The sequence below is a fragment of the Theropithecus gelada genome, chromosome 8, assembly GCF_003255815.1.
Source record: "Theropithecus gelada isolate Dixy chromosome 8, Tgel_1.0, whole genome shotgun sequence".
Taxonomy (NCBI): domain Eukaryota; kingdom Metazoa; phylum Chordata; class Mammalia; order Primates; family Cercopithecidae; genus Theropithecus; species Theropithecus gelada.
Window position 1 is genome coordinate 105,493,466 of NC_037676.1, and position 143,987 is coordinate 105,637,452.

At 39.8% G+C, this 143,987-nt stretch overlaps 2 protein-coding genes and 1 long non-coding RNA gene across 8 annotated transcripts in view; 2 read left to right on the forward strand and 1 right to left on the reverse strand.

Annotated features, from left to right (window-relative positions):
* Window positions 1-17,577, forward strand: part of BAALC (BAALC, MAP3K1 and KLF4 binding) — an 82,069-nt gene extending 64,492 nt beyond the window's left edge. For both annotated transcript variants that reach the window (XM_025394600.1, XM_025394601.1), the window contains one exon: window positions 15,265-17,577. In XM_025394600.1, coding sequence (XP_025250385.1) covers window positions 15,265-15,375 — 111 coding nt within the window. In that variant the 3' untranslated portion in view covers window positions 15,376-17,577. The remainder of the gene's footprint in view (window positions 1-15,264) is intronic.
* Window positions 17,578-54,507: 36,930 nt separating this feature from the next.
* LOC112630431 lies at window positions 54,508-86,970 on the reverse strand. Its single transcript, XR_003120870.1, has 4 exons — window positions 86,507-86,970; window positions 75,663-75,722; window positions 56,121-56,202; window positions 54,508-55,255 (listed from the first exon to the last, which is right to left on the reverse strand). It is a non-coding gene; the product is annotated as an uncharacterized LOC112630431 (long non-coding RNA).
* On the forward strand, window positions 86,594-120,752 carry FZD6 (frizzled class receptor 6). Of its 5 annotated transcripts, XM_025394718.1 has the most exons (8): window positions 86,970-87,145; window positions 88,100-88,221; window positions 88,337-88,421; window positions 106,446-106,642; window positions 112,325-113,342; window positions 116,107-116,255; window positions 117,458-117,868; window positions 119,211-120,752. In XM_025394718.1, exons 3-8 carry the CDS (start codon window positions 88,341-88,343, stop codon window positions 119,377-119,379), a joined length of 2,025 nt encoding a protein of 674 aa, XP_025250503.1. In that variant the 5' UTR covers window positions 86,970-87,145; window positions 88,100-88,221; window positions 88,337-88,340; the 3' UTR covers window positions 119,380-120,752. The 5 variants fall into 5 exon arrangements, with proteins under 5 accessions (XP_025250501.1, XP_025250502.1, XP_025250503.1 ...); XM_025394716.1 differs by lacking the exon at window positions 86,970-87,145 and adding an exon at window positions 86,594-86,731 and having other exon boundaries at window positions 88,100-88,421; XM_025394717.1 differs by having other exon boundaries at window positions 86,968-87,079; window positions 88,100-88,421.
* Window positions 120,753-143,987: the final 23,235 nt, after the last annotated feature.

The window sequence follows — 143,987 nt, forward strand, 5'->3', positions numbered from 1 at the left end:
CCACTCCCTTCAAAATCCACTGCTTACCCTATGCTCCATACCCGTTTTCTCCTATCCTTCTGTCAAAACGATACTGAACCAGGCTCATTCTGTCTGTGCACAGCAAACCAATCACTGTAACAATAGGTTTTGCAAAAGAGAAAGTTTATTCATGAGGCAGCCAAGTGAGGAGGCAGAAGAACAGATCCCAAATCTGCCTCCACAAAGATAGGGTTTAGGGCTATCTATGGGATAAAGAAGCTGGGTAGTCTAAGGCATGGGGAAAGATGATTGGCAGTGGGGTAAAGTGAGATAATCAATAGTCTGTGCTTGCATAGTCATGGTTCATGGCTCTTCACAGGACTCATGTTGAGAAAATGGCTGTGTTTGCATGATCTTCAGAAAGGGTTTTGGTCTTCTGACTTCAAAAGGTCACCTCTTGGGCATTTCTACAAACCCAGTTGAAGGGTCAGTGATCTCATCTGGCTTTAACTGGATAAGAGCTAACCCCAAGTTCCTGAAAAACAACTTTAAGCAACTGTTACAGTGGTGATTTATATGTCAGATATGTAGTCTGTAACAAAGCTAGTGGATTGGTTAGCTATGGGACTTTTAGCTATATAGGTTTTAAGATTAACTAGAAGTAAGTGATTAAAAGCAAGCAATGCAGGTTAAGTTTGATAGGCTTAATCAGGTTAGCCCCCAGTTCCAAAAACTTACCAGTCCTGTGTCCTTGGGTCAATGTCAGCTGTTTTCTGAGAGTGCAACTCATTATCTGATGATGGAATTCTTGCTCATATCAGTGAGTTTGCCTCTCTAAGTTTTGGTCAGAAAACCTGTTGCAAATTCATCTCTAAAGCTCATTAACTAAGGGCCTTCAGAAATCACTAAGCTCTCAGAATCTCAGGTTCATTATCCACACAATGGAAATAATACCAAAACGAGTGAACAGATGGGTCTGCTCTTATAAACTGGGATACAGATAAGAATGGCAGTTAGGATTAACAGGGGACAGTTAGGCACACAGCACCATAACCTACTTAAATGAAACACTAATGGGGGCCCTGCAGACACTGGAGAAGGTAATGGGGGGTGTAGATTTCAGGGTTGTGGTGTCCTTCTTAGAGTTCTGTATTGTCTACTTTGCCTATGCATAAGCTGGCCTTCTAGAGACCTAATCATCATTGCCATCTCTCAAGACAGTCTGGACCCTGTGGTGACTGCTCTACCACAGGCGCAGATATTTGTCTTCTAGTCTCCTCCCCACATTTGTGCCCTCACCCTCTGAGCCAGGATGAGCCGTGGTCAAGAGGCTCAAGCTTTGCCTGGTGGATGGCATGATCCATGCACTTGTTTCCCCACCTCATTTTCTGCCCGCCTCATTCATCACTTTAAAATTGTGTTTTGCAGTATACAAAGTGCTTTTAAGTGTACTGGCTCCTTAAGTTCCCCTAAGAGCATTGTGAAGTAAGCATTATCCCCATTTTATAGACAAGGAAACTGAGATTCCTTTGATTGTGTTACATGAATAAGGCCATATAAGTGCTGTAGAAGGATGTTGGTAACTTTAAATTGGAAAAGGTTTCTATTAAGAAGATAGAACATAAGAGCTGCAAGTACATTTTAAAAATGAATAGGGTATTAGTCAGTTGTTGCCTCAATAATGCTGCATAACAAAACACAGCAACATTCAGTTGCTTGAGACAACACCTCCCCTGACCCCCACCACTGCCACCATGGTCAGCTGTAACTTAAAAAGGCTCAGCCTGACTTTTCAAGGGCTGGCTCAGTCTGTTTCATATATATTATTCTGGAAACCAGGCCAAGAAAGCAGCAGCTTTCTGGGGTATATTCTTATGACTACGGCAGAAACACGAGGGGGCAAAACCAAACTACTTGAACACATTTCATGTCTCTGCTCACATCATACCGACTAATATCCCATTGGCCTAAGCAAGTCAAATGGACAAGCCCAGCTTCAAGCAGGGAAACACACTCTGTCCAAAGTGGAGAGAGAGCAAAGGATTAGGGTCAATAATGCAGGCTACCACATGCCACATACATACACAAAGAAATGCAACTCATAACTTCAATGAATTCTTGTAAGGTGGCACATCCATGTAACCATCATGCGGATGAAGATATAGAACATTATCACCAGCCCAGAAATCCACAGTGTCACCATTCTTCTCACTCCTAGTATTATAGATCAGTTTGATTTATTTTTGAGACTTTTATAAATAGAATCATACAAGTGTGAGCTTTTTCATGTCTGGCTTCTTTTGCTCAACATTATCCTTGTGAAAATCACCCATGTTGTTCTGAGTTGCAATAATTTTCTCATTTTCATTGTTATGTATATTTCTTTATATGAACACACTGCAATTTAACCATTTTACTTGATAAACATTTGGGTTGTTTCCAGTTGGGGCTATTGTGAACAATACAGCTTTTAATGTTTGTGTGCATGTCCTTTGGTGGACAGCACTTCTTTTGGGAATATACTTGGGAGTGGAATTGCTGGGTCATAGGACAGGGGTATATTTGACTTTCATAGACACTGACAAATAGTTTTCCAAAGTGGTTTTGCTGCTTTATACTCTAACTAGCAGTGGTTGAGTTTCAGTTACGGAACAAAAGAATTAAAAATCAGTAAGTTGTGCTTAGTCTGTCTTCCTCGTGGTAGCAACTACTTATTCATTTATTATTTATTTACTTATTTTTAGACCAGGTCTCACTCTATTACCCAGGCTGGAGTGCAGTGGTTCGGTCACTGCTCTCTGCAGCCTCCAGTGCCTGGGCTCAAGTGCAGCCTCCCAACTAACTGGGACCATAGGCACACACCACCAGGCCCAGCCAATTTGTTAATTATTTGCAGAGAGGAGATCTCACTATGTTGCCCAGGCTGGTCTCAAACTCCTGAGCTCAAGCAATCCTTCTGCCTCAGCCTCCCAAAGTGCTAGGATTATAGGTGTGAGCCACTGCACCCAGCCAGTAGCAAATATTTATTCATGTGTGGTCTAGGTATGACATAGGGTGCTAAGCACTTTGTTATATTATCTCTTAATCCTCACAATAACTCTAAAATGTTGACATTGTCTCCAATTTACAGACGGGAACTGGTACTCAGATATAGCTAGGGAAAGTAGGTCCCCACGCTCCCCGCCCCACACACATACACACACACTCTTATACACACACACGCACACACACATACACACACATACATACATACACACATACACATGCACACACGCACACACACATGCACACACGCACACACATGCATGCACATACAGCACACACGCACATATGCATATACACACGCACATACACACATGCACACACACGCACACACACTCACACACACACTCACACACGCACATACACGGACATACACATGCACACCATGCACACACGCACATCATGCACACAGGCCCACACACACACATGCACATACCTCACACATACACACACTCTCACATGCACACACACACGCACATACATACACGCATACCATGCACACACATATGTGCACACACACACATACACCCACACATGCACATACACATGCGCAGACACGCACATACACAAGCACACGTGCACACACACATACACACATACACACGTGCACTCACATGGTGCACACGTGCACACACATACACACACGCACATACACACATGCACACACACATACACACACACACTCACACACGGAAATGCACACACACATACATGCATGTACACACACACATACACACACTCACACATACACACACGCACAGATATATACACACACTCACACATACATACACACACACATGCACACACATACACACACAGACGCATACACACACATACACACACCCAGACGCATACACACACATACACACATACACACACACACAGACGCATACACACACACACACAGACGCATACATGCACATACACACACATACACATTTTGGGAGCTCTTGGGGCTTTAAAATGGGGCAGGCAGAGTCAGCCCCCATAGGGCTTCAACAGCAGTGGAAACTGTCACAGAGGAGTGATGACCACACACACCTGCCCAACGCAGCACCCCTGGGCAGACGATACATATCTATGAGCAGCCTGTGCAGCTTTTGTTTTCATAATTAAGTGAACGTGGCTGTATTGTAACTATTTTCAAAATAAGATCAGGGAGTTGATAACTTCAGTTTTAAGGGTTTACATTTAAAAGATAATCAGTGGTCTTCATATCCTGAGACCTCACCAGTCACTGGCCATTCTGAGTCCCTCAAAGGCCAAGGCAAAGGTTTTCTGTCTAAGATGTTAGTTTGGAAGCTAAATTTACCTGTGATTGATGCTTCTGTCAGCAGTGCTATCTCATACCAACACTCAGGCAGGCTCTCAACTGCCTACTATTTGCCCAGAGAAAATGCTTTTCTTCCTATTCCCTCCTGGGCCTTTGATATACTGTTTTTTCCTAGTGTGTCTCTTAGACTCTGGGCCAAAGCTTTGTGCATTTTCAGTATCTGGCTCAGTCAGTATCCACTTGCCCCTTCCAGTCTTCCATCACACCCCTATGTGAGCTATTAGCATATCACAGCGCTCCCCTTAGGTGCCATCAGGCCACCTGGTTGGTGGTTCTTTGGCATTTTTTTTTAAAGCTCTCCTTCTCCAGAAGACCCCTTTCATGAAGCATGCGTCCTCATCCACAGGCCTACTGCAGTGCTGCCATTCAGATTTACAAAGCAAATTTGTATGTGAAAGGCAATCCTTGCTAGGCCTGGAACATTTTTCATCACTTCCTATAACTACTCTTAGGATTCATTCATCAAATGTTCACTGAGTGCTGTCTAGGTGCCAGGCACTGTTCTAGTGCCAAGGATCCAAGGGTAGAAAAGACAGACACGGCTTTTGCTCTGAAGCAGCTGCTAGTTTTAATGGAGGTGGGTTGGGAGCCAAATAATATAGAATAAATAAAGCATTTATAGACTCTGAATGGTGCTATGAAGGAAGTAGAAGGTCACTAGTCAGGGGTAGCAGCCACTCTATTTAACGCAGATGACACCTCACGTTTAAGCTGCTTTCCGAAGGGTGATGGGGCAACTAATGCTGCTCATGGCTGTCAGCAACTGCACCTTGTGTTTGGAGCCCTTCTCCACTTCCTGTCCCATCAAACAAACCATATCCTCCTTTTTGTCAATTCCCTCCAGTCCCCCCGCCGCCTTATGCCTGGTGTTAATAGGTGTTAACTGGCAAGAAGATTGTGGCAAAAATGATCTTTCACAAATTGGAACTGACCGTCTCGGTGGGGAGCTCTTTCTCTTTCTCTGTTGCACCTTGATTTCCCCAGTCATTTGGAGACTTACTGACTCCACAGTGTCTGATAAATCATTGGCTTGGTCTCCTTCATCCAGCTCCCTACCTGAGCTCAACAAACAACATGAGAGGCAGTGCTATAGTTGCTTGTCTTCTCCCGCTAATTAGTTGTTCAGGAACTTTGAGCTGCCTCCAAACATTTACTCTCTAACCTGAATGTGCCATTTCCTTGGGCTTAGGACTCTTGTTCCCCACCTCCCCCCATCCCGCCCACCGCGCTTAAAATACCTCCTCAAGTATTCAGCTACAGTAGAAATGTATATGTGACCATAGCTCAAGTGGAAAAGGCTCTGACATGTGGCTGGCCTTCCAGGGAACCCTCCTGTCTTCAGAAGCTACATATTTTCAAGTTGCTTTATTATTATTGGCAAAGTGACTGGACCGTGCTAAAGGAATTAGCAGGGGGACTGATTCTCAGCTAAGGAGTTTTCTCCTCCTCCTCCTCCTGCCCCCTCCCCCAGTGTCTGGTCAACATCATTGGCAAGGCCTGGCCAGTCTAGGAGAGACAGGTGAAGGTCCACAGAGCTAGGAGACCTGATCAAGAAAGGAGATTAGGACCAGCCCAGGATTTCTCCTGGATAACACTTATATGAGACATATCAAGGAAGAGTTTGGAAAGTAAATATGAGTCTCTCCTAGAAAAACAAAAACAGGACCTTATAAGGAGGGAGAGAATAACAGAAACCTGTGGGAAAACCAAAGGGAGGGAAAGCTATTAGAAGGGCACTTTGGTGTCCTCTCTAATGCAAGCCTGGGGAAAAAGGAAGGAATTTAGCAATACAGAGATGTGCACCTACCTACTGGCTGCTACCTCTTGTAGAGATTTGCAAGACTCGGTGTTCGTCTAAGGGTCTGCAGTCAAACCAGTTCAACTAGAAGGCTCTCAGGGCAGAGACTGCCTTATTTTTCTTTATATTCTTCCCTTGACTCCTGAGCCTACTTCAGGATTATGAACCTAACCGGTACTCGCTACCTACGTGTTGATTAAATGAGACAGCCTAGTCATCACTCAGATTAGAAAAGGTTCCCATAGCTTCGACCCCACCCATCCCGGCTCTGCACCACCATCCTGTGATGACTGTTCTGTGGGTGCCCAGTTGCTTTTCTAAAGCAGGTTCTGCTGCCTTCCTAATGTCTGTTCGTCTATCTGAGGTTCAAGTTGAAAAGCAACAACTCCTTTTGGCACTTGATACAAACTCCCAGGGTGAGTAAGTCTAAGTGTAGATGGGGAAGGGGGCTGTGGTCTGCATAGAATGTGCTCCAGGCTTGGAGGATTCTTGAGAGTTTTACCTGCAGCATGGTCTGGCCCCTGCCTTCCAAGGCTAGCAGCTGGCCCTTGGTGGAGTTGCTAAGATCGAATATCCCCCGACTGACCTTGCATTAATGCCGCACAAATTCACAAAGCAGCAGCAAATAAATTCACAGAATTTGAGAACAACTAGGGTGTGTTATTGTGTATCTTCCTTTCATGAGACCTGTCTGAAAAGAAGTCAAACATCTGGAGTTGCAGCTGTCAAACTCTAGTCTTTAATCTTTTGGGAAGGAAGAGAGGATAAAACTAATATTTCGAAGTGCCTGCAACGTGCCAGACACACTATGACATCATTTTTAACCCTTACAGCTCTAAAAGGTAAGCAGCATCATTTCCTACCTGGGAAAACAGAGACTCAGAAACTAGGTATCTGGTCAACATGGCCCAAGGAGTCATGATTTGACTGTGTTCAAATTCAAACCCAGATCTGTCTCCATCTAAGCCCCATGTTCTTCCTTCCCATTATCTGAAACTTAGTGGTGGAGGATTTAGAGTGAGCCTTGGCAGAGTTGTGAGAGGTGGGATATGAAACCTGGGGTCACCATCTTTTTTGACTCATCACCAATATTGACATTGGCCTTGAGTTAAGTGCATTTGCCTGACTGGTTTCAGCTGCCTCATTGGGAAAGTGAATACAGTAACATTCCCACCTGTCTCTCAGGAATGGTGCAAGGAATGATTAATCATGGATGTAATTGAAATCTTGTAGCAAAGTTCTGGGACACTGAGGCAGGGCAATGCACACAGTTTCTGTTCCCAGGGATTTTCCTTTTCTTTCCTTTCTGAAGATTTATGTTCACACATGTGTTCATGGTCAAGTTATTTATTGGGTGTCTATTATGCGACAGGCACTAAATTAGAGTCTGGCAATACTATAATAAACAAAATAGACTAGGTTCCTCCTGTCTTGAAGTTTACAATATGAGAAGAAAGTAAAAAATAAGTTTAAAAAAATGCATAATTTAAACTGTGGTTAAAGGCCAGGAAGGAAGTAAAGAATATAGGGAGAGAGAATAATAGAGCCCTATGCTTGTATATGCCTAGAAAATCCCTGCAACATTCCGTAAGAAATTATTAGTCATAATTATCTCTAGGGAAAGCACTAGAAGCCCTTCTTTACTCGTTGAATTTCTTTTTGCCATAATTATGTCTTCCTTTTATAATTAAAAATACTACTTATGCAGAAAAATTGGTGTCTCACACATCATAATCTCAGAAGCCATGCTTTCCTTTGTTGTCTGTGAAGAACTATGAAAAGGTTTGTATAATCCCGTATTAGGTACAGATATATTTGTGGAGTTCAAGCAAAGCTGAGAACATCTCTATTTCCATCTGTGGGGAAAGTGAAAAAAGGCTGAACAAAGGTAGCTGCCGTCTTGAATCCAGGTCTCCAGGAGCAGCCAAGCTGTCCCAACCTCCACAGGAAACAGGCTAATTATTGACATCTGAACCCCAAGATAAACAAGTCCGTCTGGGTCAGAGACTGGCAAGAGGTCATCACGGCCAATCTGGTCACCCTTGAGAAATGGCAGACTGCTTTTAATTAAAGAGGCAGTATCAAGAAGACTAAAATCTATGATTCATGGGTACGAAAGCTGCAGAACTTAAAATGAGGTAAGGAAAGAGTTGAAAAGCTGTAAAACTGGGTGAGAAAACAGAGGTGGCCCATTAACAAGAGTCAATGGTGATAAAACTCACAAAACAAGAATGTTAGAAGTAGAGGAAGGATTGGCACGGCTGCACGAGAAAAAGGTGCCAATTAGGCTCCTCTCATTATAAAATTGGGGCCCATACTTTTTTTTTTAAGCCAGTAATTGCAATAGAAACACATTTTCTTTTCTTGTCATTAAAAAGGGACGGGGGCGTGATGTTAAATAAAAAGGTTTGGCTGGCTGAAAACTACATCAGAGGGAAAAATATGTTGTATAAAGCATCACAGGCACTGAGGGGCAAAATGGTGTGATTGTTTCTTGTATTTATGTTGCTCTTCTCAGCAGAGGGCAAAACAACTCACTTCTCCAAACTTCTAGATAAAATATCTGGCATGATAGTTCTTTTTCTCATCTTCTTTCTCTCTTGTTTGGACTTGAAATCTAAGGTTTTTGAGTTGTAACTAGATCGTGTTGATGAAAAGAGTCAAACTCTGTAAAATATTTGAAGAGATTTATTCTGAACCAAATATGAGTGACCATGGCCCACGACACAGCCCTCAGGAGATCCTGAGAATATGTGCACAGGTTGGTTGGGGCACAGCTTGGTTTTATATATTTTAGGGAGGCATGAGACATCAGTCAAATATGTTTAAGAAATACATTGGTTTGGTGTAAAAAGGCGGGACAACTCAAATCAGAGTGGGCAGGCGGGGGGTGGGGGCTTCCAGGCTATAGGTAAATTTAAACATTTTCTGGTCGACAATTGGTTGAGTTTGTCTAAAGACCTGGGATCCACAGAAAGGAATGTTTAGGTTAAGAAAAAGGATTGTGGAGACCAAGTTTTATTGTGTTGAGGAAGCTCTTAGATGGCAGACTTTAGAGAGAGCAGGTTGTAACTTTTTTACAGACTTAAAGCGGTGGCTGGCTCTTAGATGATTACCTCCTGGATCTGGGAAGGAAGGAAGGAAAACAAAGGGGAAAAAGGATTCTCTATAGAATGTGGATTTTTCCCACAAGAGACTCTGTGGGGCGATTTCAAGATATGGCAAGGAAATATATTTTGGGATAAAACATTTTGATTTTCTTCCTTGTTATGCCAGAGTCAGACTGGAAAGTAGACATAATATACAGGGTCGAACAAAACCTATCTGATGAGAATTTATGGTTTGTAGGTCATGACTCCCCAGGCCCCTTAGATAGGAATTTGGGCAAGATAAAACAAATCAGAGTTTAGTCCTCAATTGCAACGACTACCAACCTCTTGAACATCCTCATGGCTGCTTTTGGTTGGGTACTTTTCTGTCGATACGTCAGATTCAAAAGCTTCTCTTTCATAAAACGTTTCTGAGAAAATGCATTGTTATTCTAATTGTTTAATTTGCTAACTTAAATGCAGTGTCACTATTTGAAAGTGGATTTGTTTATGGCTTGGAACCTTTTGAGTCCTGTATCATCGGAGTTACAGAACTCCAGTTTGTCCTTTATCCGGAAGCACAACTTTTAGAGTTATTGTTGTTGCCATTTAGAAGTAGTAGTAGCAGTAGTCCTCGTTTCAGTATAATAGGGCTTTATATTTTAATTTGCTGTTTGACTGACATCATCTTTTTACAAATAAAATTAATGTTAATAGCTATAATTGATGTGACTAACCATCCTGGTTTGCTGGGGCCTGAGTAGGTTTCTGTGATGCAGGATATTTAGTTTTAAAACTTTTTGGCAGGCCGGGCATGGCGGTGGCTCACGCCTATAATCCCAGCACTTTGGGAGGCTGAGGCGGGCAGATCACAAGGTCAGGAGATCAAGACCATCCTGGCCAACATTGTGAGACCCCATCTCTACTAAAAATACAAAAATTAGCTGGGCATGGCTCACACCTGTAGTCCCAGCTACTCAGGAGGCTGAGGCAGGAGAATCTCTTGAACCCGGGAGGCGGAGGATGCAGTGAGCCAACATTGCGCCACTGCACTCCAGCCTAGCAACAGAGTGAAACTCTCTCTCAAAAAAAAAAAAAAAAGAAAATTATCAGCCCTGGATAAACCAGAATAAACTAGGAGAAGTTGGTAACCCTCTCAATGTTATGTGACATACTTAATTCTCTCAAAGAAAAGTAAAAAGCAGGCATTATTTCCTTCATTTTTCAGATAATAGAACTGAAACTCAAATGCCAAAGCAACATGTCTTGTTGCAACTAACTGGTAGCAAAGGCTTGCTCCATGCCCAGGTCTATCTGGCCCCAAAACTTGTGCTCTGAACATTTCCATTGTGCAGGCTTGTGATATACAGATTTAAGAAATGGCCCTATTGTAATTGGGTTACAATTACATATATCTGTGGCTGTTACAGGAATGACTACTTTGTAGCCTCCTAAATAGGCTTGGAAATCCAACTACTGGATTTTTGCTTAGATTTTTAAGCTTAGAAGTACAGACTGAAATAGAGAGCTTTGTATTATCTGTGTATCACCTTTAATAAACTTTCGTGAAATCTTACCAACAGTCTTTTCTAAAGAAAAGCATTTCTGCAGTTTGGAACATTTCCATTTCCATTCTGGAAAGCCCTCTTACCTCCCACCAATTTGAAGGGAATACTATTGTCAATTTGGCTCACTTTAAAGAAACCCCTGCATTGTATTCCATGCCCCAGTCCTCAAAGCTGTGTAGCGACACCAGAAATGGAAGTCAGATGGAACTGGTCTCATAATCATCACGGTTTTCTTTAGGAAACAGAATCACTGTTTTCTTTTCCTTCACAACGCTTTGTGTGTGTGTGCATACGTGCGTGTGCATCTGTGTGCGTGTGTGGGTGTGTGTGTGTTTAGCAGGCATGGGATAGTGCAATGTGACCTCGGAAAATGAAATAACTACTGTAGATGAAAACAGTCAAACTCTGTAAAACATTTGAAGAGATTTATTCTGAGCCAAATATGAGTGACCATGGCCCACGACACAACCCTCTGGAGGTCCCAAGAACATGTGCCCAAGGTGGGCAGGGCACAGCTTGGTTTTGTATATTTTAGGGAGGCATGAGACATCAATCAAATACATTTAAGAAATACATTGGTTTGGTTCAGAAAGGCAGGACAACTTAAAGCAGAGTGGGCGGACAGGGGGCGGGGGCTTCCAGGCTATAGGTAAATTTAAACATTTTCTGGTAGACAATTGGTTGCGTTTATCTGAAGATCTAGGATCAATAGAAAGGAAATGTTCAGGTTAAGATAAAGGATTGTGGAGACCAAGTTTTGTTGTGCAGAGGAAGCTCTCAGATAGCAGACTTCAGGGAGAGCAGGTTGTAAAATGTTTCTTATCCTACCTAAAAGGGCACCTAGCACTTAGTTGATTATCGCCTGGATCTGGAAAGGAAGGAAGGAAGACAAAATGAAGGGGAAAGGGGATTCTCTACAGAATGTGGAGTTTTCCCCCAAGGGATGGCTTTGCAGGACCATTTCAAAATATGACAGAAAAACATTTTGGGGTAAAATATTTTTATTTTCTTCCTTGTTATGCCAGAGTCAGATTGAAAAGTAAGTCACGATATACAGGGTTAAATAAAACCCATCTGACGAGAATTTATGGTTTGTAGGGCATGACTCTCCAGACCTCTTAGGAATTTGGGCAAGATTTTTAAAAATCAGAGCTTAGTCCTCACTACTCTTAGAAAGAATGCTTTAAAGGACAGGAGGAGTTACAGACAACAAGAAATGCTTAGTTTCAAGGTTGTGTGATTTTATCAGTTCTCTGCTTTTGGGGAAAAATAAGCCCATAAAAGTCTTTGCTAGCCCTGGTGCCAGTTCAGGCTCAGAAAACCTGAGTGTAAGACTGAGCCCTAAACAGTATTGCCTACTGGTTGTTAAAGCAAGGGTACACTGACAAGTGTAGTACATTCATTCATTCATTCATTCATTCATTCATTTATTCGAACAAAGTTAAACTGAGAGCTTGTGATGTCTCAGAACTGTGCTAGGCACTAGGAACACACAGAGGAAAGCAGTGACATCCTATCTCATGAAATCAATAGATAAGACTAAAATTATGTAGAGTCAAAATTATCCTTAAATGTTTCTCAAATCACCCATAAAGTGTTGTCTTTGGTTAGGTTCCCTAGAAGCAGAACCTGAGATAAGGATGCAAGTAATTGAAAGGATGCAAGTAATTGAAAAAGTACTCTCAGGTGAAACCTGCATGGTAGTAGAGGAAGCAGGGCAGGGCAGAGGATCAGATTCAGCAAATGTGTGAGTTCAGTCAGCTGAACAGCTATAGTCTAGCCTCAGCCTGACTACAAGGAGCCGTGGGGCCCACAAAGCACCATGGATTTGTACCCCCAAAAGACAAAAAGGGCAGCCTTTTGTATCCTAACAATCAGGCATGGGATATGGGCCTCTCCAGGACATGGGCCTGTTTGGCATTCCTGGAGGAGGTGGCTCCAATTGGATGTGGGCAGTTCTCAAAAGAAGAGTGTGCTGTGAGCAGTTAGCAGCCAACAGTCACAGCAGCTGGGAGGGATGCTCTGGCAGAGTAAAGGGAATCTGGAGAGGGATGTCGCCATCAGCTACACAAGGACACAGGATTTATGTGACATGTTAGAAACATACATATCATTTGTTAATAAATACAACAGAACAATAGATTTTTCCCCATCAGTGCAATAGTTCACCATTTATTTGGATGCACTACAGAGGAAGTAGTTTGCTTGTGTTCAGGGGCCATGTTGTATGAAAAATGCGCGTCTCTCAACACCCAGCACAAGGAGATGCTCATGCCTGGAAGGGTGTTCCCACAGGATCTGAGGCAGACTATGTTCCCAGGAGGCAGACCCAGATGTCATCACACAGGATGTTAGGAAGTGCCCTTGAGGCCAACACCTGTGGAAAGGGGCGATGGAAGCAGGAGTGAGTTAAGGGAGAAGTCCAGCCACCCCTGCCCGGTGCAGCTAAATGGCTTGTGGGAGCTGACCTGTTTAGGGCCCAAATGGTCACACCTTTATGCCCTTCCATTTACCTGCATATTGGGCCATCTTGGGAAGGGCATGAACTTGAGTGAGGTGGCTCTCTGCAGCTGATGCTGTCCCCTCAAGGGACAACTGGAGGCTACTCGCTGACTGTTCTCCCTGCAGCGAGGCAGCAGGTCCTTTCTGGAATGGGGCTGGGCAGCAAATAACTGTGTCCATCCACTAGTGGAGGCAACTCACAGGCTCACTCGTATTCACCCCCAGCACACAATCACAAGAATAGGCACAAGACTGCCCCTCACCAAAGCTGTTTTCTCATTGCGGGGGATGGAAAGTCAGGGACTGGACACACATACTTAAAAGAACCTACAATTTAATTAATGCTTTAATGTTTAATATTAATTCAGAACTTTTGTCACTGGTTTATCCTTAGTTAGAAGTGGATAGTCTATCCTACTTTTTAAGGTTATTTTTTTCCCATTTTCATTTAGTGACAGGCATTGTACTAAGTACCTTACATGCATTACCTTATTTAATCCATACAAAAATCTTATGAGAGAGATAATATTATTATTTCCAATTTTATAGATAAGGGTTAGAGAGGTTAGAAAAACTTGCCCATAGTGAAATCATATAGCCAGTATTTGAACCAAAGTCTCTCTGACTCCAAAGCTCAAACTCTTAACCACTCTACTAAAGCCAACTATGAAAACTTTCACATTACCCTTTGATGGACCGTAGCTCATTCACTCATTCACTCAGCAATGGTTCTTTTTTTTTTTTTTTTTTTGAGACAGAGTCTCACTCTGTTGTCCAGGCTGGAGTGCAGTGGTGCGATCTCGGCTCACTGCAAGCTCCACCTTCCGGGTTCACGTAATTCTTCTGCCTCAGCCTCCCAAGTAGCTGGGACTACAGGCACCCGCCACCACGCCCAGCTAATTTTTGTATTTTTAGCAGAGACAGGGTTTCACTGTATTAGCCAGGATGGTCTCGATCTCCTGACCTCATGATCCACCAGCCTCAGCCTCCTAAAGTGCTGAGATTACAGGCGTGAGCCACCACGCCCAGCCACTCAACAATGTTTTAATGAACATTCCAGGCTCTGTGCTGTGTTGGTATTAAAGATTCAACAAAGAAACCTCTGATAGGAAGCATATGTGCATGCGTTCTCGTGGGTCATCCTTCCTCACTCTGTGTGTGTGTGAGTGTGTGTGTGTATTTGTGATAATCTCAAGAGATTAATGCAAATTGTGAGGACCTTCACATATTTCTGTGAAAGGAAAATAAAAATCTCAGGACTCCAAACTCACTATGCCAAAGGGAAAAGTTAAGCTTAGGAGTTAAGTCACCCAAAACTGCCTTCCATTTTGTTCCTAAATAGATAACTGCAAAGACAGAAGGCCACATACCTTTCTAGGGGACTCCCTCACAATTTCTCACAAAGAAATTCCTTGTGGGCCCTAAGGTCTTTACCCTAAAACAGATTTCTGTTGGATTTCACCCCATGTAAATTAACAGCTTATCTTCACAGGTGTGGGACAAAGACAGGACTAGGAGTCATCCTTCTGCTCACTTGAGACAAATGTACATTTTACTCATTAACTATTCTATGTTTCTTTTATCTTATGTAAAAATGCAAGTTCATTGAGCATGAGATGAATGCATATTTGACTGTTTCTCTATCCCTTCCTCTCACATATAAAATGTAGATTCAGTGAATGCTCATCAAAGCTTCAAAAGAATGTAACTGTTTTCCCCTTTTCTCTACCCTCCCTTTTCCTTTCCTCTTTCCCCTACTGCCGACTCTTTCCCCCTTAAATATTGAAGTCCTCAAACCCTCTTTGGGAGTTTTCTCACAGATCACAAATGTTCCTGTGATTTGTGTTCCTTTTTCCCAGGCACACTCTCAACTGGGGCAAAATAAACCACTAAATTGATTGAGACTTGCCTCAGTCATTTTCTTTGGTTTACATTTCCTAGTAACTCAATTCACTGTTTTCAACTTAACAGGCTAAAAGAGATGCTAAGAGAATGTCTGCAAAAGAAGTCACCATTAATGTAACAGACAGCATCCAACAGATGGACAGAAGTCGAAGAATCACAAAGAACTGTGTCAACTAGCAGAGAGTCCAAGCAGAAGGGTAGATGGACTTCTTCTGTGTCCTTCAAGGCACTGGATACCATCAAAGAACCTTGAAGAAGTGGCTGCCCCTTGCTGGACCTGAATGCTACTGAGTCCCTGGCAAGACTGTCTTACCTGGCAGCAAACTGCTGCCTGATTTGTTGGGACCCTTCTGAGCCTTCTACTTATCATGTAAATGTATTGGCATAGTGCTTACATATGTTAATAAACTGCAAATGTGCAGTTCAGTTTGTCTCTTTGCAACTCCTATAATAGGGTCTGGTGTAAAAGTAGTGAGTTAAAACTACAGGTCAGTTTATGAAACAGAAAAGTAGGAATGCATTTCCTGGGTGAAAGAGTCACACCTTAGTACTAAACTCTCCTGCCCATTATAGTGTGTTCTGTTTCAGGCAAGCTTATTCTTTCCTTCTTTCATTTTAAATATTATCATTACAAATCTTACCAGGGTCACTTAAAAGCTGGCTTCCATCCAACTCTAAACCCACATATTGAAAAAATCAAGGTAGAGAAAAACTCCTTGTTATCCTTGTTTCCTTAGCTTCGTATGAGACAGATCAGATCCAGTTTCCCATGGATCAACCCACTGCCCATAGCATGTCTTTGGGAGGTGTCTGTGAAGCAGTCATACCTGCTCCTCATCTGCCTGGAAAGTCCTCCTATTCTGATGTCCACGTTGGCCTCCAGTCCTTAATGTCACCATGCTTGTGGCCAATGCATCCAAATAAGGATACCCCTCAGGGCTCAGCCAGACATTGCAATTTTACATAGCTTTCCAGTTCCCTTTGCTTGTCTTCTTAACTGTCTTCCCTCTCTATTGGGGTCATTTGCAATTGTTAATCAAAGATTGAACACTGCGTAGGAGAAGGAGATGATCCAGAGACATGTGGCAGCATGCATGGCTTCACCTTGGTCTCTCTGTTCACCACCCCAGGACTGTCATTTTGGCATCTACAAAGGAATCACTTTAGAAAGCCAGCACCTGGTTGATGTGTATTCACGCTGACATTAGATTGATGTGCACTGCATTAGAAATGAGGTAGCTGACACAGAAAAAGGATGTTTTGATAGGAATAATTTTCTAGTATGTCTTGAAACGTTCATCTGGATGTATTTTCCTCCAAACTAATGTAGCAGGATTTTTCAAGGATTGTTAACATGCCTGGGATTGGGAAAGATAGGACTAAAGTTGTACCAAACTATACCAATAAATTCCATGTTTAGCAGAAATAGGCAGCCTAATGATGTTATGTTTATATAACATAGTCCGGAGAACTGACATGCAGGTCAAAAGTCAGATACACAACCTCCTTATCTGCTAACTCTGTTATTCTTCAAACACAAGTGGGTAGTGTCATTTTTCCTTCCTTCCTTCCATTGGCAGATTGCATATTTATTCAATAAACATTAAATGTCCATCCTGTGCCAGGTACTATGCAGATGTTGAGGGATTTGGAGTCTGGTTAGTCATTACTGTTTATCCTGAATCTAACAGTGACTTCATAACTAGGAGACTGAATTAGACCCTTAAGGTATAGTGTGTGTTGCAAATCACTCAGCAATGGAATCTTTTCTATTCAGGGTAGGTTTGTGTCTTAAACTAGGTGTTCTAATCACTGTACAAGACTTTACCATACACAAAACTATAGTTTTTCTAAACCTTTATCATTTTGTGATTCTTTGAGAAAGGGCTTTTAGGAACTTTATGTTCTAAAAAAATTGTCTTAATAATAAAATAAAAGCAAAACCTGTGACTCATATGTCCCCACTGACATTACTCAGCAGGAGCCCCCAGCTGCCAAAGGTTGGCAGTGATCCTGCAAGTTCAAGGGCTCTTTCTCCCTGGGGATGTGCTTTGTGGCTTCTCTTTACAGCTTTGTTTCTGCATCAGTTCACTGCTGCATGTTGTTTGGAATTTATCACCGTAAGAAAGTGTCTCTGTTTTATATAGAAACACTTTCTCACTTCCAGGGGAGAAGGAAATGCAGGGCATATGATCTGGCCCTCCCCAGAACAATCTGGATTTCATGGAGACAGCAACCAGAAGTTAAACCATGTGACTAAAAATGCATCTGGCTACTTTTTCATGTGTGTATGAGACAGAAACTAATCCTTACTATCCTTTTAGGATAACACTTTTCATGGCAAAGTTTGTGTCAATAAAGTCATTAATTTTAAACATATTTGGGCAGTTACAGAGAATCTTTACTGGAACCTTAAATTTGTATGCAGAGCTATTTAGACTTTTTTTTTTTTTAAACGAAGACCTTTTACATAAGTGATCCCTGTGAATCCTCCAAAAAGCCTTGTGAAGTAGGTAAGGAGAATGCTATTAGCACCAATTTACACTTATAGAAATATTTATAGTCTAGTCAACTAGTAAGTTTTGGTGTAGAGATTCAAGTGGGGGAAGACTGTCTGCAAATTCAGTTCTTTTCCTACCACCACATGGTGCCACCATGTCTAGAAGGTCTGGTGTAACTGGGAGATGAGGCCATTTAGAGGGGAATTGTCATGGAGCCTTGGGCTGGGCTGAGCCCAAGTCTAAGAGGACAATTTGGGTGATTGGAGGGGGCTAGAGAGAGAGAATTGAAGAGGGCTGGTAGTGAAGGCAGTGACTGGAAAGCGCCAGTGAGTTCTCAGGGAGTTTGGGTCTGGTCCAGGCTCACTTATCCCTCCAGAGAGGGTGACCTTGACCTGGTGTGAGAGGTCAGGATACTGAGAGGGACTTTATAGTTCAGAGAACATAGAAATTGCACTCCTTGGAATAACTGCTTAGACCTAAAGGTAAGGGAAGCCAGGGACTGCCCATGCTGCTGCCAATGCCCTGAGCACAGCTTGGATGTACAGGTAACAGACAGTAGCCCCTCAGACTTTATTCATGGCCCACCTTCACAGTGCTTTCCACAACCCACCCCCACCTCCCAGGGTACCTGAACACACTCCCGTTTGCACTGCCTGTCTGAGTCCTGCTAACCTGCATCTGTTTTTGATCCTCACCAGCCAGACTTGCAGGCTGCCCCATGTGACACTGAAATGCCTCCCATTCACATTTGCTGCTCTAAGCAGGGTTTACGATACTGGCAGCTCCTCTGCTGAAATCAGGTAACAGAGCTGCTGTTTTTAGCTGTCATGGTGTCAAAACTTAGGAATTTCACATAAATAACCAGCTCTGGCAGAGACTCCTACTTTAGAACTCCAGTATCCATCCTTCCCTTCTTCCTTAGTTTAGCACATGTCCACTTAGAACAAACATTACACTTTCCAGCCTCCCTTGCAGCTAGAAGTTGCTGCACAATTAAGTTCTAGACAATGAAATGAAATAAAAATGAGGCATAGAAGTTTCCAGGAAGTCAGGCTCGCTCTTTCCCCTTTTGCTTCCTGGTGTACAGAATGAGGAGGTAATGGCTGGAGCTACCTCAGTCCACTGGGCCATAAAGTAACTTCAAGAATGAAAACCATGCCAAGATGAGCAACAAGTTAGAAGGAGCATGAGTCCCTAATTCCTTTGAGCTTCATGAGTCTTTGACTACATACCTCAAACCTCTTTTTGTGGGGAAGTCGCTGTTTCAAATGATTACTCACAGCCAAAACTAATTCCTTTTCTTTTCAAGTCTGAGAAATTGAACAAAACTATTATAATTTGTATGCATATACTTCCATCTTTCGAAAAATTGGAAGATCGCTCACCCTTGGGCCCTTGGCTGCTTGGCCACATCTGGCTGGAGTTGATGAGTCTGCATTGGCTATAGCTGGGGGGGTCTCAGATTGTGATGGTCCCTACCACTTATTGTGGCTTACACACGGTAACCTCCCCATTTCTGTTACCTGCCAGAACCTAGAGACATTTGAGCTTGTAACTCCTGCTCCACTTTATGTTCCCAAGCATGTTGTCTTTACACTCTTTTCAGGAGTCATTAAGATACACAAGGTCATATTCTTCTGTTTCACCAGTCTGGGAAGTGGCTAATCTCAGGAGAATTTTCTGAGCAAATTATGAATATTACCTAATATTTAAAATCATGCATTCACTTAACTCATTTATTTAATCCAAATGTATTTACTGAGACTCTTCAATGTGCCAGAAGTTGGGATGTGGTGAGAGATACCACAGATATGGTCCCTACCCTCATGGAGATGGCAAAATAGTAGAGGAAACAGACAATAACAATGTAAAGAAATAAGTTATTACAGTAACTTAAGATGGGGATAAATGCTGAAAAGAATGTTAACAGGAGAATGAGCTGGACAGAAGCAGGAATGGAAGCAGGAGACCGTTTAGGAGGCTACAGCTATAACCCTGGGAAGAGATGTCAGTGCAAGGAATAGGGTAATGGTTGCAAAGATGGATGAAAATAGATGGATGCTGAGAACATTTTGGAAATAGAAACATTAGGACTTGCTGATGGACTGGGTGTAGAAAGTGAAGTCAAGGGAGAAATCAGGGTGATTCCTAAGTTTTTTGATTTGAGCAACAGGGTTCTTGGCAAGATAGGGGAAAACAGGGCGGGAAAAGTTTTTTTGGGGAGGCAGTGAAAATCAAAAGAACCATTTTAGACCAATTAAGTATGAAATAACCAAAGGGAGGTGTCCAGCAGGGAACCGGATGTACGAGTCTAAAGTTCAAGGAATTGGTCAAGGGAGGAGTTGTGCATTTGGGGGTCATCAACACATGCAAGATATTTAATGGCACAGGAGTTAGTTCACCTGATGAGAAGCTAGTGAGGGAAGTCCAGGGCTGTGCCGAGAGACACTCCAACATTCAGAGAGTTGGTGGTGGAGGAAGAGTCAGTAAAGGGTACTGAGAAGTGCTGAGGCAGTTAGGAAGAAAACAGGGAGCTCATTTACTGAAGCCAACATTTAAAAAAAGGTTTCATGAAGGGAGAAATGGTCAGTCATGGTGAATGCTGCCAAAAGGTGAAATCACGTGAGAACAGAGATGTGACTCCAGCTAGCACCATGAAGGTGACTGGTGATCTTAACAAGAACAATTCCAGCAGAGAGGTGGTCACAGAGCCAGACTACAGAGATTGATGACTGGAGGGGTGGTGAGGAAGTGGAGAGAATGAAAAAAAAACAAACTGTCTTTTGAGAAATGTTGCTATGAAACAAAGCAAAAAGAGGCCAGCAATTGGAGAAAGGGACAGGTCAAGGAGAAGTCATAAAAAGTGTGACACAGTAGAGTATATTTCTCAACAATTGCAAGGATTCCTTAGGGTGAGGTTGAAGCTGGAAGGGTGGGGGCATTATCCATGGAGTAAAAAAGTCCTTGAGGAAGTGAGAAGAGAACAGATCCAGGGCGCAGGTAACCACATTGAAATTTGAAACCTCTGTATGATAAACATCCACATAAAGATGAATGATAGTCTATTAGAAGATATCTACAGCCCATGTATCACAGAGTTAGTATAGTTATATACATTTAAACAAATGAGAATTTCATAAGCAAAAGACAAATGACCAAGAGAAAATAACATGAACAGGCAGGAGGAAAGTTGAATGGCCAATAAAAATATAAAAAGATCCTCAGTGTCATCAGTAATTAGGCATATGTGGGTTTAAAAAAAAAAAGATGCAACTTTTTTACCTATCTGATTAGCAAAGTTTTTAAAATGTGATAATATCAGTGTTGGGAAGGGTGTGGGAAAGAAGTAATGTCACACACTGCTGGTTGAAATGGAATTAGTGATACTATGTTGGATGGTGTAGGGCAGACAAAGCTTTACCTCTACCTTCATAGGAACCCCAGCAGGGCCTGAGAATTAGATTGGCATAAAACAGACTAGCAGGAGAGGAACATACAGATTTATTTAATTTTAAGTTTTATGTGACTTGAGAGACTTTATAAAGAAATGACTGCCCAAGGAAGTTGCAAAATCTCAATGCTTTCCTACTATGTTGCACAAAGTGAGGCAATTGTGAAAAAGTAATTAAAATATACAGGAAAGCTAAAGAAAGATAAGAGTTGTTTTAACAAAATTCGATTGTTTACAGAGAATTTTCTCTGTTGATAAAGATATTTCTTTCCTCCTGATACAGAGCAGGCATCTTTTACATGGGAGTTTTATATGCTTTCAGGAAAAAAAGAAGTCAGAAAGTTCTGCTTGAAGAACTGAGCACTTGGCTCATACCTGTAATCCCAGCACTTTGGGAGGCTGAGGCGGGAGGATCACTTGAGGCCAGGAATTTTAGATCAGCTTGGGTAACACAACAAGACCCCATCTCTACAAGAAGAAAGAAAGAAAGAGAGAAAGAGAGAGAGAGAAAGAAAGAAGGAAAGAAAAAGAAAGAAAGAAAGAAAGAAAGAAAGAAAGAAAGAAAGAAAGAAAGAAAGAAAGAAAGAAAGAAAGAAAGAAAGAAAGAAAGTTAGTTAGCTAGGCATGGTGCTGTGCATCCACAGTCCCAGCTCCTCAGGAGGCTGAGGCAGGTGGATCACTTGAGCCCAGGAGATCAAGGCTGCAGTGAGCCAAGGTCATGCCACTGCACTTCAGCCTGGGTGACAGAGTGAGACTTTGTCTCAAAAAAAAAAAGTTTTGTTTGTACCCGCTTTTTAAAAGTGCTTTTAGCTCAAAATAACCCTTATGCCAAAATGGCATATTCTGGAGAGGCATATTCTGTCACTCTTCAATGTCAATTTAGCCAACTTATTCAAATTTAAAATGTGTATATTATTTGGAAAAACAATCCCATTTTAAAATATATACCTGTAAAGGGCTGAACTGTGTCCCCCCCAAATTCAAATTCATATTTGAAATCCTAACCCCCAATACCTGAGAATATGACTGACTGTATTTTTATATAGTGTCTTTCAGGAGGTTAAGTAGGGTAAAATAAGGTCATGTAGATGGGCCATAATTCAATATGACTGGTGTTCTTACAAGATTGGGAGATTAGGACAGGCACACACAGAGGAAAGACCCTATGAATTCAAAAGAGAAAATGGTCACCTACAAACCAAGGAGAGAGGCTTCAGAAGAAACCAGCCTTGCCTCAGACTTCTAGCCTCTAGGACTATGAGAAAATAAATTTTTGTTTTATAAGCCCACTGGTCTGCAATATTTTGTTATGGCAACCCTAGCGATCTAATACAATACCCTAGAAAAATATCTGCACATTTTTATGAGACACGTATTTGTGGGACAGGACTCAGACTTGTAGAACTTGATTCAAAGGAATCAGAATGGCAGAGGACAAAAGAGCACAGGACTACAGCAGACAACACTGGCTCTACCTTTCCTTCAACCCCTTTACTGCACCCATGTTGACTTCCAACTGTGGCACCTGCTCTCTGTGGCCTGAAGTCTTTATCTCACCACTCCCATGGCAGGAGTTGCTAGGACTTTGGCGCTGTTGATGCTTATTCATTCCTATCCCCATCCCAGCACCTGTCAATCAGTCAATGACTGCTGAGAGCTCCCTCAAGCTTGGGTGGGGTAATGCTGAGATAGGTATTTTGTACAAGCTCCTAGAGTTTTCCCAGCTGTATTAAGTTCCAGTTACTCAGCAGGTAGCTGGTTTAATAACACATTCCTTTACTGGATGCTTCCTTGATCAATCTCCAGGGTAGAGTCATTGTAGTTGCAGGCTTCTATATAAACAGCATCCTCTCTCTTGTTTTCTTTTTTATTATCATTGTCAAATATCATCTTTTCCACAACTTGGTTTCCACCAGTAGATAGTTCTCCACTTCCTCCCTAGCATGAGACATACATCCCACTGCCACTGGTCTATAAACATTCTGTTTATGTATATTGTACCACAATAAAAGATGTTAAGAACAATAAGTAAGTAAATAAATGTTCTGTTTTGCTTCAGAGGGAATCTCTGATTTATCCTAGATATAAGAAGTAACTTGGAAAAGAGCCCCAAGAGATACCTTAACAGAAGTCACAAACTACATGCTTTCAGGGGACAGGCATGTGATATAAATGGATGCTATAAGGCATTGTGAGTAGTGGGAGCTGGGATGAGAAGGAAAATGCATGCAAACTTAAGAGCTCCACACAGTGAGCCTATCACTCTCCCTGATGAAGAAAGACATTTGCAATAGCTGACTCAACTAAAAACTGTTAAGATGGCACTTCAAGAAATATGGTGCCCAGCACAGATTTACTGACTAATTGAGATCTCATAATCAGTAGTTGCTTGGGATGCCAGAAAAGTCTTCCATTGTCAGTGAGCCCTCTGCTCCATAACTCCACTTCATCACTTTGCATTTCCTTCTCAGGCCTCTACCATCTCACTTCTGATTCCACCATTCCAACTGAAACTACACTCTAGGATCATGAATACTCTAATTGCCAAAGTCAATGACACCATCTAAGTTCTCATCCTACTGGACCTCTCTGCATCTGTTAAAATAAATTTCGTTTTTAAAGCCCACTGGTCTGTGGTATTTTGTCATGGCAGCCCTAGGATGGCTTTCCTCAGTTTTGTCAACTTTTAATGCTACCCTGCTTTTGGGCACCCCTGTCTTTCTGATTCTACTCTTTGTCAGTCTCCTTTGCCGATTCCTCTTCCTCTGCTTGTCCCTTAGTTTCTGGTATTCCTCAAGGTTCCTTTTTCAACATTTCCTCTGCAGACTCTACCCAATTTTCTTAACAAGTTCATCTGATCCCATGGCCTCAAAAATTTAGATGCTATTTCCACTCTATCCCAAGCTCCTATGCCATATTTCCAAATGACCACTGCACACCTCCACTTGATGGCCTGTGTGGCAGGGATTTTTTGCCTATTCTGTAAAACCCATTCTCTTCCTTCCTAGGAACCCAGCTTGGCTATATTTCCCAAGTTCCCTTGCAGTGAGCTCCCAAATTATTTCAACAATATTTCATTCTTCTTAAATTACTTCAAAATGTACCACAATTTGAATTTTTATGGTCTCTCATGGGAAACCATAAAAGCCAGTGGCAGAAAAAATTTATGCTTAATTCTCTTGGGAATGTGGATATGACGTGATTAGACAATGGCTCACCCAGGTTTTTCTTTTTTGTTTTTTTTGGGTTTTTTTGTTTTTTTTTTAGTTTAGCATAGAGCTAAGGCTAGGAGTACTTAAGCCAGAGGGAGCTTTGCAATTTCAGTTTCTTAGATGCGTGTTCTCCAGGTAGAGCTCCACCTTAAAAGGAAAAGGGGTAAGTGATAGTGCCCTTTCTGAGCCAAATAGCCTTTTCCATAACATTGTCATGTGCTTGGAAGATAGCTGAAAATTTGTTTGCCTTTTAAATTTGATTCCATTATCCAGACACTCTCTCCCTCTATTCTAATAGATATATCAGCTACGGGATGGCCTGTGAAGCACGGTGTGGCAGCCAGCCTTCACAGGCTTTGGGTACAGAAGACCAGTCCTAACTGGACGTCTCACGGCTGTGTGCCTTGGGGCAAATTGTGGAGCCTCTCAGGGCTCACCTCCATCAATGAAAATAACAGCATCTTTTTGAGGGTGTATTGTGAAGATAAAGGGAGATAACAAATGTGGATAACATGGCATCTGCCACATGATTATAATTATCACCATGCGTCAGATACCTGTACTGGATGCTTTGCACATATCTCATCAATCATACAGTCCTGCCAGGTGAGCCTTATCAGCCCCCGCTTCACAGATGAGGAAATGGAGACTTACAGGCCCAAGGCCAACCAGGCACAGTGGCTCACGCCTATAATCCCAGCACTTTGGGAGGCCCAAGAGGGCAGATCTCCTGATGTCAGGAGTTCAAGACCAGCCTGGACAACATGGTGAAACCCCCGTCGCTACTAAAAATACAAAAATTAGCCAGGCATGGTGGCACAGGCCTGTAATCTCAGCTACTTGGGAGGCTGAGGCACAAGAATCACTTGAACCCGGGAAGCGGAAGTTGTGGTGAGCCAAGATGGCACAACTGCACTCCAGCCAGGGCAACAGAGCAAGATCCTGTCTTAAAAAATAAAAACAAACAAAACCAAAAAAACCACAGCTAGTAAATGACAGAGTTGGGATTTACACCCATGTCTGCCTGTCTATAAAAACCCATGTTCTGTCCACTAAACCATGAGTAAGGGCTCAATAAAAGTTCATTCACTTTCTGTCACTATGCAAGTAACTTCACAGCCCTTTGTAGAGCATCATATCTTGGCACTTCCAAGTTGTCAGTGCCACTCTAGGATCAATTATAGCACCCTAGATACAAATCTGCAAAATTCAGCTTTGTTTCTTTCTTTTCTTAACAGCAATAAAGCAGCAGCAGTCTTTCCAGTTGTGCCACAATATTAAAAATCATTTGAAGATAATACTAATAAATTCATTTTTTTTCTAAAACACATTACAAATCTAAGCATTATCTAGGTACCACCGTAATCACTTTTTCCTCTTCCTTAATAGGGAAGTGAAGGCCTGAGCTAGCTGGGTCCCCAAAGAGAAAGGAAATGCAAATATAGGGGGTATACAATGTCTTGTACTCATTGGCCTCTTGACTATTCCTTGTGGAAAGCAACAAATATAATTATTTTCTAGTTTTAAAAAATAACAGGTGGAGGCTGGGTGCGGTGGCTCATACCTGTAATCCTAGCACTTTGGGAAGCCGAGGTGGGTGGATCACCTGAGGTCAGGAGTTCAAGACCAGCCTGACCAATATGGTAAAACCCTATCTCTATTAAAAATATAAAAATTAGCCAGGTGTGGTGGTGTGTACTTGTAGTCTCAGGTGGCTGAGACAGGAGAATTGCTTGAATCTGGGAGGCAGATGTTGCAGTGAGCTGAGATCACATCACTGCATTCTATCCTGGACAAGAGAGCTAGACTCCGCCTCAAAAAATAATAATACAATTTAAAAAATAACAAGTGGAAAGAATTACGATTGTATAGAACACTGATTGGCAATATGGCTGCACACTGGAATCACCTAAGGAGATTTAAAAACTATTGCTGCCTGGGCCCCACCCCCTAGAGATTCTGGCTTAACTGGTCTGGGGTACAACCTAGAATCAAGATGTTTAAAAATTCCCCAGATGGTCCTGACGTACAGCCATGGTTGAGAATCACTGGCTCAGCAGATCACAGATGGAACTCATGTCTCAAAAACTTCATGAGGCAGCCTTAAGTCAGACTTCCTGGATTGAATGCCAGCTTCACCACCTACTAGGTTTGTAACCTTGGCAAGTCATTTCAGTTCCCCATGTTCCCTTCTGCCCATTTAGAAAATGGGACTCAAAATATCTCATGATATTGGGAGGATTTAGTAAGGATATATTGAAAAAGCACTTAGCGCAGTGTCTAGCACAGGAAGGTAAACACAAGGTTAATATTGTTGAACTGTGATTCACCCCTGAAATTTTCAGGACATGAGCAAGACTAGCATAGAAAATTCAGCTGTCAAGGGTAAATGTCCCAGAAGGCTGGCCCTTTATTTAAGTACTTTGTTCCCATCCACCACAAAATGAACCTTTTTTCAAAATAAGCACCTTCTTATCTAACACAAAATGGAACTTAGACATCCCTGGGGTGAGGAAAGTAATATCTTCAAGAAACCATCCTGAGGAGCATGTACTTGTTGGTTCTGGGAAGAAGCACTGACTCCAGATAATGTAGAGGAAGACATCTCTTTAGTTGGTTTGGGCTCTAGGAACTTTATGATGTTCCTTTAAACTTGACATCTTTCATTTGCAGACTCTTTGGCAGGTAGTTTTCCCCAGACTGGTAACTGGCAAGTGAGACATGATTTCGGATGTAAAGATGTGATTTGTTAGGAGTTATAGGGCAGTGAATTTGGGGCTTTCACATCTTTCCTTTGTACAGATAAACACCTAGAAGTTAGCATCAAATATGCAATGTTGTTCTCCAGGCAGACAGAATACTCATACCCAGCAGTGTAACAAGGTCAGCAACACTCCCTGTAGATCCATGAAAGACCCAAGTAAATATGTATATTCCAATACATCAATTGAGTGGGCAAAGAAAGTTAAATTAAATCCCTTTAAAGAAGAGATGCTTCTAAAACAGTTTTTTATTTAAGATATTCGAAAGAGGAAGAATAGGAGTTAGAGTTTTTATTTTTATTTATTTAATTTTTATTTGCCTTTATTTATTTATTTTTGAGACGGAATTCTGCTCTTGTTGCCCAGGCTGGAGTGCAATGGCGTGATCTCGGCTCACCACAACCTCCGCCTCCTGGGTTCAAGTGATTCTCCTGCCTCAGCCTCCTGAGTAGCTGGGATTACAGGCATGTGCCACCATGCCTGGATAATTTTGTAGTTTTAGTAGAGATGGGCTTTCTCCATGTTGGCCAGGCTGGTCTTGAATGCCCAACCTCAGGTGATCCACCCGCCTCGGCCTCCCAAAGTGCTGGGATTACAGGCATGAGCCACCGTGCCTGGCCGAGTTTTTATTTTTAAAGGATCCCTCTGGCTACTGTTAGCAGAAGTAGATGGATTTGGGATACATTTTAGAGGTTGAACTGACAGAATTTGCTGTTTTGGCCTGGAATTGGTACAGAGAGCAGATGAGAAAATCAAAGAGGATTCCTAGATATTTGGTTGATGTCATTTTACGGGAAATAGAAGGTATGGGGAAGAATAGGTTTGGGAAAGAAAATCAAGAGTCCTCTTTGGGCCTGGGCACAGTGGTTCATGCCTATAATCCCAACATTTTGGGGCCGAGGCAGATGGCTCGAGACCAGCCTGGGCAACATGGTGAAACCCTGTCTCTGCAAAAAACAGAAAAGGAAAAATTAGCTGGGTGTGGTGGCATGAACCTATAGTCCCAGCTCCTTGAGAGGCTGAGGCAGGAGGATCACCTGAGCCCAGGAATTTGAGGCTGCAGTGAGCCAAGATCGTGCCACTGCACTCCAACCTAGGTGATAGAGTGAGACCCTATCTCAAAAAACAAACAAAAAGAGTTCTGTTTGGTCATGAAAGTGTTTAATGTTTATTAGACATTTGGGTGGAGATGTCGAGTAGGCCGTTGGAAATTCAAGTCTGTAGCTTAGGGATGAGAGCAGGTGGTCTCTCAGCAGTCATTGGCAATACATGATTCGTGGGACTGCAGGAGCTCATCTCAGGAGAGAATATAAAGAAGCCCTTTCCCCTCATTCTATAGATGAGGGAACTATGCTTAGAATGTATCTGTTTTCATAGTGAATCAGCAGTAGAATCAGGATTAGAATCCAAACTTAATCCCACTGAGGTATTCCAGGGTGCAGGACTTGCAGTGCTAAAACCATGGAAGTTCCAGGCAGCCAAGGAGGGTTGATCACCCTCTTCCTAGGCCAGTGATTATATCGTCTAACCATTTTCTCCTTTGGTGACCTGGAAGTGATTGATTGCTGTGACTGCTTTGTTTACTCTTGTTTTCAAGGGAAGATTTTCATTCTTTTCTATGTCAATGAAATATTATGTTCATTTGAAATAAGACTCAGCTTTCCCCGAGAGGAAATTACAAAGTGGTAATTACCATGTTTTCTTGCTCCTCCTGGAATAATCAGAACAAGAAAGACAATATTTTTGATGGTGGCACATGATTAACTCTCAAGACAAAGCTGAAATCTCAGCTGGAGGGAGAGGGGCAGGAGAGAATAAAGTGCCTCAAACTGAGCTCAGCATCTCCCTGAATTCAGCCACTCCTCCTGACTCTTCTGCTTACATTGCTATCACATCTTTTCTCTCCTCTTTATCTCTCCCTTCCTGATACCACTCCAGTTTCCTAGCTCTATAAATTTGTCCTCATCAACGTGCCTTGCATCTGACATTCAGTGACCCACTATACACAAAATTGCTCAAAACAGAAACTCTGGAGTCGCCCTTGACCCTCCTTTCTCCCTCTCTGATGGAATCTTTTCTCCCACACTTCCCAAATACCTCTTATATCTGTCTTTTCCTCTCATGTCTCACAACCACCACCTTAGCACAGGCCACCAAACCCCTAGATTTCTGTAGAAGTCTACTGCATTATTTATCTCCCACTTTGCCTCTAATCCAGGCTCCACACTGATGACAAAATTATCTTTTTAAAATGCAAATCTGATTATAGCACTTGCTGCCTTCATCATTTATGCTTTTTAAATTTTAAATTTTTTATTGATATATAACAGTTGTACATATTTTGGGAATGCTGGTGCTATTTTGATTGCTGTCTACAATGTGTAATGATCAAATCAGGGTCATTGGAATATCCATCACCTTAAACATTGATCTTTTCTTTGTGTTGGGAACATTGCAATTCTTCTCTTCCAGCTATTCTGAAATACACAATAAATTATTGTTAACTATAATATCCCTACTGTACTATCAAATACTAGGACTTATGCCTTTTATCTAACTGTATCTTTGTACCCCTTAAGATTTAGACTTTACTAAGACTGGCCTCCTCCATATTTACTTCAAAATCTGGCTCCTTCCATCACTTCCAGTCAGTTTCTATATTCAGATCAGATCTTTTTGGATCCTCTCATTGGGAAGATGGGAGATCATCTTATGTTTGAGGTTGCTTTGCTTGTGGCAGTGATTCAGTGCCTGAATGTAAAGGAAACATATCTCCTTCCTCTCAGCTGAGATTCCTACCTTCAGTCACCCTCGCTGCAGTTCAGCCTATCCTGCTGCACAGCGAGAGGAATGGCTGTGGTGTGCTGGGAGTATTGATCTTGGAGTCAAGGGACCCCAGTAGAATTCTGGCTCTGTCACTTTCAATCCGTCTGACTTTGGGCAAGTCATTTAACTTGTCTGAACTTCATTTGCCTAATCTGTAAAATGAAGGCACTCCATAAACATTAATTAAAACTGAAGCTTCCTTGCTCTAAATTTTTAGTAACTCTCATTGCCGGACTTACCCAATTTCTCAGTCTGGCTGGTTTTCAAAACCCTCCCTCTGTCTGCAGCTTTAACCAACTTACACATACTTTGTGCTATACACCAGTCTACTTGCAGCCCTCTGGACACCCATCACACTGTGCCTTAGACACAAATGTCCACTGGAGCATCCCTGTCGTCACTGTTGTCACACTCATTCACCTTCTGAGGTTCAGTTCCATTGCTACCTCATTCTGCAATGAAACTTTTCTTAATCCCTCAACCAAATGTAATCTCTCCCTCTGCTAAATACCCCATCTTTCTATGTATAGTTTATGGTACCAATCTATTCATGTTGTAGAAGTTCTTGTGCTTGTCCAGTAAGTGATTAGGATCTTCCACTTTATTGTAAGGACCTTAGCATCATAAGACACATTATGTTGAGCATTCTATGTCCTCAACAATTATTTATTAAATTTAAAGTACTTACGGGACAAGGGCATTAGCAAAATCCATCATCTAAATGCCTAATTAGGAATCTATTAATTCATTTGTGCACTTATCAAGCATTCACTGAGGTTTTTGAAGTCCTGGAGATTTACAGAGAATTTTAGACAGAGTTCCAACCTTGAATGATCTCATAACATAATCAGACAGCTAAAATATAATGTGATAAATACATAACAGGAAATCAGCAGATAAATAAACATGATTACAAATACTTTATTTTATTGATTATGGTGAAATGCCTCAAGAGATTCCATTTTAGTCTTTGTAAAGTCCCACAGTTTAGATACACAAACCCATCCATGTCTGCTTAGGCAGAAGGAGCAGGGAATTATTATTTGTTTAATGCCTATTAGGTGCTGTTTTAGTTCTTGTACTGCTATAAAGAAATACCTGAGGCTGGACAATTTATAAAGAAAAGAGGTTTAATTGGCTCATAGTTCCACAGGCTGTACAGGAAGCATGGAAGGGGAGGCCTCAGGAAACTTACAAACATGGCAGAAGGTGAAGAGGAAGCAGGCACATTGTACATGGCTGGAGCAGCATGAAAAATGGGGTGGGGAGGTGCCACACAATTTTAAACAACCGGATCTCACGAGAACTCTATCATGAGAACAGCTCTAGGGAGATGGTGATAAACCATTAGAAATCACCCCCATGATTCAGTCACCTCCTACCAGGTCCCACCTCCAACATTACGGATGACATTTCAACGTGAGATTTGGGTGGGGATACAGACCCAAACCATATCCGGTGCCAAGCAATATATATACATTATTTCATTGTCAGAGGTATTGTGGGATATTGTTATAATCCCGCACTTTATAGCTGAGGAAACTTAAGAATTTTGTGTAAGGCCTTACAATTAGAAGTTGTGAGTCAGTTTTTCAACCCAAGACTCTTCGATCTCAACTGGCCTGTGATATCAACTTTTTAGATGACAACCAGACAGCAACCTGAGGGCCTGCGGGTAGTCTGTCCCAGGAACTTGAGCTACTGACTTGGAACTGCAGGAATTTGCTTCTTGGCCAGAAGACTTAGATATCAAAGGGACCAGGGATATTTGGCCAGGCTAAGGTAAGATTTAGAGGAGTCATTCAACCAGGAAATATGGTAAGATAGTCCAGGTGACAACTCAGGAAAGAATTGCCACTTTGAAGCCAGAACACAAAACCCTCTCCCTGAAGTTCTATCTTTGAAAATTTCACCTCTTTTGAAGCAGCCTCCAAGGGAAAGGAGCCAAGGGCTGCTCCTGTTCTAAGTTTTATTTGCTAACCTCAGCTTCCACTCAGTCACCTCATTAGAACAATGGAATGCAGTGAAACTGTAAGCACAGAATGATGAAGGTGGGAGTGCCATTAGGAGGAACAGCATGCTGTGATTTCCAGGAATGTAGAAAGAGAAGCTAACATTCTCAAGACTTTGTGGAAAGATTAAGGAAACAACTTTCTAGGAGGAAAACAATGCAATAATTCCTCTAACAGATCTGTTTGCCACAAAACAGATAGAAACAAATTGTTTAATGTGAAAATGCTTTCAAATAAGTGTACAAAAAAAGTGAGGTGGTAAAGAACAGACTTTGTTATTTTTCTGTCTTTACTCAAAGATCTCTAAGTTCCACTAAAATTATGTTTTCCATTGCAGAGGGCAGAGCTATGGCCAGAAAGGGATCCTTCTGCATTCAAATCGAAAACTGGTGAGAACCGTGCTTATTTCTACAGATGGTGCTAACATAAGTCCATAGACTTAGGTGTTCAAGAAATGCAAGAATCTGTTCGAGTTCTATAACTCAAAATCTACCATAGTCTTCATTCTTCCAGGTGAAAGAAACTTAATCTCAGCCTATTTAGGGTTTCCTCTTTTCCTAAGAGCTATATCTTTGTACTAGGAATACCAAAAGGCTGGGACAGGGGTGCACACGAGAGACAGTATTCGGACATCCTTCCCTATCCATCCACACTGCCATCCACTGAGGTGGACTTTGGTCTGCATGACGACTCATTCCAGTCTGCAAGGTCCTTTCCTACCCAGTGGTTTTCTTACACTCTTGTGGGCGCACAGGAAACATTTTGTGGCTTCCAAGCCACACTGGGTTCAGGAAAGCAACCCCATGCTTCTAAGACCCTATCTGCTTCCCTGCATTTTGGGGACCGGTGAAGTTATTCCACTGCCCTGTACTATGCATAGCGATAGCGTCTGCTGTTCAGGCCCTTTAGCCAGGACCAACCACACTGCCCCTTCTCCATGGATATTTTCCCTCCCTTCTGGGGACTCACTTGGGAAAGCACCTCTAGTACCCCCACTGTCTTACCTCAATCCTCCAAATCTATCTTGAGATTCTCTTGCCCTCCTCTCTCTCTCAGGACCACACCTTTAAAACTCCAAAACCAGGTGGCTACTCTGTGACTGGAAGGAGAGAGGGAGGTCACGGGGTAGCAGAAAGTATGAGGGGGAAGGACCAATTGGTCTTGCCTCAAAATGGCACTCACAGTTTTCTGTTTTGTTGTTGAGTCTAAATGATTCTCTCTTCCCAAAACAAACAAACAAAAAACATGTTTTTTTAAAATTTAAAGACATATTTCAAACTGTTTATAGCCCAATTCATTTAGCTTTCATGATCTCTCCTATTTCTGACAGTTACAAATGCAAATGTTCTCTTTGGGAAATCAGATGTTACTTTGAGTCCCTGGGATGTTTATGCAGAGCTATTAGAAAGGGAGGGAATTTATGACATGGGAACACACAAACTTAGCCAGGGGTAGGGGGGCACATTTTCCTCGCACTCTAAGACAGGGCTAATAGCTATAATTTCGCCTGCATTCCTGGATATCAGCCCTTTCTCGCCCCAGGCTCTGGCATGATGCCTCTGAAGATAAGGGAAGAAAACAGCTACTCTAATCTGATAACAGACCTGGCTACACAAGAAAGCAAAGTAGGTCATCCTAGTTAAGTGATTTGAGGGCAATTACCATTTGATAATGGTAATTGAGGATGCCGCCTTCTCCAGGCATCTTCTTCACCCTGTGGGCTCTCCCCTTTCTCTGGGGAAAATTTGTTTCATCAATGTTATTTCTTTGTTTTAGAAAGCATAGATTTGAAGACCCTCCCTTGACTCCATACAGACAGAAAGCCTTTCCAGACGCCTTCTGATTCCTCCTGGCACCTGCAGACTGCAGGGCAACCAAAGGAACTGGGATGATTGCAGAGTTCTCTATTCATTCACAGAGTCTTCCCATCCCTTTTCTCTCTTCCCCACAGCAAGTCCTCTTCTGAACCCTCATCACCAAATATCTGCATGCTGTTATGGAGCTGTCTTAGCACGGGGTCTTTGATGTCTGTATCCTCATACCCTTACAAGATCCTGAGAAAGAAAGGTGACATGTGAGACACTTCAATGTCTTCCTGCCACGAGCAATGTCTTTCTGCAATCAGCCTCCAACTCTATGCATCCAAAGGTGGTAGAATTTGTTAGCTCTTTTTTCCTTCTCAGTGAATTTAAGTTACAAGCCAGAGCATAATTTTCTTAGTTTTTATGAAGTCCTTCAGAACTACAAGTGTTGAAACAAAGTTCTGAAGATATTTTTCATTTTTCATTGGAAAACAATTTCTAACCTACTCCAGTTTCAAGAGGAGCCCCGGAAAATACACAAAAGACTGAAAATTCCCTTATTCTCCTGCCAACTTCTCCATTTACTATGGAGGTAACCTGAGTCTTTGTGCTCAGTTCCTACTCAGAATTCAAGTTGGAGAGAACAATGTTGATAACATTTCTAACAGCAGCAAATACAATGGGAAGTAAAGCTCTTTGGGTATGTGTTGGGGTAATTTTTATCATAAACAATTGGATTGTTGCAGATTAGTCATACGTAAGTATTAGATCCATAATAATGTGTTCATTCTCCAACTTTGACATTTAACATTAAGTTTAGTATACAGATTTTTCAACCATAGCTGCACATTAGAATAATCTGCGGATTTTTAAAGCAATAGTTAAGCCACACACAATCTCAGAGATTCTGACTTAATTGCTGTGGGGTGAAAATCAAGGTGTCAGCATTGCATTAAAATCTCCACAGGTGATTCTAATCTGAAGCTGGGGTGTGGAACCACGAGTGGAGAGAACATAATGCAGGCTTTGGAGGTGGACAGACTTTGGTTCAAATCCCTGCTCTACCACTTACTGGTTGTGTGATTTGGGGAGAATTACTTAATGATTTTAAGCCTAAATTTCCTCCTCTGTCTAAAGGAAGATGGAGTAGTCAGATAGTTTGAATATATGTCCCCATCAAATCTCATGTTAAATGCAATCCCTAACCCGGGAGGTGGGCCTGGTGGGAGATGTTCGGGTCATAGGAGTGGATTCCTCATGGCCCAGTGCTGTCCTTGAGCTAGTGAGTGAGCTCTCTCAAGAGCTGGTTATTTAAAAGTGTGTCACCTCCCTCAATCACTGCTGCTCCTGCTTCATCTTCTGCCATAAGTAAAAGCTCCCTGAGGCCTCCCCAGAAGTGGAGCAGATGCCAGCAACATGCTTGTACATCTTGCAGAACCATGAACCAACTGAACCTCTGTTCTTTATAAGTTACCCAGTCTCAGGTATTTCTTTATAGCAACACAAGAACAGCTTAATACAGGTAGTGTTTAAGGGCTGTATTAAAGATTAAATGAGGTAACTGGTGTATGTAAAACATGAATTGCCTGGCACAGAATAGGTATGCTATAAATATCAGTGCTCATCCTCCCCTTTTACACTTGATCTTTTTTTTTTTTTTTTTTTTTGAGATGGAGTCTTGCTCTGTTGCCCAGGCTGGAGTGCCATGGCATGATCTCTGCTCACTGCAAGCTCTGCCTCCCGGGTTCACACCATTCTCCTGCCTCAGCCTCCCAAGTAGCTGGGACTACAGGTGCCTGCCACCGCACCCTGCTAACTTTTTGTATTTTTAGTAGAGATGGGGTTTCACCGTGTTAGCCAGGATGGTCTCAATCTCCTGACCTCGTGATCCACCCACCTTGGCCTCCCAAAATGCTGGGATTGCAGGCTTGAGCCACTGCACCCAGCCATACTTGATCATTTTTAAGATTCAAGTGCTAATCCATGAGGGAAAGAGGGGAACCCCTATGGACCTAGTGCTTGGAATTGAAGTGAAGGCAGATTTGGCGTTGATCAGAGTAGAGAATAAGGAGGATGAGGTCAAATCTCAATTTTCTCTGTGATGAATAATCACACAAGGGCTGCAAATCACAGCTCCATAATCACAGCTCTCAGAACATTCTGGTACAGTTTCCTTTTTTAAAATTAAACCTTCTTGTACCATACTGTAGAATCTATATTTTAAATTTAATATTCAATAAAGTTTTTCTGAGGTGTTTTTAGATATGACAAATCACTTGGATATTCTGTTCCATGCACTTTATTTGTTTTCTAATATTGGCTATCAGTAGGAAATTTACAACTTTACAGTTGTATTTACAACAACATTCACAAAAGATAGTTTATTGAAGATATTCCATGTGTTCCTCCTAAACTCCTATTTTGCCCCCGTGTTGTGCTGAACCCTTGTTAACCTCAACAGAGAAGCCTCCATTTTCAAGAGGCCAAACAAGAGATCCTGAGCCAGGACACGAGACATGGGGTTTTATTAGGGGCTCACAAACAGCAGAGAGAGCCCAGTGGCGGTGGGCTGGACAACGTATCCACCTTCCTTCAGTCCAGTGACAGTGGGCTGGACAGGAAAACTGCAATGGCTTGCAAATATCCAGTGTATATAGCATTTTCACTTAATACCCTCCCCTTAACAACCTCCACTTGCAACCTTCATATAACCCAAAACCCAGGGCCTCCATCTCCTGTACGGCTTATGTTCCACAGGATGAGACAGGGGCTCAGATGTTCTTCATAGACAAGGAGTGAATCTCAGGGTTGGCCACTCCCAGATTCTATAGCTTGAAACACACATTCAGGTGTGTCTGCCCTATGGGGTCATGATCAGAGTATGCTTACATTATTGCTATCAGGTACATTTCCTCTATACCACCTGCCAAGAAACAGCCCTGAGATTGCTCTTTAAATGTCTTAAAATAAAAGCTATGAAGAAAGACGATGCTATCCAGGCCATCAGCAAATAACAAAAACCTTGTGAGCAAGAACATGACTCATGCTCTGTGCTATATCTTTGAGGGCTCAAGGTGATCTTCTCTGGTAAACAGCTCGAGATGCCAGAAAAACCCCTAAGCAGGCTGAGGGCAATTGGAACAAGAAATTCAAAAGAACAGAAGAGTGAGGGAGAGCAGGTTTGGGGAGAGTGGGAAGAAAGACATGCTCCAATGCTTGAGGTAAACCGTGTAATGTGGAACTGGGTCCATCTGATAACTTTGTTGGAAACCAGTTGAGCCAAGAGTCTAAGAATTTGGTAATTCTGGGTCAGATCCTTTTCCTCTTAGCACTAACAAATTAGGAGCTAGCCTAGCACAGGGAATGACTCATTGTTGTATTGCTTTCTTTCCTCATCTCCCCTCTCCTTTTTTTAAAAATGGGGACAGGGTCTTGCTTTGTTGCCCAGGCTGGTCTTGAACTCCCGGGCGCAGGCGATTCTTCTGCCTCAGCCTCCCAAAGTGCTGGGAGTACAGGCATGAGCCACCACACCCTGCCTCTTTCCTCTTTTTAAGGATATGGATATTAGATACTAATTTTTTAAATTAAATAGCTAGAAGGGAACCTGGGTCATTTCATCTAGACTGTCTTCAGCAGAGCAATGTTCAACTTATAAATAAATCTCCAATTCATACACACACACACACACACACACACACACACACACACACGGGGTAAAATTTCCTTATAAAAGTTATAAATATATTTTATGTCGTATAGTATAGACTAAGAGCTTTGGCTGAGGAGTAGCACAAATGTGCATGCTAATCCCAGCTTCCCAATTACTAGCCAGGTCACTATCTTGCTAAGCCTCAGATTCCTCATCTTTGGAATGAGAATAATAATAGCATCTACCTTACAGATTTGATGTGAGGATGAAGTGCTACTGCTGGACACAAAACGACCACTCCAAGTAGTGAGCTATTGATGTTAAAAACATGGGGAAAATCACATATTTGTAATTGATGACATATGGTATGGAAAGCACGTAAAACAGTGTCTGGCACATGGTAGGTGCTGATTAAACCTTAGCTGTTATCATTGATGTCATCACCTTCTTCTTCCTCATCACTATACTAGACTGCATTTCATTTCCTAGATGATATTTAGTCCAAGTTACTTTTGTGATACCTTTCTTTCCCCTCTAATTGCCAATGCACTTCTCCTAATATGAGTGACATGTATCTCAATATTTCCCAAAATGACTAAAAAAAGTATTAAACCACCTCCACCTCCACATAGCCATGAGATAATATTGGATATATAAATAATATATATTTGTAATTTACATTTCAAAATGTTATTTCCATATACAGTTATTGTATTTTGTAACCCAAAAGTCAGGATACAACATTATATCCACAGTCTGACAAGGGGACAGAACACTTAGAATTGAGCCTTCCCCACATCAGCTTGACTACATTCAATGATAGAAATGTATTAGACTTGACCAAGCTTTGTCCTCAAAATTGCTTCCTAATCAAATTCTGGCCTAGGAACTCCATGGCATGCCTCCATGCAAAGATGGAATGGGTCTCTTCTTAAGGACAGTACTGTTGGGTTCCACCCTGGTGCAATAGGATGCCAGCCTTCCTCTTCATTGTCTGGTTTCTAGGACATCTGCTGACAAACAGGGTGTCTATCTACCAGGATTCCAGAGCCTTGCAAGAGAGAGTAGCATCAAACAGTCTGGTCTGCTTCTATCAAAAGCCTCCCCAATAAAAAAGATATATACTTGTTATTGGCTGAAGAATATATAGTTTTTCACCTTTCCAGGTACTCTAAATGATAGACTTGTATCACATTGAATCCAAGGCTGCCTATACATGTTAACAGCTGATGTTTATTGAGAGCTAGGCATTATATAAGCACTTTACATTCATTATCTCACTTAACCCCCTCTCTCTTTATGTATATATAAAGCAGAAATACAGAAAGAGCCTGGACCCAGAAAACATCCATGAATAGCTGCATTGGCCATGGATGGCTCACCCTTGTGCTACTCCTGAGCCAAAGCTCTTAGTCTATACTATATGACATAAAACATATTTCTATTATAACTTTTATAAGGAAATTCTACCCCGTTTTTTTTTTGTGTGTGTGTGTATATATATGTCACCTAGGCTGTCACCTAGGCTGGAGTGTAGTGGTGTGATCATGGCTCACTGCAGCCTCCACCTCCTGTGCTCAAGCAATCTTCCCTCCTCAGCCTCCCAAGTAGCTGGGACTACAGGTGCATGCTACCACACCTGACTAATTTTTAAAAATTGTTTTGTAGAGACAGGGTCCCACTATGTTGTCCAGGATGTCAAAATTAGTCTTTGAGTGACAGTCTCTTATTATCCTCCTATGGCTGATGCTTTGTATTGGCTACTCACAAACAATGTACATTTCTTTCCTCCTTCATGACTGAAATGCTGATGTGAGAATGAAGGTGCCACAGCCATTTTGCAACCATAAGGCAACAAGCATGAAGACAGAGGGCTCCATACTAAGAACATCAAAGCAGGAATACAGAAAGAGGCTGGACCCAGAAAACATTCATGAATAGCTGCATTGGCCATGGATGGCCCAACCCTGGACTTATTATATCAGAAAAATAACCCCCTAAGTAATTCTGATAGATTCTTTTGTTCTTGGAGCCAAACACGTTTCGAATTGATGCACTTCATCTTATGAATGAGAAAACTAAAGCTCAGTGAGTTTGGGTAATTTCTCCAAACTCCTGTGGCCAGTAGGTGCTAGAAACAGGATTTGTACCCACATCTGCCCAGCACCAACACACATGCTCTTACTCAGAAGAGCACTGCAGTGCCCTCCCATCACCGTATCTGCATCAGTTCACCACGTCTCATCCTTCCCGAACCATGTGTCACAGAACTCAGACATTCATAGACATGCCTCAGCAGAAAGGTTTCTGTGGTAAGATAAGTTCTAAGAACACGGAGTTGTGTATTCCCTTTTTGTAGAGAACCACAATGCACATCAAAATGTCAGTTTCCCAAAAAAAAAAAAAAAAATCTATTATTAAGAAACCTTGTTGACTTTGATTAATTCAGTGGTTCCCTAACTTATATGAGTATGGAATACATTTTTTTAAAATGACATTCCTATAAATATCTTCCAGAACATTGTTTCCTTGAACACCAAATTGGGAGATCACTCACTGAATTTTAAGCATTATTTCCTCAGCTTTGGTTTAAAGTAAAAGGAAAGTGAGTCACAATTTTGTCCATTCTGCACCTCCGGGTCCCCTATGAAGTCCCAAAGGGTAAATTTCTTTGAGAATCTGGTGCCAGGGGAAAACATGTACCTCCTGAGGAAGTTGTTTGCTTCCTTTTTAAAAATAAAACGATGTGACTTACAGAGCTTCTCCTTTTGTTTTGGCTTTCTGGAGGCTGAGACAAATGGGAAGCAATTATCAGCTCAGGTTCCTGGGTTTTACGTATTTGTTGGTTTTTGTTTTTTTAGTCTGATCTTGATTTTCCTCTTGATTTTCCTTGTCCTAATTCTGTATTTGAGTTTTATTTGGCATTATTGTATATGTTCTTGTGAGTGACATTATGTTTGTGGAGTAGAGTGGAGTACAAATTCATTAAATAAAAATCAAGACTGACCTGAGGCTGGGTGCAGTGGCTCATGCCTATAATCTCAGCACTTTGGAGGCCGATGTGGGCACACCACAAGGTCAAAAGTTTGAGACCAGCCTGGCCAATATAGTTAAATCTCGTCTCTACTAAAAATACAAAAATTAGCTGGGTGTGGTAGCGGGCACCTGTAGTCCCGGCTACTTGGGAGGCTGAGGCAGGAGAATTGCTTGAACCCAGGAGGCGGAGGTTGCAGTGAGCCAAGATCGTGCTACGACACTCCAGCCTGGGTGACAGAACGAGACTCTGTCTCAAAAAAAAAAAAAAAAAAGACTGACCTGCAAAATACAAGTCATAGGGCCTGTTTGTCAACATGATTGTACTGATAGTATCTGATCAAAGAATCAGTGTAGTTTTTAATAATTGATACTATAAAACTTGAAATTATGGCTCATGAATATCAGAGAGGAAAGGAATAGATTTTCAAGTGGGGATATATTCTTGGAGATAGAACATAAATGCCTTTGCTGAATTTTTATTGAAATTAATTGTAGTTATAGATTGCCAAGCTAAATCAATATCTATACCATCAAATTCAGTAATCAAATTAATCACAACCTTGCAAAACTAAAATAAAATTAAGAAAGACATGCCCTGTGATATATACCTATTTCAGGAAACCTAATTAACTATGGTTGAATAGCTATCACTTCCTTAAGAAGGAATACAATTTGCTACAGCTATCAACACAGAGGAGCAGTAATTTATTTATGAAGTTGGTGACTTGTTCCATTTATTGAAAAGTCAACCCGACGAGCCCCAGATCAATAAACAAATGTTAACTAAGGGGCATACTGTGAAATACAGTAGGCGATACAAAGAAATATGATGCTACAGCTGCTATGAGAGAACACTCAAGTATTAAGAAGGGGCTAGGAGAAGCAGCTAAGAATGTTATTTGCAGCTTTTGTTTTAAAACAAACTCCTATAGTGCTGCTTTCAGACATCATCAATTGTATTGATAATCTTTCATTTTTCTATATGGCTTCTCTTGGATCTTTAAAACCCTAACGTTCAGATTTTAATCCGAGACATGGTGACTGCTTAGATAAATTTCATGTGTGAGGATAGAACATTTTAAAATATTAGCATTTGTTTCCTTCTCTCTAATTTTTCAGATAGCAAAAAGATGTCCTCTCGGTGGCTTTCAGAAAAGGGTTCTTGCAATATAAATGCAAAGAAACGAAAGGGATCCGATTTTATCTTTTGAGTTTCAATGTTGATCTTTGGACCCATGGCTGAAAAACAGCTTGAGAGAAAAGAGTTTTCAAGAATGAAAGCCAAATCCCTCTTAGAGTTAGTTAGCCTGCATAAAACAGAAAATGGGAAAGCGTGAATACAGTTTATTTCTCTTTCTTGAAGAAGTCTGGTAGATAGGCTAGAGCTGGTGTGGTTATCAGAGATTCAGACTCCATCTGTATTTCAGTTATCTGCTAGTACTAGCTTGCAGCCTCAAGATTACCTCCTGGTACAAGATGGTTGCTAGAGCTCCAACCGTTATAACTACATATGAGGCAATAGGAACTAGGGAAAGGCAAAGAGTAGCCCTTCCTGCTGAGTCAGATCACTTATGCAGCCATCTCAGAAGTATCACACAACTCTTATGCTTATATTTCATTTGTCTGATTGTAGTTACATGACCATGCTGGGCTTCAAGGGAGGCTGGAAAACATAATCTTTTAGCAGGGCACACAGCTGATTCAAACAAAACCAGCATTTGTTACTGAAGCAGAAAGGGAGAATGGATGTCGGGTTGCAAATAACAGTCCCTGCCACATCCCTAAAGAACCCAAGGGGTAAAGTTGATACCATAAGTATAAGTTGAGAATAATTCTTGATTATGCAGGTGCAAATTTTCTAATCCCAGATGAGATAAACATTCTTTGGACTGGAGGATGAGCAAAGTAACAGAAAGGAAGTGAAAAGAAAATAGATGTTATGCATCCCCATGCAGGTCCCTGTGCCTGCCCTAAGATTCATCATCAGATCCTCCAGAGGGGGCACCAGAAACCTCAGATAGACTGGCAGATCCAGAAGAGGGAAGTCCTGTGCCTTGCACCTGATAGAGGCCTGGTAGGTAACAAGCTTCATGGCATTTCCCCTGACCTGCCTGGTGAGATATCCATACTGGAAATGGCAGCCTGGCGTGTCTAGGCAGCAAAGTCTGCGACAACTCTATGAGACCATGTGTGATCCTACAGTAGTTTGGAAGAGCACCCAAAATGTCCCAAGGTCTTCACACTTCATTATGAGGGGCTCAAAAGTAGCTGAGAGGGACCAGCAGGTTTGAAGACTAAGTCAGAGATGAGCAAGATATGGGGTAATCTTCCTGGACCAACTACCAGAAACCAGATGGGGAACCCAGATGTCCTAGAAATTTCCTTTGGGGATGATGTACAACTCCACAGATGCCAGCAGGGACAGATGCCTCCCCCTCCCTCAACATGTGGCTCTGTGAAAACTTCTCAGAATTTAGACATGATCTAGGGAACAGAGGGTGGTGAAAACCTTGAACTGACTGGGGTAGGGGGGAATGCAGATCTGAGAGTGAAAATTCTGATTTGACTGTGTTTTCTTTAAAATGGCCAGGGTTAAATTATCCTACCAGGCAGAATGGAGATTTAAAATTAAAATTCAGTTATAGAAAAAATTATTTTGTACAACTGAGTGTATGACTTGTGAAAATTCATCTGCAAAACATGCTTTCTCAGTTTGTCAATTCGCACTTCTAAAAGTCACTTTTGAAAGCTCAGAATTTTGGCACATTCTTCATTGATGTATGAAAATTCGTAACAAATGAGTATTTTGCTGTTCCGTCATTACTTCAATAACATTGTACCTCATACTCATGACTCACAAATACCCTTTTTAACCCTTGCCAACAAGTCAGGCATTGTTGTATTTGTACAACAGATACAAATAAAATTTGTATTTCCCAACACTTTAGCTGCATCTAAGGTGCCCAATTTGTCCTAACTTGTTCAGGACTTTACTGGTTTTAGCAATATAGTCCAGTACCCCAGAAATCCTCCCAACAATCCCAGACAAACCAGGATGGTTGGTTACCCTCTCTGCATCAGAATCACCTGGAGGACTTGTTAAAGCACAGATTCCTGGGCTGCACCCCTGGAGCTTTTAGTTCAATAGGAGTGGGGTGGGGGCTCAAGATCTTTTATTTGTAACAAGCTCCCAGGCTACAAATCTAGGGACCTTGTTGCACTGACCTTGTTGCACAGGCCACAGTTTTTTCCCCAACATTAACATAATAAAGCCATTCTGTCGATCCATAACCAACACAACAATGACAAATCAATGATGGATTCTTAGCAAAAGCTTTGACCAAGGTCTCAAGTTTTTCTCCTTTTCTCTTGTAGCAGTTCCCTGAACAGGGCAGCTCTGTGGAGCTGTACCAGAGTTCATTCGTGGGAGGTTAAGCTTAGAACCCTTCCAGAGGTTCATTAAGCATCTAATTTTTCAAATTAAATCCCTTTCTGCTAAAACCAACAAGAATGTTCTGTTATCTGTAACTAATCTTGATGGACATATCATGGGACACCAGGCCATAGGGTTTGATAAGTGGTAGAGGAAGGGGGAAAGAAGTTTGTGCACATTTCAGGGACACGAGAAAAAGGAAAAGCAGAGATTTCCTGTGAGTGCAAAGGCCTGTCTAGGCAAAGACACCCCTGCCCACCTTGGGCCATTTACAAGGAAAACACTTACAACACCAGCAGTAGAAAACCATATCAATACATTCCTGAACAATTACTACAGTCAGCAGAGATGACATCATTCTCCTTCCCATCAGAACAATAAGCCTGGCTCTAACTCTATAAACAATAAAAGCAAAATGTGTTTCTCTAACAGATGGAAATGAATAGGTCTGAAGTTGATAGTGATCTTTCTGTGGTCTAAAAGGCCTCGCCCAGTACAAATATCTTACCCTAGACAATTACAAATGTAAACACAACCAAATACAGCGAAACCCCCTGAGCCAAGTGAAGGCTGCCGGAACCAGAGACCCAGGTCCTGGCATACTCAGACATTTAAGGACAATCTAGCAGAAAGGAGTCCCTACATTTTCACACATCTCCAAATAAATCACCTTCAGAGCCATTCCTTTTGAATGTTTATTTAAACCTTAAAAATTAATTCACCATGTAAGGTAGAGAGGCAAAAAGATACAACAGATATACTCTCCACTACCAGGTCACTAATCTGCTAAATCAAGCATGGCAGGGAAGCAAGTAACCATGAAATCTCAATGTAGACAACCCTTGATTTTAACTGAAACATGCCAATTAAATCCTTGAAATTAGATTATGCCTATGTAAGGAACCAGTGTTAGATGTTAAAGCTAATATTTCTCCTGATGAAGCATCACCTTTGCTAGGACTTAGTGAGTTGGTAAGCATGCACTGACAACCCCGTCCTACAGCAGAGGCGTCCACACACTCAGGGAAGTACCACATATCACTATAGTCTGATTCTCTTACAGTGTTGTGGGCAACTTACACCATCTCTGATTCACTTAAAAAATTCTCAGCTGACTTGCAAAATAGTTGCAACAGACTCTCTTTGTGTAAACTTGATTACTATTCTGTAAGGTCCCGTTTTCATAAGGCCAAGGAATCCGTGAAATCCATTTTTTTTCCTTCTTTTAAAACTTGAATTTTTATCCCAATAGATGCTTTTTACCCATAGAACTTAATACAAGGTATAAAATTGTCATATGTTATGGTTTTTACATTTTTATTTCTGCTTTTCTTTCCTGCTGCACTTGCCATGAACTTACTGTAATAACTGTATCCATTCATTAGAAGGCACTTTACATCCAACAAATCTTCAAGTCACAGGATTTGGAAGAGGAAAAAAGTGGTTAAGAATATAATGACTAGTTTCTACTCTTGAATATTTCCAAACTTTCCTCAACACAGCAGCAGGCCCTTTGTGAGATTTAAACCCAAACATGGCTCTCCCTGCTTAAAATCCCTCAATGGTTTCCCATTACATTCAGAATAAACACAAGCCCCTTTACAAGGCCTACAATAACAGGCCGCTCATCTGGGGTGTCATGTGAGTTAATAAATGTAAAATTCTTAGAACTGTGCCTGGCATACAGCAAGTGCTCAGTGAATTCTAGCTGTCGTTCTCCTTCCTTCTCTCCTCTCCCTCCTCTACCATGCTTACCTGGCAAGGCTTCCCATGACCTCTCCCTTGCCTCACTCTGCTGTCAGTCACTTTCTCCCTCCTGCAGTATGCTGCATTCACTCTGGTCATCCTCCAGATTCTTGAACACATCAAGCTTTTGCTTATTTCAGAATCCTCCCCTAAGCGGTTCCTTCCCTGTCGTCCAGGTGGCCCCTTCTCATCTTTTACGCCTAAATGGCTCCTCCTCAGAAGAACTTCCTTTTCTGTCTAATCTAAATTGTCCCCCCTATTATTTTCCCACAGACTAAGTTCTTTTCTTTTAGTGTCCTAATTACAATTTGTAATTGATACTTGTTTGTTTTAAGTGTTCAGTGTCATTCTTTCCCGTCAGCCCTCATACTCTGTTAGGAAAGAGGACAGATGTTTTGTTTGTTAGTTACACTCGGTGTTTAACACTGTGTTTGCCATCTAGAAGAAACTCAATTAGTAAGGAAGGAGAAAAAAATAATTATTTAAAAGTAAATTCAATATTTATTAAATGTTTACTATGTGGCTAGGCATTCTACTAAATACTTAGCATATACTAGCTCCTCTAATCTTTCAAATATCTATGAGCTGTGTTATTATCTCTTTTTCACATTTGTAAAAAGTGGAACTCAAAGAATTCATGTAAGCCATACTGGGACTAAGTGTCAGAGCTGAGATTTGAACTGAGGTCTTTGTAGCTCCAAATCATTTGCTTTTCCTCTCATACCAAGTTGCTTTCAGTAACAAGGGAAAGGAAGTATGTGAAATTACACAATATGACAAATAGCTACTTCTGCTTCATTTATGGCATGTAAAATCTCCAAGTAAGTGGTTCAGTTGTCCTTCTGGAATTGAAACATCAGTGAGACAATTTTGCTGCCATATAATGAGCTTTTCCCTGGGCGTGTGCTATATATTTTATCAGCCCTAGTAATACTTCAGGGCTTGTGTACACACCATGTATTAATTGTATGACTTTAAAATACTGAGTAGTGCTCCCTCAAGGGCTGTGTGTTCTATCAGGTGTCATTGTGGACCTGGGTTTGTTAAATGAGGAAGTGACCCATTTCCAGAGCAACCAGAAGAATACTCTGCAGAGTGCGCTCAATGGAAAGAAAGCAATCAAGTGTTAAGGGATAAGGGGAAATAATGGCAAGAGGTAGGGGGTGGGGGATGGGGAGATCTATTGGTTCCAAATCAGATGCGCTCAGTCTTAAAATCAGTAACATCTCCAGTTATACCAGTGATTACTCCCAGACTAAAGGTTCTTTGACTCCCATTTCATTTTCCAAATAGTGAGATGTTCTTGAATACCAAATTGAAAATTACGGAGCCAAGAAAAGAAGAGACAAATAATAATATTTAACATTTACTATGCTAGGTCTTTTACATGAATTAACTTATTTTATCCTCAAAAACCCTCATGGTAGACACTAATATTACTCCTAATAAACAGATGAGTAAGCTGAGGCACAGAAAGGTAAAATAAGTTGCAGTGTGGTCTTACTAAAAATTGTATTAGATGATGAAATCAGTAAGAATGATGGAATGAGAATCATTGAATATCATCTCGTCTACAAAAGCAACAAAAACACTAGAAAAAAATAAATCAACTTCTTCAGAATCCTGGATATTAACCAAAAGCTTGCAACCATTCAGGAAGCATTAATTCAAGAAAAATGACTGAATTTTAACAAATTTTTTTTGACATTTTAACTCATTTTGTTTCTATGCCTCTCTCCCAGCTCTGTGGTAGCCTTGAAAACAAATAGCCCACAGTTACTGTGAAAATCAGAAGCTTCTGGGGGACACACAATGGGGCTGGAGTTCTTTCAAAGCCTCATTTTCAGAGAATTGTCATTGCTTGACCTGTCTGCGAATTCCCTGGAAAATCCACTTGCAGAGTTTGTCTTAAGCTGACCTACTAGAGCTTGCCCAGTGACAACATTTTCCCCAAGAGTGTTTATTGAAAACAATCAGTGGCAGTTATACACAATGAAACAGCTGTATGAAGCAGCAATAACAATTTGGGTAAGCAAAAAATCGGACAAAAAAATCTTAGAAAAATCTGGGGAATGACATTCCATAGGGGGCTTGACAAATTCCAACATATTCCTGGAAATCTAGAAGTCCATGCATGTGTATAGAGCTGTGTACAGGCCCAGGAAATACTTAAGAAAGTCCTAAGCTCATTTCTCTGGCTGCCCCTGAGGCTCTACACAAGCAAGAAGTAGAAATTTGGCTGGGTATAGTGGCTCACGCCTAGAATCCCAGCACTTTGGGAAGTTGAGGCAGGAGTATTGCTTGAAGCCAGGAATTCAAGACCAGTCTGGGCAACATAGAGAGGCCTCATCTCTACAAAAAATGTAAAAAATATCCAGGTATGGTGGTGCACACCTGTAGTCCCAGCTACTTGGAAGGCTGAGGCTGGAGAATCTGTGAGCCCAGGAGTTGAGGCTGCAGTGAGCTATGATTATGCCACTGCACTTCAGCCTGGGTGATACAGCAAGACCCCATTTCTAAAAATAAAATAGGCTGGGGGCAGTGACTCACGCTTATAATCCCAGCACTTTGGGAGGCCGAGATGGGCGGATCACCTGAGGTCGGGAGTTCCAGACCAGCCTGACCAACATAGAGAAACCCCGTCTCTACTAAAAATACAAAATTATCAGGCGTGGTGGCCCATGCCTATAATCCCAGCTACTCAGGAGGCTGAGGCAGGAGAACCGCTTGAACCCAGGAGGCAGAGGTTGCAGTGAGCTGAGATCACACCATTGAACTCCAGTCTGGGCAACAAGAGAGAAACTCCGTCTCAAGAAAAATAAAAAATAAAAAGAGATTGAGGTTGTAAATGGTGTGCCTAAGCATTGATGGTATGTCTCAATATGTATGCAAAACCTCTTAGCAAAGGCTAGAACACTTACTGGTTTCAGGTATTTAAGGATATCTACGTCCAATTATTAGCTGACCACAAAGCCGACTGAGCAGATTTCCATGGTTATACACTACAATGAATATAGACCTTGCAGAATAAGTTTAGCAATGTCATTAAACAAACAACAAGTAAAAACAGAAATAACAACAATCCTGGGGAAGGAGGAAGAATCAGATTTTCAAAGTTGCTGCATTTTATAATTTAAAATGTCTAATTTTCAACAAAATAAGAGGGATATTTAAAAAATCAAGAAAGTATTGCCCATACACAGAGGGAAACAAAAGTAGTCATTATAAATATTCATTGAGGAAGCCCAGATGTTGGACTTAATAGCCAAAGACTTTAAAATACCTATTTAAATATTTTCAACTAACTAAAGAAATATTATGTCTAAAGAATTAAAAGAATATATGAGAACAATTTCTCACCAAATAGAGAATATCAATAAGGAGATGGAACATATCAAAAAGAATTAATAAAAATTCTATAGTTGGAAGGTAGAACAACTGAAATTTAAAAGTTATCTAGAGGGATTCAACAGCAGATTTGAGCTAGCAGTAGAAAGAATAATCAAATCTAAAGATAGGCCAACTGACATTATCCAGTTTGAAGATTAGAGAGAGAAGAAAAACGAATGAAGAAAAATAAACAGAGGCTTAGACATCTGTGGGACACATTAAACATGTCAACATACTCATAACGAGATTGCCAGAAAAGGAGAAAAGAAACAAGAGTAGAAAGAATATTTGCAGACATAATGACTGAAAACTTCACAAATTTGATGAAAAAACATTAATTTACAATCCAAGAAGTCTCTACAAGCTCCAGGTAGAATAAAACTCAAAGAGATCCACCCATAGATGCATTATTGTTAAATTGTCAAAAGACAAAGATATAATTTTGAAAGCAACAAGAGGGAAGTGATTCATCACATATAAGTGATCTTCAATAAGATTAACAGATAATTTCTCATCAGAAATTGGAGGTCAGAAAGCAGAGGGATGGGGTGGGGGTGGGGGCATCCTGTCAACCAAGAATTTTATATCCAGCAGAACTAACCTTCGAAAATAAAGGAGAAATTAAGATAAACAAAAACTGAAAGAATTTGTCACTAGCAGACTTGTACTACAAGAAACACTAAAGGGTGTGTTTCAGGCTGAAATGAATAAAAACCAGATAGTAAGTCAAATACAAATGAAGAGATAAAGAGCACTGGTAGGGCTGGGCTAAGTGGCTCACACCTATAATCCCAACAGTTTGGGAGACCAAGGCAGGAAGATCACTTGAGGCCGGAAGTTCAAGGCCGGCCTGAGCAACATAGGAAGACACTGTCTCTACAAAAAAATTTAAAAATTAGCCAGGTGTGGTGGCATGCACCTATAGTCCTACATACTTGGGAGGCTGAGGTAGGAGGATTCCTTGATCCCAGGAGTTTGAGGCTGTAGTGAACTATGATGGCAACTGCACTCCAGCCTGGGCAACAGGGCAGTACCCTGTCTCTGGAAAAAAAAAAAATAAAAGGGTGCTGGCAAAAGTAACTACATTGGCTGATACAAAGGTAATATAAATCTTTTGTTTGTAACTCTTTTTTTCTTCCTATCTGATTTAAAATGCAACTATATAAAGTACTAATGTAAATCTGTGTTGTTGGGCAGAGATGTAATCTGTATGACAACAATAGGACAAAGAAGTGGTGGGACAGAACTATATAGGATAAAATGTGTGTATACTACTGAAATTAAGTTGGTACTAATCCTAACTAGATTGTTATAAATCAAGATATTAATTGTGGCTGGAAGTGTTAACCTCCCAAGTAGCTGTAAACCAGCTGCTCAGGAGGCTGAGGTGAGAGGATTGCTTGAGGACAGGAGTTTGAGACCAGCCTGAGCAACATAGCAAGACACTGTTTTTAAAATTTTTTATATTTAATTGACTTAAAAAATATTAATTATAATTCCCAGGACAACTACTATGAATATAACTAAAAATATGTATAGTAAAAGAAATAACATGGGAATTAAGATTATACACCAGAAAATATTTATCACAAAAAAGGCAATAATGGATGAATGAAGGAATAAAACATAAAAGATGAATAGAAAACAAATAGAAAAATGACTGACATAAATCTTACCTTAACAGTAATTACATTGAATGTAAATAAATTGAACATTTTAATTAAAAGACAGAACTACATTTTGTAAAAAAAAAAATCAAAAACAAAAACAAAACATGATCCAACTTTATGCTAGGTACAAGAGACTCCTTTAGATTAAAAGACACAAATAGGCTGAAAGTTAAAATATGGGGAAAATATACCATGTAAACAGTAACCAAAAGAGAGATGAAGTGGCTATACTAATATTAGACAAAATAGACTGTAAAATATGATGGTAAGAGACTCAATCCAGCAAAAAGATATAACAGTATACATACATATGCACCTAACAACATGAGGCAAAACTGACAGACTGGAAAGGAAATGAAAATAATTCAACAATAATAGTTGGAGACTTCAATATCTCACTTTTAATAACAGAACAGACAAAAAATCAACAAGAAAACTGAACACTTGAACAACATTATAAACCAACCAGACCTAACAGACATGGATGAACCTTGAAAACACTACGCTACACTTTTTCACACAAAAAATCACTTATTGTGTGATTCCCTTTATACAGATTGTTTAGAACATAGAGTAGAGAGAATAGATTAGTGATTTCTGGGAGTTGTGGGGAGGAGAAAAAGGGAAGTGACTAACAATAAGATTTTTTTTTTTTTTTTTTTTTTTTTTAGATGGACTCTCACTCTGTCTCCAGGGTGGAGTGTGCAGTGGCATGATCTCAGCTCACTGCATCCTCGACTCCCTGGTTCAAGTGATTCTTCTGCCTCAGCCTCCTGAGTAACTGGGATTACAGGCATGTGCCACCATGCCCAGCTAATTTTTGTATTTTTAGTAGAGATGGGGTTTCATCATGTTGGCCAGGATGGTCTCCATCTCCTGACCTCGTGATCTGCCTGCCTCAGCCTCCCAAAGTGATGGGATTACAGGCCTGAGCCACCACACCCAGCCATAAGATTTCTTTTGAGGGTGATAAAAATGTTCTGGAATTTGATAGTGGTGATGTTTACACAACAGTCTGAATATACTAAACGCAACTAAACTGTAAGCTTTAAAAGGATAAAATTTTATGGTATGTGAATTAAATCTCAATAAAAATTATATGAAATTGGGAGTTAGTTGTGTCTTAACACACCTTCAGCTATTTTCACTTGTGACTTATCTAGAAATATACCATATATTATTCAAGACTTCTGAGGTTGCTCCATTACCAATTCATTACTTTATATTAGATGTTGCTGTCCCAGAGTTCTCTTTTAAAACATATATCAATTGCCTTAAGGGTAATTGCCATATGAAGTCTCTAACTCCCTCATGTTAGTGGATTTTTAGTCCCCAGAGAATGGGCAAAGAATGGAACACCAGTTTTTTCAGGCTCATGACTCTGTTTAGCCCGGAGGGGAGCAGAAAGAAACATTCCTATCTCCAATTATCAGATAACTCTGTGTCCTTAGAAATGAGTTTTAACCTTTCCAAGCATTTCCTTGTAATTTGCTAAGTGAAACTAATATTAATTGGCATTCATGTGTCACTGGATTTTTGCTAAAATTTATGAGATATTAAGCCTGAGTTAACCAAGTTGGGAAGGGCAGTAATGGGGCCCAGCAGGGAGGGATGAGGAATGGAAAAGAAAGACAGAAGAACAACCACTTCCTCTTTGTCCACAAAATAACACTTGTTTGGCCCACATCATAGGGCTACTGCAAGGATCAAAGGATGTTGTGTCTGTGTAAGTGCTTTGCATCCACAGTACGCCACACAAATGAGAGGAATCATTCCTGTTTAATGAGCTAGAGAAGCAGTTCACTACATTATTAGTGGTCTGAGTTACTGTTCAGCTCTCACGTGTAGGATCTTGCCCACATTTTCCATAGAAAAAATTGGTCTTTAAAAGATTGGTGTGTTACAAATATGAAATAATAGCACTGTCATTAATGATTATAAATTGTTCAGCAACTATGACTGAATGACATATCAACAAAAGTCTAAAGTACCTAATCAAACATTCTTAATATGTTGACAGAATTTGAAACAGAATCAAGACAAAGATTTAAAAGCACTTTGTTAATGGGAAGATGTCAAATAAATGCCAGTTATTATTATGAATTGAACTATGAAACTTTTATTCATTTTAATTTTTAAGCTCATGTGGAAAAATATTAACCAATTTCTAATGCAGTCCTATGACAGTATTTATTGGTGCCATCTGCTGGAAGTTTCTGAAAAATTGATGAGGTGAAGATGAACAAAATGATAAATAGCACAGCACATTGTATTTTAAGTACACATAATCCTATTCTTCACATATTAAAATTAATGTAGGTAAAGTTCTTGGCATGCATTTCTTGTATTAATATTTGCTATGTGAAACATTTTAATGCTGAATAAATGAATGTGTGTCTTGAATTACAGCATCAAAATTCACTCATTCACCAATATGTTTTGAGCTGTTGCTCTCTCTGCCAGGCCCTGTGCTAAGAACCAAGCATGCCAGGAGGTATAAGTCACTGTCCCTGCTCACATGGCACCTAGGGCCTCCATTTGGTGGGGGAGAAGATGGATTCACAAACAACTAATGTAACACACTGGAAAACAAAAGCTCCATGGGGGAAACTGAGGAGGGGCCTCTCAAATCCAGGGGATAGTAGTTTTTTCCACAAAATACTGAAATTCACTATCTTTGCATAATTGGGGGAAAGAGGGAACTATTACTGAAGAAAAATCAAACTAAGGAAACGAAACCACCAGGCAAGTAGAAAATAAAGGTATAAAGAAAACAAAACTTTCTCCAAGCCTGTGAAACGTCACAGGTGTTAAGCAGTCACCATGATCATCAGATTAAAATTAGTCTAGCCTTCTGCCTATTAAATGCACCATAGATTTCAATGTAGAATATATAAACTCTGCAGACCAATATATTTATGATGAAACCCCAACATAATTTGCCCTACAATGAATTCAGACATAAGACTACTGTGATGAGCTTTCATCTTACTCAGCAGGCTCATCCCAATCAGTTTGCCAACCCCACACAAATGCAATCCTGCATTTTACATGACTGAAATTTTTGGGACCCCACCTAGGGAGCTTTAGTGGGGACTTACAGGTATGTGTAATAAAAGTTATCTTTAGACCAGTGGTTCACAAACTTTAGTGTGCATGAAAATCACCTGGAGAGCTTCTTAAAATGCCGAGTGCTGTCCCCTTCACCCCCAACCCCGAGAGTTTCTCATTCAGAAGGTCCTAGGCACCATCTGAGAATTCGCATTTCTAACAAGTTCCCAGGTAATGTTGATGTTGCTGGTCTAGAGACCGCATTTGAGAACTACTGCCTCAGACTATGGTAAGACGAAACAAAGACAAAATATTCATCAGCTTTATAAGCATTTTAAAATAACTTATGATGGTTTGTTCTGATTTTAAAAGAAATACAGGGTATATTGAAAAAACTGAAAAATAGAGACAATTATGAAGAAGAAAAGGAAAATCACTTAACATTTCAACACCCAGAAATAACCACTATAAACATTTAATATCTTTCGTTCCATATTTCTTTTGATGTGTGTACACCCACACTTATACATAATTGAACTCATTCGGTGTATACAATTTTGGCATTTGATTTTTTCTTTGGGTATCATATTTTGAGCATATTCCATACTATCTAAAAATTAGCCAACAGAGAGTACATCAATGATCAGGAAATTGTCTTGAGCAGCTAGGGTTTAAAATCATGGGACCTCTGGAAAACGGGTAGAACACACCACAGACTTGACCCATTCAAGGGGCAAAGAAGCTGGGGAATTTATCTTATATTTTTTCTTTGTCATCAGTTGAGGGCCAGTGCTTCCAACACTATTAACTTTTCAATACTGCTGGCCTTCCAATGCTTGGCCAAGAGAAAGCCCTAAGAAAGTCACAGGTGGTTCCAATAGGATGCCACTGGTATATAAAGGAACGATGAATAAGTATGGATAGGCTATGAGCGGGTAATCAATAATAGCTACTACAGGCAACAAATCTAGAGTGAGGATGAAGCCTCCCACAGAGATGACTTTGAGAAGCACATCCATCTAGTCTTCTAGTACGTTCATTTGTTTTTTAAAATATCAGTCCTATTATGAAGCAGTTACATCTTGCATTCTTTCTATTGAAGCAGTTTTTATAGAGATTGTCTTTCTGGAGATGTTCTTATGAACTAAGCCTGATAGCCTGCTGTACTCACAGCTTGGAAATGAAGGACCCTCCATCAGCTTGCTCTGACACCATACCTGCCAGCACTCCTTCATGCTGAATTATTGTCTGTAGTAGTTCAGCGTATCTTAGACTGCCTGTGGTTGTCTCCATATTAGCTCTCTTTCTACAGTGGTAGAGTTTTCTGAGATTAATGTATTCCATTTTTCTCCAAATCATTTAAGCTGTCTTCCACCTCAGCTTCCACCTCAGGTGGTCAGTACCACCTCACTATGGGTAGGCCAGTTCCAAGCTGTTTCCATGTTTATCTTCTTAGTGTGATTTTAGGGATGCTGAAAATCTTACCTGCCCCAAATTTTGGCCTGGTAGAGACAGCCTGTAAGAGAGCTCTTGGGAATAGTTATATCTAGGGGCCAATTATTCTACAGCAATTCCCTTTTGGAGTCCCTGAGTGTCAAGAAAGTCTTAGCTGAGCTATGGGAAGTTAAAAGGAGAATCCATGCATGTGAGAAAAGAGAGTCAGAGTTCCCTGGGGGCATTGTGGTGGTGACAGCTGTGATGAATGTGAGATTCCTAAGGGAAAGGAAGATCTCAGAGGACAGGAGATAGGGCTCTAACATCAGCTGCCTTTCAGTGTCAATTTCCCACCCACTGATAACTTTAGAGGATGACAGTGTGGTTTTGAGGAAGATGATAGTTTCTTATATGTGTACTGAACATCATAGGTACATGAACTAACAATGGATGGTAAATGAATCTCCAAAAGCAAGAGATGAGTTCCCTTGCTCAAGGAAGTGATACTGGACCAGCCCTAGCCACCTTTAAAGGAGCACTAGAGATTGGTAGAAGAGCAGTAATAGACCACTCAGGCATTGAGGATAGAAAGGGTTATACTTGTTTGAGTTCAAACCACTATGAGATCCTCAATAATAACTGTGTCTCTTATATAAGGCTCAGCAGTACTCTTCTATGAAAAATAAACAAGTCACATAAACCCTCTGAAGCCAAGGTTACCTCATACACAAAATGGATTTTGGGACTATACTAGGCCCTATAAATGGCATCCATATTTCCCATTCAAGTTCAAAACCAATCATGAGATAGCCAAAGAGGTCAGGTAGCTGGAAACTACAACGCCAACTTTATTAATAAAAGAGCTGATACTGGAAAACCTGGGCTTAGGTGCACAGCAAGAGTGGGCTTCCTAATACTGCATGCTAGAATTGGGCAGGCATATTCACCCAGTCACTGGCTCAAATGGACAGCAGAGACCTCTTCATTCCTTCCTTGAGGCATGGAGAGGCAGGAGTAAAGGCACAGTAGCTGCTGGTGGGCAGATTTGACAGAGACAAAGACAGAAATGGGAGAGAAATAGGAGATAAATGGATCAACCGTGCTTATAAAGATCTTTCTTCCAAACTCTTCCTGCAGGGAATAGAAAGTTACTGGGTGTATTGTACTAATGAAAGCTTCTCTGCCTGGAGACAGGTGGAGTAATAGGAATAAGCAATCATCCTTTCCAATAAGGATAATCCTACTTATTTGGCAGAGTTGCTGCAAGGCTTACATTAGGTAAAATCACATTCATGGTTCATCACATGGGCTTAAGCTTCCGACAGCTCTGAGTTTGGAACCATGCTCTGTAACTATTAGCTGGCCTTGGCAGAATACTAAACTCTTTAGCCTCAGTTTCCTAATAAATAAAATGAACATAATAATTGTTTATTTCAGAAGGTTGTCTTAAGAATCAACAAAGAGCATTTAGCACAGAGCTGGGCACATGATAAGAACTCAATACCTACTAGATACTTAATCATATTAAAGCATGTAACACAATGTCCAATACATGGACTTAGTACATAGCAGTGGTGGTGGTAATTATTGTTGTTGTTATTTTTATTGGCCTAGAATTGTCCCTAGGCTTCTTAAAATGCTATTATTTTCTAGGAAAGGAGGTCTTTTCAGTACTGTGGTTAAGATTACTTTCATTAGTTTTGACTTCTAACTTAACATAGCCCTATTTGCAAGGAGTCTATAGAAACTATCAACTGAGTCAGGACCATTTCCTGAGCCTTTCCCAACACCTCTGCTATTTAGAGGTCAGATGTCAGCAGAAATTCAAGAAAAATATGCCCATATTAGGAGAACTCTCAAATCCCCATGGAGCTACATTGCCCAACACCATCTGTGTTGGTTTCATGCCGTAACATTCATCACTTCCCAATTGACAGCAGCACTGGTTCTATTCCAGTAATTGTGACAAAGAACACAATACTCAGAAACTCCAGGGACAAAGAGATATATGTGTTCACTTAGTGTGGATAAGGGATTTTTACTCTCTAACTACTAGAGATCTAATAAACATTCCTTGAACCTGTGATACGGTGTCCTATATCCAACTTTCTCACAATCTCTTACTTTTGTTAAAACAGCTTTACTAAAATATAATTCACGTACCATACAATTCACCCATTTAATTGTTTTAGTAGAAACAAAACCATCATCACAATCTAATTTTAGAACATTTTTATCTCCCCTGAAGGAAACCCAGCGTCCATCAGCAGTAATCTCCATTCCCCCGTTAGGCCCTCTCTAGCCCCACACAAATGCTAATATATTTTCTGTCATTATACATTTTCTTATTCTGAACATTTTATATAAATGGCCACATATAAAATGTGGTCTTTTGGCTCCTTTCACCTAGCCTAATGTTTTCAAGGCCCATCTATGTTGCAGCATGTATTAGAACTTCATGCCTTTTTATGGCCAAATAGTATTCCATTGTGTGAGTATTCTACATGTTATTCATCCATTCATCAGTTGATGAAAATTTGGGTTGTTCCTACTTTTTTTTTGGCTGTTCTGAATAATGCTACTCTGAACATTTGAGCACAACTTTTTGTGTAGACATAGGTTTTTATTTCTCTTGGATATATACCTTAGAGTAAAATTTCTGGGTCATTTGATAACCTTAAGTTTAATTTTTTAAAGAATTGCCAAATTGTTATAGAAAGCAATGGCTACATTTCACATTCCTACCAGCAAAAATCAGCGTTCCAATGATATAGTTTGGCTCTGTGTTCCCACCCAAATCTCATGTTGAATTGTGCTCCAGTGTTGGAGGAGGGGCCTGGTGGGAGGTGATTGAATCATGGTGGGGGGATTTCCCCTGTGCTGTTCTCATGATAGTGAGTTCTCACAGAATCTTGTTGTTTAAAAGTGTGTAGCACCTCCCTGCTTTGCTCTCTTCCCCTTCCTCTAAGCATGTGGGACATGTCTGCTTCCCCTTCACCTTCTGCCGTGATTCTAAGTTTCCTGAGGCCTCCCCAGCCATGCTACCTGTACAACCTGTGGAACCGTGAGCCTATTAAACCTCTATAAATTATCCCATTTCAAGAACGACTTTTTAGCAATGTAAGAACGGACTAATGTAGAAAATTGGCAACAGAGAAGTGAGTCATTGCTATGCGGATACCTGAAGATGCAAAAGCAATTTTGGATCTCGGTAACAGGCAGAGGTTGAAACAGTTTGGAGGGGTCAGAAGAAGAAAGGAAGATGAAGGAAAGTTTGGAACTTCCTAGAGACTTGTTAAATTGTTGTGACCAAAATGCTGACAGTGAAATGGACAATGAAGTCCAGGCTGAAGTCGTATCAGATGGAGATGAGGAACTTACTGGGAAGTGGAGCAAAGGTCACCTTTGCTATGCTTTAGCAAAGAGACTGGTGGCATTGTTCCTGTGCTCTAGGGATCTTTGGAACTTTGAACTTGAGAGTGATGAGTTAGGGTATATGGCAGAAGAAATTTTTAAGCAACAAACCATTCAAAAAGTGACCTGGCTGCTTTTAATGTGGTCGTATGCATGAGCAAAGACATGATCTACTTGTATTTTAAAGGGAAGCCAAGCATAAAATTTACAAAATTTGCAGCCTGACCATGTGATGGAAAAGAAAAATTCGTTTTCTGGGGAGGAATTCAATCCAGCTGCAGAAATCTGTATAAGTAAAGAGGAGCCAAATGTTAACAGCCAAGGTAATGGGGAAAAGAACTAGAAGGCATTTCAGACTTTCACAGCAGCCTCCCTCCCATACAGGCCCAGAGGCCTGGGAGGGAAGAGTAGTTTCAGAAGACACGCCTGGGGCCCTGCTTCCCTGTGCAACCTCAGGACATTTCTCCCTGTGTCCCAGACACTTCAGCTCCAGCCTTGGCTTAAAGGGCTCCAGATACATCTCAGGCCACTGCTCCAGAGGATGTAAGACATAAACCTTGTGGTATCAAGGGCTTCCATGTGGTATTAAGCCTGCAGGTGTGCAGAGGGCACGAGTTGAGGCTTGGGAGCCTTCACCTGGATTTCAGAAGATATATGGAAACACCTAGATGTCCAGGCAGAAGTCTGCTGTGGGGGTAGAGCCCTCATGGATAACCTCTTCTAGGGAAGTGTGGAGGGGAAATGTGGGGTTGGAGTTCCCACACAGAGTCCCCACTGGGGCACTGCCTAATGGAGCTGTGAGGAGAAGGCCACAATCCTCCAAAGCCCAGAATGGTAGATCCACTGACAACCTGCATTGTGTGTCTGGAAAAGCCACAGACACTCAACACCAGTCATGAAAGCAGCCCTGGGGACTGTACCCCACAGTAGCACAGGGGTGGTGCCTGAGGCCTTGGGAGCCTACCCCTTGCATCAGTGTGGCCTGGATGTGAGACATGAAGTCAAAGGAGATGATTTTGGAGCTTTGAGATTTAACGGCTGCCCTACTGGATTTCAACTTGCATGGGCCTGGTAGCCCCTTTGTTTTAGACTATTTTTCTGCCTTTTGGAATGGGAGCATTTTCCCAATGTCTGTACCCCCATTGTATCTTGGAAGTAGCTGACTTGTTTTGATTTTACAGGCTCATAGGCAGAAGGGACTTGCCTTGTCTCAGATGAGACTCTGGACTTGGGCTTTTGAGTTAATGCTGGAATGAGTTAAGACTCTGGGGGACTGTTGAGAAGTCATGATTGTGTTCTGAAATGTGAGAAAAACATGAGATCTGGGAGGGGCTGGGGGCAGAAAGATATGATTTAGCTCTGTGTCCCCACCCAAATCACAAGTCAAATTGTAATCTCCAGTGTTGGAGGAGGGGCCTGGTGGGAGATGATTGGATCATTGGGGCAGAGTTCCTCTTTGCTGTTCTCATGATAGTGAGTGAGATCTCATGAGATCTGGTTGTTTAAAACTATCTAGCTCCTCCTCCTTCACTCTCTTCCTCCTGCTCCAGCCATGTAGGACATGTCTGTTTTCCCTTCACCTTCTGCCATGATTGTAAGTTTCCTGAGGCCTCTCCAGCTACACGTCCTGTACAATCTGTGAAACCATGAGCCAACTAAACCTCTTTTCTTTATAAATTACCTTGTCTCAGGTAGTTCTTTATAGCAATATGAGAGCAGGCTAATATACACATTTTCTCCACTTCCTCACCAACATTTGTTACTGTCTTTCTTTTTTTTTTCTTGTAACTATACCAGCATGTGTGAAGTGGAATCTCGTTGTAGTTTTTATTTCCATTTTCCCAATGATGTTGAGTATCTTTTTATGTGTTTATTGGCCATTTATATATCTTCTTGGGAGAAATTACTATTCAAGTACTTTCCTCATTTTTTACCAGGTTATTTATTTTATTGTTGAGTTGTAAAAGTTTTCCATATGTTCTTGATACAATACCCTTATTAGACACGATTTCCAGATTTCTCCCATTCTGTCAGTTGTTTTTCATTGTCTTCATAGTTTCTTTGAAGCACAAAAGGCTTTAATTTTTCTGTAGTCCAATTTATTTATTTTTCTTTGGCTTTTTGTGCATTAGGTGCTATATCTAAGAAACCACTGCCTAACCCAAGTTCATAAAGATTTACTCCTATGCTTTCTTCTAAGAGTTTTATAGCTTTAGCTCTTACATTTAGGTCTTTGATGCATTTTGAGTTAATTTTTGCATATGGTGTGAATAAAGGTCTAAATCCATTCTTCTGCATGTGGATATCCTTTGCAGAAAAGACTATTCTTTCCCCTATTGATGTCAAAACTAAACTAACCAGGGATGTATGAGTTTATTTCTGGACTCTCCATTCTGTTCCATTGACCTATATGTCTATCCTTAAGCCTATAACACACAATCTTGATTACTTGAAGTTTGTGGTAAGTTTTGGAATCGGGAGTGTGAGTACTCCAAATTTGTCCTTTTCTTGTCATTATTGTTTTGGCTATTCTAGATATCTTTTATTTCCATATGAATTTTAGGATCAGGTTTTCCATGAGGTGTATACCATAAGTTTTCATATGTTATATTTTGTTTTCATTCATCTTGAATATTTTCTGATTTTTCCATGTGATTTTTTTCTTCAAACCATGGTTAATAACATGTTTAATTTTTACATATTTGTGAGTTTCCCACATATCTGTTATTGATTTCTAATCTAATTCCACTACGATTGGAAAAGATACTTGGTATTATTTCATTCTCCTTAAATTTATTGAGGTTTGTTTTGTGGCCTACAATATAGTCTATTCTATAAAATGTTCCATGTTCACTTGAGCAAAATGTGTATTCTGCTGCAAATGTGTATTCTTGAGCAAAATGTTGATGGCGTGTGTCCTATAGATCTCTGTTAGGTCAGGTTGGTTTATGGCCCTATTCAACTCTTTCATCTCCTTATTGATCTTCTGCCTCATTTTTCTATCCATTATTGAAACCGGAGTATTGAAATCTCCAACTATTATTAGGAAATCAGGGGGAGGTTTTATTGTCGTTATTGTTGTTTTGAGACAGGATCTCACTGTGTTGCCCAGGCTGTAGTGCAGTGACCATTATAGTTCACTGTAGTCTTGAACTCCTCGGCCCAAGCGATCTTCCTGCCTCAGCCTCCCAAGTAGCTGGAAGTATAAATGCACACCACCATGCCCAGTTTTATTGCTTTATGTAGAGACAGAGTCTTGCTATGTTGTCCAGGCTAGTCCTGAAACCCTGGCTTCGAATGATCCTTCCACTTCAGCCTCCCAGAGTGGTAGGCTTACAGGTATTAGCTACAGCATCTGGCCTCAACTATTATTGTTGAATTGTCTATTTCATGCTTTTTTTTTTTTTTTTTTTTTTTTTTTTTGAGACAGAGTCTTGCTCTGTTGCCAAGGCTGGAGTGCAGTGGAGTAATCTCAGCTCACTGAAACCTCTGCCTCCCAAGTTCAAGTGATTCTCCATCCTCAGCCTCCAGAGTAGCTGGGATTACAGGTGCCTGCCACCATGGCTGGTTAATTTTTTGCATTTTTAGTAGAGATGGGCTTTTGCCATGTTGGCCAGGCTGGTTTAGAACTCCTGACCTCAAGTGATCCACCCACTTTGGCCTCCCAAAATTCTATTTCATACTTCAATTTTGCCAGTTTTTGCTTCATGTATTTTGGCATTCTGTTGTTAGGTGTATATATGTTAGTAATTGTTGTATCTTCTTAATAGATTGACCCTTTTATCATTACATAATGTCTCCCTTTGTCTCTAGTAATGCTTTTTGTTTTGAAGTCAGTTTTATCTATTAGTATAGCCATTCCAGGTTTTTTATGGTTGTTGTTTTTATGTATTTTTTTTTATCCTTATACTTTCAGCTATTTGTATCTTTGAATCTAATATGTCTCCTGTAGATAGAATACAGCTGAATTTTGTTTTGTATTCACTAGACCAAGTTCTGCTTTTTGCCTTTGGGTTGGATTGTTGAATACATTTGCATTTTAATTTCATTAATTTCTTTTTTTTTTGAGACAGAGTCTCACTCTGTCACCCAGGCTGGAGTGCAGTGACATGATCTTGGCTCACTGCAACCTCTGCCTCCTGGGTTCACGTGATTCTCCCGCCTCAGCCTCGTGAGTAGCTGGGATTACACGTACTCACCATCACGCCTGGCTAATTTTTGTATTTTTAGTAGAGATGGGGTTTCACCATCTTGGTCAGGCTGGTCTTGAACTCCTGACCTTGTGATCTGCCCCCCTCGGCCTCTGAATGATATTTTAAAGTTACTTTTGAAAGTTGTGTTCTCAGTTGCTTCAGGGCCTACAATATACATCTTATCAGAACCTACTTTAAACTTGTACTGACTTGATTCTAATTAAATACGAAACTTTACTCAGATATAATTCTAATCCTTTTCCACCTTTTTTGGGCAATTACTGTTATAAATATTATGTCTATATATATTACAAACTCAATGATAACTGGACATAATTATTACTAATTTAACTTTGTATCTTTTAAAGAAGGTAAGAGAAGAATGGAAAGCAGGCATCTCTTTATAGAGTTTGTCACCTTAAGTTTCCTATTGCCCTGTCTGGTTCTCTTTATTTTTTCCTGTGGATTTGAGTTACTCTGGTACCATTTCCTTACTTCAGTGCAGCTTTGTTTACATCTGCCTTCTATGTGCTGTAATTGCCAAATAGATTATATTATATTATAGTCCTTAAACTACAGTTACATACATATTGTTTTATGTAATTTCTTTTTATGTGAGTCAAGGAAAAAGAGGAGAAGAAATGTGAAATTATACTATCTTTTGTAATTGCAGGCATAATTACCTTTACTGGTCACCTTTTCTTTTTTTAATATGGCTTTGAGTTACCACCTTGTTTCACCTGCTTACAGCTGAATAATTATTTCTTGTAAAGTGTATACACTAACAACAAATTATCTCAGTTTTTGTTTATCTGGGAATGTCTTTATTTTATCCTCATTTTTGAATAATAGTTTTCCTTGATATAAGATTATTAGTTGACAGACTTTTTTTATTTTCAGCATTTTAATATGTCATCCCATTGCCTTCTGGCCTTCACTGTTGTGGTGAAAAGCTGGCTGTTAATCTTAGGATTTCCTTGTATGTGATTAGTTATTTTTGTCATGCTGTTTGCAAGATTTTCTTTTTGTCTTTCCACATTTTAAAAGTGAAAAGTGAGTGTGTTTATCTTACTTGGAATTCATTGACCTTCTTAGAGGTATATGTTTTCTATCAAATTTGGGACATTTTCAGGCATTGTTTCTTCAAAAATGTTTTCTGTCCTTTTTCTCCTCTAATTTGGTGACTCACACTAATGTATATGTGGGCGTCCTTAATAGTGTCTCACATTTTTCTGAGACTTTGTTCCTTGTTCTTTATTCTTTATTCTGTCTGTTTTTCAAACTGAATTATCTCAGAAGATCTGTCTTCAAGTTCGATGTTTCTTCTACAAGCTCAAATCTACTGTTGAACCGTTCTAGTGAATTTTTGATTTCAGTTATCACAATTTTCAACTCCAAATTTCCACTTGGTTATTTTAAATAATATCTGTACTTTTCTTGATATTCTCTATTTTATAAGACATTGTCATCACACCTTCTTTTAATTCTTTAAGTATGGTTTTCTTTAGCTCTTTTAACATATTTGTAATTGCTTCCTTAAAGTCTCTGTCTGCTTAGTTTATCATCTGGGTCCTTTTGAAGTTAGTTTCTATTTCTACTAATTCTTTTCCTATGTATGGGTAACATTTTCCTGGTTCTTAGCATGTCTCGTAATTTTTTTGAAAACTGAACATTTTAAATAATGTAATAACTCTGGATACTGATTCCCTCTCACCCCACCCCAGGAGAGTGTTGTTTTCCTTGTCATTTGCTTATTTGTTAGGTGATTAAGCTGAACTAATGCATGACATCTCTTTCCCCTGCAGTGTGCAGCCTCTAATGTCTCTGCTCAGATTTTTTCCCCCTTGATTTTATCTTTTAACCTGGATACCTACAGATTGTCCTTGGATTGGCATAAGCAACTTACTGGTCAAAGGTTGTGCTTCAGTTCTCTTAGCTAGTTAGATTTGTACTTTAATACTGGATGTATGTGTGATTTGTAAACTATTGTCACAATTCATGGAGTTTGTTTTTATTTGTTTCTGTCCTACATTTATCCAGTGACAACTAGCTTGAAGATTCCCTCTCTGATCATTCCTAGGAGGACAAAGCTTTGGGCATGCACACAGTATTCCAGAGAGCCAGGGATGACTATGATTATTTTTAAGCCTGACTTCCTAGGAGTCATCCTGGTGGTAAAGTAGAATATTGTGTAGTCAGTACTTGCTCATGGGGTTATATTTAAGTCACTTGTGTTGATGAGTCTGTGTGCAGGTTGGGGAATGTTTTCAAGTCTGTGCATGCCTTGCTCTGATTGCCCTGAGTGGGTGCAACCTAGCACAGGTACACAACTTTCCTGTGTTATCCCAGAAGAGCTCTTCTTAGTTATCTCTTTGCTGTCTCTTGGTTTTTCTGCCACTTTATTTGTGGCAGAGCTATCAGCTTCCTCTTAACTGTTCTCCGCAAAGATCTTCACTGTTTTCAACAAGGCTTTTCTCTATTCTCTTTTCCAAATAAAATCAGTTCCTCTGGCAGAGCTCTTTGTCCTTACGATCTGCCTTTCCTTCTGGGTAAAAATCCTATACAACTGCAATGAAGCTGAAGATAGAGACATGCTTTATCTAATGTGGCACCCCCCACCCTATAAGTGGACATGTGGGCAGGGTTAGCAGCCTGTGATCTTTTGGACTTGTTCCTTCTGGTATGGACCCTTTATTTTATGAGTTGGGATAGGGATGAGTTGTGGTCCGAGTATTCTTTGTCTGCAATGCCTGAGATAGAGCTTTCACTTATCAATAGTGACTGGAAGGCAGAATAGAGACCCAGTTCTCTCAGCCATGGCGGTCCAAAATTACCTTTCTTCTGCAGAATTACATACATTAAATACAACTCTTTTTAATTACATATATTACATACACTAAAATAATTTGTCTGCAGAATTACAGAGATTCTGCAACATGGTACTGAGGGTTAGGGGTGAGAATTTCTAGTGGCCCGCCCTTTCATGGTGAACCATGACCCCAGACTGAGAGAGAAAGAGCCGCTGTCTTCTTGGCTGCAAACACTTGGAGTAGAACATTTGTAACACAGAGTTGGAGGCAGAGGAAAGAGTAATGTAGCTGGTTGCAGCTCAAATGCCACAAACTGCCACTGTTCTTAACAAAATTTAGTAGACTTTCTTGAATGAATGTTTCTTCATTGTCATATTCCCTTCAGACAATTTCCAGATACTTTGATTTTTTAAAAATAGTTTTCATCAGTTATATCACTGTTTTGCTGGTGAGAAGATCCATGTAACTCCTGAGCCATCATTTTGGAAGTCCCATCTCATCCTCTTTTGCTATTTCTCTCCCTGATCAACAGTTGGTGGGAGGAGCATGAATAAGCAGGAAGTCAACAATCAAATATCTCCTTTGTGGAAAGTTCTCTTAAGCAGTTAGATTCATAGAAACTATAGATTCTATAGAAACTCATAGATACTATAGATTTCTATATTGTATATTATGGATTATTAGAAATAATAGAATTTACATTCTAGGATCTTCCCATCCTCTGTATCTTCAACCTCTTGAACCATTAATGAGTAGTATTAAGTTTGAATATGTTAAGTACAGTAGGTGTAAGCTGTAATTTTTTTGAGACTAAAATCAGCTGATTAATCATGGAATTAATCTAATTGATTATTTCAGTATTCCTAATAAATCTGATTTTAGGTTTGTCAATAAAAATTTAGGGTAAGATTAAAGATCAAGGGAAGATCTATAACTTCTAAATTAAAAAAAAATTTTATGTAAGTAATAAATGTTTACCATAGAAAAAATAGTTATAGCTCTGCTTCTCAAAGTATTTTGATTGTTTAGGCTTTCATTCTAGCTAATACTCACTCCAGCTTTGGTCTAGATAATAGTCACTCTACATTTGTTAAATCTTAACTCTTTTCATTTTCTTTCAATCATAACTTACTGGTTAAGAATTTAGACTCAGAGTTGGAGTCTAGTAAGAAACACTCTAGGTATTTCAAATGGGGGAGTTAATAGAAGAAAGTGCTGGAAGCGCTGAAGGAGTAAAAATGAGACTATGAGATAACTGAGAAATTAGCAACTGCAGGAATCTGTTACCACCCTAAGGCTGGAGCAAAAGAAAGGAAGAAATTGCTGTTACCAGTCCCGTCAGGCATTCATTTCTATTACTGCTGAGGCTTGCTATTGCTGCCAGAGCCACTAACACATGACCAGGGCCTGCAGCTGCCACCACTGCTACATACTGCTTACCAGCAACTGTAGCCCACAGCTAGTGCTGCTCAAAATTGCCAAAGGACACCACAGTCTGTAGCCATCAGAGGTTGTTAGAGGAAGAACAGTGGTTTCTCCCACCTCCCATCAGTGCTTTCCATTGGCACTGAGAGTTTATTGAAAGAAAATGTTGTTTACAGGGTCTAGAATTCAGGATTCTCATAAGCACCTCCTGACATGAAGCAGAATTTTCTGCTGTGATGGAAATGTTCTATAATGTGTTGTCTGATACAATAGCCCCTAGTTACATGGGGACTATTGAGCCCTTGAAATGTGTCTGAGATGACTAGGAACTAAATTTTAAATTTGTTTAATTTAAAGAGCCACATGTGGCTAGCGGTTTCCATACTGGACAGCATAGAGTTAGCATCTATGATGCAAAGCAGATAATGGAAGTATGAGATTGGAGCTAGGAGTAGGCAGGCAAATGATTGGCAGAAGATCATAATGCTCAGACAGACATGGCTCTCACCCTGGCTCTGTCACTCACAAGCTGCGTAGCCTTGGGCAAGTTCCTCAATTTCTGGCGGCCATCTGGAAAAGTGACAATAATAATAATACTTACCTCTTAGGATGAAAGAGTTATTGGAACAACTAAACAAGATGATGCAACTATTCTGCAAAGACCTGACTCATGGTAAGTGCCCAATAAATGTTCATTATAATTATCACTTAAAAGAAGTATTTTCAAAACTTTGATCATGGTGAACAGAGTAAGAGTTTGTCTCCTAATGTTCCTTTTAGCTATAATTTTGTGAATGTATTTGCTAAATATTTTCTTTCTCCCTCTTTTCTATGTTATTATCTTTTTGTCTAGCTGGTAATTTCAATGTCTTCTTCTTCTTCTTATAGTACAAATCATTTTTCCTTGACTTAATTGTCATACATTATGGAAGTTTCATACTATTATGGAAGACTGACTTAATTATCATATGTTATGGAAGCTCATGATTATGTCAAAATAATGTTTGTTGGATCTGACACCGTGATATAAGTTTTCTTGCTCTTTGCTGTTTTGTTCCCAGGGGTGATTTTTCTGACACCATTCTGACATGCTAAGACTTTAATCAGAACACATTGCACTGTATGTTTATGTTGACTTTTCCTTGTCATAGGCTTAAAGATAAAAAAGAGTTATATATATTTACAAGTATTTTATAATAGTTCTAATACATTTCAGAGGCTTAATTTATTAAGAAATGTCATATTTTGTGCCAAACCTAGACATCTCTCCCACAATCTCTTTTGCTCTTTCAGTGGTTTAAGAGAATAGATGAGCATCTAGAGATCTATCTCTTAGACAAATAATGTTGATACAGCCTATATATTGTCAGCTTCTTAAAGAACAATATTCTAATTGAAATGACAGGAATTTCACAAGACAGAACCACTCTTGCAACTGTGTTAAAGAAGCACCTTTGTTTAAGTCAGAAACGGTTCTAATGAGACAACCTGGGAGTGAAATGATTTTCTCATAGGGGCAACAAACAACAAAAAAAATTTCATTGCTCAACTACATCTTGGACATGGTATTTTTCTTAGATAACTTACAGGGAGCCTTTGGAAAAAGAAGAATAAACATAAAACAATGCTGAGTCCTAAATGGAACCAAACCCAACAATAACAAGATGAGCTGCATGCAGCTGCAGTGGGCTGCTATTCATAATATGTGATGGCACATCAGGCTTTTCACCAAAGTCAGGCAATGTTGTGTACTGCACTGAATTTTTCCTGTGGACCCTCTATTAACACTAGTGGGAGCTCTTTACATTAAAAAAGTCACAAGTCCCACAATTGTTCTGCAATCCTCTCCTCATATTAAATCTACTCATCATGTCTGGGGGAGTTATCTTTAAGGAAATCATTTGCCAAGACTCAGATTTTTAAAAAATATTGTAAGGCACTAGAATATGGAAGTGAATAATTTGCTCCAATCTTCCTTTCTACCTCCGAACAATATGTAGCCAGCGAAAGGAAATTAGCCCGTGGTCATTAGTGCTTTTCAAAACAGACTATCTAGTTGCCTGCCCTTTCAGTTACAGCTGCTGTGATGCCCTGTATTCTGTTTAACACCATTCTGTTTAACTCCTGGCATAATGCCTAGACAAAGAGGGCAATTTCTTTCCAACTTTGACCTTCCAGACAGTCATACTTGATCATCAAAGCCAGGGTGGCCTGGCACATTCCTAGGTAGCCAAGATGCTCACAATTATGGGATTATTTCATCTGGAAGGGCTGTGAATTTCCATTTTCATGCACTTTCTACACTACAACACTCCTACATAATTCTATTTCTGATAAAGGAAGTAAAGGAACAATCTGGAAGAAGCAATTGCTGGGCTATCAGATACCTGGGGACCACAGAACTGGTCCCCTTCCTTACACATTGAGCTGAAGACTCCAAGAGCTGGAGTGAATTGACCCATTTTCTTCTGATTCTTTCCAGGGCACCGTGCTGCTCATAACAAAAACGCATTGAATAAAATGCACAGCTTCCACTTAGTGGAGAGTGGGCAGTGCAGGGACGCACTAGGTGTCAGGCACCAAGCTAAGGGTTATATATACCTTCTTTCTTATAATTCTCATACCAAAGCTTTGAATTCTTCGTCTTGTTTTACAGACTTATACACTGAGGTTTGAGGGTTTAAATAACAGAGTTAGTAAATGACTGAGCCAGGATTCAAATACAGATAAGTCTGACTGCAAAGGCCATTTCCTCAAACCACTATGCTATACTCTAGTGTATATGCAGAACAATACTCATTCTAAAGAAGAAAGTGTTGTTCGTTGGGCACAGTGGCTCAAGCCTTTAATTCCAGTACTCTGGCAGGCTGAGATAGGTGGATCAGCTGAGGTCAGGAGTTTAAGACCAGCCTGGTCAACATGGCAAAACCACGTCTCTACTGAAAATATGAAAATTGGCCAGGCACAGTGGCTCACTGAAATCCCAGCACTTTGGAAGGCCGAAGGGGGTGGATCTCCTGAGGTCAGGAGTTTGAGACCAGCCTGGCCAACATGGCAAAACTCTATCTCTACTAAAAATTTAAAAATTAGCCAGGCGTTGTGGCGGGCACCTGTAGTCCCAGATACTCAGGAGGCTGAGGCAAAAGAATCGATTAAACCTGAGAAGTGGAGGTTGTAGTGAGCCAAGATGGCACCACTGCACTCCAGCCCTAGGCAACAGAGAGAGACTCTGTCTGAAACACAAAAAAGGAACCATTGTCAAGACATGAAGAATATTTTGAGACCACAACAGAAGATGGTGAGATCACAGAAAACATATCCAGAATATTATTATCCCTTAATAATAATGATTAATAGCTACCATTAACTGAGTCTCCAGTATAGGCCAGACACTTTATATTTGTTATTTTATTTAACTATCGCAATCTCCCTGTGAGGTAGGGATAATCATACTCATTTTTTAGGTGAGGACACTGAGAATTAGAGAAATTAAATAACTTTCCCCAGTCTCACACAGTTGGCAGATAGTAAAATGAGGCTTAAATCCACATCTAAGTGACTTGAAGCCCCACACCTTACTTACCTTAAGATGCGTTCCTGACCCATGGAAACTGCTTAATATATATTGAGCACATGAATAAATAAAGGACCATGAATAAACAGTGGCTGGAATGGAGCATGTATCTGTTATGTAATGCCCATGTTGGCCTTGATTAGAAGCTCTTAAAAACAAACGAGTAACAAATACATGTTTTGTTTTGCTCCAAAAGGTATAACTGGGACAAATCAGTGGAAATTGCAGACTTCCTGTGGCTTCCTGTACAGGAACCTGGCTTCAAAGAGTCCACTGCCTGAATGACCTTCAATTCTGTGATTCAGATTCTGTGAGTCTGTGTCTCTACAAAGGGATAATAAGGGAAAACATTCCCACAGTGAGAGCTGCCTAGTAAAACAGTGACCTACCCATTTTTGAAGATGTTCCAGGTACATGACCACATGCCAGAAATGTTGAACAAGAAATTATTAAATTGTGTAGTGTAGACGATTGTTTGGAAGATGGCTGCAGTTATTCCCTTCCCTTTACGCGTTCTCTTTTGTAAGATGACTCTTAAGCTCCTCCCATTGAGAGGTGGTATTTCCCCACCCCTTGAATCTGTGCTGGCTTTTGACTGGCTTTGCCCAAAAGAATGCAGCAAAAGACATTTCATGCCAGTTCTAAGTCTAGGCTTCAAAAGGTCTTGCATAGTTTCAATCTCCTTTTTGAAACCCTGAGGCTACCAAGTGAACAAACTGTAGCTAGACTAGCCTGCTGGAGGATGAGAGGCTACATGGAAGAGAATAGAAATGTCCCAGTGAATAGCTAGCCAACCTCTAGAAGCAGAACAACCTAGCTGCCTTGTAGCTCACCACATATTCATGGGCAAGCTCAGTGGAGACCAGAAGAACCAGCCAGTTGACCCATAAACTCAAGGGCAATAAGAAATGGTTGCTGCATGATTCTCATAGGCACCTCCTGACATGAAGGGAAGATAAAAGGAAGGCCTGATGTCCCTGTCAGAATAGTTCATGCCACTATCATCTGCCTGTATGTCAGAAGGCCTCCAGGGGCTTTCCTCAATGGACATAGTAACATCCAACATTAATTGGGCATCTTACTACTTGCCAGGCAATAGTCTTAGTGTTTTGCACAAATTAATTCTTAAGCCTCACAACAAGCAGCGAAAAATTGATTATTGTTATGAAACTGATTTCACAGATATAGAAACCATGGCAGAGAACTTAAGGAACTTACCTAAGGTACAGAGTTAGTAAATGCCCAGCCCAGTAATGGAACCCAAAAAGTCTAAAGCCACAGCTCTTGCTATTAGCCACACCACACTGCCTCCTGCTAGCCGTCCTAATGGGAAGATTGTGTGCAGGGACTATACTTGCACTCACAAAACCTAGTAGTTGCATTTCCTTATTATTTTCACCAGGCTTTCTTTACAGAGTCTGGGATGTCACCAAATATCTTGTTCATTTTCCACGTTTCTCCCACCTGAAAGTCATTTTCTTACTGCCTATTTCTGCGTAATCTCACTGTTAAGCTTGAAACCTAGAATCTATGATCAGGAGAAATGTTTTAAAAGACTCATTACCGGCCGGGCGCGGTGGCTCACGCCTGTAATCCCAGTACTTTGGGAAGCCGAGGCGGGCGGATCACAAGGTCAGGAGATTGAGACCATCCTGGCTAACACGGTGAAACCCCGTCTCTACTAAAAACATGAAAAATTAGCCGGGCGTGGTGGCGGGCGCCTGTAGTCCCAGCTACTTGGGAGGCTGAGGCAGGAGAATGGCGTGAACCCAGAAGTGGAGCTTGCAGTGAGCCAAGATCGTGCCATTGCCCTCCAGCTTGGGCGACAGAGCAAGATTCTGTCTCAAAAAAAAAAAAAAAAAGACTCATTACCAAAAACATGGGAGCAAGTAGAAGAAACACTCCTTTTCCAAAAGAGAATTAGTTCTCCAGTATGAGAGTTTCCATTCTGTTCACAATTGGAAATGTGTGTAAATCAGGTTTAAGAAACATACGAGACAAGCTTATGCAAAAGTCTTAAGCAGGGAATCAAATGCTAAATAAAATGTTAAAAAAGCAGGTTTAATAATCATGCCTGACATCCAAGATGGGTCAGGTTTTTTTTTTTTTTCTCCTAGATATAGTCTCCCTGAAGCTCAAGATAATTACAAAATGTCTTAAACCCCTGTTTTTCTTATTGAATACAATGGACTGCCAACATTTCAACTACAGTTAAACCAGCCCAACAGGAAAAAAGCCAAGGAATGTGTCTATTCCAACATTTTCTGCAAAGTCTGGTAGTATATAGCTCTCTGTTTTGAGATATCTTAAATGGAAATTCCATTTCCAAAACTGGATGAAACATGACCAAGATATATACACTTTTCTAGAAATTTCTTCCGCCTTATCTAATTTCCCCATTAGAGGAGGCAGTATCATTTATTTCCCTGCCATTGTGGGTTTTTTCTGAGATACCTCTTGGGGCCCTGGTGCAGTTCTCCCCACCCCTAACACACACACACAGAGTACAGCTTAGTAATTGTTAACTTAATTAATGTGGGGCAGTGGGAATCCCCTAGGACCCCCATCCCCACCCCCCGCCCACTGCTAGGGATTTGACCACTGCCTTTAGGCAGAGTAGTGTCAATGCCTGTGTGTCTGCACAGACCTTGCTTTTATTTCACCCACTATGTAACTAATGTTTTAGGAAACTCTGGTAATTTCAACTTCCTCTTGCCCATGCCTTTTTAAGGTCCAGATAGGAGCCCCCAACTCCTTCCACCCTTTAACCACCAGACTCTCAAAAGCAAGATGTCAGTCTTGTTCTGGGAAGTTTTCATGGAATCCTTCCTGTCCCCTCCTCCCCTCCTCTCTCCTCTTCTTTCCTTTTCAACTGTATTTTTTTGAGAAGCTTTAGGTTCACAGCAAAACAGCAGAAAATACAGAGATTTCCCATATCGCCCCCTGCCCTCAAACATGCACAGCCTCCCCGACTATGAACATCCCCCACCAGATGGTACATTTGTTATAATCCATGCACCTACATTGATACATCATTATCACCCGAAGTCTGTAGTTTGTGTTCACTCTTGATGTTTTATATTCTGTGGGTTTTGACACATGCACAATGACATGCATCTGCCATTAGGTATCTTACAGAGTAGTTTCACTGCCCCCAAATCCTTTATGCTCTGCTTATTTATTCTTCTTTCCCTCCTAACCCCTGGCAACCACCAAACTTTTTTTTTTTTTTTTTTTTTGAGACAGAGTTTTGCTCTGTTGCCCAGGCTGGAGCGCAATGGCGCAATCTCGGCTCGCCGCAATCTCTGCCTCCCGGGTTCAAGCTATTCTCCTGCCTCAGCCTCCTGAGTAGCTGGGATCACAGGTATGCACCACCACGGCCGGCTAATTTTGTATTTTTAGTAGAGACGGGGTTTCTCAATGTTTGTCAGGCTGGTCTGGAACTCCCAGCCTCAGTCTCAGGTGATCCACCCGCCTTGGCCTCCCAAAGTGCTGGGATTACAGGCGTGAGCCTCCACATCCGGCCCAATCTTTTTACTGTCTGCGTAGTTTCACCTGTGCATAGTTTTCCATATTTTCAGAATGCTACGTAGTTGCAATCATGCTGTAGTATTTTGACTTTTCCGATTAGCTTATATCTCTTAGGAATATACATTTAAGGTTCCTTCATGTCTTTTCATGGCTTGATAGCCCATCTTTCTAGTGCTGAATAGGATTCCATTTTCTGGATGTACCACAGTTTATCCATCCACCTACTGAAGGACATCTTGGTTACCTCCAAGTTTTGACAATTATAAACATAGCTGCTATAAACATCCATGTACAGGTTTTAGTGTCAACATAAATTTTCTACACCTTTGGGTAAATACCAAGGTGTGTAATTGCTGGATCACATGGTGAGAGTATGTCTAGTTTTATACGAAATGACCAAACTGTCTTCCAGAGTGACTACATGATTTTGCATCCCCACCAGCAAAGATTGAGAGTTCCTGTTGCTGTACATTCTTGTCAGCATTTGGTGTTGTCACTGCTTTGGATTTTGACCATTTTAATAACTCTGTATGGTATATCATTGTTGTTTTTACCTTTGTGTATTTATTTCATTTTTGCCTTTTGCTGTTGTGCATATACTATACTGTGAAATTTTCCTATTTTCCTCCAAAGTGTTTTTATAAAAGTCATGCATGATTGATGTGAAAGAGAGGCAACAGTCTCCTTTCCACATCAGACTCCCACTTATTCCATGCAGCCATAAGGGACCCAAAGTTAATAGTTTCTTATACTTGCTTGGAAATATATATTTTATCTCCCCTCTCTATCTCTGTCCCTCTCATTATATCCCAGTCTCACCCAACTCAAGCCTAGACCTGTCAATTGTGTGTGTGTGTTTTTAACTAAAGAAAATTTTATGTAGGAAGACAAACTTTCAGTTTGTCTTATAACTGTAGTAAGACCACAGAATGGCTTTTACAATCTCAGATGTCTCTAGTTGTTAAACGTCCCATGTAATTCTCTTATTGTCATTTATGTTACGATGAATTTGTTAATCAAATTAAAGACAACATTTATTCTATCCAGAGTTCTTACTAAGATAGAAATGTTTTATTAATAAGATTCTTGTTTAAATCATCTCTTTCTTTTGAATAATATCTTTAAGATTATAATCCATTCAATTTGAGCAAAAGTATAATCATTTTAGTTAGGGCCATGCTTTAAAATTAAAAATAAAAGTGGTCATCCAAAATTACATTTAAAAAGAGTCAAGACTAACCCATGTTTTTATTGTGAATTAAGTTGTTCATTGGTGGAGTTACTTGGAGGCTGAATCCGCCTTGAGGATAACTCAATTCTACTTTCAGACATGGCAGTGTGGGGGAAAATCCAACCCAGGGAAAGAGGATAATGAAGAGGACCGTTTGATGAAAAGAAATTCCTCATCATTAATGGAGAAGGTGGAGGGCCAGGCCAGGCAACGAGAGAGAAGAGTTTCCTCTTCCCACAAATTCTTCCTTTGGCAGCAAGGATCTCCGGATTGGAGGAAGGAGTGGAGGGACAAAAGCTGGCAGGGTTTACCTGGTTTGAAGATCTCTGCAATAAAGATCTTGCATGTACATGGGCTGCTCAGGGTTCCATCTCCCCACAAATAAATAAACAAATAAAAAGTTTTAAGTTTTGTCAAATTTATGCATACAAAAGTTAACTAGTAATACAAGGTTTATTATTCAAAAAAAATATATGCCAGCAACTTCCTCTTCCACCATTCTCCCTTTCAAAGGAGAAATCAATGAAACTCTTCTAGATGTTTTAACTGCCTCAAAACTCATCTGAATTACCCAACTTCCCTGGTCTCCACTATATTATTTTCCCCCATTCAAGAAGAGTGAATTTTAATTGTGAGGTTCTTAAAGCTTATACAATTTTGAGACTTTTTAAAGAAAAAGAATGTAAGACTCCATAATATCAAATTAGATAGAGCCTTGGAAAGGTCCCTGATGCTTAAGCTTCATTATTAATAGTACATCTGCCTTCAGGTGAAAACATACAAGATCCTTTGTATTAAATTATCCCATTGCTGCCTCTAAACCATCTCCCCGTCCACATACCATGTTGGAAACACCAAATCTCTCAATAATTTTATATTCAAGTAGCTCCCCAAAGCCCACCTCCTCTATAAAATCTGTTCTATTGAACTGAAATATAGTCATATTTCTTTAATTCCACTTTCTCTAAAAATTTAACTCCATGTTTTCCTTCACTTATCAACCTATGATACATACTTATCCCATTGTGCTTATTTTTTGTATTTCTTCTTCCCTAGCTTTATTAAGGTAGAATTGGCAAATAAAAATTGTGTATATTCAAGACATACAATGTGATAATTTGATATACATAAACATTGTGAAATGATGACCACAATCAAGTTAATTAACACATTCATCACCTTACATAGTTACCATTTTGTGGTATGTGTATGTGTGTGTGTGTGTGGTGAGACACTTAAGATCTACTTTCTTAGCAAAGTAGATCTTAGCATCTCGGCTAACTGCAACCTCTGCCTCCCAGGTTCAAGCGATTCTCCTGCCTCAGCCTCCCGAGTAGCTGGGACTACAGGTGCCTGCCACAATGCCTGGCTAATTTTTTGTATTTTTAGTAGAGACAGGGTTTCACCATGTTAGCCAAGATGGCCTCAATCTCCTGACCTCGTGATCCACCCGCCTTGGCCTCCCAAAGTGCTGGGATTACAGGTGTGAGTCACCGCACCTGACCCAGAACTTATTCATCATAAGATGAATTTTTTTCTCCTTTGACGAACATCTTCCCATTTCCCCTATCTCCCACCCCCTAGCCACCACCTTTCTACTTGCTGCTTCTGTGATTTTGACTTTTTTAGATTCCACATATAAGTGAGTTCTTACAGTATTTGTCTTTCTGTGTCTGGCTTATTTCATTATGTCCTCCAGGTTCATCTGTGTTGTTGCAAATGGCAGGATTTCCTTCTTTTATGGCTGAATTATATTTCATTGTATACTTACATCATATTTTCTTCATCCATTCATCCACCAACAAATGCTTAAGTAGTTTCTATATCTTGGCTATTGTGAATAATGCTACAATGAACATGGACATGCATATATCTTTTCAACATACTGACTTCAGTTCTGTTGGATATATAACCATAAGCATGATTGCTGGATTATACGGTAGTTCTATTTTTAATTTTTTGAGGAACCTCCATACTGTTTTCCATCTGGCATACAGGCATACCTAGGAGATATTTCAGGTTTGGTTCCAGATCACCACTATAAATTTTGCAACAAAGTCAGTCACATAATTATTTGGTTTCCCAGTGCATATTTAGTTTCCCAGTTCACACTATACTGTAGCCTATTAAGTGTGTGACAGCATTATGTCTAAAAAACAATGTAAAATATCTTATTGCTAAAAAATGCTAACAATCATCTGAGCCTTTAGTGAGTCATAATCTTTTCGCTGGTGGACGGTCTTGCCTTGGTGTTGATGGCTGCTGACTGATCAGGGTGATGGTTGGTGAAGGTTGCAGCAGCTGTAGCAATTTCTTAAAATAAGACAACAATGAACTGTACCTTATTGATTGACTCTTCCTTGCACAAAAGATTTCTCTGAAGCAGATGATGCTGTTTGATATCATTTTACCCACAGAACTTCCTTCAAAATTGGAGTCAATCCTCTTCAACTGTGCTGCTGGTTTATCAACTAAGTTACATAATATTCTACATCCTTTGCTATCATTTCAACAATATTCACATCTTCACCAGGAGTAGATTCCACTTCAAGAAACCACTTTCTTTGCTCATCTATAAAAAGCAACTCTTTATTCATTAAAGTTTGATCATGGGATGGCAGCAATTCAGTCACATCTTCAGGCTCCACTTTTAATTCTAGTTCTCTTGCAATTTCTGCCACATCTGCAGTTTCTTCCACTTGAATTTTGAACACCTCAAAGGTCATCCATGAGGGTTGCAATCAACTTTTTCCAAACTCTCATTCATGTTTTTTTTTTTTTTTTTGACAGGGTTTTGCTCTGTTGCCCAGGCTGGAGTGCAGTGGCACAATCTCGGTTCACTGCAGCCTCAACTTCCCAGGCCCAAGCCATTCTCCTGCCTCAGCCACCCAAGTAGCTGGGACTACAAGCATGCGCCACCATGTTTGGCTAATTTTTTGTACTTTTTGCAGAGATGGGGTTTTGCCATGTTGCCCAGGCTGGTCTTGAACTCCTGGGCCCAAGCAATCTGACCACCTCAGCCTCCCAAAGTGCAGGATTACAGACGTGAGCCACTGTGCCCAGCCTCTATGTTGATATTTTGACCTCCCATGAATTATGAATGTTCTTCATAGCATCTAGAATGGTGAATCCTTTCCAGAAGGTTTCAATTTACTTTGCCCAGCTCTATCAGATGAATCACTCTCTCTGGCAGCTATAGCCTTATGAAATTTGTTTCTTAAATAATAAGATTTGAAAGTCAGAATTACTCCTTGATCCATGGGCTGCAGAATAGATGTTGTGCTAGCAGGCATGAAAACATTAATCTCCTTGTATATTTCCATCAGAGCTCTTGGGTGACCAGATGTATTCTCAATGAGCAGTAATATTTTAAAAGAAATCTTTTTTTTTTGAACAATAGGTCTCAAGAGTCGGCTTAAAATACTCAGTAAGCCATGCTGTAAACAGAAGTGCTGTCATCCAAACCTTGTTGTTTCATTTATTGAGCACAGGCAGAGTGGATTTAGCTTTTTTTTTTTTTTTTTTTTTTTTTGAGACGGCGTCTTGTTGTTGTCCAGGTTGGAGTGCAGTTGCACAATCTCAGCTCACAACAACCTCCACCTCCAGGTTCAAGTGATTCTCCTGCCTCAGCCTCCCGAGAAGCTGGGACTACAGGCGTGCACCACCATGCCGGGCTAGTTTTTGTATTTTTAGTAGAGATGGGGTTTCATTATATTGGTCAGGCTGGTCTCGAACTCCTGACCTTGTAATCTGACTGCCTCAGACTCCCAGAGTGCTGGGATTACAGGCGTGAGCCACCGTGCCCGGCCGATTTAGCATAATTCTTAAGGGCCTTGGGGTTTTTGGAATGGTAAATAAGAATTGGCTTCATCTTAAAGCCACCAGCTGCATTAGCCTTTAACAAGAGAGTCATTCTATCCTTAAAAGCTTTGAAGCAGGTATTGACATCTTCTCCCTAGCTATGAAAGTCTTAGATGGCATCTTCTTCCAGCATAAGGCTATTTAGTCTACATTGAAAATCTGTTATTTAGCGTAGCCACCTTCATCAATGATCTTAGATATTCTGGATAATTTACTGCAGTTTCTCCATTAGAACTTGCTGCTTCACCTTTCACTTTTATGTTATGGAGACGGCTTCTTTCCTTAAACCTCATGAACCAACCTCTTCTAGCTCTGCAGCTTCCTCACCTCTTTCCGCCTTCATAGAATTGAAGTGAGTTAGAACCTTGTTCTGGACTAGGCTTTTGCTTAAGGGAAGGTTATGACTGGTTTGATCTTCTATCCAGACCATTCAAACTTTGTCCATATGAGCAATAGGGCTGTTTTGCTTTACTATCATTTGTGTGTTCACTAGAGTAGCACTTTTAATTTCCTTCAATAACTTTTCCTTTGCATCACAACTTTGCTAACTGTTTGGCACAGGAGGCCTACCTCTCAGCCTGTCTCAGCTTTCAGTGTGCCTTCTTCACTAAGCTTAATCATTTCCAGCTTTTGACTCAAAGTGAGAGATATGTGACTCTTCCTGTCACTTGAACATTTAGAGGCCACTGTAGGATTATTAATTGGCCTAATTTCAATATTGTTGTGCCTCTGGGAGCAGGGAGGTCCAAGGAGAGGGAGAGAGATGGGGAAAACAGTCGGTTGGTGGAGCAGTCAGAACATACTCAACATTTTTCAAATAAGTTCGCCATCTTCTACGGGCATGGTTCACAGTGCTCCCAAACAATTAAATAGTAATATCAAAGATCACTGATCACAGATCATCATAACAGATATGATAAAAATAAAAAAGTTTGAAATATCGTAAGAATTAAAAAATGTGACACAGAGACGTGAACTGAGCACAGATCACTGGGAAAATGGCACCAATGACTTGCTCCAAGCAGGGTTTCCAGAAATCTTCTGTTTGCAAAAAGCACAGTGTCTACGAAGCGCAATAAAGCAAAGTGCAATCAAATGAGGTGTTCCTCCACTAATTTACATTCCCACCAGTAGTGTGCCAAGTTTCCCTCTTGTCCATACTCTTGCCAATATTTATCTCATCATGTTGATAATAGCCATCCTAAGAGGTATAAGATGTATCTCATTGTGGTTTTGATTTGCATTTCCCTGATGATTAGTGATGTTGAGCATCTTCTCATACACTTACTAGCTATTTGAATGTTTTACTTGGTAAAACATCTATTCAGGTCTTTTGCCTATTTTTTAGTTATTTGTTCTTTGGTTGGTTTGATTTTGTTTTTTGTTTGTTTGTTTGTTTGTTTTGTATTTTTTGCTATTAAGTTGTATGGATTCCTTAGATATTTTAGATATTAAATCCTTATCAGATATGTAGTTTGCAAATACTTTTTCCCAATCCATAGGATTGCCTTTCCATTCTATTGATTATTTTCTTTGCTGTGCAGAAGCTTTTTAGTTTGATGTAGTTCTACTTAGGAAATTTCGCTTTTGTTGCCTGTGCTTTTGATGTCATATCAAAAAAATTATTGCCAAGACCAATGTCAAGGAGCCGTTCCCTCATGTTTTCTTCTAGGAGTTTTACAGTGTTGGCTCTTATATTTAAGTCTTTAATCCATTTCAAGTTAATTTTTTTTTTACATTGTATAAGAAAAGGGCCCACTTTCATTTTTTGGCATGTGGATATCTAGTTTTTTCAACATCATTTATTGAAGAAACTATCTTTTCCCCATTGTACATTCTTGGTGCCCTTGTCAAAGATTAGCTGATTGTATATATATATAGGCTTATTTCTGGGCTCTCTCTACTGTTCCATTGGTCTGTTTTTATACCAGCATCATACTGGTTTGATTACTGTAGCTTTGTAATACAGTTTGAAATCAGACAGTGTGATGCCTCTACTTTTGTTCCTCTTTCTCAAGATTGCTTTCACTATCCAGGGTCTTTTGTGGTTCCGTATGACTTCTAGGATTATTTTTTCTATTTCTTTGAAAAATGCCATTGAAATTTTGATATAAATTGCATCAAATCTACAGATTGCTTTGGGTACTATGGACATTTTAACAATATTAATTATTCTAATCCATTTGTTTTTAATGTAATTTTTAAAATCAGAGTTATTAGCAGCCCATGATCCATAATTGGTATAAAGTTGGTTCTGTACATCAAAGAAAATTAATTTAGTTATTGTCTAAATTACTAAATTGGGGCAAGAAGCCCTTTTCTAGATGCTACAAGCTTTATAAAGGGAAAATACTATTTCTAATATTCGACTTAACCTGGCTGCTTTGGTTTAAAAAAAAAAGGATAACATATTAAATATTTAAAATGACCAGATGGTAGGTTTGAATCCACTAAAAACAAACTCAGCAGGGCAAACTCACAGGCACAAAATGTAACTCAAAGCATTAGTAGAGCTGAGGCTGTTTTTCTTTAGCATTATGAATCTCTTTATTTGCAATGACTATACCAGAGCTCTAAAGAGGCAGTCTTATACATCAAACTGTCATTAAAATATGTGGCTCTTTCCTGCAGTGTCATGTTACTACTGCACTGAAAATTTTATTTTTCCAGTAATACCGGAGGTAGTAATTAGAAGGTCTATTATTTCTGGCCAACCATAATAGATACAACCATAATGGACACAACCCAAAGGTTAATTGCTATGCTACAAACACTGCAGCAATTAGCTTTTAGAGTAGGGAGTGACAGGGAATGTATTTCAAGTGAAAGTTAGTTTTTAAATAGAAACTATCCTCTACGTCATGTGCATAGACTTCCTTAATAAATTAAGTCAGTGCATGATCAAATTCACAATGCTACTTGGAGGGAGTGAAGCCATGGTAGAGCTTTTAAGGGTTAGGGAAAGAAGTATTTGGGAGAGAACTTCATGAGGGAAGGGGTTCATACCACTGGAAGTTCTAACTGCTTCCTCCCAAGTCCCTTTATGCTTCTGTACTCTTCAATGCCTCTGCTCAACCCAGCCTCCTCCAGCTGGGGTCCCTCTACTGCTATTTGTTCCTCAAACTACTAATGTCTCAGCATCAGGTCAGTGGCCACAAGCAGGCCTATCCCCTAGTATGTGTATAGGGACCAGGCAGGAGTACAAAGGAGGATACCATGCTTTATGTCTACATAGCTAAAACTCATATATCAAACTAACAAACTGCTACTTGAAATATGTTCTATCCTCCTACTTTGAAAAAACGTACCTTTATAAAGACAGAAATGTTTTTAATGTGTAAAGCTATGTTTTAATGAGTAGGCAAAATATCAAAAATAGATCAATTCAATTATTATTGCACGTGTTTGCATAGTCTGGTGATAGGCTGGAGATGTTTGGGTAAGTAAATAAAAATTTACACAGTTTGCAAATTACATATTTACCCCTGTGATATTTACTTTCTTCTCTTCATTTTAGCAAAATCCCTTAATTATATTGTCATAATCAAAATGTTCATAGTCAGTATTCTATGAATACTAATGCCAAATTACATAATTTTCCTGAATTATTGCAGCTCTTGGGATTTTCAACTTGATTTTAACTTGGAGATACTTTGCTCTGCTAAGGCAGTAGCAACTGGAATTATCAATAAAATTCTTAAAGTTATACCTATTTTTTTAAATGAGATATTAAGGTTTGTAGTGTGGCATGTAAGGAGCTTAGCTGTTAATCCGTCCTAACAAAAAGTAGAAAGTTGAACAAACTGAAAATCAACAACTCTTCCTAGATCTAGCAGAGAAGTGGGGACACAGAGCAAGCCGCTGCCTCCAAAGCTGGAGAGACAAACAGGCAGATACAGAGAATCATAATTTATTAGAGCAGCAACCCACCAGCAGAAACCTCCAGGGCCACGAGTACAGGGTAAGAAGACCAGAACTGTAACTGATGAATTGCTAGAGGCTCAGTGTGGTCAAGACTAAGAGTTTAAAACTTCAGGGGGTTAGGCAGGCACGGTGGCTCACACCTGTAATCCCAGCACTCTGAGAGGCCTAGGCAGGCAGATCGCAAGGTTAGGAGATTGAGACTATCCTGACCAGTATGGGGAAACTCTGTCTCTACTAAAAATACAAATATTAGCTGGGCATGGTGGTGTGCACCTATAATCCCAGCTACTTGGGAAGCTGAGGAAGGAGAATCATTTGAACCTGGGAGGCGGAGGTTGCAGTGAGTCAAGATTGCACTACTGCACTCCAGCCTGGCAACAGAGTGAGACTCACACACACACATATACACACACACACACACACACACATATACACAAAAGGGGTGGGGGGCTAGTCTTTGGAGGGCACACCCACACTTTCATAAGTTTTACCTCCAGGAGTTCTTCCAGGTTCTGTCAGTGAAAATCAAAGAAAAATCACCTCCTACATCCAACAGGGAAAGGTTTAAAGTAACCATTTTGAAATATGTCAAAATATTCTGCTCTTTTCAACAAGGCCTGTCCTCAAGAGAAACTACTTTACCAGAGCCTAACCTATTAGTTTTAGCAGAGTCTAACCAAGCTGGTAGATGGCAAATACCCAGCCCCCTCTAGACATCCTGTCCCACCCAAGAAGGGGGATAAAAACTAAGAAGCACTTGTGAAGTTCCCAGCCTAGGGACACAGGCTCACTAAGACTGAGATCTAATCATAGGTCTATGGAATGCTTTCCCTCCTCCCACATCTTAACACCACATCACTAAAGCCCATTTATTCCAGTGCCTTTCACCCAGTACATCATGTCCAGCTTTCAACTAAAAATTACACGGCACGCTATAGAGCAAAAAACACAGTTTGAAGAGACAAAGCAATTATCAGAACTAGACTCACATATGGCAGAGATATTGGAATTATCAGACCAGGAACTTCAAATAACTGATTAATATATTAAGGGCTGTAAAGGTAAATGTAGACAACTTGAAAGAACAGATGGTTAATGTAAGCAGAAATGAAATTTTTAAGGAAGAATAAATAAGAATTGCTAGAGATATAAAGTTCTATAACAGAAATGAAGAATGCCTTTGATGGATTCATTAATAGATTGGACATGGTTGAGAAAAGAATCTTTGAGCTTGAGGATACGTCAATGGAAACTTCCAAAATTGAAAAATAAAGGGAAAAAAAGACTTAAAGAAACAATATCCAAGAACTGTGAAACAACTACAAAAATATAACATATGTGTAACAGGAATACCAGAAGGAGAAGAAATAGAGAAAGGAACAGAAGAAATATTTGAAGCAATAGTGACTGAAAATTACCCCAAATTAATGTCAGTCACCAACAATGTTAGACCACCTCTCTAAAATCTCTTCCAGAAGATAGAAACAGAGGGAATACTTCCTAGCAGCATTGCCCTAATACCAAAACCAGACAAAAACATTACTAGCAAAGAAAACTATAAACCAATACATCTCTAGAACAAAGATGTAAAAATCCTCAACAAAATATTAGCTAGTAGAATCCAGCAATGCATAAAAAGAATTGTACAGCATAACCAAGATTTATCCCAGGTATGAAAGGCTGGTCCAATATTTGAAAATTCATTCATGTAATCTACCATATGAATAGACTAAAGAAGAAAAATCACATGATCACATCAATAGATGCAGAAAATGCATTTGACAAAATCCAACACATTTTCATGATAAAAACTTTCAGCAAACTAGGGACAGAGTGGGGAACTTCCTCACTTGCTAAAGAACATCTACAAAAACCCTAAGGTAACATCATACTTAATGATGTGGAACTTACCTATAGAGGAATAAAAATAAAGAATGACATCCAACTTCTCAGAAACCATGTAGACAAGAAGAGAGGTGGAGTAAAACTGTTGAGAGAAAAAAACTACTAACCTATAATTCTGTACCTTGCAAAATTAGCCTTCAAAAGTAAAAGTCGGTTTCTTCTACTTTTGGTCACCACTGTCCCCTAGCATCAGCCCAGAGGAACAATGCAAAGAGAAAGAGAAGGAAAATGAGGAAAACTGTCAGATAGTTATTTACAGATGAAGAAACTAAAGAGGATCTGAATAATTTGCTCAAGTTCACACAGCAAGTAAGTGCTGGAGCTAGGTTTTGAACCCAGGGGTTTTGAACTCCAAAGTTTGTGTTCTTAATCTCGTACCATTGGGATGAAATTTGTACAGTGAAAGACAAGCAACGATATAGATGATTGCCTAAGTATTCCAAATCCATCCTGACAAAAAAAATTAATAATTCCAGTTAATCATTGCTCACTATATAATTAAATACAATTAAAAATAAAACAGGCTTTATTTCTGTATAAATCAACTTACTACAATTTTTCCTTCCAAATCATGGAACAAGTATTCACTTGAATTACAAAAGTATCGTTTTCAAATGATACTTTAAAAGTGTCGTTTGTAAATGATACTTTAAAAAGTATCGTTTTAAAATACTTTTAAAAGTATTGTTTTTAAATGATACTTTTAGTGATACCTCACTGCCTGGTAATCACTACTTTTAGCGATACTTCACTGCCTAGTAGTCACTAGAGCCTGATCACAAAGATTCATTAAGTTCGTAGAAATTGGAGAGAAAGAGTCTTCCGATGTAGAGACTTAGAAATTTAGGTGGAAATACTCTTCCTACATAGAAATTTACTCTGCAATACATCATCTATCCAGCTTTCAATTATGTTAATATTTCTTCATCACTACCTGTCTCCCAACATCAGTCTTAAGCTTTTGATAAAACTGGGGAGGAATTCCCCTTTCCAAGTTCAAGCCTTTCACCCACAGATTTCAAAACTCTTACTCTGGTTGTTCAGTGTTGTCCTTCTAGGTATGGCAATATGACATTCCTTTTCTGCAACAGGATGATTTATCTGACAAGAATAGCCTCCATTTACAAGTTACTTTGCATTTTTCAAAGTACTTCTACAAGTTCATTTGCTTCTCATACAATTCTGTTTCATAGGAGGGTCTTACAGGATAGGTGTAAACACTTGTAACGAACTTGGCAATATTTGACTTACAGCCAGGGCTCAATTAACGTTAACCATCACTACAACTATTGTCATTCCCATATTGTGAGGAAACTATGTCCCTGAAAGATTAGGGTAATTTATCTAACATCTATGACAGTGTTGGTACCCCAAACTAGGTTGATTTCTACGGCAGTTCAACTTCCTATTAGGGTTTGTATCAATAAAACTGTAGGACCCGCCAGGGCTGGAATCCCACTGCTACCTGAGCATACAGTTGGTGACCAGACTCCCCGAATTAATAAAAGTATTTGTTGTTGTTGTTTTTATAGCAGTTGTCCAGGAAGTATCTCCTTTCGAACTCAGGTCACTGGGCAACTGACTTTACAGAGCAAATTGGCCCCGTTTAAGGATTCTTGGCTCCTGAAATCCGCAAGGAAGTGGGTTCTTTTAGAGGGAGCGCCAAGAGCTTCAAAAAAAGCCTTCTAAAGTGAACCCCTCCGGACCCGGATAGCGAGATGGGGCTCAGCCTTGTGCCTCGGGGGCAGTAACAGACGGCAAGGTGGAGGGGGCTTCCCGGGCCCACAGCCGGACCTCGGCACCCCGAGCGCGTTCACCGGGGCCGGGTCCTGGCGGGCCGCGAAGTCAGGCCGGGCGGCGCAGCTCAGGCGGTGCCCGGGCGCAGGGCCAGTCCCACCGCCGCCGCCGCCGCCGCCGCCGCGAGCCCGGACCTGCCCGCCCGACCTGGCGGCGCAGTCTCGCGGGATCGCTCAGCTCTCGCTCCCTGTGCGGCTCTCGAGGCAGCTCCAGTCCCGGACGCTCCCCGGAGCCGTCTCAGGTCGCTGGGGGGACGGTGGGCTAGACGGGGACGGGAAGGGAGAGCGGCCTTCGACCGCTGCCCGAGGTGGGGCTCCCACGGCCGGGACTGGGCAGGGGCCGGGCGGGTGCCGGGGAAAGCGGGGCGGGCCTCGAGGGGCGCGAGGGGCCGCGGCTGGGTGAGGCGCGCCGGGAGCCGTAGGTGCTGGGGAGGCGGTGGCGGGACGGCCCGCACCCGAGTTTCCTCGGAAACGGGAGCCGGCTCTGAAAGGCTGGCTGTGCCGGGGCCCGGCGGCACCGCGCAGGCCAGGAACGCGCTGTCTGGCTCTAGGCCTGGGGCAGGTGCCCGGGTGTGGGGCGCTGGCAGACCGGCCATCAGTGTGTGTTGGGGCGCGGGTAATTCGTAATCCTGGGCCCACAGCCTTCCTCCCCCAGGGGACTGCCTTCGCCCTTCCCGCGGGACGGATTTGCGCACTTTCCTTTCGACGGCAGCGCTGCACCCTCCTAGCCAGTGAAAACTGCAATGTTGCTCCTCCGCTGGAGGAATCCTAAAAGTCTCCCTCTAGTTGGCCTTTTGAAAAACGAGAAAACTAAGACTGCTACAAAAATTGACTCTTTAGAGTCTTTTACAAGTTTAAGAACTCTTTGGGTCTTAAGGAATTTCCCAGGGCCTTAGTTTTCTTGTACTTAATAAGCTTTCCAACAGGGGCCCTTAGATTGTATGCTTATATTAATCTTTTATGATTTACTCCGAATCACCAGCGTTCCTTTTTTCCTCCATCTTACTCTTGCCATTCCCCCTTTTAACCCTGTGTTCCATACAGCAGCAACCTCCTAGCATCGGTTTCCTAGAGGTGCAGCTTCCTTAGCAAATGATGCATTCCATGCTAAGGCAGGTGGAAGAGTATCTCGCTAGGACAGAATTTTCCGTTGTTTTTCCAGTGTTTGTTACCTGGGATGAAAAATCTTAACTCTGCACTTTGACTCCACATTTGAGTTTATGACAAATATTGCTGATACACCCTCTTGTTTGTTTTTACAGTAGTTGACCCATTTTCAGGTTTTCCTGAAAATGAGTAAAATCGTGAAATGAGGAATTTGAATATTTTATCTTTGGATGGGGATCTTCTGAGGATGCAAAGAGTGATTCATCCAAGCCATGTGGTAAAATCAGGAATTTGAAGAAAATGGAAATGTTTACATTTTTGTTGACGTGTATTTTTCTGCCCCTCATAAGAGGGCACAGTCTCTTCACCTGTGAACCAATTACTGTTCCCAGATGTATGAAAATGGCCTACAACATGACATTTTTCCCTAATCTGATGGGTCATTATGACCAGAGTATTGCCGCCGTGGAAATGGAGGTGAGTAGTGCTTCCTACCTTTATTGAAAAGTAGTTTATGCTCTGTTCTAGAAACTAGTAATGTGACTTATTTTTAAACACAGCCGATTTCTTCAAGTTGTGTACAAGTCGTGTTTTGAAAAGTCCTTTTGAAAATTAAATCCCTCTACTGACTTATGTTTTATGTACATTTGCGGCCCGGTTTAGTAGACTCATTTAAATAGGGTTCATTTTATATAATGAAGTATGGTGACAAATGATTTCCAAATACCTTGTACCTGGAAAATATTTTGCTTTCCTGAATCAAGTATGATAGTTCCTCTAAATGTGAATTCTGAATATTTTTCTAATTCAGTGAACATGTAATATTTATTGCCTGGACTAAAAGTGAAGAAATCTACATGTTTTTGTAAGTAGTTGTAATATTCACTTGGTACAGTTTTTCTGAAATAAATAAATTATCAGAATATTTTGTTGCTGTAGACTGTATTTTAAGGTTATCACAAAGTCTCTGAAAAGTGACTTAGTTTTCTAAGCATTGAACATATATGTTCTTTATAAGATACTTGTTAAAAGAAATCACTTGGGAGGAGTACAGTGACACTAAAGATTGCCTTAGGTGCCTTAGTTACCTGTCTCTAGTTTAGAGATATGCAAATTACTAGGGAGTGTGGGAAGAAAGCTACCTGTATAGACAGGAACCTGCCTTCCCATGCAGATTTGTTAGGTTGTTAAGTCTCCTGAAGGGAACTGGACACATGTATTGTTTTTGTAGTTTTTCTCCAGAAAAACTGAGAATAGTAAAGGCTTTTTTCCCTCAGATTGTTGCTAAGAGAGGAAATCCCTACAAATTTAATATATATACTATTTTTAAAATTGATTAGATTTGATTTTGCAGCTTTGAAAGTTTTCTATTGTTGTTCAATTGAATAGTCGTCTGACTGCCTCATTGTGGACTCATGTCTGGAATAGGAAAGCTTATAAATACTAAGTAGATGTTATTTAAAAGGATAATACAGATTGTATTATTGTTATCTTTCAGTGTTTTTTTTTCAAACCGATGCAAGATGTCCTTTTGAACACTGAACAAATGATGCACTGAGACTTTCATTAATCAGAACCATTTTGATGGTTCAGTCTGATTCAATATAAAGTGTATAAAGTATATAGTGAGAACACTGTGAAGCAATAATTACTTCATTCATTCACTTTTTCTCTGATGATGTTTTGTAGTGTTCATGTTTTGATAGTGTTCCTAAATTTTTTAAATCTGATTTCCTTTGTATGTGATAACTACATACATTTTAAGGTTTTTGTTTTTTCTTTTAGAGATGGGGTCTCACTATGTTGCCCAGGCTGGTCTTGTACTCCTAGGCTCAAGTGATCCGTCCTGCCTTAGCATCCCAAAGTGCTAAGATTACAGGCGTGAGCCACTGCACCTGGCCGACCATTTTAAGTTTGAATGCTAGCAGTGACCTTATAAATTGATATCATCTAGACTCAAGAGAGATACATCCCTGCTATTAAATGCCTATAATGATAAGATAGTAGCAACTAGCTTTGTTCTACACATGTAGAACCAATTTTTTTTACTTTCAAAAAAAAAAAAAAGTTACTTTTTAATTTACCTAGCTTCTTTCCCAAGTGGTTTTTGTGCCTGGATATTATCAAGAAGGCTTTTGGTTCTTACCTCTTTTATGTGATTGCTAACACTACCAATCTCTTCATTATATAATTTTCCACATGTAAGTAACTTTTCTCATAGCCTTTGCTAATGAAGTTTTTTTTGTTTTTTGTTTTTTTTGCTATAAATCATACTTCAGTAAGTTTAAGGATACACAAGAAGAAAGCCCTCAAGCAGTCACAATACCAGCGTTAACCTAAGTCTACAGAAGAAAGGAAAGAGAAATGAAAAGGCAAAAATATTGTCAACCTGGGTCAGGCTTTTAATCCCTATATGTAATTTTTTAGTCTATACTGTTGTGTTTTTCCTACCACCCCATTCCTATTTTTCCTTATACAATAGTATTCTCTTTTAGTTCCTGTATTTGAATGTCCAAAATCCTATAATTTGAGAGTTGTAAGTGACCCTAAAGATCATACAGAGAGAGCTTCTTAGCCTTTTTTGTGCCATTAACCCCTTCTCAGAATAAGTTTTAATATTTAAATAAATAAAATGGGTAGGATTACAAAGAAAACAAATTATATTGAAATATACTTATAGCTCAGGTAAAGAACCCCTGAACCCTTCATTATACAGATGAAAAAACTGAAGCCCAGAAAAGTTACGATTTGTCCAAGGTTCAGGCACTCTAATCTGATAGTCTTCTCTGTCTACATGGACCATAATGTCATCTTTAACTGTTTTTTTTTTAAGGCTCTTGTCCTTATTGGATAAACAAGATAATATTTCTTATGCTTTAGAATGCAATGTGTAAATTTCACACTTTGCTACTTCTTTGCAAACTTCATTTAGATAAAAATTAAACTGGGTGATTGTTTTACCTCTCTTTAGCTCTGTCTTTTTCCTTCTTACAAGTGCCTTGAATACAAAGTCTTATTAGAGCAAAAATAAAATCTGTGTCACATACCTGTAGTCCCATCTACTCTGGAGGCTGAGGTGGGAGGATCACTTAAGCCCAAGAGTTGGAGGCTGCAGTGAGCTATGATCGTTCCATTGCACTCCAGTCGGGGCAACAGAGTGAGACTTTAACTCACCAAAACAAAATGAAAACAATAACAACAAAAACAAAGCAAAAGTTAACTCCCTAATCTTCAGTCTCTCTAGTGGTGCCACAGTGATTTTACTATAATTCAAATTTGTGCAGTCCACTTTAGGGTTAAAATCCTTCATCATTTTCCCTAAAGCTGGGGAAATAAAGACCTGATTCTTGAGCACCCCAGGCCCTTCATGACAAGACTCTGGCTTCTTGTCTAGTCTCCCATCTTGTACCATCCCACATTGCACACACTGCTTTAGCCAACTGACCTGTTTGGAGAATTCAAATCCATATTACTCTCCATCACCTCTGTATCTTTACACACACTGTATCCTCTGGTGAGCTGTCTGTCTACCTAGCTTTCTTCACCTGCTCAGTTCCTTCAGGTCTCAGTTAAAGCAATAACTGTTTTTAGTGAACCCTTCTTTCACCTTTCTCCTGAGCATATTTAATCAGCCCACTCTACACCCTTACAGTACTTATAATGTACATTTGTTCTTATACTTATCATGCTGTTTTACAGTGATCTACATGTCTCTAGATTGAGAGTTAGTTGAAGGTAGGGATGGTGGGTTTGTTTTGTTTTTTTTCCATTTCTATCCCTAATACTAAGAACAATGCCTCTGAGCATGGTAGAGGCTCCATAGAAGCTAAATAAAGAAAAAGGTAGGATTTTATGTCCCAGTAAGTCAGCAAAGGGAATTTTCCCTCCAAATCTTTACCTTCCACTTCTATCATCTGTAGTGTCCAAATCAAAGACATACTCATATTTTTAGGTGGTTTACATACCATTCTTTTTCATCCTGTCTGAGCCTAGCTTCAATGAAATTTATCAGTTGACATCCTCTGTTTTGCTTCCCACATTAGCTCTACACATACTCATTAGAATTTGTTTAAAGAATTTGATTTTTAACCATTTCTAGTTATTTATATGAAGTAAAGGAATTCAACTTTTGATTGGACCGTTGGATTATAAGCTATATGCGTCTTTTTTTTTTTTTTTTCCAAACATTGTACTTTAGTCCTTAAGTGTATATTCCAATTGAGTACTAAAGTATAGCTGCTTGTAACTTGGCTTTTACTAAAAATGTGTTTTATAGCTTCTCTAAAGATCAGTTTAGGTTTTACACCTCCAACCCAATTGCCTTTAGTTTCTGCTGGTTCCTATTGAATTTCCAGGATTCACTGTGTATTAGTGTTAGGATGAGGGGCTGAAGAATTGCCTGATGGCTATGGCAATGAATTGTACTCTGTTAGCCACCTAGAATCCCATATAAGTCAAGAGATCTATCTCATTCCTTTTTTGTTCCTAGTTTTCATTTTGTAACAGCTAACCTGTTCTATAGAATGTAAGCATTTATGGTCATTTTTAATCTGTGATTATATGGTTTAGAGCAGTGGTTCTTAAACTTTAGTTCATAGACCAGCAGCTTGTGAGCTTGTTCGAAATGCAAGTTCACAGACTGCTACCCCAACCTACTGAATCATGATCGCTGAAGATGGAGCCCAGCTGTGGTTTCACAAGCTGCCCAGGTGTTTCTTATGAGTGTTAAAGTTCAAGACCCACTGGTTTAGAAGTTTGGATTGCAGATTTTTACTGTAAAAGACAAAATTATTTTGGTTTTCCAGACCATACAGTCTCTGTCACAGCTATTCAACTTTGAAATTGTAGCACAGAAGCAGTCACAGAAATATGCCAACAAATGAGTGTAGCTGTGTTTCAATAAAACTTTATTTACAAAAACAGGCAGTGTTCAATAAAACTTTATTTACAAAAACAGGCAGTGGGCTATATTTGAACCAGGAGCTACAGTTTGCTGAACCTTGGTTTAAAGTATTTGAAAATGTTTTAAGGATACTGTAGAATGTAATAAATGGACATTATGTGCATTCTTATGTTAATACATTACCTGAGTTTTATGTTACTTTCCGCATAAATTTTTTTAAGTAAAATTTATCACAAACAAAAAGGATCTCACTGGGATATGTTGGTTCTTTAATTTTGTTTCGGAGATTGCTTAAAATTAGGGACTTCAGTTTTTTCCTTATTTTATTATGTGAACCTGAAATCATTTGTATTACAAAGAGTTAATTTATAATTCTGCATAGTAACTGGGCTTTGTAATGAAAAGGATGTACAGTCTAACTCTCCCAAGTGGAAAAACAAATGGCTGCTGCTTTTCCATTGTGTTCCTTTTGTTTCATATCTAGAGCATTGTTTCACATATTGTGAGATTGAGGTCCCTTGAGAGACTGATTTCATCCCGAAAGAGCTAAGACTGATGTAGGGAAAATGGAAACAAGAATGTTGTATTTTTCTATTTCAATTGCCTTCATTGAGGTCTAGGCAAAAGCCAGGTCACATATTGTGTTTGGAACAGCAAGTGGTCATTCCCCTTTTAACAGTCTAAAGGGAAGTGAGCCAAAAACAAAAAAACAAAAAAAAAACACTTTCCTTTCCACCTGTTAATATGTGCTGTTAGAATGTCTCTATTCAGTTAAAAATAAATGGAGAAAAACTGGATAGACAGACTTCTAAGGAAAATATCTATTTCTGTTGCATAGTAGCTTTTAAGCATTTTTATTTTCCTGCTTTTCGAAGAGTCCAGTCCCTTCCTGCTTTCACCTTTCTTCCATATTCTCTACCCTTGTATGTCCATACACAAAGAAAGAAAATGTTTAGTGAGATTAACCTGTTTGTTTTTCAGGAAAGACTATCTGAAAATAACTGTAGCTATTCTGAAAGTAAGATATTAATCATATAAAATGAAATAAATACTGAGAAGTGTTCCAAGCCAGTTGCGTGTATAATGACTACTGTTGTGTTTTAAAGGTAGAAACCTTCCTTCATGATGTTGCATTGCAGTAGCAGGAAAAGTCCCTTGACTCCTTCTTTTGAATCTGCAGAGTAAGGGCAGGCCTGTATGTGAAGAGAAAGGATATTTCTCCTGGGAGGCTCTGCTGAGAAGCACAAGGTTCCTAGCCCATTCCTTAGTATTCCACGGGAAGACTGTTGTGATTATTTCCTTTCCCCAAGAACGTGGCATGTAAAATGAAACTTTATTACTCTAGGTTATATATTTGTCATGTGTTCGTTCATTCATATTTATTGAATATGTACCTGAATATATAGCTTTCCCAGAATTGTAGTTTTTCAAGTTCTAAGGTTTACATTAAAAAAATAATTGATTCTAGATCAATTCCTTTGTAGTATCAATCAGTTAATATGTACATTTGTCCAATTTCCAAAGGAAATCTCTTTTGGAGAAATGATTTAAATTTTCTAATGGTCCCTCACAAGAAATAGTTTTAAAATAACAAGTTTTCCATTACGGAAATAATGTAAATTCCTGCTTTTTATTCTCTTGTATTCCAGGCTCCACTTTACATTTTTTAAAGAAGGTGACTTGCCTGAGATTGATCACATTCATGAAAATAAGTAACAAAATTTGCACCAGTTTCCTATACAGTAGTCCATTGGCATTCTCAAAGAATTTACTCAAGACTTTTATAACCACTTTAACAGTATTTGCCCAGTGAAGTGTAACTGAAAACATTTAAGGGCCCCTTTAGACTTTAGTGAGCCTGTTGTTTTGCTAAGGTTCATCACTTTTTTTCAACCACATTTTAAATTTCTTTCACTCAGTTTTCATCACCATCATTGTAAATCGACTTTGTTTTTGGTGCCAATTTAGAGCAAAAAATATAACTTTTCTCACTGCATGGGAGTTATTGTGTATGTCACCATGAGTAGAAAGCACAAATCTTGAGCTTAGGATCAGATGCTTTGGAGTCACTTGGTCTTGTTCACTGTTGATGTGGCTTGCTTCCATGTACCAGTGGGATTCTGATTCATGCTTCAGAAAAGTGACAAACATTTATATATCCCATATTTTCAGTACTCAGGGAAGCAAGGCACTGCCAAGATACTGCCACAGGACCACTCTGCTTAGGTTATGCTTTATATATTTTTAAGAAACCAAACAGTTCCTTCTTTTGATCCCTCTCAATTAAAATTCTAGCCCAGACTTTCCATTCAGGATCTTACAGTGCCACCTACCCCAGGCCCATATTATGGTTCCTCCCATTATCATATTATTACAGCATCAGGAGCTAGCTGGTCCTTTCCCTGTATATTTCACTGAGACCAGCTGGTATTTATTCATTCAACAAATATTTGAATGCCTAAATAAATAAATATTTGAGGCACTGTTCAGGTACTTGACATACAGTAATGCACAAACAGACCTCACAGAATTTATATTCTGGTGGAGGGAATGTAAAACAACCTATCTGTTTTTGTCATTGTACTTTCAGTTCTACTTTTTGACAAAGGCTTATTTTCTTAGATTACTTTTTTGCCCTTGTTTACTCATTTCCAAAAAATACTTTTAGACTTATTTTAATATTATTTTGCCCTGGTCATTTCTTCACTGGTTTTATATAGCTCTTAATTCTTTTAACTCTGAAAAAGAAGCCTCCTTTCCTTGTGTTCTAAGGTTTTTGGTGTTTTTTGTTTGTTTGTTTGTTTTTGTTTTTATGTCCTTTCCACCTTAGATAGGGTACCCAGACTGGTTAAGCAGAAAAGGAATTGATTATAAGAGTAGCAGGTAGCTCATAGAATCAACAGGTGGGCTAGAATTCAAGCTCAGGGTAAGGAAACATGCTACAGCTAAGATGCTGGCACAGGTATAGTCTACTTGGGAACTTATAAGCAGGGGATTTCAGTGAGGACGAGTCTTGGATAGAAAGGATCCAGGATACTTAACCTGACACTAGATAGATGGTTGATCCTGCTGGGACATGATACCATATTGAGGGCTTAAGATTGGTTACTGCTCTGCTTCTGGCAAATGAACTACTCAGCAATAGCCAGATGACCCCAAGAAGGAGAAGTCTATGCTATTGGATCTGGGCAGTCTTCTGCCACCATGACCCTTTTGTTCCTGAGCCTATTAAGCCTATACTGGTGTAACTAGAGAAAAGGCTGATTGACATCCACAGAGTAGATTATTTAGTCTACACATTTAAGAGCCTCCTCTGTCTTGGGACCTTTGGGTTTGCATTCACATACAAAAAAAATTTTTATTTTTGAGATTATAGGCCCATTTTGGAGAAGTCCAGTCACATACTGCTTTTCTGGACTCCTAATACCAGTTCTCTAGAACTCTTCCAAGCTCTTGTTGCTTGCAGGTCCCTATCTTGTTATACCATTAGCTATAGCCCATGAATCAATGTAACTTCTTACCTGAGACCATCTTTCTACTGATAACATAGACAGTGATTGAAGTTCTGCCTGCTAGGGTCACCTCTGAATGGAGTTATAATCCTACAGTAGCTCACTCTTGGCTGGGGCTAGCTATTGTAAGCCAGGCTGTAATTGTTTCTTCATGAGTCATTTGGTCAGAGGGAACTCTCCTTGAAGCCGTAGGTGTGTTTTAAGGAAAGGATTGTAATATGGCAGAAGCAGGCATTCTGAGAATGTGCTACTTTCCCATATCTTTGAGATCTACCCGGCCACTTGAAGATGAATGCAACTGGTCCCTGACATCATGAGTTGGTGAGTTCAGTAACACTCCATTCATGAAAGGTAACTTGACTTGATGATCTCTACATGTTCTCTCCTGTTTAGTTTCTATGAGGAACTAGTAGCAAAAGCCAAGTCCCTTTTAATTATGTAGGGTTAATCTCCTCATCTGCACTTGTGTCTTACTATGGCATCTAGAGTACATGTCTATGGCCTCATCATCTTTATGTCTTCGATAAGATAGATTAGTGTGATGTCCTGTGAAGTCGGTGATATGTTTCACTGACTGAATTTGAGGCACAGAGTTGAAGAGCTGATGTTCCCCTAAGGCTGAAGCTCTTAAACTTTGGTGTGCATCAGAATCATCTGAAGGACTTGTTAAAACACAGATCACTGGCTCCACCCCTGAGTCCCTGAATCAATAGGTCTGGGATGGGGTGGAAAAATTCCACATCTAACAAGTTCCTAGGGGATGCTGATGCTGCTCACTCAGGGGCCACTCGTTGGGAACCACTGCTCTAAGGCAAGTTGGCAAAGATATGCTGCTGTCCCTGCTGGGTAAGAACAAATTGCTTTTGTAGAAGAAAAAACTGGCTAGCTTAGAGAGGCATAGAAGGTGCCTGAGCTTTACTATTTGCTACAGGAAAGAGACCACATCTGGAGAATCACCTTAGCCAATTGAGTTGAGGTTGCTTAAGACAATCCACTGGAAAGTTGAAATGAGCAGGTGGTGGGAACTGTTACCCCGAGTGTGTTTCTAGTGGTGTTGCCAATCTCTGAAAGTCCCCTTAATCTGCAGTATGGTTTTTGATTTTCTATCATGGTAGGGAGGGAGACCCTAATGGTTTTTGTTTGGTCCCTACCATAATAACATTTACCCAGGAAACAAATATGACGATTGTGCTTTTGCTAAATACAGCTATTTTAAGTGTACATACATGAACTTGGAAAATTGCAGTGGGTTGGATTTAGGTCTCACTGAACCCTTGTCAAAAGCCCATTTATCATCTTACCTCCAAAAGCCCAGTCTCTGAAGCTAGCACAATGAATCTAGAATCTCTGAGAAATAACCCCGTATCAGTATGTCTTAGCCCCATCTAAAATTGTATTATTTCCTCCTCAATTTGTAACCCTCAGAAACCAATATAAATTACAGTCTTACAACTAGTTTGTAGGTCTTTTTTTCAGATTCGATTTTGACTTGATGCTCCTAAGGCATGCTGGGGTGAAACTCTCGTTATAGGTTGAGACATTGAAGACTGGTGGGATGGGGCAGGGGGCTGTTTATTTTCTTCTTACAGAAAGGGTCTACCTTGAGAACTGCAGGTTCCGAGCACTCTGTGATATCCTGAGCCTTGTCATGTGTCCCCACTACAGAACTCTAGGTCTCACTGTTTCCTAGTTACAATATCACCAGGTCTCTTACATGAATGGGAAGCACATTAAACTGATATAATTTAGCCACCTGCAGATCAAACTGCTTGGTTTTCAACTCCTTAAGCCTTAAGTCCTTTTAGTCCTTGTGTGTGTGTGTGTGTTTCATTTTTTTTTTAAAGACAGGGTCTCACTCTGTTGCCTGGGCTGGAGTGCAGTGGCACAATCATAGCTCAGTGCAACCTGGAACTCCTGGGCTCAAGTGAGCATCAGGCCTCAGCCCCAGAGGCAGCTGGGACTATAGGGCTGTGTGCATCCAGAACCTGCTAATTTTTTTTTTAAGAGACAGGGTCTTGCTGTGTTGCCCCGGCTGGTCTTGAACTTCTGGCATAAAGCAGTCCTTCCACCTTGGTCTCCCAAAGTGCTGAGATTACAGGTGTGAGCCTCCGTGCCCAGCCTAGTGTTTTGCTCCCCACCTTGAGTCAAAAATTCAGAGATGCCAGTTTGTTATTCTCTTCCTAAACCAAGCAGTACCGTTAGAAGTCAACACCCTACCCTACAATCTGAATAACTCATGCTTTTTATATTATTTTCTGGTTCTCTGGCAGCAGCCACTCATTTGATCTCCCATAGCCTCATGTTCACGGGGCACATCACTCTAATATGTACAGAGAAGCTAAGCGAAAACCATGCTAAGTGCTTACAAGGATAACTTAATTCACTTTGCCATGCATTGCCAGATTTCCATCTTTAAATACTAACAGGATGCTCACTGCCTTTGGCCTCAGACCAGAAACCCAGTTCTAGAGTTCCTCCTGTTTTGCTGAGATCACTTGCAAACCATTCTGTATGTTTTTTTTCTGTACTGGTTGGTCTTCTTGATTACAAACAACAGAAACCAATTCTGACTAAGGAGAAAATAGATAGCTATTGGACAGCTTGTAAGATTAATGGGAAGGCAGGAGAACCAGGTTCAAAATGTAAGGAGGAGCAAAGGGAACTGGGGCATAGCTAAGGTCATACCACAGGATTAGTCTGTCACCAGTGCCAATACCATTGGATACTTCCTGAGCCATTGTCACTGGACACTTATTTGGCCACTGCAAGAATTACTGATCGCATTGCAGCTTCCTCAAATAATCTGACTATATCTGTTCTTTTGCATAACCCTCTCCCCAGGAATCACAATACCCAGAGTATACAAATGGCCAAGCTTAGGTCAGGAGCCTATGTTTTCATTGCCAGGTTGTATCCCTGAATCCCTCTTGGCTTCCATGGTGTCTTACCTACTTTTGGATTCCCCCAAATAGTAAATATTCACTCTAGAGCACAGTGCAAAACAGTGTTACTCTCTGGGAACAGTGATTCATACTTGTAATCCCAGCATTTTGGGAGGCTGAGGCAGGAGAATCACTTGAGCTCAGGAGTTCAAGACCAGTCTGGGCAACACAGACTCTCTCTACTTGGGAGGCTGAGGCCTGAGGCTCGCCTGAGCCCAGGAACGGGAGGCTGCAGTGAACTATGATTGTGCCACTGCACTCCAGCCTAGGCCACAGAGTGAGAACCTATCTCTTAAAAAAAAAAAAAAAAAAAAGTTCCTTACCAAGGAGAAAATTTCACTGTAGCACCTACAGTTGTTGTGAAATTGATCTCCAGTTCTTCTACTCAATTCTTTGTTACCCTCTTCCTAAACTTTTGAGCCATAAATCTCCTTAGTGGTCATCAAGTTCATCACTCTCACTTTACTGATGGATACTCTGAGACTCAGAAACAGAAAACTACCTGCCAAAGGAAGCACAGGTAGTTAAATTGAATAGTTAGAATTAAAGTATTAGAATTAAAGAAGAGTTAGAACCTAGTTAGAGTTAAAATGCTGGCATTATTTCCAACGAAGGATTATATAAAATACTCCATGTATTTTGATTTTGATTCTCGTTTTTCATTTTTCTTACTGTTGGCTCAGGCTGTTTTTCACGATAGAGATGTGAATTGCCTTCTCAGATGTCCTCTTCTTTCTCATCTCTGCCAGTACTAATAGTAACTGCTGTTTCCAGGGATTTCTGCCAGGGACTGACCATTTCCTTAAAGGAGCTGACCTTTTATTTCTTGAGTTTTGAAACTGTAGTAAATAGCACTGTTTTGGTTATTGAATGGTAGAATCTCAGAACCAACATTGATAGTTATTAGATGAGTTTTTTTGAGAATGAAATTTGAAAGGAGGAGTTTATAAGTGAGATCATGAAGGCACTGGGTTACTAAGAGAGTTGAAGAAGGTGGTATCACTAAAGGGGAGTAAAAGGAACAGACTGATGTGACCAGGTTTGATATCTACTCAATTCATGGATTTGCACTTTAATTCATGAGTTTAATTCACAGGTTTGGCACTTACGATGCTAAATGCTAGTTTAATAACATGATGAAATTCATAGCATAAAATTAAGGACATAAGAAATATCTCAATGTGTCATGTTAGATTTGGTTTCTGAGAATGGTACCCAGGACATTTTGAGGAAGAACATAAAATATTTCGATCATGATTTTTACTTCAAAAGACTGCAAATATGTTCCTCCTAGTTATGTTTCAACAGATTGGTATAACGAGTTCAATACTAGGCTGACTACCCATTATTTAAAGTGCTGTGATTTGTTCTGAAAGTATTCTATATGATGGAATACTTGCTTTTGCTTCAGGAGATACATCATCATCTGGAATGTAATCAACATAGCTTGAGGTTTTATAGTGTTTGATATGTATCCTGTGAACATTAATTTTTTTAAACTGAAGAGTTTCTTTCATGTGGAAGAGTCCCAATCCTCTTGATATATTTTCTTCCCTTCATCCTCATTGGCATTTTTGTCTGTCGCTGTGCTTTGGGAAAGGGTAATTTTCAGGGAGAAATGGACAGCAGCACAGAATGAAGGTTAAAGAGGACATACTCTGGAGTCATAGGAACATTAGTCCTAGTTCTGCTTCTTACTACTATTGTGACTATACAAGTTCCTTAACCTCTCAGAGTCTCAGTTGCCTCAGCTGCAAGGTGGAGAGAACAAGTTGTAATAAAGGAAAATGGTATATGAAAAAGCACAGTGCCTGGTTTTTGGTAAGTACCAAATGAGCCAAAGCTCTGATTTATTATTAGTAGCCATAGAATTGGTAAAAGTAGCACTCAATCAGGAATAAAGATACCTAGCTTCTAATTCAGAGTACATTTTGGAATGTGAGTAACAATTTTAATAAGAAATTGGCTTCAGTTTTCTCACTTGATCCAAGGGCTTAGATTAGGTCAGTGGTTTTCCATCTGTGATCTCTGGAGGTACTTTGAGGTCACTGGTAGCAAAGGGGAATGGTGAGAGGTATCTCAGCAGGGAGAGCTTCCTTTTCAGCCCAAGAAACTGTGCTTTTATTTGTTTACTATATTGGCCTCCTTTTAACTTCTTATTTAAGGAAAATGTTTCTTGGCAAAATGTGTATGTGTGCATGCACAGACACACATACACTTCAAAAATAATTAACTTAAAGGTTTTCTCTCAAGTCCCTTCCAAGTCTAAAATTCTTTAAGGCTGTTTATCTGCAACTGAACTTGGAAGTTGGTGGCCCACACTGGATCTGAACTGAGACTTGATTTTTCTGTGTGTGTGTGTGTGGTGGGGAGGGGGAGGGGGTCCTGTTTCAAATGTGTAGATTAAAGTGCCAAAATCTAAAATTTGAGAAATTACACATAACAATCTAAGTTCTGTTTTCTTGGGGAAAATGGATATACCTGACAATTCTATGCCCCCATTTCCAAATAATAGTCTGCTGGGGTTGAGTAGCAGCTGCTTCCCAAATACTCCCTATTGTCTTACAAGCATTTGAGTTTACCTGGCTGGCCTCTGAAGGTATCTGAGTTTTCAGCATTCAGTTTATCCTCCACACAGTGCAGGAATATCAACATTATTGGATTAGCCAACTTTGGCACTGTAGAAGAATTAAATTAGGGAAGTGACTTGTGTTTTCCATGTAAGAAAATTGTTTTAGTATAGCAAAAGTACATGTATTGCATTCATTTTGCCTGCCCTTGAACTAGGTAATTACTTCTTAAGTGCTGACCACCAGTTAATCATGGCTTCTGAGTTAGAAGAACTAAATAAACACAGTGTGTTTTAATTCTTTCCACCAAAGGATCTGATTACCAGATAGTCAAAAAATTTAGGAACTAGGCTTTTTTGGGTCAGTAAACAAAGAGTTTACTAGAGTTTACTAGTTGCCCGCAGCTCCCCTTCTCCTACCTCAGGTTCAGAGAAGGATTTGCACACCGTCTGGGCACTCTCTCCCCCTCACGATGGAGGAAACTGAGAAAAGTACCGTGCTGTTTGCACTCCAAGTTCCTGTGAGGTGACAAAGGATCCAATCTCAGAGCATCATTCAAATAAAAGCAATAACATATGTCAACGGTGGCAACCCTGTCTCTGCTTAGTCACTTTGCCCTATCAGGACAGGGGAACTTCCCACTGGTCTGACATCCTCCATAGCTATTGTCCTCTAATTGTTGGGTGTGGGTTCTGTATATGCCCTTTAAGTCAGACTTAATTGTTAATTGTAGTCTATAATCAAAGCTTATATTTACCTATTAATTTTTGTCTGCTTGACCGTTCATTTACTAAAGAAGATATATTGAAATTTCTCATGACCGTGGAATTGTCCATTTCTCCCTATAGTTTTATTGCTTTTTGTTTATATGTTTTAAGTCTAGTTTTAAGGTGTGTACAGTGCTCAGTAATGCATTTTAAAGTATATTTGTTGCACTTTATCCAGAACCTGAATGTTTTGTGGCAGGAGATATTTAATTGGCCATACTGATGAAAGAAGTTGTCATTCCTTCTTTTTGTATTTCAAAAATTTCCCAAAGCTTATAGGGAGCCCTTTCCTTATTTTTTTAATGCAGTTATAGATTTTGTTTTTTACCTTTAAACCTTTTCTTTCATTTCAATGGCATTTCTAGTGGAAGGAGATGCTAATATGTAGTCAGTGCATTTCCCTTGAATGAGAATTTTCATCTTCTCTCACTCTATTTGTTCTCCTTAGGTAGTTTCAGCCAATTATTTCAATTACCACTTTTATACTGATGACTTTTAAATCCATATCCTTAAAGTCTCACCTCTACATAGCTTTATTTAACCACCTGCTAGTAGATATTCCACACTCAAATGTCCCATGGGCACTTCAGACTGTCCATCAACTGGTAAATTGTTAAGAAAAGTATGATACAGCCATACAGTGGAATATTACTCAGCAATTGAATGAACTACTGATGCATCAAACAACATGACTGAATCACAAAACAATGATGCTGAGTGAAAGAAGCCAGACAAAAAAGAAAACATACTATATGATTCCACTTATGTAAAATTATAGAAAATACCACTCTGCAGTGACAGCAGGCAGATCAGTTGTTGTCAGGCGTGAGAGTTACTGAGGGGCTGAGGAGAATGGAAGGGCGGGAGGGATGACAAGGGAGCCAGAGGAAACTTCTGATGGTGAGGGATATATTTATTATCTTGATTGTGATAATCATTTCAAAACCTATCAAACTGTATACTTTATACATGTTCAGTTTATCATACATCAGCTGTACCTGAATAAAGCTGGAAAAGAAAACCCTCAATACTAAAAGGCTTTGAACAGAAAAATAATAGTCCTTACCCACCTTTTCTACCCACATCCCAGTCCTGCCCTTGAGAGGCAGCCTCTTTGAACTCTTTTAGGTGTTCCTCTGGTATGCAGGCCACATTCTAACTAACAGGTTTACTCTGTTGGTTATAGATTAATCAGTTTAGAACTTCAGGCTGTTTCTGTTTATTCTTTCCTATTAGGGTAGTTGATAATTCATTTCTCTTACCCTGCCACTTTTACTTCTCCTAATACAGTTTTTGATTAAATGAATAGTCACTGATAACCTTACTAGAAATATTAAATATTGCATACTGCTGAGTCAGGTAGTATACTCTGAGTACATTTATGTTTTTAATACCCTCCTGACAATTAACACAGTAGCTGTATTTTGCTTTGTTTTTTATGTAACAATGTCTGACTGTTTTTAGATATCCTAACAGACTTGTCATACACCTGGCAGCAATTTTCCTAGTGCTCAAAATAACATATAATCTGTCAATCTCAATCCCCACTCCTTTCCCTTGGAGACCTTTCTTCCTCAGCCATCTGCCCTTCTGTCAAATGTGCTCTGATTGCTTCTGGACTAGATTTGTAGTTGTCACACGGAGAATTTCTCTTGTCATTCTTCACTGTTGAATCAGCTAATTCCTGGGTCCCATATTATTTTCCTTCCTGGTTTATTCATATCTTCCTTCAATTTATTTCAGGAATATTACATCTTCTAGTTGCTTCCTAAACAGGGATGCTTGAAAGTTTAAATTTTGTATTCCTTACAGCGCCAAAAATATCAGTAGTCTACCCTCTAAATGTTTGAGTGGATCTAGAATTCTAGGTTGAAATGCATTTTTCTTTATAATTTTATAGTTATTTTTTCATTTTTTCCTAGCTTCTGATATTATCAAATATTCACAGTTTAATTTAGTTACATGTATTCTGTTTTTTTCCCCCCTCTGGAAACATTTATGATCTTCTCTGTCTTGATGTTCTGAAATGTTCTGAAATGTTTTATTGATATGCTTTTTCAGTGTTCATTTATTGTTTTGGAGAATCATGTATTTATTCTGTAAATATAGAGAAATGGCCACTGTTTTAGGCACTGGAGCTAGAGCAGTGAGCAAAATAGAAAAAATCCTTTCCCTCTTAGAATTTACATTCTAGTGGTGAAGGCAAAAATTAAATAAACTAGTGCATAATGAAATGTCAGATAGTGATAAGGGCTTAAAAGAAATGCAAACCAGGGTAATGAGAAAGATAAGAACAGGATAATTTTAGATAGGATGGGCAGGAATGCCTCTTTGAGGTGAATTGAGCAGAGACTCAAATGCTCAAATGAGGGCACAAGACTCACTATCTGGGTGAAGAGGTGAGGGGAACAGCCAGTGCAAAGACTCTGAGACAGAAACACACGTGAAACTATGAAAAGCAAAAGTCCAGTTTAGTGGCAGTGGAGTAAATAAGAGACAAAGTGGCCAGAAATGAAACTGGAGACATAGCAGGAAACCCGGAAATTTAAGGGCTCCTGGGAATTGGAAAAGACTTTGGAATTTATTTTATTGGAGTCTTTGAACAAGGATACACTTACATTTTAAAGAATCACATTGGTTGGGAAATTGACTGTAAGATTAGCAAGTGTGGGAGATAGTGAGACCTGTTAGGAGGCCAGTTTAGTAGTTGAGGTGAAAGACAATAGTGGCTTAGATTGGGTGGTAATAGTGAGAAATGGTCAGATTTGGAATATACTTTAAAGGGAGAGTCAACAGGATTTGCTGATGGGTTGGAGATGGGATGAAAGAAGAGAGGAGTAAAGAACGAGTTGTAAGACCAGCCTGGCCAACATGGTGAAACCTCGTCTGTACTAAAAATACAAAAATTAGCTGGGCGTGGTGGTATGCGCCTATAGTCCTAGCTGCTTGGGAGGCTGAGGCAGGAGAATTGCTTGAACCTGGGAGGCAGAGGTTGTGGTGAGCCGAGATTATGCCACTGCACTCCAGCCTGGGCAACAGAGCAATACTCCATCTCAAAAAAAAAAAAAAAGAAAAGAAAAAAGAGTGAGTTGTAAGATTCTTGGCCTGAGCAACTTGGTGAATGGTGGCATTATTTACTGAGATGGAGAATACTAAGGGAGTGTTTGGGAGGCAGAGATATGGTGAGATTGAGTTGTATTTTGCATACTTTGGGTTCGAGATGCCCATTAACAGCCAAATGGGGTTGTCCCAGAGCAGATGCTCATTCAAGTCTATGGTTCACGGTAGAGATGGAGGCTGGATGAGTTTCCCCTGAGAGTCAGTAGAGATAGAGAAGAGGTCTTGGGGACTGAGCTCTGGAGCATTTCAGTGATCATAATTGGGAAATGGAAGAGGACCAGAAAAGGAACAGCCAATGAGACAGCTAGAAGTCCAAGAGAATTTGTGTCCTAGAAGACAAGTGCAAAAGGGGCCTCAAGGGGAAGCTAGGAGCTACTGTGTCGATTGCTGTTAAGAGTTGAGTAGAAGGAACATTCAGAATTTACCATCAGATTTGACAATGTGGAGTTTCTTGGTGACTCTGACAAGTGATTTCCCTGGAATAATCCATATCTTCTTGAAAAATATATGATTGAATAAAATAGTAGTATTCTATTGTGTCTGAAGAGTTCATAAGTCTGCTAGAGGGAGATTTAAAGATTCTTTTGGAGTATAAGTGAAAAAGTATATACTTTAAACAGTAAATATATTAATTTTATTCATCTATTATTAAAATGTTTTCTAACTGTATCTTGATGTCTTTAATAGCATTTTCTTCCTCTTGCAAATCTGGAATGTTCACCAAACATTGAAACTTTCCTCTGCAAGGCATTTGTACCAACCTGCACAGAGCAAATTCATGTGGTTCCACCTTGTCGTAAACTTTGTGAGAAAGTATATTCTGATTGCAAAAAATTAATTGACACTTTTGGGATCCGATGGCCTGAGGAGCTTGAATGTGACAGGTAAATTATGTTTTTCATGGAAAGCTACTAATGGTATTTTACTACTGGTACTAGCTCTCTGGGATATTAGTGACAGGCTTTCCTTATTTAATTCCATAAATGTTTATTACACACTTAATATATGCCAGGCACTATAGTGCTAAGTGTTGTGGACACAAAGGTGAGCAAAAAACAGACTTGGTTCTTGTTCTCAGGGAACTTACAGTGAGGTGAGAGGGACAGGCAGTAATCACTTATGCAAATAAGTGCAAAATTATGACTGTGATAGATACAACAAAGGAAAGGTAGACAGTTCTATGAGAATATATAATGATAGCTTTGACCTAAACTGGGGAAAAGCGAAGGAAATGACTGTTGAGCTAAAGTATGAAGGGTAAGGGTAAGACAGAGGTAACCAGGCAATGAGAGGAGGGAAGAGCATTTTGGGCAGTGGGAATAGCTTACTCAGAGACCCTGCAGAGCCTGAACAGGGAGTGAGGGAGCATGGCATATACAGGGAATTAAAAAACTAGTATAGCTGGAGTGATGAGAGTAAGAATATGATGCAAGATAAGGAAGGAGAGAGAAGCAGCAGTCAGACCATCCAGGGCCCATCTTGCATATTTTTATGCTGAAAGCAATGAGGTCTTCAATATTTTAAGATAGGAATGGGTAGCACGATCCTGTGAGCTTCTGTATAGAGCATGGCACCTGTGTCAGTCTCCTGAGGGTTGGGCAGCACTCTGTGGCAGTTTCTGTTAGGAATCCAGGACACTTCCATCCTACAACTCTGTCAGCCAGGTGGATGGGAGAGAGAAGGTAGAGAACCCACACCTTTTCTTGAGTGCCTCAGATGGGAAGTGTTACACCTTTTCCACATGCATTCCTGTTGGCAAGATGTCAGTCATGTGGTTATAACTGAAACAAATAGTAAATGTGTGTCCCGAAGGAAAAAAGTATTCAAGGCAGAGGACATGTCAGGTGCTGCCAGTCAAAAAGAATATTACACTATGCTATTTCACTAGAGTGATTGGGGCAAAGGACAGATCACAGTAGGTGAAGGAGTGAGGAGAAAGTGAAGCCAGAAACAGAGTTCTTAGGGAAGTTGGCTATAAAAGAGGAAAGTTTATGAGTTTAATGGGAAAGAACTATTTTAAGAATTACTAGGAAAAAGGAAGAGGCAAGCATATATGGGGTAGAAGAGGTCTTCAATAGTAGTTTTCTAAGAAGGAGGTAGGATCCCAAGCATAGATGACATTTTGACCGTGGAGGAACATCTGTTTTAACAGTAGGAAAGGATAGGACAGCTGTGGATATAGGTAGGTTTGTGTGTTTTGTAAGAGTTGTTGCAAGAATTTCTTTCTGATGGTTTCTATTTCCATTGTGACATAATAAGAGTCAAGGAGGTCCTCTGTTGTGAGTCTGGAAAAGAAGGATATGTATTCAAGAGAAGTGGTCATTATGGAGCATAGGAGAATGAGTCAACTAGAGAGGCTTCGTAACATTTCAGGTAAATCAGGTGATCCTGAATTTGTGGAACTCATCTGGCCTATTGAGAACTTCTCCAGCTGTGGTGGGATGCTTGGGACTAAGCACAGAGAAGGCAAATAGTTGTGGTTAGGGTTTTGTCAGATGGATTCAGTGCAAAGATAAAGATGCACTAAAAAATGAAGGATAATGAGAAGGGTGTTACTGAAACAATAGCCTATGAAAGTCTAAATGGATGGGGAGCGAAATGAAGAGAGAAAAGAACTAATGTATGGAGACAAGCTGGAGGAGATCTATCCCAATGAGGTTTGTTTTTTTTTTTTAAGGCATAATGAGAATTTTTTAAAAAATGAATTGCAAGGATAGGAACTTGCAGACGAAGGGCAGGATGCTTGAGTTGATTTTTGGAGATAGTATGTACTTGCAGGTTGTGGCAGGGTTCCCTGTGTGATTTTGATTACCTGGGTGGCCACTGTGGGTTAGGGATAGTCATTGGAGATGAGGAGGCTAAATAGCTGAGAAGCCAGAGTGTGGATGGCTTGTTCTTGGTCAAGTCACCAAGGATGATGACAGCAAAAGCAAAGGAGAGAAAACTGATGATTCATTTAACTCATATTTCTTGCACTCTTACTGTGTGCCAGGACTGTTCTAGGCACTAGAGTTATAACAGGCAAAAATTTCTGCCATCATGAACCTTACATTTTAGTGGAGGGAAGGAGAAGATTCAGTAAGTAAGTTATATTTATATGAGAAGATGGCGAGGCCTATGGAGAAGATACTTGCTCTTTCATGATGAGATTGCCTACTCAGTTTCAAAGCAAGGGAGGTTATAACTTGAAAAAATTTACGCTGGCATCTGTGCTTAGTTTCTAACTCTGTTGGAGTTTTGGTCTTTGTAACTTGATTTTTTGAGAAACAGATAGTTTTTAAATAATTAAACTAAATCAAATTTATTCATGTTTGGGAATGCTTGATACATTGAATTGGGAAGTAGAATTCATTTTTAAAAATTGTTTAAGCCCTACATTAAACCATATCCCATTAATATAAAGCAAACCCATAAACACCCTTTTATACAATGTTACTTGGGTCAGTTGCACATAAAAATAATTCTAGTATGGCCTATACTGGAGAATATTTTTTCATTTCTATAAATAAGACCTTCAGGCTTTTGTGGCATCTTATTTACTTTGAAAACACACACAAAGAAAGAGGGGAACCTCTGATTAAAACATAAAATCTAGCTCATTGAAAGATTTCTAGCATAATGAAAGATTTAACATAACTGTGGTAAAAACATGAAGGCCACATCTATTATTTGAGAAACAGCAGAACTGTGTGGTTATGACATGCATTAGGCTCTTGGTTCCCCAGGAGAATGCCTTTGCCTTGGAAGAAAAAGGTGCATTCGTTCTTTGAGGTCTGTAGTTTCCTCAGCTCATCAGAGCACAGGCACATTCTTTTCTACGTGAAGAGTTTTGTAAACTGAACTTTGTTTTCACTTCCAGCTCCAGCCATGGTAGCTTGCCAATAGATGAATTCCACTCATTTGACCCATAGTGCTCCTTCTCTTCATTTCTCCCTCTTTCCTCACAGCAGTGCATGTCCACCATACCACCTGAGAGTCTGTGGAATCTTATTTTCTGTTATACTTGTTTCCTTACACTCATTTTCCTGTCTTTATTATGATAGTCAAACTTTTTCTCCTCAAAGGTATAGCTGACTTGCTTTCATGAAAACACACTTTCCTAATATGATTTATCAGAGGCCTTTCCATACCTCAGCCACTATGCTATGACAGATTTAATAATTAATAAGTGCATTTCAAAGTGAAAACGTTACAAACATGCTTAACAGATGTTTTTATAACATGAAATATTCTACTGCGTTAAGATCAAAATGCTGACTGTACTTGTTCCATATACCTTCAGACCAGTGTTAATGTAATATTTTGGCAAGGTGAATCGTCTTTTTTGGATATAAAACTCTTAGCATAAGCCAGGAATGGTGTTGCACAGCTGTATTCTCAGCTATTTAAGAGGATTGCTTGAGTCCAGGAAATCAAGACCAGCCTGGGTAACACAGCGAGACCCAGTCTCCATTTAAAAAAAAAAAATCTCAGGCATATACAGGCATATATTTAAGACAAATATTCTATCTGGACTTTTCTGTGATAGTGAATAAACATGATGAATACTGACGGACTTGATCGTTTGCAATTAGAGTTCATGTGGAGAAAATAAGATTTTAAGCACAATTAACTTATGAATGAATGTATCCATTCACTGACCTTTTCCACATTAGTCTTGATTAATTATTTTTTTTCCTGTTCTCTAGACAGTGGAGGCTGGTAATTTATTCTACTGATACAGTGAGACCTCATATAATAAACTGGGGAAAGAAACTGGTTAGCTTTTTGTTTTATTTTTAGACTGAAGAAACTGTAGAACCTATGTGGAACTTGCACACTTCTGGTAGATACATAATCATTTTCAGGAACAACTTAGTAATATATAGTAAAATGGCAGATGCTTAACCCTGCATCCTAGGAAATCCTCTCCCATAGAAACTCTTACACAGAGAGTCGTGCACAAGAATATTGATTGTAGATTCTTCCTAATTATTTTAATGGGAAAAAATCTAAAAGTCCATCATAGAAGAATGATTAGTAAATTGTGATATACTTAGACACTGGAATACTACCATACAGTTGATAAAATGAATAAAGTTGACCCACATCTGTCAACATGGATAAATCTAGAAAATATAGTGTTAAATTTTAAAACGTAAGTTATAGCATGCTATATACAGCATGATGTCATTTATATAAAGTTCAAAACTTGAAAAACAATACTTTATAAGGTTATGGTTAGTAAATAATGTAATAAAAATATTTTTTTAAATGCTTGAGAGTAAAAACTGAATTTGTGGTAATGAATACTTCTGAGGAGAGAGAGAAGGAAATAAGACCAGAAAGGGGTCCCCACTGTATCTATAATGTTATATTACTTTATTTTAAAATGTATAAAGCAAAATTGACATAATATTAAGTTTTAATAAAGCTGGTAGATGATTTTTTTGTATTTCATTTTATGGGCATATGTTTTAGTCTATTCTTTCTAAGGTATATTTAAAATGCTTTCTCATTTAAAACCTCCAATACTTTTTTTTTTTCCTTGAGACAGAGTCTCCCTCTGTCTCCCAGGCTGGAGTGCAGTGGCTCGGTCTTGGCTCACTGCAACCTCCGCCTCCCAGGTTCAAGTGATTCTCCTGCCTCAGCTTCCCAAGTCGCTGGGATTACTGGCACCTGTCACCACGCCCGGCTAATTTTCGTATTTTTAGTAGAGACAGGGTTTCACCATGTTGGCCAGGCTGGTCTTGAACTCCTGACCTCAAGTGATCCACCTGCCTCGGCCTCCCAAAGTGCTGGGTTTACAGGCGTGAGCCACCGCGCCTGGCCAAAACCTCCAATACTTTTTAAACCATTATAGATCCCCCAAAATAATACTGGTGTATACAAACCCAACTTAGTGATAAAGTTCTGTACGAGATGGAAATATCTCCATCTATCACTCAGGACTGTCCATAAACAAGGGAGGCAAAGAGCCCGACCTGAACAAAATGGTGATCTTCATTAAGCTGGTCCTCAGCCTACCTCTTGCTGGTATACTTGCCTTTCTTTAAAAACTTGAACTCTATCCTGTCAATCCAGAGAAGGATCTCGTTTCAGTCATTTTAGTTATCATCGCCTTAGTTATATGGTTGCTTCACTTTTCTTATGGGCATGAGAAAATAAAAGTGAATAGACAAGACAGTTCATATGATATAAAGACATAGTTCATATGCTATAAAGAGACAAGCCAGTACTTCTCTGGAAGCTACCAATTAAGATAAATTCTTAAATATTTAGCCTTAAAAACCGAAATTATTTTAAAACTGTTAACTGGCTAATTTTTTCCAAGGAAGTGCCTTTTCATGTTCACCTGCTTTGTATTTAATATAAATTATTGTGTTGAGGCCCCATTAACAGCCACAAGTTTTTAGTCAACTTCAAAAATTTCTACTCAACTCTTATCTGTAATCCATTTAGGTTTGTATCTCTTCCCATCAATCATGAATACATAAGGTAATATTTTGTAGTTGGAAAGCATAGCTTAAAATAGTGAATCAATAAAAATGTTGATTTCATATATTTAATTTTTATAATCTTTACAGATTACAATACTGTGATGAGACTGTTCCTGTAACTTTTGATCCACACACAGAATTTCTTGGTCCTCAGAAGAAAACAGAACAAGTCCAAAGAGACATTGGATTTTGGTGTCCAAGGCATCTTAAGACTTCTGGGGGACAAGGATATAAGTTTCTGGGAATTGACCAATGTGCGCCTCCATGCCCCAACATGTATTTTCAAAGCGATGAGCTAGAGTTTGCAAAAAGTTTTATTGGAATAGTTTCAATATTTTGTCTTTGTGCAACTCTGTTCACATTCCTTACTTTTTTAATTGATGTTAGAAGATTCAGATACCCAGAGAGACCAATTATATATTACTCTGTCTGTTACAGCATTGTATCTCTTATGTACTTCATTGGATTTTTGCTAGGCGATAGCACAGCCTGCAATAAGGCAGATGAGAAGCTAGAACTTGGTGACACTGTTGTCCTAGGGTCTCAAAATAAGGCTTGCACCATTTTGTTCATGCTTTTGTATTTTTTCACAATGGCTGGCACTGTGTGGTGGGTGATTCTTACCATTACTTGGTTCTTAGCTGCAGGAAGAAAATGGAGTTGTGAAGCCATCGAACAAAAAGCAGTGTGGTTTCATGCTGTTGCATGGGGAACACCAGGTTTCCTGACTGTTATGCTTCTTGCTATGAACAAAGTTGAAGGAGACAACATTAGTGGAGTTTGCTTTGTTGGCCTTTATGACCTGGATGCTTCTCGCTACTTTGTACTCTTGCCACTGTGCCTTTGTGTGTTTGTTGGGCTCTCTCTTCTTTTAGCTGGCATTATTTCCTTAAATCATGTTCGACAAGTCATACAACATGATGGCCGGAACCAAGAAAAACTAAAGAAATTTATGATTCGAATTGGAGTCTTCAGCGGCTTGTATCTTGTGCCATTAGTGACACTTCTCGGATGTTACGTCTATGAGCAAGTGAACAGGATTACCTGGGAGATAACTTGGGTCTCTGATCATTGTCGTCAGTACCATATCCCATGTCCTTATCAGGTAAAAGCTATCACTTGGATTATGTCTATGTTTATATTTAATGTAGAAAATGTTTCATGAAAATATTCTTGTATTAGTCATGGATGTAAAAGTTGATTTCAGGTGAGAAAATACAAGAGCCATAGGTAAGGATTTCCTACACATCAACTGAAACTGGGGTGAATGTTTCATGACTTCCTTCCTCAAGCTTTAGCTTCAGTTGTGTAGTAAAGTACTTCCTTTATTTTCTGAAAAATTAAATTAAGCTGCAAAGGCAGATTAATGGCAATAAAGAGCAGAGTCAAAAGAACAGACCTTGACATTGGGAGGAAAACAGAAGTCACTTTTTGCCGCGTTGGCAATTGTTTTTAATTTTTTAGTTAGTAGTAAAATATCTTATTTGGATATATTTAATTTGATCATATTATCTTATAGCTTTCTACATAGTATATACTTACAAAAACAGAATTTGCTTTTTGCCTGACTCATCTGTCATTTCTCAATTGAAAAAAACAGTTGTAACAAAATGTTTTATCTATTTCTGATTCTTATGATTAGTATAAGGGTGGTGTTTTTAAAATTAATAAAACTAAATTTCTGAAAATATAAAATTTCTTAAAGCTTTTTAGTTGAAGTTTTGTAAATATAAATTTGGTTTTGTTTTAATAGATTTTAGACATTATTCCTGCCTCTGTGTGATATTAAGTGCACTGAACAAGAGCACTGCCATCACAGTGTATCAAATTATGCAATGGAAAGGTCAAACTATTTCATATAATAGCTTATATTTCAGAAAGTTACTCCTTTATAACATTGTGGAACCTATTTTTTATGTTGGTATGTGGGGATACTAGTTTTACTTGCCTTATACCTTGTCCACAATCTGTTACCCATAGTTTGTTTTTACTATATACTTAATAAGAGGGCTGTGTCTTAATGTGATCCTGCTATATTAATAATGACTCCTAGATTCCTCAGTCTTTTTGGCAAGGTCGGGGAGAGAAAACTATTACATACTGCTAAAAAGTTTAAGATCTATGGTTTTTAAGTTTAAGATCTATGTTTCTTATATTATGTTTTATGTAAGAAATTATAAAATATAGGATATAATTTGAAAATTATAATCTTCAAGTGGAGAAGGATATAATATTCTGGTAGTTACAGAAATTACAAGATTGCTAAATTTGACTAAGTAAAAAAATTTTTTAAAAAATTCTGTGTGACAAAACAAAAACAACCACCAATCCATAATCAATGTCAAAAGACCAACTGGGAAAGTTTATTTGCATATGACATCATAGTTGAAGAGCTAATTTCTCTAATTTATAAAGAGTTGCTACAGATCAATAAGAAAAAAACCATCCATCTGATATAAAAATGAGAAAAGAGTAGGAAAAAGATTCACAGAAAATAAAAATGAAAAAACTATTCTTAAACATGTGAAAAAAGTTATAGTAAAATAAATGTAAACTTAAATTAAATTATATTTCCATGTATGATATGGCAAACATCTAAACGTGTCCTAACCACTGTGTGGTGAGACAGTAGCAAAATACATATTTTCAGACTTTGCTATTAAGAGTTAGTTTAACCTTCTGTTGAAGCAATTTCACAGTATGTATAGATTTTTAATGTGTGTACACTGATCCTGCCCTTCTGGGAATTTATAGACAGATTTGCTTACAAATATGAGAAATTAAATAATACCAAGATAGTCACTACAACATTATTTGCAAATGACAATAGATTGGAAGTAAATACCTATTAATAGGGATAGTAGAATAAGTTATGGTTCACTCACACAATGGAACAGCCTTTACAAAGAATAAAGAGCTCTGGCCGGGTGCGGTGGCTCACGCCTGTAATCCTAGCATTTGGGGAGGCTGAGGAGGGCGGATTGCCTGAGTTCAAGAGTTCAAAACTAGCCTGGGCAACACGGTAAAACCCCGTCTCTACTAAAATATAACAAATTAGCCGGGCGTGGCTGTGTGCACTTGTAGTCCCAGCTACTCGGGAGGCTGAGGTGGCAGAATTGCTTGAACCGGGAGGCGGAGGTTGCAGTGAGCCGAGATCACGCCACTGCACTCCAGCCTGGGTGACAGAGTGAGACTCCCGTCTCAAAAAATAAAAATAAAAATATAAAATAAAATAAAGAGCTCTATTTGTACTGATACTGAATGGTCTCCAAGAAATATTAGTAAGTGAAAAAGGCAAGAAATGCAGAGTATGTAATATCTTGACCCTTGTGCAATGTTTAAGGTTAGAATTTCAAAGTTTATGCCAAAAAGAAAAGTATAATTTCAATTCTTAGGAAATTTTCACATTTTACTTAATTTACTTTAACCAAGTTTTTATAATATAAATATTAATAATTTATAAAAGCTGTAAAATATTTGTTGTTATGATGAGTTTAAATGAATTTTTGTGGGAGACTCTGGTGGGGGAAAATAGGTAAATATTTAGAGGCAAATATTCTGGCAATTATAAGAGGCTACTGTATCTATCAAGAAAAAAATGTGAGGAAATCATGCCAAGATTTAGGAGATTATTCTTAAATATATTTCAGTATTTTCCCCTTTCTAGAGATTTCGTTCATAAAGCTTCTTTGTTCAGCATTTAGATAAAAAACGTATTGCACTTAGAGCATGCTTCATTATATCATTTCAAACCTTTTTAGTAAAACAGTTGAAGATTTATAATTTTTGTTCGTTTTATATTGATAATATAGACTTCTTTCCACTTTAAGTGCATCACTGAAAATATTATTATTCACTATTTTTTGTAGGCAAAAGCAAAAGCTCGACCAGAATTGGCTTTATTTATGATAAAATACCTGATGACATTAATTGTTGGCATCTCTGCTGTCTTCTGGGTTGGAAGCAAAAAGACATGCACAGAATGGGCTGGGTTTTTTAAACGAAATCGCAAGAGAGAGTAAGAAACTATTTAATTGTCTGACACTATTTTTAAATAAGCAGATCAAAATACCAGGGAACTGTTCAAATCAATGTACTAGAGTTTCATTATATCAACTGTTATTTCAATTTGATTAGCCAAGTGAAGTTTGGAAATTTTTTTCATGAAAGAGACATGCTTTATTTTTGCATTTGTTATACTAGTCTTTGCCATATACTATTCTATTTGAAATATGAATGAAAGATTTATGAAAGGCATATTTTCTTTTCATGATTTATAGTATATCCAATATTATTACTACTGCCATTGGATTCATTATTTTGGGTACAGCATTTTAAATAATTTTATCCTTTTTATCAATGATAAAAGATTAAATAAGACTAAGTATATATCAAGAAACCTATAAAGTATGATTCAAATATAAGTGATGTGTTATGGCCATTATTTACTACTTTTAAATCTTATTACACACAGCTATGACCTATTTTCACTTATTTGTCTTGCTTAAGATGTTAAAAATTCAAACTTGTGGAATATTCTGTAACAATATTGATTTATGTTTATGAGTAATTCATCTTAGTTATATATAATATATATACACATGTGTACACACACACTATATACAATGTACTATAGCTTTTTAAAAATTGTTCCCCACTGGTTTGATTATTTCAGAACTGTAGATCATTTCACAAATAAGTTTTTGAAGTCTGAATATTTAACTGGAATTTTTTTGCACTATTATTATATGTCTATCTCATATTTATGTACTCACACTAATTTCAGTGTAACTTGCTAATTTTTAATGTTAGAAAGGAAAGAGTTATATTTAAATGAAGACCATTAATTGTATTCTCTATCCTTTTCTTCTGGTTTACTTTTATATTACATATTTATGTACAGTACAAATACAGTATTATGTATAGTACATTTATGCTGTTTTGAGTCTCCTTGCCCTCATCCTTTGATTCTTGCCTTTTTAATTTCTTGCCAGTTTACTATTTATACTGACAAAAGCAACTTAGAGTGTATACCCAAAAGATTTTATAAAATCAGTTTATGTCCTAGTATTTATAATCTCAGATTTTATAATAATATAAACCATAGAATTTTCAACCTTAGTGGCTAAGGATTTTTGGCAAAAGATACGTGATATCCTTTATAGCCTCTACTGTAACACTTGTAATTTGAGTAAATCCTCTCCTTCAATTTTCTTACAGTCCAATCAGTGAAAGTCGAAGAGTACTACAGGAATCATGTGAGTTTTTCTTAAAGCACAATTCTAAAGTTAAACACAAAAAGAAGCACTATAAACCAAGTTCACACAAGCTGAAGGTCATTTCCAAATCCATGGGAACCAGCACAGGAGCTACAGCAAATCATGGCACTTCTGCAGTAGCAATTACTAGCCATGATTACCTAGGACAAGAAACTTTGACAGAAATCCAAACCTCACCAGAAACATCAATGAGAGAGGTGAGAGCGGACGGAGCTAGCACCCCCAGGTTAAGAGAACAGGACTGTGGTGAACCTGCCTCGCCAGCAGCATCCAGCTCCAGACTCTCTGGGGAACAGGTCAACAAGAAGGGCCAGGCAGGCAGTGTATCTGAAGGTGCACGGAGCGAAGGAAGGTGAGATTTCATTTTATGTAAAATCATCACTATTTTAAATACTGCATTACACATTTTTTATTAAAGCATAACACATCTGGAAAGCATTTTGTGATATATTATGTCTGTACTTTTACCCGAAGGAAGTTTGGGTTCAGTCTATAAATAATGCTATTTAGTAGTTTAATTCTTAGCTGTGAGAACAGTTTTAATATATGTTGTTCAAGTAGGAATGTTCATTTCTGTGGTTATTGTTAAGAGTTCCTTGTACATTTAAGTAAATGCAATTTACCTGAAATATAGGCTAAGTTTTAATTAATACTGCATTTTAATTCTGTCTAAAAGGTGTCACCCTATACAAAATTATAATGTGTCATTTTATCTAAAATTATTTTATTTTCTGAACACGAAAAGATATTGACATTATCTTTAATGAGTTTTCTCAATGGCCGTAGGTGACCAAAACACAGGTAAGCCAGAATGCAAACAGCTAATTGCATTAAGATCTCAAAGTTATCTTACCTAACCCTCTCAGACTAGGCTAAATGCACCTTCTCTGTGTTCCTATGGCAGCTTTCATATATTTGGATTGGAATTAGATACATGCTTTATCTTCTAGTAGATTTGTAACCTTCTCAAATCTACTTTCAAATCTAGTAGATTTGAAACTTCTCTTTCCCTTTCTCAAAGGGAAAGCTGAAGTCTTACTCATCTTTATGTTCCCAATTTCTTATACAGTACTGATCCATGGTGGAAAATCAATAAAACATTTGTTAAACTGAGGACAGGAATCCTGCCTTATTAATTCTATTCCCCACGAGACTCCATGTTCAGCCTATATATGGGTAGTGCTTGATGAAGCTTCTGAAGTCAGTGAATATTATATTTTAAAAAATTATTTGGCCAGGCATGGTGGCTCACACCTGTAATCCCAGCACTTTGGGGGGCCAAGGTGGGCAGATCACAAGGTCAGGAGATTGAGACCACTCTGGCTAACACGGTGAAACCCCATCTCTACTAAAAATACAAAAAATTTAGCCGGGTATGGTGGCACCCACCTATAGTCCCAGCTACTTGGGAGGCTGAGGCAGGAGAATCTCTTGAAACCAGGAGGCGGAGGTTGCAGTGAGCCAAGATCGCACTACTGCAGTCCAGCCTGGGCAACAGAGTGAGACTCCGTCTCAAAAAAAAATAAATAAAAACAAAAATTATTTGTATTTTGAAGTGTTAAAGTACACCTAAAGACTTTTAACTACTTATTCTCTGATAAAGGTGGACACTGGTTAGGGATTAAACTCATGAAAAATGGCATCATATTTGTGCTTGTGGATGTGTGTGTGTCAACGTTTTTTCTTTTATCTAGGATTAGTCCAAAGAGTGATATTACTGACACTGGCCTGGCACAGAGCAACAGTTTGCAGGTCCCCAGTTCTTCAGAACCAAGCAGCCTCAAAGGTTCCACATCTCTACTTGTTCACCCGGTTTCAGGAGTGAGAAAAGAGCAGGGAGGTGGTTGTCATTCAGATACTTGAAGAACATTTTCTCTCATTACTCAGAAGCAAATTTGTGTTACACTGGAAGTGACCTATGCACTGTTTTGTAAGAACCACTGTTACATTCTTCTTTTGCACTTCAAGCTGCATTGCCTACTGTTATACTGGAAAAAATAGAGTTCAAGAATAATATGACTCATTTCACACAAAGGTTAATGACAACAGTATACCTGAAAACAGAAATGTGCAGGTTAATAATATTTTTTTAATGGTGTGGGAGGACAGAGTTAGAGGAATCTTCCTTTTCTATTTATGAAGATTCTACTCTTGTTAAGAGTATTTTAAGATATACTATGCTATTTTACTTTTTTGATATAAAATCAAGATATTTCTTTGCTGAGGTATTTAAAACTTATCCTTGTATCTTTTTATACATATTTAGAAATAAGCTTATATGTATTTGAACTTTTTTGAAATCCTATTCAAGTATTGTTATCATGCTATTGTGATATTTTAGCACTTTGGTAGCTTTTACACTGAATTTCTAAGAAAATTGTAAAATAGTACTATTTTATACTATAAAAAAAGATATACCAAAAAGTCTTTTAATAGGAATTTAACTTTAAAAACCCATTTATTGATACCTTACCATCTAAAATGTGTGAATTTTATAGTCTCATTGTTTGAGGAATTTCACGGATCTAAATTATGTAACTGAAATAAGGTGCTTACTCAGAGTGTCCACTATTGATTGTGTTATGCTGCTCACTGATCCTTCTGCATATTTCAAATAAAATGTCCTAAAGGGTTAGTAGATAAAATGTTAGTCTTTTGTATATTAGGCCAAGTGCAATTGATTTCCTTTTTTTAATGTTTCATGACCACCTATTGATTGTATTATAACCACTTACAGTTGCTTATACTTTTTCTTTGTTTTAACTTTTGTTTTTTAACATTTAGAATATTAAATTTTGTATCGCACAAATGTAAAATCTGTATCCTTCTCAGACATTTTGTAGAATTCATTTCGGCAGCTCACTAGGATTTTGCTGAACATTAAAAAGTGTGATAGCGATATTAGTGCCAATCAAATGGAAAAAAGGTAGTCCCAATAAACAAGACACAATGTTTTTATACAACATACTTAAAAATATTAAGGAGTTTTCTTGATTTTGTTTCCTATTACGTATTACTCTCTGAACAAGGTTTTCTGATGCTTTTGGTTTTCTCTCCATTTAGCATTTGCTCTCAGTTTTTTTCTCTATTTAGCATTCTGTTAAGGCATAAAAACTATGTACTGTATGGAAAATGTTGTAAATATTACCTTTTCCACATTTTAAACAGATAACTTTGAATACAAAAACTTTGTTTTGTGTGATCTTTTCATTAATAAAATTATCTTTGTATAAGAATTATGGAGTATTCTGTGGTTAGATATAGTAGTTCTGGCCAAGGAAGTAGTGTAATTTTTTAGATTAGTGACTCCATGACTGATAAGTCAGAAGCTTCTTTTTAACTTTGAAGGAGAATACAGTCAAGACTCTTGTTTTTTGTCACGATTTCTCTCCAAAAATATAAATAATACAGCTATATTAAGTGTAACTTTTTAAAGCCAGTAGGAAAGATCTGGGGTGTGGGGGGTGAAGCAAAAGGAACCCCAGGACCCTGTTTACCTCCTAACAGTGATTAGATGATACAGACAAACCTCCCAAAAAAGAAGGCTAAAATATGTGGATGAAATAAAACAGTAGGCAGATTTCTGTGATGGGGGAAAAAAAGAAATAAAATAATATTACCCCCAAACATTAAAAAACTAATAAGATAGTGAGGAATTGCCGGGTTAAGATCTGGGAGAAGAGAGAAATTCTCACTATGAAGCCCAACATTTGGAGCTGCTTTTGCCTGGGAGCATTTGATTACTTGGAAAGGGTGGCTGAGAAGTGGAACAGTGCTACTGACAGCCTCAAAGGGCTGGAAGACAAGGGGTCTGCAACCACCCTACACTTAGAATTTTGACCTCAAAGGGCTGGATCCTAAAAGTACATGTGAGTTGTACATAAAGCAGCCCTGCTTCAAGTTGTCTGGGTAGATAGAAAAAGCTCAAACCCTGACATTAGATTAAGGTAGCTCTGGATTAGTAATACCCTCAAGCACCAGGTAAATGAAAACCTTCTCTGGAGGAAGAAAATGTTATTTTATATACTCTAAAAGTATCACAGTGCTCATCATACAATCAAACAATCAGGTATGCCAAAAAGACTATTTTTGTTCATTAAAACGTGAACAAGAATTGGCACAAGCAAGAGAAGAAGATCCCCAGGTACTGCTGATGTATTACTAGACATACATTATGTAAATTAAAAGTACAAGCAAGGAAAACAATAAGATACTACACACATATAAGAATGGGCAGCACATAGTGACTTCCTTCCAAAGAATCCAAGTACAGGTGGTACAGGGAGAGTAGCATTTGCAGTGGAGAAACCTGACAAACTCTCAGCGAGAGGTACCTCACTACTCAGAAGGCGAACAAAGTCAAGAGTGGTAAGTCATGTTGAGAGTGTTACCTTTCATATGATGTGATGAAAATTGCAGTTTACCTCTGATCTTCCCAAAACCTATAATCTCATTCTAGTTGTGAAATATGAGATGAATCTCAGCAGATGGACATTTTACAAGATAGCTGACCAGTCCTCCTCAAAAGGAGTTAAAATCCTCAAGAACAAGGAAAGTTTGGGAAACTGTCACAGCCAAGAGGAGCTGAAGGAGACATGACAACTAAATGTAATGTGGTATCTTGGAAAAGAAAAAAGCACATTAGATAAAACCTAAGGTAATTTGAATAAAGCTTAGTCATCCAAGTCAGCTAAATGTTCTTTAATTGTGTGTGATAATTTTCTTCCTTCTGCTTGCTTTTTCCACCTTTTAGTCAGATATTGAACTCCTTGATGAATCCTTTAATTTTCTCATCTTTCCTCTTCTTTTGTCCATCTCTTTGGATTTTTTTCTTTGAAACTTTATTAAATGTATTTTTAAATTTTTGTTTGAAGTTTTTTTGGCTATAATTTTTTAATTTCATAGCATTTTAAAAATTGTGTTCTTTTTCATAGTACCTTTCTGTTTTATGATTATTTTATATATGCTGTATTTCAAGATACACAATTTACTTCTTAAAGGTCATGTGGGAAACATTAATTTGTAATATTTATTTTGTAGCAGGTGACTTTATTAAAGTCCCTCAGTCCCTCTAAAAATTTTGCAGTTGATTTTTCCTGGATTTTCTAGGTGGATGATCTTTTCCTCTCAAATAATGGTAATTTTATTTCTCAGATATAAGCTGGAACTTCTAGCCAGTTAACATTAATAGTAGTAGCAGTAGACATCCTTGTTTCTTTATTTTAAAGAAAATGTCTATAGTACTTCATCATGAAGAACAATGTTGGCATTCAACATAAGATAGGTATTTCTTAACGAGTTAAAAGAATCCTATTCCATCTTACAATTTTTTTTTAATGAGCAATATGTACCAAATTTTATCAAATGTCCTTTTGCTACAAGGATTAGTCAGTATGAGGCTAACTTCTGTAACAATCCTCAAAATCGTAGTAGCTTTAGAAACTTATTCATGTGACAGGTGTGAATGTTCTTGAGGTAGCCTTCCAAATTCAAGCAACCACCACTTCCATCTTATGGCTCTGCCATCTCTCTCACTGAGTGAGAAAGAGAGAGAGTAAATGATTGCACAGAAAAATGTTTCATGAGCTAGAGTTGAAAGTGACATGCAACATTTCCAGCTGCATTTCATTTACCAGAACTCAGGCATAAATCTAGATGTCTTCCTGACAGGGAGGAGAAACAGATTTACTGAGCCATTGGCCAGCATGTCAGTCTAACGTGATGTGTTAAATAAATTTCCTAACATAATGCCATCCTTTCATTCCTTGAATAACCCTGCTTGATCATGGCTTATCATTTAATACTTCTGGATTTGATTTGTTAGTGATTTATTTAGGAATTTTTAAATGTGCATCTATATCTACCTATATTATAAATGATTTACCAGCCCCAGGCAATGTTACAATATTTGTAATAAGTAAACTTGGATTTTAAAAGTATTTATTTTTAATAGCAAAATTCAAAAGCATTATTTAATTTTTTTAAAAAGCAGTTTTTCTTTTTCATGTCACCAGAGTCTTTGAGGCCCCCCCCAAAAAAAATAAAGCCTGCTGTCAACCAGCCTGACAAACATGGTGAAACCTTGTCTCTACTAAAAATACAAAAATTAGCTGGGCATGGTGGTGGGCGCCTGTCCTAGCTACTCAAGAGGCTGAGGCCTCTTCAGGAGAATTGCCTGAACCCAGAAGGCGGAGATTGCAGTGAGCCAAGATTGCGCCATTGCACTCCAGCCTGGGTGACAGAGCGAGACTCCATCTCAAAAAAAAAAAAAAAAAAGTCTGCTGTCTCGGAAAAAAAGGTGAAGTTAATTTTTATAAGAATTACATAGCAGTTTTCAGCCAAGAAAGTTAACTTAAATTACATAATGCATTTACATTTACAGTAACAAAATTGGCACGAGCACTGTGCAGCTAAACCCAACAGCAGCAAAGTCTGCTAGAAACCCTCACTTTGAAAGTCTGCTACAAACCTTCAACAAAATTTCATGAAATACCATGTTTCAAAAAGACTCAGAACACACACTGGGATCCACCACTGCTATGCTGTTCATGGTTCTGAAGAAATCTTCCCTACACTCTCTTAATCAAACTAGACTGAAAACAGATCATAATTGCCAGCCATCATCAAAATCACAGTTTTAGTGCTTTCTTACTCTTTCATCTTCTCAGAAACGTACCACAGGTAGGTGTTTCCAGTTCCTACTGCTGGAAAGTTTTAACCTTGCCATGCAGGCAGTTACTCTCAGGAAATGAAAGATATGATTTGCAATAACCACAAGAAGTCCTGCAGTTGCTTTTCTGCATGGAAAGCATGATATTTAATACCTCACTGCGCACTGCACAAGTCAGATACTTAAATTCCAAGTTTTAACCATGGCCCCTGTGATCTGTCATGTGCAGAAGAATCAAAACTTTCATTAACTCACAGTGAAAATGTGTCCACAAAGAGCGAGAAAAAATTAAAAGTTTAATCCAAAATGATCAAAGACATTGGGATCCAGAGCCAGGCGGTAGTGGAGAGCAGCATAGTAAAGTTCATTATGAATATTACTGCAGGATGGTAGCCAAATGGAAGCAGTATGGAAAGAAATACAATGAAATGAAAAGGAGAAAAGACTTGTGGCAGTAAATACTAATTAGAAATAAAAACAGATGGAAAATTATTGCTAAGGTGAGTCAATTTAGCAGCCAGTTCTGAGGTTTGTATTTTCTATCCCTAGAAGAAAAAAAGAGCCAGAGAAAACGTTGAAGAAAAAAGGTTTTCTAATTTTCTGCCACAATAAGAAAAAAAGACATGAAGGAGGATGAACCTACTTAAGTCTTGATAGAAACATCTTAGAGAAAGTTTTCAAATAAATTATTTTCTAAACACATGCCATAGTTCATCTTCATTAATACTGAACACACTTTAAGTATTTTCTACTATTTCACTTAGATTAGGTTTTAACAAACATACCTAGTGTAGAATCTATTAAAGCTTACATTTAATACCTATGTTTATATACTATTAATTATAATAATTATAATGATCATAATACATGTAGAATATGTTGCAAAGAGAGGCACAAAATCAATAGAGATTAAGAAAAAAATTTTTCTAAAGTTGCACGAAAATGAAATATCTGAATATCTTTTTTCCCAAGTGCTAACTAGAGTAAAACTGTCTAGTTTGTGGGTTTATTTCCTTAGGGACCTATTCCAGGATCTAATTAGTTTCACTGTCAGGAAATACATAAGTCTGAATATACATACTACACATTATCTAGAGAAACTGACCAGCAAGGTAAGAGCTTCCCTCATGGTTTTAGTCCTTCCCAACTGTCAGCCCAGTGTCCCCTCATGAGAATTCTCATAAAACAGAAACCTTCAGACTTGTAAACAAAGCTGACCACTGGCAAAACCCTAACTGGCATTTCCAGCCTCTTAACCGCCACCTCTATTAGTGCAGGCTCCATGTGAAAAAGAATGACATGCTGTGTTTCTGGAGCTGACCTTGTTGGCAGGCTGTGGGCAAATAAAAGGTACTGTAAAACAAAACAGGAGGGCTGTGTTTCCTCGACTGACAGGCATCACTGCCTCCTTGTCACGCATCCTCAGGCTCTGGGGAGGCCTTTGCAGGCTTACCACATGGACACTGAGCAGTCCAGAGGTGTTCTTTTATGAAAGCAAAGACCATGAACGTGGCATACAACACAACCCAAAGTGGGGGGAGGGTGCCTCGGGGCACTGTAGAAAAGGCAGAGTCTGGCTACCTGGACACTCTGAAGAGACCAAACACAATATAAAAACACAGCCTCAACTCAGTAAGAGTACAGAGTGACAGGGGAGACTGCATTCACCCTTGCAAGGGGGACGAACATCTAAAGAACTAGCAGGTAATCCATATGAAATCTACCTGCGTGGACATGGAAGATTCTTGTATTAGTCTGTTCTCACACTGCTCATAAAGACATACCCAAGATTGGGAAACTTATAAAGAAAAGAAGTTTAATTGACTCACAGTTCCACGTGGCTGGGGAGGCCTCACAATCATGGCAGAAGGCGAAGGGGAAGCAAAACATATCTTACGCGGCAGCAGGCAAGGGCGCATGTGCGGGGTAACTCTCAGCATCAGATCTCGTGAGACTTATTCACCATAACAAGAAAAACCTGCCCCCATGATTCAGTTACCTCCCACTGTGTCCCTCCCATGACATGAAGGGATTATTACAATTCAAGGTGAGATTTGGATGGGGACATAGAGCCAAACCATATCAATTCCCAAAATATTTTCAAGCACAAAAAAACTTGCAAAATTATACTTACACAATAATACCATGTATGTAAACAACCTTCACCCCACAAAACCACACTAATATTTTCTATTATTACTTACACAGGTATCTACATGCATAATGATACCATGTGTGTTAACAACCTTCACCCCATAGAACAATACTATATGCTTTCTATGGTTACATGTAAATAAATGCATATGGGAAGTTGAGGAAAATATAGAAACATGGGTTATCTCTGTGGAGAGGGTCAGTATTGTAAGTGATGATCAAAGCAGACTTTAGCCTGATCTGTAATGTAAGGGGACTCTATTAACGTATCATATGTAATCATTAAGAATCTCCTTATTTATTTATTTACTTATTTATTTTGAAACAGAGTCTTGCTTTGTTACCTAGGCTGGAGTGCAGTGGTGCAACCTTTGCTCACTGCAACCTCCGCCTCCTGGGTTCAACTGATTCTCCTGCCTCAGCCTACCGAGTAGCTGGGATTACAGGTGCCTGCCACCACGTCCAGCTAATTTTTGTATTTTTAATAGAGACAAGGTTTCACCATGTTGGCCAGGCTGGTCTTGAATTCCTGACCTCAAATGATCCGCCTGCCTTGGCCTCTCAAAGTGCTGGGATTACAGGCGTGAGCCACCGCACGCAGCCAAGAATCTGCATTTTTAAAAAGAAAATCCACTAAGCACAGATCTAGCTAATTCGTGGGTTCAGTCACAACTGCCTGAGTCTGGGCCTGATGCAGCCATTGTTTCTGTGGATGTGGGCCACACACCTGCAGGCCAGGGAGGGGCAGCCCACACCGCTGAGGTCAGGAAAAGCCACCGGTGCATCCAGTTTAAACTCCTCTTGGCTCCTCGATCCTGTGCTTCTCCTTTCTCTGGAACCACATTCTCTTTAGTTGGCAATCACCACATGTTTATTGGGAACCTCTGTGCCTGCTTCTTTCTCTTCAGTGCCTTCCCCAGATATGACTCCCACCCCCACAAATAAAGCACAGACCTGGTAATTTGTTCCCCCACCGGGAAGATGGAGGAGCCTCCCAGGGTGAGACATCAGGGACAAGGCAAAGGAGACAAAGCTGAGGTAGGCTGCGTTCAGTGGAACACCCACTAGGACCGATTCCTCCTGTCCACACACCACCCTAGTGCACACACCACCAGTACCTCAAGTGCTGCCAGCAGCAGGCAACTTATCACCACAATTTTTCTTCTATGTGTCTCAACCTCAAGTTGCGAAACTGCTCAAAAGTGCGATCTGAGGTTAGGGAGAATCTAAGGCATTCGTGGCTTTCTGCAGAAGATAAACCCCTGTTCTTCTCTGGAAACTCCAGCAATATATTCACCCATGTCCCTTAGAGCCATGCAGTTGACCTAGGCCCTTGAGTTCTGGACAGAGGAACAGGAACCCATGGAGCTGAAAAAGTTGGCTGTTTACGGCTCGCTTTGTCCTAGTAGCCATGGCTAGGTGTTCATGGGGACCACCGAATTTTGATCAGCAGTTCCCAGCTTGCTGGATAGTTCCTACATAGGCTGAACTGCGAAGGGCCTAAGTTTCTTGTCTGTACTTGCCTACTGCCTAAGCTGCTAAGAGATTAGGTTTTGATTTTAGAATTTAACCTAGTCCCTTCCCTCTAGGTCAGATGAGTCAACTTTTCCTCTTAACATGTTTGCCAATAGCAAAAATAACTTTCCTAACCATCTGACACTTAAACCAAAGAGTCATTATTTTTAAGCAAGAGGACAAAATGTTCCAATAAGAATACTTAATACATCAGTGAAAGATAAACCCCGGTTGTGGCCTGGGAGACCACTAGAGCCTCCCAAAGATATTCTTCTATCACTGCTGGATCTGCCAATCAACCTCTAGAATATAGCCAAGAAGAAAGAGCATATTATATTTTGACAAGATAACATACACACTATAGACCCTGAACTCAGTGACTCTCAAGAGTTTTTTTCTGTCTTTAAAATTTTTGTTTTGTTTTGTTTTGTTTTGAGATGGAGTCTTGCTCTGTCACCCAGGCTGGAGTGCAGTGGTGTGATCTCATCTCACTGCAACCTCCGCCTCCTGGTTTCAAGCGATTCTCCTGCCTCAGCCTCCCAAGTAGCTGGGACTAAAGGCATGCGCCACTACACCCAGCTAATTTTTGTATTTTTAGTAGAGACAGGGTTTCACCGTGTTGGTTGGCCAGGATGGTCTTGATCTCTTGACCCTGTGGTCTGCCCGCCTCGGCCTCCCAAAGTGCTGGGATTACAGACATGAGCCACTGCGCCCAGCCAAAAGTTTTTTTTAATTTTTTAATTGACACATAATAATTGTACATATTTGTGGGATACACAACAACATTTCAATACATATATAGTGATCACATCAGGGTTTGGGTTGATTTTATGGTTTTTTGCAGAACTAGAGGCTGGTATTCAGACTGGGATGCATGTTACAGTTCCTCCTCCTCATTGTCTGGAAGTGGGAGGAGGTGATAAAGTCTACTGTCATCTGTACTTCGAGCTCTAGACCAGGTCCTCATGGCACAGAACTCGAGATATACCAAGGAGTTAAGATTATATCTCATACATAGAACAGAGACCCATGGGAATAATAGAACCTTATGGTTTTTAAAATATTTTACTAAGACCCTTCTTCCATATTTCTCTGGATCTGGAAACAGGACCATTTATTGGTTATAAAGCCCTGTTTACTAAGGCAAACTAAAGGGTGTAATTGGCATCCTAGGTTTTAAAATTTATAAATATCAAGTGCATGTCTGTGTGTGTGTGTGGGTGTGTGTGTGTGTGTGTGTGTGTGTGTGAAGCTTTTGGAACACCACTTAAGAACTCCTAAGAAAACCCCACGTCAAGCCTCCGTCACACACACTCAGGTAAATGGGTCTGCTCTGAAGACCAAATTTTGCCTTGAGTGATATGTTCTAAGATCTAATCTTGGGAGGATCAGGAGGCTAGGAACACAAGCAAGCCCATTTGATTCTCACAATAAGCCACATTCTCCAGTGGCAGGTTTAACATCAACATACATTCTCAAAAATCAGGGGGAGGTATAACTAAATGAGCACTCACTCAGACAAACTACAGAGGTATTTGGTAAATCTATTTGTAAATAAAGTGAAAAAGAAGAGGCTCTGCTTTCTTCTCAACCCTGTGTTGCTAATTAGTTAGAGAAAAAATTGAAAGAGGTCGTATGCACAATCCTGTGTCAAAATAAGAATTCCTGTTACCATGGAACAATACTCTGGTTTCTCACTTATATGAACTCTTACACAATGGTTGGTCCAGAAACAATTCAACTCATTGAAAAATGAATAGCAATTTTAAAGTGGGACTGAGGACCTATGCAATAAAGCTACAAGAAAAAGAAAAGAAACAAGACAAACAAATGGCAGACACAGAACACCTCCCAGAAAATATTGCTATAGGGCAGATAAAATGTTTGACAAAACATATCATTTTTACAAGTTTTAGAAATCAGTGAAACAATCAACACTGTAAAAGAAATAAACAACATAAGAGCTCGAAGATGACATGGGGAAAAGATACAAGGAGGCAAAACATGAATTACTGCCAAAACTCAGTAAAGAAATAGAAAAGAATTGGAAGCAGCACAGAGGATAACAAGCATTTCCTATAACATGGTAATGGACATAGAGAAGAGGACCGAAAATAGTAAAATAAATAAAAATGACTAAGAGTTAAAGACATTGAAAGAGAACATGGTAGTTACAGAAGACAAAGGAAATTAGTATTTCTATAACTAGTGACCCCAAAGAAGATAACTAAAATAACAGAACATATAATATCTAATAAGAGGCCAGGCATGGTGGCTCGTGCCTGTAATCCTGCACTTTGGGAGGCCCAGGCAGGTGGATCACTTGAGGCCAGGAGTTTGATACCTGGCCAGCATGGCAAAACTCCATCTCTACTAAAAATACAAAAATCAGCCGGGCATGGTGGTGCATGCCTGTAGTCCCAGCTGCTCGGGAGGCTGAGGCAGGAGAATCACTTGAACCTGGGAGGCGGAGGTTGCAGTGAGCTGAGATCGCACCACTGCACTCCTTGGAAAACTGTGGCAACTCAGCAAATACAGGGCCACCAAGGCCCTAATCATTTAGAAATGACAGTTTGGGTCTTCACTTGGAAAAAAGCCTCCAACCAAATGAAAGGCTGGTGGACGAAGAGGGAAACATGGGTGTGGGTGAGGGAAGAGGCAGCTATAGGATATGAGCTTAGGCCTCAGAACTTCCCCCCTTTCTGACACTACCTAGATGAAAGCATTGGTTTGTTGCTGATTTAAGTTTTATTTCAGGAGCATAAGTATTACCCTACAGTAATCATGGTGATATTTAAAGGATTTTGTTACTTTTATCCAAAAGAAAAAATAAATATTTTAAAGTTTTTTTGTTTTACTTTGGTTTTTGAGTCTCTCTCTGTTGCCCAGGCTGCAGTTCAGTGGTGCGATCTTGGCTCACTGCAGCTTCCATCTCCGGGATTCAAGCGACTATCCTGCCTCAGACTCCCAAGAAGCTGAGATTACAGGCACAGGCCACCACGCCTGGCTAATTTTTGTATTTTTAGTAGAGATAAGGGTTTGCCATGTTGACCAGGATGGTCTCGAACTCCTGGTCTCAAGTGATCCTCCTGCCTCAGCCTCCCAAATGCTGGGATTACAGGCATGAGCCACCACACCCAGCTTGAAGTATTTTTATATCAAATAATTCTTGCTGTGCAGCTCCCAACACATTGGATCAATGAAGGGCATTCACCCCCTCAGGAGAACATCAGATACAGCCAAGAGCACAGGGGTCAGGGGATGTGAGTGACTAAATGTGTCCTGGCCCCATACAGCCAGATCGGTTGCAAAGAGGAAAGGTGCCAGGGTGGGTGTGGGATTCCTGAGACCTAAACTGGATCCTGGCTTTCAGACTGGAAAGATCCCAAGGCATCAGACTATCCAAAAAGAGAACTGCTTGGGCAGGAAGGAGCTCTAAGGGCTGAATGTGGGATGAGGCAGGGAGAGGGCCAGAGGCAGCCACCTCTCCAGAGTGCCCCTTGACTCCCTGCTTCATTGATGGACTCTAGAAATAGCCAAGTGCTCCCAGAAATAACCACAAATTATGGTATCTGTCAGGCACCATCTCACGGATAAGGATCTAATGGAAAACACTAAAGGTCCTTGCTCTCATGAAACTTACATTCCAGGAGGTATCAGAAAATAAGCAAGTTATTGAATAAACAAACAAGGTCAATTCATATAGGGAAGGTATTAAATACTGGAATATTACTCAATGATGTTAACCAAAACATCATTTATAACAGAAGCTGAAGTGTCTACAAATATGCAACTGGTTATATACTTTATTCCATTCCATGGAATACTGTGAAAATACTAAATTAATTAAAAGACAAGGAAGAATGGTAAGTGTTCAGAGGGAAAGATGCCCAGGATTCACTGTTGGTGAAAAAAGCAGGTTATAGCATAATATGTGTATGATAATCCTGTTTGGTTTATATTCTAATGCAGTTGTATGTGTATAATGACTAGAAATATATGTACCAAACTACAGACAATGGTTATTTTAGAGGAGTGAGATTATGGTGGGGGTCAATAGCGGGGAAAACTTTTACTTTCTGCACTGTGCACTTCTACATTCTTTGATTTCAAAATAAGTACATGCTATTCCCCACCTACCTCCAAAATAGGGGTGGAGGAAGAGAGTGGTAGCTCAAAGTGGTAAGAAAGAACAGCCTGTTTTGCAAACTTCTATTACTTGTTTAACTAATTTGACGCTTCAGGTAAATTGAGGCATATTGCAGTTCAAGCTACATATCAAGATATAAGTGAAAATAAGCAACTTGATGAATTTAATTATCTTAAACACTATTCTAGAAGTTTCCAAATTATTACCAAATAAACATTGTTTTTTCAATTTTGTAAAAGATAAAATATGCTTGTTTCTGGAACACAACCTGTAAAATTTCATTGATTCTATATATGATATTAATGTATAAAATGCAAAGTTGGTTTTTACCTTCTACTGTAACTTGGTTTAGAACTTAACTTTGATGAGTGTCCTGTGTCTCTGGATAGACGTTTTAGAAATATTTGATGTGTTTTAGTCCTATACAGAATTCTAAGTTAAATATTTCAAGATGACTTTGGTCAGCCAAGCCTGACTGCTGGTATGCAGACATGAGCAAATCACTAAGAAAAATAATTAAAACCCTTACTTTGGATAGGCAGCTTGGAAACCAGCATATCTGTTGAATGTATTAACAATGACTCATAACCACATGAGTTAAATATACTGAGGAATTAAGTGTTTAGCTCATAGTTCTGGGTGTCCTGAGGTCTGGGATTACTATAACTCCAACAGAAAATAGTGATTGGATTAGATACTGGACTCGACTCCCAACTTCAAGGCCAAGAGTTTGCTAATAATGTACCCTGTAGGACTCAGACAGGAGGGGAACCTCCCTGCCTCCTTCTGCCTTCTGTTTTCCAGGACTCTGTCAGGCAAGAGGGGGAAAATATCTTTGCAGCAGGCCGTGGTGTGACTTGGATTATTGCTTCAGATGCAAAGTCCAAAAATCTCAGAACAAAAGTAGTTCTGGTGACAAGTTGTAATGAGAAAGAAAGCTGTAGGTGATAAGTTGTAAGAAGAAAGAAAGTTGTACTTCCTCGCCATCTTAGGGGATCCCCAGGAGTGCTCAGGACAATGCAACTTGTATCTGCGCCTCCTCCAGCAGGGGAAGCAGCAGACGGGTGTCTGCTGGCAATCTGTCACCTTCTCTTTCTGCGTGCTCCTGACCTTGGGAGTCACAGCTCTGCAAAGGGAACACTCCAGAGCTCTGGGCCTCCAGGGACAAACTACGCTCTGGAAAGGAGCTGATGCGCTTCCTTACCTCAAACTGTAAATGCTGTTGGGGTGTAAATCTTCCCAGATACATGGGAAAAAAACTGTAGAATTTTGCTGAGTGAGAAAAAGAAAAAACGACTAATACACGCAACAATGGATGAATCTCAAAAACATTACACTGAGCAAAGGAAACCAGACACAATGCGCACACAAAAAGCACATCGTCCAGAAGTGGGCGAGAGACAGGTTAGCCTGGGAAGGGTCATACGGTTGTATAGGCATGTCTATCATCTCTCCATAAAATGTGTGGGCCTATGTCATCTATGTGGGCTTCATCCAAAGTTCTGAGGAAAAAGGAACAGTCATCTTTAACATATCTGGGTCCTCAACCAAAAGCTGCCAATTGCCAACTCAATATCCATTTCCCCCATTCTTTTTCATTGCAAAACTCCAATTTACTTAAGTAGCAATTCTATTCTACATGGGGAAATTAGTCCCAGAAGTTTCTTCTTGATTTGCCTAAGTCTATTATGGTTATCTCATTCGCGGGATTAAGGATTATTTTAGGGTTGAGTATGTGGCCTCCTTCTGGCCAATGAGATGTGTATAGAGCAGGGGGGCTCCTGAGAAAGATTCTCTTCCTCAAGAAAGAAATAATGCAAGAGATGGTCCTCTTCTTCCTCTAGGCATTGTTGCATCTATCAGGGACACCTGAGTCAGCTGTCTCCCAGGGAGGATGATGGTGTGAGGACAAAGCCAGAATCTTAAAATGCAGAACCTAAAGATGGAAAAAAAACTTGAATCTTTGATGATGTGGTTGAACTCTGAATTAATTCAACCTGGAGCAGCCCTCCTTCTGAACTTCTTATTAAAATAGAAAATAAATTTCCTTCTTGTTTAAGTCATACTGAGTTGGAGTGATATTACACCCTGCTGATAGCACCTTAACTGATTTAACAATCAACTTTTTGGGGGGTGATGCATATTTCCCAATATAGTGTCTATCACATAAAAGACAGTCAATGTTTGCTGAAATATTATAAGAAATGTATACGGCTTGGCATGGTGGCTCATGCTTGTAATCCCAGCACTTTGGGAGGCCGAGGCAGGCAGATCACTTGAGGTCAGGTGCTTAAGACCAGCCTAGTCAACCCCTTCTCCACTAAAAATGTAAAAATTAGCCAGGCATGGCAGTGCAAACCTGTAATCCCAGCTACTTGGGAGGCTGAGGCAGAAGAATTGCTTGAACCTGGGAGACAGAGGTTGCAGTGAGCTGAGATAGCTCAATTGCACTCCAGCCTGGGTGACAGAGTGAGAATCTACCAAAAAAAAAAAAAAAAAAAAAAACAAACAGGCACACATCAGACACTTTGATAACTACAGACACATCATTCCATCCAAATAAGTCTGAATTTGAGCTTATTTATACTGCAAAATGAGTAGAAAAGTAAGAGGACATGTAGGAGTTATGTGGAGTGAGGCCATCTGGGAATCACTGATGGTCAAGCATATCAGAGAGCTAGGCACAGTGGCTCATGCCAGTAGTATCAGCTACTCAGGAGGCAAAAGGAGGAAGATAGCGTGAGCCCAGGAGTTTGAGGCTGCACTGAGCTATGATCACGCCATTCCACTCCAGCCTGGGCGACAGAGAGAGACTCTGTCTCTAGATAGATAGATAGATAGATAGATAGATAGATAGATAGATAGATAGATAGATAGATAGATAGATAGATAGATAGACAGATAGATAGACAGATAGACAGACAGATAGATTAGATAGATAGATAGATAGATAGATAGATAGATAGATAGATAGATAGATAGATAGATAGATAGATAGATAGATAGATAGATAGATAGATGGATGGATGGATGTAGCAGGGAAAGCAACAGTAACCATCTGGCTGGGGAAATGTGATTTACAACTACAGGAACTTCAACCTTCAGTATGAAATCCTTGAAAATTCTGCTGTAAACATGAGTGAATGATGGCAAGGCAGAATAAGTGACAAGCTGCAAGTTTTTCTAAATCTGAAGGCTGGTTAAGACTAATCAAACAGATGCTGAGCCTCTAGAACAAAAGGTTGGAAGCTTTCTGTTACACCTTGAGTTCCTCTGCTCTTCGGTACTTAGATAAATCTTCAGTACTTAGATAGATCCATACAGATCTGCTTTGCATATTGCCACACCCAAAGCAATTTTTACAATGAAGGTGATGGCAATTCCAGTAAGCCTTTGTTCAAAAGATTACCCAGAGCCATGGTTTCATGTGGACCTTAATCAACACTGTACTATTCTACCCAATCATCCCTATTGATTTAAAATGGACTTTATTTTTTTAGAGCAATTTTAGGTTAACAGCAAAATTGAGCAGAAGATGCAGAGAATTCCCAAATCCTCCCTTCCCCCTACTGTCAACATCCGTCACCAGAGTGGGGCATGTGTAGCAAGTGATGAGCCTATATTGATGCATCATTATCATCCAAAACCCATAGTTTACATGAGGGTTTACTCTTCATGTACTTGACAAATGTATAATGACATATATCCACCATTATAGTATGGGACCAAGTAGTTTTTATGTCTTCTTTATAAGCTTATAAACTGCATATGCATTTCATTTTTACTGATGTCACTAGAGCAGGCAGAATAGAAGAGGGAATGGAACAATCACCTTACACCTCTTTCAAACAGATAAACTGGTGGAGGACTCTGTAAGTGAAGATTTATCACAAGAATTGAGACTTTCTTTTTTGGTGCAGAAACAACACACCACTGGAAATAAAGACTAGTGTGGAAACAAGTAGTGAACCAAAGTGCAATAATGATGATTATTATAGAGGTATGGTAGCAATCATGAAGAGCAATTTGAAATAAATGCCTAATAATTGAGTTTCTGCTAAAGAACCAATACTCCAGGAACTTAAAGACATACTGAGTCTAGGAAAAGAATCTGAGCGTTGTGAGAATCTGAGACTAAGTTTCATCTGAGGAATTAGCAAGAGATAACAAACTGCTTGTGGAAATGACTAACCAGAAAATCCAGTGTGTCAGTGACATTTTCCAGACATACACAAGGCTTCTTTAGTAAGAGGGGCCCCACACAGGATCCTCCAAAGAGGAAAAAAAGCACATTCCATCAAGACTATTGTGGAATCCTGGGAGACAGGAAGCAAGCATAATATGGACAATCCACTGAGTAAGTGGGGAAGTTTGCAAAGTTTCTTGGATTTTGCATAAAACATTTATAAAAATCTTCTCTGGAACATCCATTGCAACTACAAATAAGCTGAGGCTACTTACCTAAAAACAGAGCTGGGTTCTGTGATTAGCTTTTGTGTGCTAGAAAAACTACTGGTACAAGAGGGTGGGTATCATGGGTTAACATCTATGAATGGCTCTTGATGATACATCCTTCGAACTTGGGTAATTATTTCCCCTGGTACTTTATCCTAAGCCCAACTCCTGGAGATCTCTCATTTCCAAAAGATAACTAGAACTGAAATAACTGGTAGGAGGTTGGGTAAACAAGCCAAAGACTTTGCTGTGGTTGACAGGAAGGGGAAAATGGTAAGAGGGTCACTGCTAAGTAAGACTGTGTTCTGTGGCAGACATTCTTATGTTGTGTGCTCAGCAGTTAATCACCACACCACCACTCACTCTTCTTTTTTGCTATAGAACCCAAATGTTGTTCATTATCTCCCAGGTGGCCGTGTCCTTCAGGGGATACACTGTCTCTTTCTAGCCTCATGGGGTTAATATCCCTTGCCAAGTGACTTGTTTTAGGAAACAGGCATGTGAGACAATCCTGGCCAATGAGACAGGAGGGAAGCCTGTAGGAAGGACTCTGGGAAGAATTTTCCCGCTTTTGAAAGGGAACACACAAAGGATCTTTTCATGTGTGGGAAGGTCAGGAAGGAGGAAATGCATGCTGTGGACAAAGGCTAACGGCAAGGAGACGAGCGCGAGAAGAACAGCACCAGGGTGCCAAGAAAATCAACGAGCTCCAAAGCCCAAGAGATCACCAAAGATTCAGGAGACGATGCAGTGCCAAAGTCTCAGGCTGAGGAACAGAATCAATAGTCCTAGAATCTGGGAAGACAAACGGGTGCTTCACAGGGTGACACTTACTTCTGATCTCATACTAAGGATATTTGTTCTCTGTTGTGCAGTTTAACTCCTTTGCACAGGTGTGTGTGGGCTCAGCCGTGTGTGTGAGGTAAAAGAGAATCTGAGTTACTCCCACGTGGGTGGATCTTGGTCACAGCACAGACTAAGGTTCTGCTCCTATCACAGGGCCTTCTCCCGGTTTTTGTCCTACTTCTCTGGCCTCTTCAATGGAGCTCTTTCCTTCTTCTGCCCATCTCATAGTCATCTGTTCTCAAAATATGGTCCAGGAACCCTTGGGGGTCCCTTGGGCACTTTCAGGGAGAATGTGACAATTAAAACTATTTTCATAATAATACCAAGGTGTTATTTTCTATTTTCACTCTCCTCCTCTTACATATCCAATAGTGGAATTTCCAAGAGATATGATGGGACTTTTTTCTGTTTTGAGAATATAGCTTTTTAAATTAAAACTTGTTATTTATTCTAAAATATAATGGGTTAATTACTGCTGTCTTAAAATGAACTAAAAAAAGAATTTTTAAATTTCTCTGTTTCAAATTCTAATGTATGGTTCCTTGACTAGCACCATCAGAGCTTATTAGAAATGCAGCATCTTGAGCCAGGTGCAGTGACATGCACCTGCAGTCCCAGCAATTGGGGAAGCTGAGGCAAGAGCATCACTGAAGCCCCAGAGTTTGTGGCTGTAGTCTGCTATGATTGCAACTGTGAATAGCCATCGCACTCCAGCCTGGGCAACATAAATAGACCTTGTTTCTTAAAATAAAAAAAATAAGGAAATGCAGATTCTTGGGCCCCTTCTCAGAACTATTAACTCAGAAGCCCTGGAGGTGGGGCCCAGCACTCCTGTTTCACAAGCCCTCTGGGGGACGCTCATGCACATGGAAGTTTAAGAAACTCTGCTGTCATACACCAGTCCCCCAACATTTCTCCAAGGTGAGCAGAAACACATTCCTGAGTCTTCTGAACACAAGTGCCCAAGAGGCCGTGGCTCCCACATGGGTTATGCACCTGTGTTAGGATACTAGGACTGTCATAACAAAATACCTCAGACTGGGTGGCTTAAACAACAGAAATTTCTTTTCTTACAGTTCTGGATGCTCAAACTCTGAGATGAAGGTGTCAGCAGGTTTGGTGTTCTCTGAAGCCTCTCTCGTTGGCTTGCAGGCGACTGCCTTCTCCCTGGAGCATCACGTGGTTTTATCTCTGTGCGGGTGCATCTCTGGTGTTTCTCTGTGTGTCCAAATTTCCTCTTCTTACTAGAACACCAGTCATATTGGACTAGGCCCACCCTAATGACCTCATTCTAACTGAATCATCGCTTTAAAGGCCCCGTCTCCAAATACGATCATGCTCTGAGGTTCTGGGGGTTAGAGCTTTAACATATCCACTTTTGAGGAGACACAATTAAGCCCATAACAGCATCTAACTGTCAATAACTTCATTTACGCTATTGGTGGGGGAGCATCCAAGAAAGCTGGTAGGCTCTAGAAACTGAGGCTTCAGAAACATCCTGCTCAGAAATTGCTCTCCTGTCTAGTCACAGAGTGCTTAGGTTTACTGTTTGCCATGTTAAAATTCAAATATTCCTAGGAAGCATTCACTGAAACACCAACTGCTTTCCCCATATAATCATGTTGCCTTCTCTCTGACTGAGATTAGGTCTAAGGAACTAGGAATTCAGGCCTGATATGAGCTGTAAAGTACAACGAAGTCAGTAATCCATGATAGCAATTTGGAGATGGGTGGAGAGACGCAGATGCTATGGAGGGGATCCCTGGGGGAAGGTGGGAAAACCTCCATGGGTCTATTTGGGCTCATTGCTTAGATCATTGTGCAGCAAGAGAAAGGGGAGCAGTGAAGGGCAGTTGGCTTGGATTTTTTTATTGTTTCTGCGGAAGGGGAAGGAGAGTGAGAACAGGCACATAATGAATGGTTACAATAGGCCTTCAGAAGGAGAGATTGAGGGGAAAGTGAGTGTTATGTGCAGTGATGGCCCCTACTATCATTGGCAGGGTCAAGTAATCACCCTGCTCCCAGATTCTCAAACTGATGGGAAGAAAATGTCAGTTTATTAATGGTAAAGCAGGCTTATAGAATGCAGCTTGGACAAAAGCCAGCCTCCTGAAGCACCTGCTGCTCCCAAACATTGCTGCAAACCCAGCCTCAATATGTCAGATAACTGGCCAAACCCGCTGGAAATGATGGTGACAGGAGCCCAATAATTAGGCCCAAATCTTCACCATCTGCTCTGCCACTTCATTGCAGTCCTTCTCCATGGACAGACTACTAGATTTCCTTTCTTGCACCTCCAACTCCTTTCTCCACAAAAGATGCTTGAACCAGGCCCTGCATGTCTCCATGCACCACAGTTCTAGCATAGAGTTGAACATTACACAACATGTGCATTTCCAGACAAGACTAGGCCTTGAAGCCCAAAGGTTTTTGTTGTTGTTGTTGTTGTTGTTGTTGTTGTTGTTGTTTGAGACGGAGTTTTGCTCTTGTTGCTTAGACTGGAGTGCAATAGCACGATCTCGACTCAGGTTCCCAGGTTCAGGCGATTCTTCTGCCTCAGCCCCCAAAGTAGCTGGGATTTCAGGCATGCACCACCATGCCTGGCTAATTTTGTATTTTTAGGAGAGATGAGGTTTCTCCATGTTGGTCAGGCTGGTCTCGAACTCCTGACGTCACGTGATCTGCCCGCCTGGGCCACCCAAAGTGCTGGGATTACAGACATGAGCCACTGTGCCTGGCCGAAGCCCAAAGGTTTTCAACATCCATTACTCATTGCCATTGCATCTGTAAACACATTTACTAAACTTCCCTCATCCCAGAACTATAGCATAATTTGCACATTGGTTTGCATCCATACTAAAATGCCACACTTCCATATTTGGGTATCCGCCCTCTAGGATGAGACATAAGAAATAAGTCAGGCTACTTAGCCTCAGTGTACCTTCCGGCCCTGTCTTCCTCAGCTACCTTGGCTTGGTGGTCATCTCTATGTTGATGAGTCCTCCACCAAGCTTCAGAACTGTCTTTCCAACTGCCCGTAGGACAGCTCTCTCAGATGTCACTCAGGCACATTCAACCGCAAAGGTCCAAGATTGCATTTGTTTATTTACGCCCTGAAAATTGTTCCTTTTGCTATACTTTATATCCCAGTTTATGATCACAATCCATGGATTGTCCCCTAAGCTAGAAATCCAGAGAGGGGAGAAGAATCACTGTGGTCTTCTCACTCTGGTTGCATTCCCTAGACTTTTCTCACCACCCAGCTCAGTTCCTTGCCATCTCTAACCTCTACCAGTGGGCCCCAATCTCTTTTCTCCCAAGAAACAAATATTCATGTATCATCACAACAGATGTGTGCAGGACACTCTATGGCCATCAACATGCAGCACTGATGAAACAGGCTTCAGATCCTGGACAGCTTCCAGGCCCTGTAGGAACCAGAGACCATCCTCAGACTGATCAGACACAGCACTGTGGCTCCCTCAAGTCCTGCCTCTCCATGCAGCCAAAAGTTTCTGCCTAAACAAACATGACCCGGCCAGTCCTAGTTAACAACCACCCAAAGTTTCCCACAGACTCCAGGACAAAACCAGTCACCTTCCCAGGGAACACAGAGCTCACCATGCACTGACCCCCGCTAGCCCCCTCCAGCCTCATTTCTGGACACGCTCTGCCTTGCACCATAAGCTCTGACAACCCCAGCTGTACAGCTTCTTAAATGTGGGGCTGTTCCCTGCCAGTCCTCATACTGCCACCTTAACCAGATGCTCTTCCTTTCATTACTCTTCATGTTGATTTCCCCAAATCCCAGTATCTGCCCTTTGCCTGGCTAACTCCAAACTGCTCTTTATAATGGCCAGGTATTACCTCCTCTAGGAAGCCTTCCATGGCCTCTTCCTCTCTTCAATCTCCCCACCTCTGGCAACCTGTACTCACTTTTACCAGGGCACCAATCACCCTGTTCTGCGCTCACCACGTTAGAAATCTTTCTTTCTAAGCACAGAGTTCTTTGAGGACAGAGATTATGTCTTTTTCTTATCATCTTTCCTCAGTGTCTAGCAGGAACCTAATTCATAGCAGGTGCTCCATAAATGTTAGCTGAGTGAATGAATGAATGACTTCCAGGAATAACGGAGAAACCTCATGTGACAGAGTTAACAGGGCACCATATATTAGAGGCAGTCCAAAGTGCAAGAGGTGATTTACACCGTTGTCAGGTGAGGCAGGGCTGGGGGTGGGGGGAGGGGTATGGGATGTCCTCACAATGCAAAGTCCTGCGATGAAGTTGAGAAAAAAGTGGAGTGTCTAATCTCTGCTTTTTAAAGTATGGGGTCTGTCCCCCACAGCCTTGCCACTCTTAAACTGTCTGTGATTCAAGACCGTTTTGAGACTAGGCATCCGATCTCAGTCTCTGAGACATGTACTACCTACCAAGCTCAATTTCCGGGAGTTAAACATTGCCCTCTCATATCCTATTTCTAGAATATAATCTTTGTCTACCAAGATCAACCACAATTGCCATATGCAAACTACCCTCAAATAGGGGGCCTCACAGGGGTACCACTGCACATTTAGACAGTACCTGTATTCCTGCCTACTCACCACCAGGGCAACTGGACTATTATCACAATGCAAACATCAGCCCAAAAGGCTCGTTTCCACTCTTGGCACTCCCTGGAACGCAGCAGATCATCTCAGGAAGGTTACACCATCCCCTTGAGCACAATAGACCAAGGCTTTCCTCTCCCTTCTGTGACAGGCCTTCAGGTTTTTGCATTTTGTTCCCTTAGCCAGGCTTCTCCATTTTTTCAACAATTCCTTCTTTTGAGATGGTTTCTAAACCCCTTCACAATCATGCTCACTTTACTTAGGAGCATTCCTCTGCTGTATTCACAAAATGTTGCTCTTAAACTGTGTTGTCTGGAGTAGAACCCAGTACTGGAGAGGTGTTCTTAAGCACGCACAACAGTTGACATCTGTCAGTGCACTTATTTCTTATAGTGGTTATAATGCCACTAAAATGGCCTTGGTTTTCAGTAGCCATATCAGCCCATCCTTGATAATTGTAAAATATGGAGCAATATAATGATAATTAAGCCAGGCGCGGTGGCACACACCTGTAATCCCAGTACTTTGGGAGCCCAAGGCCGGCAGATCACCTGAGGTCAGGAGTTTGAGACCAGCCTGGCTAACACGGTGAAACCCTGTCTCTACTTAAAAAATACAAAAATTAGCTGGGCATGTTGGTGTGCACCTGTAGTCCCAGCTATTCAGGAGGCTGAGGCACGAGAATCGCTTGAACCAGGAGGCAGAGGTTGTAGTGAGCTGAGATTATGCTACTATACTCCAGCCTGGGCAACAGACTGAGACTCCATCTCAAAAAAAAAAAAAAAAAGATAATTAGAATAGAAATGGAAATGCATGATTTTGTATTTGTCTATGTGCATGAATATGGGGTGGCAAGGCAGGGTGACTGGTAGGTAGCCCAGGAATGTTATATTCCAGCCATAACCTTGAAATCTTGTCAGATGCTTAATACAGGGTTACCAAGATGCAGAGGTTCCTGGAGACATATTGAGCAGATGCTGAGGATATAGCCTGGCTCTTAGAAGAATTCTACCTAAAAGAAAAGGTAGAAAGGAGTAAGGTAAGGGTGCAAATTTCCTGTGATACCCAAGGGAGCAATCACCTTAACAATTAAGGCCCATGCCAAGCACTCCAGTTATCTGATGAAAAAATTTTACAGTGAAACCATGAAGGGGTAGAGCCCCAGGTCATCCCTTCTTATCCCTAGCATGAGAGTCACACACAACTGACAGTAGCATCTAACCTGGTGCATTTAAACCCCAAAAGAAAATTCATATATAGCTGGGATTAGTAGAAGTGTATATCTGCTTAACAGATACACGAGAATTTTTGTTATCTCTCATTTTTCAATTTCCGGTGATTTTCTTCTGTATGAGAATTCATTGGTTTTCACTTAGCTAGTGAGTAATTCAATATCTGCATGCTTCCCCCTCCCCATTATACCCTCATCTATTCAGCTGATATTTTTCTTGCTTTGGAGCATGCTGCTAGAGCATTATATTAGCTATCTCTTTTAGCTTTGGGTCATCTATAAATTTTGAAGCATGCTTTTCTATACAGTCCATAAATCAAGGGGTCAGCAGTGTCCAGAAAAATAGGAATCACTGGCCATGTGCCATGGCCCTCATCTGTAATCTCAGCACTTTGGGAGATTGAGGCAGGCAGATCACTTGAGCCCAGGAGTTCAAGACCAGCCTGGGTAACACTATGAAACCCCATGTCTACCCAAAAATAATTACAAAATTTAACCAGCATGGTGGTATGTGCCTGTGGTCCCAGGTACTTGGGTGGCTGAGGTGGGAGGATTGCTTGAGCCCAGGGGGAGAAGATTGCAGTGAGTCGTGATTGCACCTCTGCAGTCCAGCCTGGGCAACAGAGTGAGACCCTATCTCAAAAAAAAAAAAAAAAAAAAAAAAGTAGGAATCATTAACTAGCCAAGAATTAGAAGGAAAAGGTGATAGGAGGATGTTTCTGATAACTCTGATAATACTACCATAGCATCTGATAATATTGTCAACTGATTATTTTCAAATCACAGTAAAGAACATGGGAAGGCAGTTTGCCTAGACTTAATTTTTTTTTTTTTTTTTTTTT

What these genes read in the sequence shown, in the direction of transcription:
- FZD6 (XM_025394716.1), top strand. Translation starts at nt 88,245, where the DNA reads ATGGAAATGTTTACATTTTTGTTGACGTGTATTTTTCTGCCCCTCATA. An exon ending in GAGGAGCTTGAATGTGACAG is followed by an intron (nt 106,643 to 112,324) that starts GTAAATTATGTT and finishes TAATCTTTACAG; the next exon opens with ATTACAATACTGTGATGAGA. An exon ending in ATATCCCATGTCCTTATCAG is followed by an intron (nt 113,343 to 116,106) that starts GTAAAAGCTATC and finishes TATTTTTTGTAG; the next exon opens with GCAAAAGCAAAAGCTCGACC.